The 132,578-nt window shown below is 52.6% G+C and overlaps 2 protein-coding genes across 10 annotated transcripts; one reads left to right on the top strand and one right to left on the bottom strand.

Moving 5' to 3' along the window:
* The first annotated feature begins 21,591 nt into the window (after window positions 1–21,591).
* Window positions 21,592–111,069, top strand: SCN5A (sodium voltage-gated channel alpha subunit 5). Of its 9 annotated transcripts, XM_073222453.1 has the most exons (28): window positions 21,592–21,736; window positions 36,167–36,489; window positions 38,994–39,112; window positions 46,249–46,338; window positions 47,640–47,768; window positions 54,265–54,356; window positions 57,479–57,709; window positions 59,205–59,268; window positions 60,146–60,287; window positions 60,760–60,957; window positions 61,789–61,968; window positions 62,600–62,953; window positions 67,619–67,751; window positions 68,535–68,773; window positions 79,745–79,918; window positions 81,110–81,466; window positions 84,740–85,165; window positions 86,323–86,484; window positions 89,114–89,234; window positions 90,106–90,260; window positions 96,450–96,623; window positions 99,546–99,668; window positions 101,302–101,583; window positions 103,695–103,748; window positions 104,465–104,606; window positions 105,149–105,249; window positions 106,122–106,392; window positions 109,503–111,069. In XM_073222453.1, the coding sequence occupies exons 2-28, from the start codon at window positions 36,217–36,219 to the stop codon at window positions 110,741–110,743; spliced, it is 6,027 nt and encodes a 2,008-aa protein (XP_073078554.1). In that variant the 5' UTR covers window positions 21,592–21,736; window positions 36,167–36,216; the 3' UTR covers window positions 110,744–111,069. The 9 variants fall into 9 exon arrangements, with proteins under 9 accessions (XP_073078554.1, XP_036870244.2, XP_073078553.1 ...); XM_037014349.2 differs by lacking the exons at window positions 21,592–21,736; window positions 36,167–36,489; window positions 38,994–39,112 and having other exon boundaries at window positions 46,254–46,338; window positions 86,326–86,484; window positions 104,465–104,602; window positions 105,145–105,249; XM_073222452.1 differs by lacking the exons at window positions 21,592–21,736; window positions 36,167–36,489; window positions 38,994–39,112 and having other exon boundaries at window positions 46,254–46,338; window positions 101,302–101,529; window positions 104,465–104,602; window positions 105,145–105,249.
* A 16,239-nt stretch (window positions 111,070–127,308) lies between these two features.
* EXOG (exo/endonuclease G) lies at window positions 127,309–130,374 on the bottom strand. The gene is given in 7 exon segments (XM_073222407.1): window positions 127,309–128,494; window positions 128,497–128,583; window positions 128,586–128,633; window positions 128,636–128,680; window positions 128,683–128,844; window positions 128,847–128,880; window positions 130,072–130,374. Coding segments are annotated over 7 exon segments (750 nt in total). The 3' UTR covers window positions 127,309–128,423.
* Window positions 130,375–132,578: the final 2,204 nt, after the last annotated feature.

Genomic DNA, 132,578 nt, shown 5'->3' with positions numbered 1-132,578 from the left:
AAACCACAGTGAAATACCACTACACATCTATGAGATCTGCAAAGCTTTAGATATTTAGAGTCTAATAAATATCAAGTGTTGGCAAAGATGTAGAGCAAAGGGAACTACACTGCCGAGGAGTCTAAATTGGCACAATTTTGGAGAAGAGTCTAACTTTAAAAGGAAAATTGAAAATGCATATACCCACGACTCAGGTTTTCTTTTCTTGGATATGAAACCTAGAGAAATCCATGTACCCATCCATGCTCAGGGACACAGACGAGAAGATTTCTTACACTGTCCATAATGGAGCCCGACAAGAAACAACTAATGTCCATCAGCAGGAGAATAAATCAATAAATTATGGTGTATTTTTTTAAACATAAATTGATGCACTAATGAGAACGGATGAGATACAGCCTTATACAAGTCTACAGATGATTCTTAGAGGGATAATATTGAATGAAAGAAGCCAGATGCAAGACTCCACATACTATAGGATTGTATGAGGTCCCAAAACACATAAAATTAAATGTTTTTAATTTTACACTGTTCAGGGACGCATGAGGATAAGCTAGGATTGGTCACCATAAAAGTTGGGGTAGAGGTTACCACCAGCAGGAGGCGGTGTTTGTGGCTGGATCTTTGGCAGTGTTCTAATTGCTCAGTAGTAGTGTTGCCTTTATAACTACACAAACATATGCAATGAGCTTTTCTGCTTGTGTTATATCCCACAATTAGAACTTTTTTCGTGGCTCAGATTAGATTCTCCATCTCCTTCACAGAAGTAGTTACTGTCTGTCTGAACTTCTGAATCCGGGCATTTCTATCTTGGACTTGGATTATCAGAGCTGAGTTATAAGAGGAGCAGGAGAGGTTCGCCAGTGGGTAGTAGAAAAGGAACAGCACCTGCAGAAGACAAAGGACACATGTAAGCCGGTGAAGAGTTTGAGGAAATGGACCCACACTTTTGTGAAGCGAGCTTGGCAGAGGAGTAGGGTGTAGGCAGAACATCTCAATGGGGACAAGTTTTGGGTCCCTCTCAATTCTCTTGGATGGTATCATGGGTGATGTTAAAATGTTAATAACCTGCCTGGCACAGGGCATCCGTCAGGACCGACTGTATGGCTACCGCAGTCTTCTGGAGTTTGGGAGGCACCCGCTGTACTAGTACTAACCCTTCAGGTGTTGGATCATGGGGAGGTCTAGCAGGAGGTCCCAAAAGTGGGACCAGGAGAGCTGGGGCAGGGAAGGGGGAGCACTTGAGGTAGCAGCTATTTACCCATCAGAACAGAAATATTTTGTTATACCTGTGAATACTGACTAAATCTCAGCCCGGGTTGCACATGATAGAAATCCAACACAAGTTAATCTATGGGGAAAAGGAAAGAAAATATTTTTATCTACTAAACAGGAAGCCTGGAGATGCAGCTGGATCAAACTAAATGATGGATTGGGAAGCCTAAATGATGCCATCAGGATATCACCTCTCTGCCTCCCGGTTCGGCTTCCTTCTGCACTGACTCCATTCTCAAGCAGCTCTCTCCATGTGGTGGCAAGATTACTCTGTAAATCCTTCATATCTGTGATCTGAAGGGAAACTTGGCTCTTTCTCAGTAATTCCATCAAAAGTGCCCAGAAAGGCATGCCATTGGCCCAGTCATATATCATATTCCCTTTCCCTAAGCAAACATTGTAGCCATTCCTGGGTCATGTGCTCCCTGGGAGCCACAAGCTGAACTGAGAGCATTTCCCAAGTATAGAAAAGTCCTGTTATCATAAGAAGACAGACTGGGTGGTGAACAGGCTAAAACAATGGGCACCCACACAGTCTACCCCTTACCTATCTACCCCGAATACCAACACACATTCCTGTGCAATCTCAGATACCTTCCTAACACAATGTAGCAATCCACATAAAACCACATTCCCCTCTTTCCAAAGAAAACATCCAGAGTCTTGTCCAATTGTTGCATCGGCTGCAAGTTAAGAATATGTGAATAGCAGACCCACAAATCCTGTCAACTCTACTCAGAATATATCCAGATATGACTGGGCCATATGATATATGACTGGGCCAATGGCATGCCTTTCTGACCACTTCTTACCACCTCAACTACTATCAGCTTTACCCAAATAACCATCGTCTTTCACAGTATTGCTTCAATAGCTTTCCAACTGGTCCTCCATTTCTATTCTTGCCCCTAACATCTATTCTCCTCAAAAAGCAGCCAGAGCTCAAAATCCATCCATAGCTCCTATGAACTCGGGGTAGCTGTCATTATAATGCTTTTACACAATCCAGCCCTCAGTCCTCTCTGACCTCATCACCACCTGCTTTCTGTGCTTCGGCCACATTGTCCCTCTGGCTGTTCCCTAAACACACCAGGCACGCTCTTGCCTCAGTTCAGAGGCCCTAAGGACTTGCTTTTCTCTCCACCAGCATATCCACATGGCTCATCCCTATACATTCTTCAGTTCTTCCCTGACCAACCTGTCCAATCACCAGCCACAACCACAGGACTCATCACCCTCTTAGATGTCATATCTGTACTTGCTTGCTGTCTGTTTTCCCACCTATGACATAAACTCTGTGAGGGCAAGAACTCTACCTACTTTACTCACAAACAAGTCCCCAGGACCTGGGACAATGTCAAAGTAAATTCACAATATTTGTCAGATGTATAAAACGCTTTCTGCTTGATCAGTCCGGAGCTGCCTCCTCATGGCACAGTACCTGAAGGTAGCCATCTGATACACAATAATATAGGAGAAGCGTATTAGCTTCAATAAGAACCCCTGTTATTGAAGAACCCTGTTATTGAAACACCTTGTTTCCTGAAGGTGTCCAGTTGGGATTCAAATCCCAAGAAGAAAGCACCTGATTGGCCCAGTTCCAGAGAGGGAACGGAAGGGCATTTTGACTGATAGCTCCAACAAGACTACAGTCAACTACCTCTTCCCACCTCACACCCTGAAAAAGTTGAGGCACTGTGACCCGAACCTTAGCTTCAATAAGAAACCAATCCAGAAGTAGCAATCTCCAGTACACCCCCAAGTATGTACTCCTTGCCCTGACAGCAGAGGGATTTGGTGGTCTGGCTTCCGGGAGAATTCCTCATCCACCGTCCCACTCCCTCACGAGCAGGAGCATGGGGGAGAGATTCTTTCTGAAGAATGGACAGCTTATTGCACTTTCTGTTGGCATCAGTGGGCCCTGGAAGTTGTCTTCATGTTTGAGCAGTCATGAGCCATCATTTGCCTAGATTGAAGTTTCTCTGGCAATACAACTCCCTTAAAACGCTTGTATGATTTCTACCTCTTTCATTTACCAGCTCCGTAGGTCCTGTTGGGTCGTACCCATAGACTGAGGGACAATACCTTCACTGTAGACTTGGGGCTGGCTATTACTGCCTTTTAGTACATATCCTGCCCTCACCACCCCAGCCCTGGCTGGACGGCCTTCATCCTGGCCTCAGCCAGCCAAGGCACACAGACATTGTTGGGAGTTGAGGGGCAGCTCAGGCCCCTGTCCCAGTCTGTATCCCCCTGGACAGCTCTCCTTTGCCCCACGGGGAGTGCAGGGACAGGATCCTTGGGGTAAGCAGGGAGAGCTTCTCCCAGCTCCCACTGTTACCTCCGTCTCTGTGTTTCCAACCAGTGGTATGCTGGTAAACCCTTAATAATGAGCTCTTCAGGAGGAAAAAAAACCCTGATTTGTAGTGTTTTCTTATTTATCTGGTATAAAGCTCCCACCATGGCCCATGTCAAGCTACCAGTGTGCTGTCTCTGAAGGCAGAACTTGGAAGAGGTGTGCACAGCCCACTTGAGTCAACTCCCACCCTCCCTCCCCCACCTTTCTCCACCAATATTATCTTGGGATAGAAGTTTCTTTTTTTCATTCTCCAAGGTATAAGACTGTAAGATCTTGGGTTTCTGGCCATAGACAGAAAAGACCTTCCTTTCTGCTTTCATATGGGCCACTTTAGGTAGCTTGTTTTTCTTTGTATGCCTTCACTAAGCTGCAAGAAGGAGCCCACACCTTTCCAAATCCCAGAGATTTTCTGCCAAGGTCCTTAAACTCCTTCTACAAGGGGCAGGTGGTCTAAAGGGACAGGTACAGCTAAAGGTATAACAGGAATTTCTGGGTTCAGATCTGGGGATGGCAGAGTCTCAGTGTCCCATCCCATCCCAGCTTGGCCAATGCCACACTTGAAGGGCTGTCAGTAGTAATGCGGATCTCCAGGTATCAATTCTATGTCAGAGTTATTTTGTTGCAAGCAACAGACACCAATTCCATGTAAAATGAATTTGCTGGAAGGTTATGGGGAAGCCCAGAATGAAAGTAAATGGCCAACAACCAGTGAGGACAGCAGCCAAGGCTGGTAGGTTTCTGGGCAGTGGGCACTGATAGAAAATCAGGGGCCAGGACCAACTAGTTCCAGCCTTGTTTCCTGAAGGTGTCCAGTTGGGATTCAAATCCCAAGAAGAAAGCACCTGATTGGCCCAGTTCCAGAGAGGGAACGGAAGGGCATTTTGACTGATAGCTCCAACAAGACTACAGTCAACTACCTCTTCCCACCTCACACCCTGAAAAAGTTGAGGCACTGTGACCCGAAGGAAGAAGTGGCTGGGCAGCATCAAGTTAGGGGTTGGGTTTTGTCTCACGAAGGTCCCTCTGGCCACAGTGATGAATTATGTTGAAGCTAAAGTTAGGTGCAGAGAGAGTAGGAGGCCAAATGGGGACCTGAACTATGGATTTTGAATCTTTCAAGTCAATTTATTACAGTCACTAAGTCTGCTCAGATGGGACCTTGACAACACGGGACTAGATTGATAGCTCTTGTCTTCATCTCTGGTAAAAGTTCAATGTCCTTCTTCTTGAAATAATGCTCAGCAAGACCCAAACATCAGCAATACACTCTGTCCCTGGAAAATCACTCCTATAGTCCCTGAGGTGGACAAGCATTTGAAATGTGTTCTCTTCAGGAGCCCCAGATGAATCATCCTCCAAGTGAGTTCAGGAAGAGAAAGGCAGGATCTGCCTATGGGCATCAGAGCTGGACTGAGAAAGTAAAACACCGGCTCTGACAAGAGAACTGACAACAACAGACTTGGTTGATATGACTTACTGTGCAGAGATAAATTCTAAAGGGTGTGCATGAAGAGGACTCATTTTTTTCCTGACCAGAACTAAGTTAATTATTATTAGAAATGTGGTTCCTCTTGCTTACAGATTTAATAGTATTATAAACAATATAAAGGCATGTGTGTGTGCCTGCTGAGTGTTGACGCTTTTCATAGCTCGAATGGGGAGCCTCTGAACTGCCGGGTCACTGAAGATGTCTGCAAATGATCCACACAGAAACACCCAGTCATCGGGTAAGCAGTGCAGGGCTCAGGGCCGAGCACTGGATGAGCAGGAAGAATGTTCCAGTTGGATTCCAGGCCTTCTGCCACTCACACGTCACAACTTCCCTGAACAGCTTCCCTTGTCTGTACAGTGAGAATAAAGACTCCTGCGCCTTCACACCCACCAAGGAGGAGATAAAGATGCTCTGTCTGAAGAAAGTGGAAAGTTGACAGGGGAGAAGCTTAGAGAACCCACCCTGTCACATGGCCTGGGGGGCCTCACACATGCGCAGCCCCTCCTGCACTGAGTACAGAGGTGGTGGGTGGTTAAACTGCTTTGCGTGCAAAGCAACACCTGACTGCACGCAGGGTCCTGCCCAGGGTATGCACAGCCTGTTGACTCACAGTCAGGGCAGCGGGTGGTGCCTCCAAACCCACTCTGAAAGGCCACGCTTGGGTCAAACTATTTTGACCCTGTCGCAGATACCGTTGGTACCACACACCACGTTCCTTGCCTCCTCTGACTTCAAACCCAGCTGTGCAGTTTTTCTGTCTTGAGGCTTCCTCCAAAGCCACTGGGATTTTCTCCACACAGGCCAGAAGTGCAGAAGGAAGGGGAGATGGTGACATCCTTGAGGACAACCTTCAACCAATGAGGACAAGAGTTGGGAGTTAAATAAATACCCTAGCCCTCCAAGCCTTGGAGGGACGATTCTGAGTCAAGGGTCTCAGAAAATCCCTAGGAAGTTTGAGCCCTCGTTGTAGGGTCAGTTTTTCACAAACCTGAGGGTGAATGCCCCCTTAGCATTTGTCTCCAAGGTGACTCTCAGCTCAGCTTACCCCCTGCCCTTACCCAGTTGCCCACAGCACTGACCAGCTTTCTTGCTTCTCCCTTCTCTACCTAACTCTACCTGCTTCTTGACTTCCGTCTCCTGGAATCACCTCTGAAATAAACTACCTGCCCCAAATCCTTGTCTCCACTCCCACTATTATCATCTCCCCCTCCTAGCTCTCCACCAGTCACCCACCTGCTTCTGATTGATGAGGCAGGTGAGGCATCTCCCAGCCACTCAAGGCACTGTTGGAGACTTGGTTTTGGTGGCCACCGCCTCGGGACCTAGTGGAGCCTTGCCTCCCCTTCAAAACTGTTCTAGGATGAGTGAAAGGTTACTTACAAGCTGGAGTTCCCCTTCTTCCTACATCTTGTAACTGACAAGATTCTTGACAGGTCCACAACCCCCTCAGCACCCTTTTCACCAGGTTATTGGGCTACTTTGATATTCCCCAGTTTGCGACAAGACTCTCCACATTGAGACTTCACCCAGAAGTTGCCGTAGCACCTTTATCCGGCACACAGCATTATGCTCAGTGGCCTCATTTAACAGGTAGCTTGGCTTGTGCCACACAGAGCAGTAGAGGACTGTGGGAGAAACTCCCTGGTTCCCCCTTTACTGTCCACCCCGTAAAAGAAGTCAATGAGCAACAAACGCTCTCTCCTACACACCAGGAAATAAGGGGTCAAACTGGTTTCCCAGATCCAATTATCATACTCTCCACCTTATGCTCACTTCCCCTTGGGTAGTTGTGTCCTGAACCTTGTCACTTACCTTATTACCTCCACTCAAATAATTCTCCAAATGCTGTAGGTCTGCTGTCCTTCGACTTCATCATCCCTATTCTCTTCTTACCCATTTTGATGTCCTGGTCTCTCTTTTGCCACCTTGTCCCTGTATCCTACACGCCTGGTAAAACCTCCCCCATTTCCCTGCACACCTTCACAGTAAAACTCTCTTCTGCATCTGTTGATGTATCATTTTTCTTTCTTAGCCTGTTGATGTGGTGACCACATTAATTGGTTTTAAGAGATTGAAATTATTTTCCAACCAGCCTTGAATATCTGGAATAATTCACACTTAGTTAGGGTGTATAAAAATGTTTACACATTGTTGTATTAAATCTATTGCTATTTTGTTGAGGAATTTTGTGTCTAAGCACATGAGAGATATTGGTCTCTTTTTCCTTTTTTGTACAGTCGATGGTTTGGGTATTAGTCATACTGGCTTCATAAAACAAGTTGGGAAGTGTTCCCTCCACTTGTATTTTCTGGAAGATAGGTAAATATGATCCCTTTTTAAAAAAATTCTCACCATTTGGAGTCTGGATTTCCCCTTCTATAACTTCCTGCTTGTATTTTTTTGTTCACTTGCCTATTGCATTGTCTTTCTCTTTAAATTTATGAGCTCCTTACATATTCCAGATAAAAATCCATTATCTGCTTTATACATTACAAATGTCTTCTCCCAGCCTACCTTGCCTCTTTCTAGTTTATTTAGAAATCAGTCAAGGGCAGCATAGTGTAGTATGTGGCCTCTGCTTCATGATGGCTCACTCCTACTATTTACTAGGGCTGTGACCTCAGGCAAATTACCTGACCTCTCGGTGCTCCCTCTTCTGTTTGGCAACATGCAGACAGTAATAGCACAGACCTCAGTGCCTTGTTTTGACCATCGATACACAATTGCTGAAGTCACTTGCAAAGCATCATGTCCCACCATATTGCTTACTATTTCTTTATTTTTGATGATTTTTGTGAAAAAACAATTTTAGTCTAAATATAGCCATATTTGTCAATCTTTTTCCTTTTTATGATTTTCCTAAGGAATCATTCCTTATACATTGGAGAATATAAAGATATTCTTCCGGGATTATTCTGGAGGTTTAAATTTTCATGGCCTTGTTTTTCAATTTTGGTCGTTAGTTCACCTGGAATTTTGTTCTTTGGTATACAAGGTTTAGGTCTATGTTGGTCAGGATACAGCCTTGGCCACTGTAGCAGAACCAAAATAATAGATGCTTAGTTAGAGGCTGGTCGCTCAGTCCCATGAAAGTCCAGATGAGAAGCCCAGGACTGGAAGGGCGGCTCTGGAATCATCGGGAACCAAGGCTCCTTCTATCATGTTGCTCTGACATCTTCACCATGAAGCTTTCACCTCATGGTCTGAGAGGGCTGCTCTGACTCCCACTGTCACATCCACAATCCAGCCAGCAGGAAGTGGGAAAGCAGAGGGCACATTCTCTCTTTCAATGACATGATTGGAAGTTGCCCACATTGTTCTCTCACTGCCCACCTCACAGCTAGTTGTTGCCACATGACTAAAGTCTAACAAGAATACATTCTCTCTGTTTCTCATTATAACTATTCATAATGGGAGACCAGCTCTGGCTGCACACTCAGACAGTGGCACACATGGAGAGTCGCTTCCACAGACCAGGCCTGGCCTACACACACTTCCACCAACAGTGCCCCAATTGTGAAGACTAGCTGTAGCTGCAGCCCACACTCTCTGGCAGATTTCCCCATGACCAGTAGGTTGTGTGTTCCTGTGGCAGCAACACCATCATCAAACAGCCCTGGGGGTGGGGTGCTCCTTGTAATGTTTATTTTGTCCACTGTCCCTCTGTCCTCTGGTGGCTGTTTGTCACATGTGCTACTTCTGGATCCATTAGAGTTCTCTTTACCCGTTTTAGTGGTTAACCACTTCCTACTAGATTACAACTTTACATTGTATATTCCTTGTGTGAGCAACTAGTATGGTTTCTGTCACCTACCAGGACCTTGACTGATACAGTGGCCCTGTGCCCAACTACAAATTCTATTACTCTGAAAACAGGAGAATGGATAGTGAAGGACAACAGTTATCTTTGAAGATGGCTAATTGATCACAGTGCCCTAGAATGAAATAGATGGGAAGCCTACTAAAATGTGTCTGATCTATTTAAAAGGAAAGACACATAACTTGAGACACTTCAATTAAGAGTCATGCCCTCTCATTCAGTTTTCAAACCCAGTTCATAGACTGAGATCCTCTTGTTTGAAAGGGGGACAAATCTTCTTGAAAAGTGATACTGCAGAACTTCCCTAGTACCTACTGTGAGTCTTCCATCATCTTCCCCCAAAGGGACTTGCAGCCATTTACCATAGTGACAGTGCATAGGAAAGGGAAACACCCAGACCTTTCCAAAATTACAAAACACTGACTCTGAATTGATACTAATTTCTGGGGACACAAATGCCACTGTGGTTCACCAAAGTGGGGGCATATGAGGATCAGGTGGTAGATGGAACTATGGCCCAAATTCAAATCAGAGTAGACCCAGTAGGCCCACTGACCCACCTTCTGGGTACTGGGTCTAGATCTGTGTAGGCCAATATGGTCTACTAACCATATGTGGCTGTTTAAATTTAAATTTCCATTATCACCAAAAGTTTTATTAGACAGCACTGGTCTAGGCCAGAGGTTGGTAAATTATGGCTTGTAGCCTTTTGCCTTTATTTCTTTTTTTGTATATCCTGCAAGAGAAGAATGGTTTCTACCTCTTTAAATGGTTGAAAAGAAGGAGGGAGAGGAGGAAACAACTGTCTAGCCTCCAAAGCCTACAAAACGTCTTTAGTATCTGACCTCCTCTGACATTTGGAATGGCATACTTGGCAACAGAAGCAGCCCCACATGGGCTCTTGGACACATGGTCTAAGGGCTAGAATTGAGGGAAGGGCCAAGTGGAGACCCTTGAACCTGTTTGCTTTATCAGGCAGGTAAACCAAAGCAATATCACACCCGTGGGGGAATTTCAAAGATTAGTGCCACCAACAAAAACTTTCAAGATGCAAGGTGATCACCTCTCTCACATCCCATTTAACTCACTAGTTTCAGCCTGTGTGGATTATTGCAAGCCTCATCAGGTAGTGAGTTTAATTACAGCTGCTGTGGCAGATATAGTATCTTTACTGGAACAAAGGGACATAGCCCCTGGCACCTGTATGCAGTTACTGACCTTGCAAATGCTTTTTCCTCCATATCAATTTGCAAAGATCACCAGAAGCAGCTTGCTTTTGCCTGACCTGGCTAACAACACTCCTGCATATTTTTGCCACAGAGCCATGTAAACTGACTTGTTCTCTGCAATTATATAGTCTGCAGATTTTGCTTCATACTGACATTCTACATAACAGCACACTGTTAGGTGCACTTTGTTCTTGTTATTATGCTGATTGGATCAGATGAGCTGGAAGCAGCAAGTTCTTTAGTTGCCTTAGTAGGACAGATGTGAATCAGAGGATGGGAGACAAACTCCACTACAATGCAAGGGCATGCAACCTCAGTGATGTTTCCAGCAGATCTGGAGCATGTTGAGATATTCTCTCCAAAGTGAAATACAAGCTGAAATTTTTGCAAAAAAATCAATAGCAACAACATTAAATACTTGGTACAAACATAACAAAATATGTACAGGACATATATGTTGAAAACTACAAAACACAATGTAAGAAATCAAAGAAGATCTGCATAAATGTTCATATTCATTAACTGAATTGGGAAGTTAATGGATTAGAAGACTCAATATTGGTATGGTACTAATTCTCCCCCAAATTTATCTGTAGATTCAATACATTCTCAATCAAAATCCCAGCATAACTTTGTATGGAAAATGACAAGCTGATTCTAAACTGTATATGAAGAGGCAAAAAAACTAGAATAGCCAAGACAATGCTTCAAAAAAAGAGAAAAGCTGGAGAACTCTCATTACCTGATTTATTTAGTGTCTTTCTTTACTAACCCAGAGAGCAGTGTTGATGATAGAGACACATGCAGATTAATGAAGCGGAATAGATAGTTGAAAAAGAGACCTACGTATGAATAGTGAATTTATTTTTGACAAAGGCAACTCAATGGAGAGAGAATGGTCTTCTCAACAAATGGTGGGAAGCAATTGGACATCCTGTGCAAAAAAAACACACCACCACCTCAATCCATACCTTGCATCATATGTAAAGATTAACTCAAAATGGACCAGATACCTAAATGTAAACCCTAGAAGAAAATATAAGAGAAAATATTTTTTACCTTAGACTAGGCCAAGATTTCTTAGATACAACACAAAAAGCAATGTCCATCAAAATAGGAAAGAAGATAAATATATATCATTAAAATTTAAAGCTTTTGTTCTGAAGAAGGCTCTATTAAGAAAATGAAAAGACGAGCCACAGACCAGAAGAAAACAACTGCAAACCACAAATCGGATAAAGGACTTGGGTCCAGAATATACAAAGAACCCTCAAAACTCAATAATAAGGAAGTAACGACCTAATAAAAAAAAATGGGCAAAAGGTTTGAACACTTCACCGAGGAAAATATAAGGAAAGAAAATAAGCATGCAAAAAGATACTCAACATCATTAGTTATGAAGGAAATGCAATTAAAACTACAATGATATACCATTACACATTGAGCTAAAATTTGTAAAGGTTAACCAGACCAAGTATTGCGGGGATGTAGAGGAAGTAGAACTATAATATATACTGCTGCTGGGAATGTAAAATGATGCAACTTTGGACAACAGTTTGACAATTTCTTAAAAAGTTAAGTATACATCAACCATACGATCCAGCCATTTCACTCCTAGACATTTACCCAAGAGAAAAGAAAGCATATGTTCATACAAAGTTTTGGACACCAAATGTTCATAGTAGCTTTATTCATGAAAGATAAAGACTAGAAACAAACCAAAGGTCCATCAACAGGTCGATGGATAAAGAAACTGTGGTGCAACCATGGAGTGGACCACTACTCAGCAATAAAAATGAATCAACTATTGATGCACACATCACAGATGAAACTCAAAATAATTATGCTGAAAGGAGCCAGACCAAAAAAGAGTATGGCGTGACCCCATTTTTATAAAACCCTAGAAAAAGGCAAACTAATGTGTAGTGGCAAAAAGCAACAGATCAATGGCTTCCTGGTGATGGTGGGTGGGGTGGTGTAGGGAGGGACAAGAAGGAAGGATTGCAGAGGAACACAAAGAAGCTTTTGAAGGGAGTGGATATGTTCAGCATCTTGATTGTGGACAATTTCATGGATGTATACATCCCTCAAGACTTATGAAATTGTACTCTGTAAGTTTTACTCTCTATAAATTGCATCTCAATTTTAAAAAGAGAAATCACAGTTTGTGATGCAAGGCTCAGTGTTTTGGTTGTCAATCAGTATGTAATAACCTACCCCAAAACTTAATGGACTTTAAACGATTTCCATTTAACAGGCTCTTAATTGTGCAGATCAAGAATCTGGGCAGGGCTCAGCTGGGTGGTTCTTTTGTTCATGTGCCACTGGCCTGGGTCATGCACCCAGCTCCATTCAGCGGGTGGTTGGGATGGGGTGCAAGGTCCAAGGCTCCACTCACATGTGGCATCTCCATGCTATTTTGTGTGGACTGTATCTCCAGCTGGCAGTCTTGGGCTCCCTCACAGCACGGTGCTCAGGCTTTTCGTGGTGTTGGGCCTGCAAGAGAATGTTCCTAAAAGGGAAGGCAGGAGAGGCATCCCTCTAAAGGTGCAGCCTCAGATGTTACACAGTGCCACTTCTGCTAAATCCTGTCGGCCAGAGCAAGTCACAGGGTAGCCCATATTTCAGAGGACATGAAATGTACCCTATCTCTTGATAGGGTTCCACAAATATTTAGAGTCATTTTAACCTGTGCCAATCAGGGAGCTGCTGCAACAGCTGCCTATTGCCCCTTTATGCCCATAATCTGTCAGGTCACTGGAAAACGGCATAGAAAAGCCTCATCCATGCTTGAAATGGTAAAAGGAAAAATGCTAGGAAGATGGTTTCTGCCATTCAGTTCTCTAGCCAACACCCCTAACTGGTGAAGTCTAAATTCGGACCCAGAGCTCTACCCACAAAGAATCTGGGGCATCCAGTCACTAAGTGTCTGGCTTGGGTACAGAAAGCGGCCCTAGAAGGGGGTTGCCATAGGGGCTGAGTGCCTTCCTGCTGTGCCCATCTCGGCAGATGGATGGCCCCCACATCACTGGCTGTATCAGAAGTAACCAAACCTCTGTTTGCTACTTAGTGGCCCAACAGCTGTGGACCAGACCTGGGAGCTGGGAGGCAGTGGCAGGCGGCTCCCTGCTGTCCCCTCCCAGGGGACTGACAGCCCAGGAAAAGGCACCTAACTGTGTTTACCTGCCTGGGAAGGGCCTGGGCTGACAGACAAGGGGATGACAGCTGAGTCTGGACCTGGGGAGGTGACAGCTATTCAGTAGGGACTTCTGAAAGAATGACAGTCAGGCCAGTGCCCACACTTATCTTCCCCCTGCAAGACCCACTAATAAGAGTGGCCCTGGTGTTGGCACAGGCTGCAACCAACACCCTGGGAGGTGAGGCCTGTCATGGCCCACAGGGTTCCTGGTCTCAGAAAGTAGGGGGCTGCCCCCTCTCAGTGGAAGAATACAGAGCTGCTCCACACTCCACGTGCCAGGTCCCCATACCCTGCCACAGGGCCCCAACAATAGCCACTACCACGTCCTGTCCCTCCCTGTCTGGGACCTGTGTCCACCATGAGCACAGGGAGGGGCCAATACTGGAGCAGAGGAATGGGAGGCCACTCCCTGCTCCAGCGTCCCCGCAGGAGCCTGCACTCTAGCCCCTGCCTCTGACCTCTTCAGAGGCTGATGCACTTGCAGAAAGAGGCAGCTTTGGTCAGTTGCTGCCAGTTCTGAGCGTTTTCCAATCTGAAGCATTGGCTTCCACAGAGAGTAAAGCAATTTCCCCACAAAGTCTTCTGAATTCTCCTGTGGGGCCTGGCACTCTTGCTCATCTGCTTCTCTTGGGAGAATGCAGGCAGTGCAGGGTCAGCGGCTTGCCAGCCGGGACCACCCAGGACTCATGTCAGTGTTTGGGGGCCCAGAAGAGGGACGTGGAGCTGGGCAGTCCCCCTCGGTGCCTGCGGAGTGTGGGCTTCCTGCCTGCTCTACCGCGAATTTCCTGCTGAGTGATAGAGCAGGACTTCGTGGTCCAAGGCTTTTCTCTTAGAAATGGGGAAACTGAGTCCCAGAGGAGTCTGCGCAGCACTAGGGCTCGAGGTGACTAGATCTGCTGACCCCACCTTCCTTTCTGCATCCCTGATGCTTTTATTTTGGGGGGCAGGAGCTAAGGAGACTCAGCGGTTCCCCTGATGTGGGCTGGGAGCCATTCCCTGGCTGCTTCCCCCTTCTCTAACCAAATGGGGAGGAAATGTCTGACAAAAAAAAAAAATACTGAACAAAACAAACAGAACAGAACCATAAAGAAACCCTTTCAAAAAACAGTCTTTCGTTTCAAAGTCCACGACCGCTGTTTCTGGGCAACCAGAGCCTCTCGGCCAAATTCATGTACAGAGCAGCGGAGACTGAATACCTGAAGTCCAGGGCCTGGTCCAGCCTTTGGGGCTCAGAACAGCAGCTCTGACCACCGTCTCTTCAAGAACCACATATACCTGCTTCTTCTCTGCCACTCACACGCCCACACACTCACACATTCCTGAAGGAAGTACCACTTCTGTTCAAAAAGAGTAAAAATGCCTTCTTTTTTATTTAAAAGTGTTGTATTTATATTTTAGTTTGCATTCAGGCAAATTCATCCTTTTGGGGTGCAGTTCTATGAGCTTTGATGACTGGGGAGCCATGTAACCACCGCCCCATCAAGACACAGAGCACCTCCACAAACAGTCCCCTCCATCATGCCGCCCCTTCATGGTCAAACCCACGCCTCCCTTCTGCCCAACCTGTTCCCTTCCTTTAATCTTGCCCTCCCTGCAATGTCACATAAATGGAGTTATATGGTATAGGTGACCTTATGGGGCTGGCTTCCATCACCCAGAGCACATCTGAGACTCACCCATGTTATGTCTATCAATAACAATGGTCCTGGGGATATAAAAATAAAACCGTGGTGGAAACCCAGTACTCAAGCACAAGGTCCACCTGGAGGCTCCCCCAGCTCCGAGTGCGGCTCACCAGCTCTGTATAACCACCAGCATCCTGCCCACCAACTGCTCCTACTTCTGCCTCTGACCTGCTTGCCCATCACAGCAGGCAGCCCGCCCAGAACATGGAATTCCCGGCCCTCCCGACAGCACCCACTTACTTCTGGTCCAAGGTCACATGACCACACTGGGTGCTCCAGAGTCCTGCCAAGGCTGCTTGACTCTCATCCAGGACAGAAAAAAACTCAAATGCATGCAGAGCCACGCAGGTAATGTTCATAAACCCAGTTACAGCAAGGAAGGGTGGGGACCAAAGAGAACTGGGAAGAGCATGTCACAGCTGAAGACAGTCACAGGGTTACAAACTATGTGACACACTGGCCATCCCCCATCCCCACCCCACCCCGCCCCCATCACCAAAAAAGTACATTAGGTGCCGGGACTCTGGTCTGCAGCCTCTGAATCTCTCGTACTGACCCCCTTCCTCCACTCCAGCACTGCACTGGTGTGAACTGTGATGGGACACAAGGCAACCGTGTCACTGTTCTGAAGGTGGCAGGACTGAGGATGAGCACGTGCCCCCATGGAATGTGATGGAGCGTGGGGAAGTAGGTTGCCCTCTGTGGACATGGGGTGATTGTAGGAAATACGCTTTGTGTGGACGAAGCTGTCAGAAAGGCCAGCTGAGCAGAAAGGATCAAACCAGGAGACCCCGGTCCTCTTCCCCAGCCATGGCAGTCTGAGCTTCTTCCTCTGCAATACCCAGGCAGCCTTCCGAACCCATCAGTGGGCTCTTTTCTTATGCCTACCATGTCACATGCACCAAGAACAATACACTCTCCACACACACAATGAAGGGGCGGGGACACTGTGACAAGCTGCCCAGAGCCCCTCTTAAGCTCAAGGTGCTGTTGTCCCTCCAGCTGCCAGGTGCTGAAGCTCACAGTGTGCCCTTTCTGAGCATTGCCCATGCCTCAGGGGAGCTGCTTTGCCCAGGGTTTGGAGATGTGGAGGTACAGGGAGAAAGTCTTGCTCATGCTGGCCTGCCCTCAGTCTGGCACAACTCCAAGGGTCGTCCAACTCCAGAGCTTCCTGTGGGCTTGGCGGAGGCCTTTGTTACAACTGCACTGGGACCCGCTTCTCCCTGCCCAGCCCTCTTCCCTCACGCCCTTACAGACACTGCTGCCAAGGGCACCCCCAAAGCCCCATGCAGGCCAGCCTCCATCTCTTGAGTCTGTTTCTAGGGAGCCTAACTGAAGGCATAGGGTGAGTAGGTCTTAGTACGAAAGTCAAGTTCAGTCTGTAAAATATTTACTCCGTTTCTCAAACGCATTCCAGATGTTATTTCATTTGACCCTCTCAACAACTCAGCAGAGGGTATAGTGCCCCCACATTTTACATATGACTACAGGAAAGTCCAGAGAGGGGTAGGCATTTGCTCCAAGGCCACACGGGCAACACTGATAAATCCCACCTAAGTGTCCAACCCTCCAAGCCTGCTCTGCAGTTCACAAGTATGCCAGAGTTGATGGGCAAGGGGCAGCATTCTATAGGGAGGACACGGGATTGGTGGAGGCAGGGGCCAGCAACCACGTACAGCGTGATTCACACCATCTTGGGGCACCACACGCATTCCTGATCATCAGATTTACGTCCATTTTCTCCCAACTCTCCAGCAGATGGCAGTCGAGTGTCTGAGGAATGGGCAGCTCCTTCACAGGCCCACATTATTTGAGCTGGTGGAAGCCAGCAGAGGGGAAGGAGCTGATAAGGACTGAGGGTTCCCCGTAGGAGGCAGCAGGCACCCCCCCCACACACACACACACCAGAGATGGCCCCACAAATAAGAGCATTAGCCTGCTCACCATCTAGGCATAAAGGCGGTTCCGGTTGCCATCCCTTTGGAAGCAGGTCATGCCCTTGCTCTTGACCAGGAATACATTTCCCTTTTTCTCTGCCCCTCTTGAGACAGAGGGTCTCAACTGATCAAGCATTCAAAATAAAGCAAAGTCTCTTCTGAGCAGAACACTGACAATCCACAAGAGAAAAGTCTGATTATTTGTTAAAACTACCTGAGGTAGAAACTGAAATGGAGGACTTTCTTCAGAACAGAGTGGATTGAAGAAATCTTTAGAAATTTCACTGAAATGACAGCAAAATAATTTTAAAAGGATAAACCCTATAAGGACAAAAAATCAGGAAGAAGGATCATAGCAGATGTGACCACAACTATTTGGAAGTGTGAGCGGTAACTGACAGCAGAGTGGGGAGGGCTGAACTCAGGGCTCTGCATTGGTTGGGTGGGGGTTGCAAACAAAAGCTAGGGACACCCTACCCAAACTCTGACCATCGGGGCTCAGGCCTGGGTACACAGTTTGTACTGTGAGCACGTGGGCTTCCAGACCCCTCCCTGCCCAACGCAATCTGGCTGCCAAGAACAGAGAATCCAGTCTCGGTTGTGAGAGGACAAAGGTATGGGCTCTGTGGTCCACTGTCATCCAGGCCACCATCTACACATCTCCTGGCCTCACCTTCACCACTGAGAGATGACTTGGCCAGCCCTGAGCACCGTGCCCTCGTTCAAGGCAGGACAAGGGGAAGAGGGGAGAGTGCTCACTCAGCTAGCTGCTCCTGTCCTCTTTTACCAGGAAAGCCAGTGCTTTCCCAGAAACCACCCCTTCCCGGGCAAAGCTTTGCTGATGACTCGCAACCATTATCAAGTCACGCGGCAGCTCTGGGTACAGGGAAAACTGGAGAGGCAAATCTTTAGCTTGTATAGCCTTCACCAGAAAGACAAAGAGGGTGGCAAGGAATGTGGAGCAACGGGAGCCCCCAGCAGGTGGGCTTCCTGGTGGGATGGCTGTATGTGTGCCCAGGATCTGAGTTCTTTCTCTTAGGCTGGTCATTTTCTCAATGGAGAGTTCCTGAGGCCTTTGCTAGAGTTCTGGCACCTACCAGAGGTAGGGAACTAGGGGTCTCACTAGATCCCCTTATTCTCAGCCCTTACTCCTGCCAGGCGCCCCTCCCAAAGTCCGACGGCAGAGTACCAGCCTCTGGCTGGGAAGGCAGGGACAGGTATCTCTGGGGCTACTGGCCTTTGTGTGAGCTTTTCTCCAGGGCCCTGCAACTCCACCTCCTGGGATGCCGAGTCCTGTGTGTTTACAGGGTCTGAGCCTGAGACAGCTTGTATCTTCCCTGCCCCCACCTCCAGCATTAGTAAAGTGAAGAAAACAGAAGAACAAACCAGTTACTACGCTTCCATCCACTTGCCATCTTCAATCCTACCTACCATCCACCTCTAGGGGAATGAATGGATGAAGTGTGCCTAACATAGAAATCTGCAACTATCAGGGGCAAAGAACTCACTGCCTACACCACACCCTGAGAGAGCTTTTTCAAAAGCAGAGTATTACAGGGGAAACATAAGAAAAAGAATGAACTTAGAATAATACCCATTTATATGAATGGAAAGCACATGCACACACATAGCCAATAAACCATGAAAAAGTGCTCAATTTCATTAATCATCAGGGAAATGCCAATTAAAACCACAATGTGAACCTCTGCACACCCACTCAAGTGGTTAAAATGTAAAGATAAAAATACCAAGTGTGGAGGGTGCAGAAAAAGCAAAATTCTCATACCTTCACTGCTGATGGAGTGCATATGGTAGAACCACTTTGGAAAACCATTTTGGCAGTGTGTGCTGAAAGTGAAAACACTCTCTCCCATGTCCCAGCAAGTCCACTCCTGGTATGTATGTACCTGGTAGAAATGTACACGTTCGCCAAAATTCATGTGCAAGAATGTCTGTGCAGTGCTATTCATGATAACCCAAACAAGGGACTATCAAACCCCCAGCAGCAGTAGAATGAAGAAACAAACCCAGTGGAATTACATACAGCAAAGAGAACAAACCAACGGTCACTGCAAACAGCAAGATGCACGAACCTTGCAAACCTAAAGCTGATCAAAGGGAGCCAGACACCAGAGTTTGTGCTACGTGATTCTGTTTAAATAAATATCAATGCTAGCCCAAACTGATGTGGGGAATTGATTGTGGGTATACAAGTATCATCATTTACACTGGGGCAGATGTGGTAGCAACAGGAAAAGGGCATGAAGGGAACTTTGGGGTACTAGGAATGTTTGGCTTCCTGATCTGCATGCTGGTTGTATGGACATTTCCAACCAGTGGCTACCCTTGAGCTGCACATGTAGAGTTTGTGGACTTCTCCATATGTTGGTTATAGTTCAATAGAAGTAAAATACAAAGAGAAGAGCCTTGGGCAGTAAAAACAGAAAACACACTTGTGCCCTCTAAGGCACAAACAATGCTACGAATTTTACAACCACATGTACTTATTTAAAGGCCTTCTTTTTCTGGTAGAGAGAGAGCCCATGTGGGGCAGCGACTTGGTGGTTGCAAAGGGAAAATAAAAGGGAAGGAGCAATGTGGGAGAGGAGTCCAGCCAACTCACAACAGCAGCATTATCAACCAGCTTTGAACCTGAGGTGGGCCGGGGTGCAATAAAGGAAACACTGGCTTTGAAACCCTTTGGTTATTCTCTGACTGCTGGCCACACCTTCCCACTTTAATTAGATGGGGTCTGGGTTAGAGAAGGGGGCGCCAAGATCTTGGCCAGGGCTTCTTGTGGGAGGTACCCCATCTCAGGCCCATTGTCCTTTCCTGCCCACTTAGACTATCAGACACCTTAGCTGAATCTCCACAGGACACAGTTCTTGTTTCTCCTCCCCAGGGGCTCAACTCCCCTCATCTAAATCTGGGGCACATACAGATTCATGGGACTTAGCTCACCTCTCCAGCTGGCAACATCCAAGGGCCCAGCACTAAGGAGGGTGTGAAAATCCCACCTCTGAGAAATGTGCTGAAGTATACAGCTGAAGCAGGGGGCTCTGTAGTGCCCGCCCCCAGCAGCTGCATTCTGGCTCAGTCTCCTGCGTGGCCCCATGTCCATCTGCAAGTTTCGATCTCCATTTGGGGGCCCAGAAGCTGGTGGTGGAAAGCTTTGGGGAGGACCCCATTCTGCTGCCTCTCCTAGGAGGCGTGAGCTCAGAGAAGGTGGTCACACCAGGGCTGGAGAGGTGATACTGCCTGCACTCCCTGCTCCGGCCACTAGTGGGAGGTGCTGGCCCACCCGAGGAGCGTAGGGGGCTGGAAACCGGCCATGGTCAACAGCCTGACCAGGGGCAAGGAAGGGTCCTGTGCCCTGAGCTTTCTTGTGGACCCGCTTTCTCACTGATTGCCCCACCCAGGCTGGCTCTCCAGGCCCCTTCTGCCGGTATATACATGGAAGACACCCAGTGACCCCTGGAGCCCACATCCGTCCCAGAGGGATGATGCCCCTGGTGACTTCAAGGTCCCAATGGCAGGGCAGGTCACGGCCTCTGAGCTCCCCAACCCAGCACTTTGGCACCTTCTGGCAACTCTAGCACCCGTTTTGCCCTCTAAGAACAATTCTTCCTTCTAGGAGACTTGAAAATGTGTCAGGAAAGTAAAAAACTGGTGGGAAAGAAGACCAAGTCTGTGTGTGCCTGTGTGTGTGTGCTCCCGAGCCTGCTCTGGGCAGTGGCCACCACACAGGGTAAAGCATACTGTCCCTTACGATTATACCCCTGTCCTGTGGGGAAAATCTGGTGGCTTGTTTTGCTTAAACAAGGAGGTATGTTCCTGGGCATGCTTCCTGGGTGTGTGAGAGATTGTGTGTGTCAGCCTTCGGGTCTGTCTGTCTCTGACAGATAGTGTCTCTCTGTCTTTGTGTCAGCTTGTGTCTCCATGTGTGAAGGCATAGGTTGTGTGGTTTAATGGGGTGACCTTGTGACTGTGTGAGCGTGTAAGTCCATTTCAGTGAGGCCATCTCTTGAGTTTGTTGGTTGTATCCTTGTTTCTGGTCTGTGTGTGTCCGTGCGGGTGTCTCTAGAAGAATGTGCTTCTACATGAGTGTGTGTGTCTCTGTGCCAGTGTGTCACTGGATGTATGTGTGTGTGTGTCATGTGCGTGTCCCTGCATTTGTCAACGTGTTAGCCTCAGCACCACTGTGTGTCAGTGCTGTGCCACGTGGTGTCCGTGTGCCCATGTACACCCCTCTAAGTGTGTCAGTCTCAGCATGGGTGTCTGTGTGTCAGCGTCAGTTATGCCCGTGTCCTGTCCGCGGGGATGGGTGTCTGGCGTGGGGTCCCCAGTCAGTGAGGATGGGCCCGTGTCTGCTCGGGGCGGGCGCCTGTCCTGTAGCGCGGGCGGCGGGCCGAGACTGCTCCCGGGGCGGGGCGACGTGCGCCCCGGCGGGGCCAGGTTTGCGCCCCCGGAGCGGGCGGGGCGCCACGTGCGGAGCCGGGCGCGTCGCTCCGGGGCGGAGCCAGCCGGGGGCCCCGAGCCCCAGGCCGAGCCCAGGCGGGGCCCGCCCCGACCCCGCCCCCAGCCCCGCCGCGCAGCCCGCCGAGCCCGCAGCCCGAGCCGAGAGCGGAGCCGAGACGGCGGCGGCGCCCGTGGGTTGCGGGCATCGCGCCCCCCGGGGCCGCTGAGCCTGCGCCCCGTGCCCCGAGCCCGCGCCGCGCCGAGTCCGCCGGGGACCAGCAGGTGAGCGAGCGCCCGCGCCCTGCAGCCCGGCCCGCGCAGCCCCTCCGCTTGCCGCCGCCCAACTTTGCTCCCGAGCGTCCACGGTCCCGCGCCCCCCGCCCGGCGACTTCTGCCCCAGCCCCGAGGGCGGCGGGGACAAGGGGCACGGGGCTGCGGGCTGGAGGGAGCCCAGAGGCTCCCCAAGCGCCGGGCGCCCCCTCCCCTGGCCTTTCTTCCGGGTCCCCAGCGCGCTGTCGACGGCCGGGGGAGGGGAGCTCGGCCCCGGCTCCCGGCCGACCTGGCGCAGGCTCGGGAGGGTCTGGGATTGGGACCCGGATTCCCGAGGCCGGAGACCCCAAGGTCAGAGCGGCGACTAGGCGCGCTGTGAGTGTGGTTCCAGGGAGCAGGGGAGCTGATCGAGCGGGGCTGGCAATGGGGGAGGGGGCCAGGTACCCCTTTCTCTGCCTCCGCCGAGCCGTCCGCTGGGGGTGGCCTCTCTGTGACGAGCTCTGCTGGTCCTGACCGGGGTCGGATCTCTGTGCGCCCTGAGGGGACAGAGATCTCTGTGTATGTCCTAACTCTGCGCGCTCCGACCAGGGAGAGATCTCTGCCCTCTGGCGCCCCAGCGGGGCGCATCGGGTCTCCGTGCGCCCTGAAGGCGGAGAGATCCCCGTGTGCTTTCCGCGGGGAGATCTCTGTGCGCTGGGATCGGGGAGAGTTTTCTGCCCGCTCGCTCTGAGCTCTGACCTGGGCAGATGCACGTGCCCTGACGAGGAGGCTCTCAACCTCTGTGTTGCTTGAACGTCTTTGGGCCCTGGGAGGAAACGAAGGAAACGAAGGTGCCTAGCCTGGTGGGGGCCGGAGGTGTGGAGGGAGGTAGTGGTGGGCAATGCTGGCGACAGGGCCCTGGCCTTGGGCCGCCTTGCAAAACACCTGTTGGAAACCAGCGCACGGCTGAATCAGGAAGCCACGGCTGAGGTTATGGCAGGGTCCATCTTCTCTCCTTAGTGCCTTGAGACTAGCCTGAGGTGGTGGGCTCTGCTCCTCGTGAGGCCCTCGGTGGGCATGCGATTCCCTCAGCTGTCTCCGTACCTCCTGCTGAGACCCCAAGCACCTCCCCAGTAAGCCTAGACAGCACCCACATATGACCCTACTATCCACAGCCCTTCCACCCTCTGCTTGCCACCAAACCACTCAGGATCCAGAGGCCCAGGTCCTCCAGGCCTAGGCCCTTGCCACCACCCTCCACTCAGTCATGCCCTCAGCTCCTCCCAGTTAGAACTGGGCAGTGCACGTGAGTGGGTGGAAATGGAGCTGGAAGGTGGAATGAGGTGGCACAGGCTGATAGCTCAACCATGCTGCAGTCACAGGAGCACAGGGAGGGGAGGCCAGGGGACAGCCGGTGTGGAACACAGATTTTATGCTAGGATGTCCAGCCCCATGCTGAAATGAGACTCACTGAACTTTCTTCTAATCCCGTCATCACCACATTGTACAAGGGGAAACTGAGACTGAGAGTAGGTCAAGGACTTATCCAAGGTCACCTAGAGAGGCTGGATTTGGGGCACTACTCAGGGTGAAGATTCCTTAAGATCTACTTTCTGGGGGCCAAACTGATTTAGGACTGATCAAAGAAGATCCAAGCAGGAGGGGAACTGACCCTGGGATGCCAAGAACCAGCATCCGCCCAGTGTGGCATGGGCAGCTGCTGTGCCTCTAGGAGGCTGGCTGTCTCTGTGTGGTGATCAAAACTCCTCTGGAAAAATTCCAGGATTGACTCACTCAGCATGAAGATCGAGCTCAGAGAAGTGGTGGGAAGCACCAGAGACAGCTGGGAGTTGGGGAGCAGGGGAGGCTGGTGCCCAGGCAATCTGAGGAGAAGAGAGACCTGGGGGCAGCCTGGGACAGTGGTCAGTGGCAGTGTCTGTTCTGTTCACAGGACACTAGTTACTGCTGACCCTTGGGATGGTTATTAGAAAGATACCCAATGATAGAAGTGTATCCCCTTAGCTTACTTGAAAGAAGAATGACTACCTTTGGCCAAGAGAGTCAAGGGTATCTAATAAAAATAACCTCTTACCTGGGTTTTGCAGGATGAGTAGGAGTTTTCCAGGTGGAAAAGGTGCAGTCCAGCCACCAGGAGCAGTGTGCATAAAAGCATAGAGATGTGAAACAGCAGTAATCTGTTGGGTCCCATGGTGTGAGGGAAAGAAGAGTGAGAGCTAAGCCAAGGTCAGAGTCACGGGGTCCCTTGTGAGCTCTACTCAGGAATTGGGAATTTATCCTCAGTAATGGTACTAAAAATAGCTAACATTCACTGAGTGCTTTCTGCCCGCCAGGCACAGCACTAGCACTTGTAAGGCTCATCTCACTGAATCCCTGCATCAACCCTGCAGGCAGGGACCATAATAATGACCATTCTGCAGGTGGTAAAAAAGAAGGCCCAGAAAGAATAAGTAACTTGCTCATGTCCCACATCTACAAAGTAGCAGAACTTGAAATTACAGCTATGTCTGCTTGGCACTGTACTGCCTCTGCAGTGCAGACCATAGATGCCATCAAGTCTTCCAGTTGAAGGGGAGGGACAGGCGGCTCACCACAAGTGATAGGGCCTGTGGTGTTCAGCTTTCCTGTCTGCTCAGGGATGTGCCGTGTCTCCCATCCCTACCATCCATTACGCATTAAGTGGGGTTTGCTGCCACAGTATTCCACTGGGGGTGGGTGGAATGGGCAGGTGAAGCTTGGGTTGGCAAGCTGGATGAAGAACACAGAAGAAGTGGTAGCTGTTTCAGGGTCCAGATTTGAAGATTTGCAGATTTGAATTCGTACTTCCAGGGGTGCTGCTGACATCCACCAGTCGGTTGGAGAGCAGGGTCCAGTGCTCAGGAGGAAGACCTGGACTGGAGGTGGAAACTAGCCCAGAGGCTGGTTGTGGTGTCGTGGCAGTGAATTAGATCATCCAGCAAGAATGCTGGCCAGCCTCGACAGTGTTAGCATCACTCAGAAAGCTTTAAAACTGAAAATAAGACAACCCCTCCCCACCCCCACCCCAGAGATTCTAGTTCATGTGACTCTGGGTTGAGGCCTGGGCATCACCCAGGTGGTCCTTGCGTGGTGAAGAGGGTGAGTTGGAGCTAAGGCATCCCAGCAGTGGAAAAGTCTGCATATGTGGCTGGGGGGAGCTGTCAGAAGGGACGGAAAGCTGAATGGGGTTTAGAGAGCAGGGAGGGAGGGCATGTAGGGGGGTCTCTGCTGAGAGTTAAGAGGGTGCGTTCTGTGAGCTGGGGATTAAGAAAAATGCATAATTTAGAAGGAGTGTCCATTAGATCGCACCACGGTGAGGTGCTGATGACCTTGACAACAGAAATTCCTTTCTTAACATCCACAAAATGTGGTGCCCGCATGGACAGAACATGGTTGAATGACTGAGTGAATGAACGAATGAATCAGTGTGAACGGAGACCAGTTTGGAGTGGGTCAAGGAGTGAGCAGGAGGTGAGGACGTGGAGACAGAATGTGTAGACAGCTCTTTCAAAGAGTTTGATGGTTTAAGAGGGAGGGAAGAGATAGAGGGGAGCTGGCAAGGGGCGGGGCAAAGGAGAGTGTGGGGGCACTGGGAGTGGCCCCCAGGGCATGTTTCTGCAGGACCTCCACGTGTGCAAGCTCAAAGGTACACGTCTTTCTGGTCAGCAAGGGGCTGAAGGCCGGGCAGGAACATGTGCCATGGGGTCTCAGTTGTTCTAGCTTGTGCAGTGGGCCTGTCCCAAAGGCCCTGTGCATCTCTGGAAGGCAGGAGCAAGATTCCTGCTGGGTGCGAGGGGAAGGGCTCAGAGGAGGGAGAACAAAGTATTCCAGAATGCAGCATCTGGGGACCACAGGAGGCTGTCTGTAGCAAGTACCCAGGAGGACAGAGCTGGGCTAAAAATCCTGGGGCACATCCCAGAGAAGGCAGAGAGAGGAGAGATGAAGCTGGGGCAGCTGGTGGCAGTGGCTGGAGGCTAGACCCTGGAGGAGCAGCGCCGGCACAGAGCTGTCTGGCCGCAAGTGAACTGGGTCGGGTGCCCACTGCCTTCACCAGCCCACACCAGGCCAGAGGTCTGAGGCAGAGTTCAGCCTGGAGTGGTGGGAGCGAGCTTTGACAGGGCATTCAGCCACAGAAGATCCCAGAAGGTGGACAATTCAGGCACAATAACTGAAGTTTAAGTGCCACTGGGAAAAGACAGCCTGCACGCCACTAAACAAAAAGATGCAGGAGATAAGTTTTATGTAGTGGGCAGTGCTGTGAAGGAAATAAACCGACGATGTGATGGAAATGGTCCTAGGGACTGGTCAAGGGAGACATCTGGAAGGAGGAGACTGAATAACAAGAAAGAACTGGTCCTGGGGAAATCTGGGAGAGAAGGTCTTATAAAGAGGGAACTACAGGTGCAAAGGCCCTGAGGCTGGCATGAGCTCCCGAAGCCTGCCTGGCTGTTGTGGCTGGAGCAGAGGGAGTAGGACGTCCTAGCCTCCATCTCCAGCCCCACCCTTTCAGTCACCTGCTCCTGCACTCTGCCCTTTGGGTTAGGCACAACTTACACCACTAGCCTTGGGCTGCAGTGGTTCCAGGGGATAAGGCTATTTTTAGATACAATTGTCCTCTCCACAGGCCTAGAATGTACTGTATCTTTTTAAGACGATCAATATGCAGTGGTTGCTATTCATAGAGACCCCACATCAATTCTTGGGGCCTGGGACCCTCAAATGGAAGGAGTCCAGAATTAGGCCTTCTGGGGGCAGGCACCGAAGCTGACACAGCACTGGAGCACTTGGACTCATGGGCTCTATGAAACGTGTGCCACCTCCTCTGCCAGTCCTGTCCCCAAACCATCTCTGCAGAGTCACAGATGTGGTCTAGGGAGCTGGGTGCCCGTGGCCCCTCTGAATGGGCAGAAGGGATCCAAGGACCCTCAGGTCTTTCCAGGTTTACCCCAAAGCCAGAGAGAGGTCTGCTCAGGTCAGGGAAAATGATGGTCGTTGATGGGAGCTCAGCCTCCCTGGAAGGAGGTCTGTGGGGCCCAGAGCAGCCAAGGAGACTGCCTGGAGGAGGGGTTGCAGCCAGTCATGGAAGATGCCGGGATTTGGAGAGGTAAAAGATTGCATTTGCAGCCAGTTGTGGATGCTCTGAAGGCAGCATTATTTCTTTCTTGCCTCTGCAGTTTCTTTTCCTGATTAAATCTCCCAGGAAGGTAGTGGAAAGTCACATCCCCACAGGGGTATTAACTGAGGGAGAGGATGGAGCTGCTCTCATGCATCTGTGTGGGCCCAGGAAGGTCCCTTGCCCTCTTGGAAATTCCGGTCTTGACATCCCCAATGGCTTGTGCTGCAGCTCCAGGGCCGGTGTGGTCACCCCACAGGCTCAAGGTCACACGGGGAAGCAGGTGGGGCTAAATCCAGGGCTTGTGTCTAGCTGGCCCCACCCAGGCCTTCCCAGGCAGCCCCTGCACTTTCTTGGAAGGATTTTGAACAGTAGAAATGCTCTTCCTGGCATCAGGAGGGTGGTAAATGCCTTTCTGGCAGGTATTGATTCCTCGAAGCCCTGTGTGAAAGAAGGGCCTGGCTCAAGAGGCAGTTTTCAAAGGGACACTGGGCAGGAAGAGGCCATCTAGCTTGAGGCACCAAATCAGTTCTCAGGCAACCTTAGCGTCCTTCCATCCGTCCTTCCATCTGAGCTGGGCTCTGGGACCTGGGACCATCTAAGTGGGGGACTGTGAGATCAGACCATGGGAGGGAGCAGCTCAGCCCATCAGCACTTTCTGCTTGGCCATCAAAGCCTCAGCCTCATCAACCCGAGCCCCCAAGCCCATAGCAGTAAAGTGGTCCAAGGAGCCCCTCAGAACCAAAATGCCTGCCCTTTGCTGCCCAGCACTGCTGCCGGCATATGGGCCTGTCCCCAGAAGGATCCAAGGCCCTGAGTCCATTCCTTGGACCCAGAGCCCCACCCAGGGATATCCAGCTGGTATGGGTGTGCAGGGAGGCCAAGGATGGAGGCCTGTCTACCCAGCCAGCTTGACAGAAGAGGACGCAGGGGCTCAGGCCATTTGCAGTGCCATCCCCACCACGTGCTGGCCATCCTTGGTTGGATGCCACACAGACTGCCAGTCAAATAATGTGACAGCTAGATGTTAACATATGCAGAATCCCAGGGAAAGCCCCCATGCTCTTGCTGGGCCTGGGTATCTATTAGATGCATGATCGCTGAGCTTCAGTTTATGGAAATGTCTGAGGGTGGGAGTGAAAAAGCTCCCTAAGGATCCCCTGAGGCTGACTGTTCCTAGAGATAGCTGGACTCCAGGTCCCGTCCAGCCCTTGCCTGTTATGATTGATATAAGGACTTGTCCCCAGATGAGTCACTTGTGCTCGCAGGTAACTTAGGTGCACTCACCAACAAACACAAAGCAAAAATCTCAAAAGCATTATGTTGAGCTAGAACAGTTGATGCACAAGAGCCCTACAGTATGATTCTATGTATGTGAAGTTCTAGAGCAGGCAGAACTAACTGCAGTGATACAAGTCAGAAGAGTTTTCCGGAAGGCACCATACAGAACTTTCTGAGGCTATGGAAACATTTACTGTCTTAATTGGGGTGGTAGTCACACAGGTATTTGTCTCCATTACAATTTACCCAGCTGTTCCCCTAAAATGTATGCATTTTCTTATAAAGGTGACTGGGGGAGAAGGGGGCACATTTGGCTATTCTGTGTCATGGGCACTTTTGCGGCATAGATTTTATGTGTAGGTGGATTGGCTTATCTCCCTCTGGGGTTAAGAGACCCTGTAGTATTAGGCCTCCCAGATTTCTCTGGGGACATTTCTGTCTCCCTTAGTGCACACAGTCAGTGCCCCATAAATACCTCCATTGCCATGGCATCAGTGCACAGTCCCCTGCACAATCTTTTTGCAGCCCAGATATTGGGGAAAATGAATTGGGTGGAACTGGGCTAGAGAGGGACTTGGGATGCTGCTAGCAGTCTGGCGGACTCCTGTGTGCCATGGGGGTGTTTCCTGGGCCACACATGGGCACCTTTCTGGCCCAATTGCGTGTACTCTGTGTGTAGATCCTCCGGGGTCTGGGGCAGAAGTGTCCTGGGTGCCTGAGCCAGCTCTCCCACTTCTGGGCTCTGTGGTCTCCGAGTAGTGGATCATCCAGTGCCCCCTCCCTCCCCGACCAGATCCTGCACCCAGGGGCAGCCCTGGGTCTCAATAGCCTCTCAGTGCAGGTCAGCACATTATGGACCCCCCATGCATGGAGCAGTAAAGGGATGACAAAGGGGAGAAGGGGGACCTGTGTGCCCTTCACAGTTTGCAGTCTCCCTGACCTGAACCCTCCATGAAATGAAAGAGTTGCTCCCAAGCCCTGAGCCCTGTCCTCACTGTGAGGAAGGAAGCTTGAAAGAGCAGGTTTGGGCCGAATCCGAGGCTCAAGCCAAAGGTTCCCCTCCCCCAGCCAGCTCTCCCTGCTGCTCCCACCCGGCTCCCACTCCCAAGGGGGCTTGGTCTCCAGACCCAGTTTCTCCCCCACGTGAAGATCCTTCACAGAGCAAGCAGGCGGGTTTTCCTGTGGCTGAGCTCTCCAGGCTGCAGCCCGAGTGTTGGAATAAATGAGATGCAAATGAATGTAAATGAGGGCATCCCAGCTTCTAGGGTGGGCGTGATCAGCTCCGGGAGGGGCGGAGGTGATTCTGCAGGGCTTCCCCAGATTGCAGGGGGCCTTGGATGGGGACTGCAGGAAGGCCCCTCAGGATCCTCCTCCCCCTGCCTCTGCTCAGACTGGACAGGGTTAACGCTCTGCAGCCTCAAAGGAGTGCAGCCTGCAGGGAGCCTGTTAGCTGGGGCCCCACACAAGGACATGCCTGTGTGCCTTTGATCTGGGAGCAAGGACCTGAAGGCACAGGCCACAAGCACCAGCTGGCACCCCTGCCGAGCCTTTGTCCACGCCCGACCCGGACAGCCAGGACCGTGTGGATAATCACCTGCGCAGGACAGATGCTGTCAGCCCCTCTCCCATCACGGCCTGTGGCTTGAGCCTGCACAACCACCCATGGCCACGCCACAAACCAGAGTGGCCACTTCTGGTCTAGTGAGGAAAACTCTCCAGGGCTCTTCCTCCACCCCTCCTCCCCTCCATTTCCAGCCCCCTCCCCTTCTCTGCCCCCTAGACCAGCCCTGAGGCCCAGCCCCAAAGCAGGTGGAGTTCCCTAAAGGTTTAGGACCTGGCGCCTGGAACTCGCTGGCAGTGCCATCCTATAGCGATACAATGTGAGCTACAAATGCAAGTCACGTGCACAATTTCAAATTTTTTAGTAGCCACATTTTAAAAAGTAAAAAGAAACAGGTGAGCTTAAGATTAACATATTTTATTTAACTCAGTATATCCAAAATATCACCAGTTTAAATTACAATCATGTTTACAAGTTAATGATGACATTCTTTATTGTACTAAGCCTTCAAAATTGGTGTGGATCCCACAGCAGCACATCGTGATTGGCACTAGCCACATTCCCAGTGCTCACTAGCCATGTGTGTTGAGTGGCCACCTGTTGGATGGGGCAGCTCTACTGTGCCTGAGCTGAAGGGAAAATGTGCTGGGGAATCGATTCCTTCAGGGAAACTGCTGACTCTGGGCACAGGCAGAAATTGGCCAGGTCTCCCTGGGAGCCTCTGCCCACGTGTGGGCGCAAGTGGGCGGGCCTGCCCTGCCAGGCTGCGTGGAGGGAGGACCAGCCTCAGAGGAGGCCTTGGAGTGGGGCTCACAGCCATGCTCAGTCCAGGTGGGCGAGCCTGTGCCCTCCGAGGTGGGAGGTAGTGTGGCACACGTGACAGTGGTTAGGCAGCAGGCCTGGCTGCAGACTCTGGGGCTTGCCTGCTTCACCTCCAAGCATCAGATCTCCCGGCTGTGAAATAGAGCTGGTAACCTCCCGCTCTCTAGGGATGCAATAAGGTGAGCCACAAGCAGCACTTAGCAGCCTCTGCATGCAGAGGACTCGTGCTAACACTGGGACCACCCGACCCAGCTCACGGCTGAGGAACCTGAAGGCCAGACAGGGAATGGCATACACAGTGTGGGGGTGCAGTGTGGGCTAGTGGCTGGGCAGTAGAAAGGCTTGTGTGGCTTCACCTCTCCCTCCTTTCATCCCTCCTTCACCAGGCTCTAGAGGCACCTCTGCCAGGCCAGGCTACACTCTGGGGGCATGGGACCCAGCCAAAGGGGGCAGCAGATGTGGAAGTAATTGTTCCACCCTGTGATGAAGCGGGTATGGAGAGCGAGTATGCCAGAGCACAGAGAAGCAGAGGACCGGCAGGCAGGAAAGGAAGGCTGGTGTGAGTAGCAAGAAGGGCTCTTCAGAGAAAGTCCTCGAGGCTGGAACTCTTGGGAGAACAGTAATGACAACAGCCACAATGGTAACAGCAACTGACATTCATGCACACTGTGAGTGGCCAGCATGTACAAGTGTTAAGATGTATGTGCCTCAGAACAGCCTTGTGGAATAGGTTCTGTCAGTAGCCCATTTTACAGATGGGGAAACTAAGTCAGAGAACCTTCAATTTACTTACCCCAGAATACACAGCCCGCAGACTCACATGTGCAGTCTTGCTTCCAAGTTACATCCCTGGCCCACGGAGGAGCAGGAAGTCTCTGGTGGGAGGCAGGGGCGTGAGCTGGACACAGGGCAGGGTTCTCAGTCCAGGGCACTTCCTCACTGCCAAGCTCAGCCAGACTGAGTGGAAATTTCCTTACAACCCACCACTGAGTCTCTCCTGATTTTCTTCATTTCCCCATCATCACCTGTAGATTTGGGATTCATCTCCTTGGGAAGAAAAGTATTCCATGAAGTCATTTGTAGGACCCTGTACCCAGTGGGTGCTGACTAAATGTTCACTGAATCATTCAATTAATAAAATGAGTGAATGAGGTGAGGTGTTAATTAGTTTTAATGTGTTCTCCTCGAGGAAGGAATGAATTCGCTCCTGGGTGCCCTTAGCTTCATCTGTGGGGAATAAGCCCCTGATTCAGGGGCGCCCACATCCCCTCCCTGAGCCTCTTGCTTTAGGACTGAGAGGGTGAAATGCAGTGCTGTGAGGCCAGGGCGTAGGTGGGCCCAGTGCCTGGCCATGGGTGGGGGTCTCCCCAGAGTACGGGCAGGTGGGGCTGGGGAGCGCAGAGCAGAGGAAGCCGGCAGAGATTTCCTAGGAAGCAGGGGGAACCACTTCCACAGGGCGCTTTGCATAAATTTACATGGCAAAGAATATTCTGTGTGTGCCATGTTCCAGAGGCTCGGATTCCAAGGCGACAGAATGCCAGGCCTGACTCAGGAAATGGAGCACGCCTGCCTTGGAGATTGGGAGGGGAAGTGGCAGGAAGCGACTGCAAGGAGGGTAAGGCTGGACGCAGAGTCCCCTTCAAACCTGGGAGGACCAGCCGTCCTGGTTTGTCTGGGGCCGAAGGGTGGAGGGCACACAGGAATCTCGTGCTAACTGGGAAAGTCCCAAGCTCAGTCCCAAACCCAGCAGCAGCCACCCTGCACCACCAGGCTGTTGGTCCAGGTCACCGTGCTGTAGCCACCCTGGACTGAGCACTAGCTGTCTGCCCCTCGTGTCCAGGAAAGTCTTCTTCCAGGAATACAATTGAAGGGATCGAAGGCGGAGACCATCCAGGGGGTCCAGGTTCTGGTGTGGACAGCCAGTACCCTCCACACAGCGTCCCTGACCTGATGTGGACACCTGCGTACAGACCAGAGGCTCAGAGGAGGGCCCTGCCCTGCCCTGAGAAGAGGCTTTAGGCTGTTTGGGGAGGCCAGCCTCACCCAGCCCTGCCAGGGAGCAGCCAAGCCCAGGAAGAGGGCTCAGCTCCAGCCCAGAGGAGGGGGTCACTGTGGGTGGGCAGTCCCAGGCTGTCCCGGAGGAGGGCAGTGAGGAGACCTGGAGGTGACAGGGCAGGGCAGGTGCATGGGAAAGTCTGAGCCAGGGAGGGTGGGGGCTGCACAAGGGCCAGCAGAACTTAGGGAGACACCCACACAGTGACCAGAAGCTGATGCATTTGGGACAGGATGGAGCTGGGGATTCCTAGAGCTGGATGGAAGCTGACAACACAGTGGCAGCTGGTCCAGAAAGAGCAGTCAGTTGGGAGAAACTGTCCCAGCCCAGGGAGCAGCTGTAGGGCTAGTGCCCATGGAGAAGCTGTCCTGGGGGAGGGGAGGGAGTCGAGGGGTGCCAGCCCCTAGAAGAGTGTGGCTGTGGCCTTTTGTCAAGTCAGGTCCAGGCTCCCCTGCAGTTTGGAGCCATGCAAGACAGAGGCCCCCTGCCCTTCCCAGCCAGAGGGGGTTCCTCTCCAGGAGGCAGGAAGCCTGATTCCTACCCCTGCAGGGTGGCTGGGCTGGGCTGGAGCCTGGAGCATCCTCAGACCTCCCAGACCCCTCCTCACCCTGGCATCACCCAAAACCTTGCAGCCAGTCTCCACCACAGCAGGGTGTAGGCCCTGAGCTGCTGAAGAAAGAGCATGGCCAGAACCAGGTGCAGGAAGCAGGAGAAAAGGGATCCTGCTGGTCCAGCGTGGGCGCCTGCTGGGCCAGAAACAAAGGACGCTCTTGGCTGGTTGACTTTGGAACCTGAGGCCTCCTGGCTGCTGGGGAGCAGTGAACTTCATCTGAAATCTGGTTTCAGAAACTGTAGAGCCTCAGGGGCCTGGGTGCTCTGCTGGGACAAGACCCTTCCTGGGACCTGGGCCCCATGGCCAGGGCATCCTTATTAACATATTGAGTGATGAGACCTAGCAGTGGGTCTGATGCTTACTCTGCTCTTGAAGTAGCAGTGAGAATTCATGATACACCTGGACAGGAAACAGGGCAGGTTCTGTTGGTCCCAGGTACTGTAGACACTTGCGTTTTGCTACCTGCAGGTGAAGGAAATGCTCAATTTCAGTTAGAGGTTAATGAGAATGAGATGCAACTTCCCCGTGAATTTTCTTTCAGTCCCTCCAAGAGGTCTGTTAGGAGCCCCTGAACTACATAGGATAAGCAAAGCTAATGTCTGCTGATAGCAGCCAGGAGAGTGGTCACCCCTGACCAGAGAGGGGAATTAGAGACAGGAAGGGAACCCAGGTCTGAAGGACTGGGGATAGTTTTTCTCTTGACCCTGATGCTGACCAAATGTGTTCAGTTTATGGAAATTCATCCACCTGTACACATGGGATACATGCATCAATCTGCACGAATAGTTGATTTCAGTTCAGATTTTAAAAACACCTTTACTAGAACAGAAGTTTATGCAGGTTTGAGCTCACACACACTCAAGTGCCTTATGTACCTGTGAGCCCCTGCAGGTCCCTTTGTGTGCATGTGTCTCTTGCAGGCTTGCGGACACAGGTGGATATGATGAGACAGAGAACACTATTCTTAGGAAATAACTCGGGTAAAAGAAGAGGCTTCCTAATTTACGCGACTAGCGATCGCTCATGGTGGAGAGGACTGCCCTTCAAGAGGCTGCTGTCATCTGGCCTGGCTTTTTTTTTTTACTAAAAAAAATGATGACTATCATTTTTGTAAAAATAATGCAAAATCATTACAAATAATGCTGGGACCTCAGAAAAGGTCAGAGAAGAAAGTTTAAAGTTACCCAAATTTCTACCAGCTAAGGAAAAAAAATCACCATTTCCTCTTGTTGACAGGCATTACAGTTGCCTTTCTTCGTTCACACAAAGCTGGAAGGTAGACAGGGACAAGCTGTATAAAATGGGGACCCCCTCCCTCACTTGCTATTTTTCACAAAGATGTTCCTTTCACTTGACTTGAATGAAACAAGACAAGGTGCTGAAGGGCGGGGCGGTTCCTGAAGCCCTGCGTCCTGGGGCCTCTCTGGCAGCCTCCCTTCACTCTTCTCCTGCTGCACTTCCCCGGGGACCAGAGGCGCCCTTTTGAGGCCTGGCGGTGTTGTGTTTGCTCAACTGTTTATCTGTCACCTGGCCAGGTGCCTGCTGCACAGCAGCACCGCGTGCTTGGGGCCTGGGTCCTTTGCAAGGCTGTGCACGGGGCTAGTATGGTGGCAGCTCTTGGAGGTCACTGGTGACAAGTTTCACAGGAGTAAGAGCCAGGCACAGCTGGCCCTTTGTTGATGGAAAGGGATTCTGTCCTGGTAGAGACCTCCAGCAGGTGTCCGCCCTGCCCTCTGGAGCTGGTGCCAGCCATTCCTGGGTTTGATGTGGTAATCAGGGACACTGCCTCCCCTCCTGACCTGTGGTGTCCCAGTCAGGGGCTGTTCAGACCACATCCTGTTTTGGTGGGACAGTGAGGAGCACATTCTTCAGCCTCCATGTCATAGGCAGAGCATGTTCACACCAGGCCCTGGATCATTTGAGGCCTCCGGGGGCCACATTCTCCCGGTTTGGCATCACACCCATGTGCTGGCTGAATGTCCTAGTTGATGGTGGTCACAGTTTTCCGGTTATGCTGTCACTTGGGGCAACCCTTGTTGGTTCAGATTTGGGAGGAGGGGAGCCAACAGAGGTGTGAGAAGCCTGCGATTCTCTCAGTATTCCCATCTTTGGGAAGATACCTCACCCTGGGGACTTCTTTGGGATCCTCTAAGCAGGGTTCTGCTGCAGCTGTTTATACCAGGGCACCAACATCTGGGTGACAGCTCCAAAAGTGCTATGTGGCTGTTTGCAGAAATGCACAGGATTTGCCTGGATCTTCAGCTGACACAGATAGCCTGTCAGTGTCCAGATATGGGCACCTCCATGCACCAAGTGAAGTCTGGGCACCCTTCTCCATGTGGGCATGTGGTGCTGTGGGGAGATCAGAGTATCCCCACTCTCTGGCCCTACTGCCCAGTCTGGGGATCTTCCTGGAAGAGAAGCCTGGACTGCAGACACTGGCCCAGGAGGCCCTGTTCGGCATCCACAGGAGCCCAAGGTTTCCTATAGCAGGGGCACACTTGGGAGGAGGGCACACCAGGCCCCTTCTAATGCCCTTGCCCTCACCTTCAGATTCCTCATCATTTAGTCCTTCCTTCATTTGTTCAGAACCAGCCCTGCCAGAAATCTAGGAGTGTCCCCCTCAGTGCAGAATGCGTCGGCACCAGTTGTGTGAAGTATCATGATGGTTCCAGTTGGGCTTGGTTAAGAACCTTCAGGGGCAAGTGTGTCCTGTGTTGAGTGGGGCAGGTCAAAGGCACTTCAATGACAGTCACCTCTGCCTCAGACATGCTTCTTGGGATGGGAAAGGGAGGAGCCATGTGGGCTCCCCTGCATGGCACCGTGCATTGCACTCCACAGCCTGAGGGGCTCTGGGTTCACCCAGGCCAGTGTCAGCAAGGTGTGCCTGTGGACAGGTCAGGACCTTCATCCCTTTGCTCCAGCAGCCTGGCTGCCCTGTCCCAGCCTTGGGCATGGCATCAGGCCCCGTCTGTGTCTTCCAGGTCCCCCCAAGCATTGTGAGGACAGCGTGCCCCAGAAGCAGGATGAGAAGATGGCACACTTCCTGCTACCTCGGGGCACCAGCGTCTTCCGCAGGTTCACCAGGGAGTCCCTGGCGGCCATCGAGAAGCGCGTGGCAGAGAAGCAGGCCCGAGGCTCAGCCGCCTCACAGGAGAGCTGCGAAGGGCTGCCCGAGGAGGAGGCTCCCCAGCCCCAGCTGGACCTGCAGGCCTCCAAAAAGCTGCCAGATCTCTATGGCAACCCTCCCCGGGAGCTTATTGGGGAGCCCCTAGAGGACCCAGACCCCTTCTACAGCACCCGAAAGGTGACTGTGCCCCACACCCACATGCCGTGCAGCTGCCCTGTCGATGCAGGACTTAGAAAGGCCTTGCCTCCATATGGGGCTCAGCTGGGGGTGGGCTACTTGGGGCTTTGGGGGGCTGAGTCATTGGTGATCTATATTCCAGTCACCTTAATTTTGGAGTTCCAGGATAAAAGGCCAGAAATGCGCTGCCTGAGAGAGTCGGGCATCATGAGGGGGCAGCCACAGCTGAGATCTTGCTTCCCGCTGCCGTCTCACTTTGGAATCCCCTGTGGCTAGATTGTCCCATCTGGAGGCCTCTTCCCTGTCCCGTGGTGTAGGAATTGGAGTTGGGCCCTGAGTCCTGTCCTGAGCTGAGTGTGGGCTCTAGCACACAGCATGTGACCCCCTCTCCTAACATGTGGCCCCTGCATTTGCCCTGGATCTGCTGGGCATTTGCTGTGCCACAGCTCAGACTGGAGGCCACAGCAAGGGCTCTGGGCTTCGCAGGCTGGCAAGGAACCATGAGAGCCGGTGGGAAACCTGAGAGGGGTGGGAGGGAGGCTGCTCTGCCTTTGTCCTTCCTGAGTGCAGGAAGAGGAAGTGGCCTTTGTGGACTCACTGGTCCACTAGGCTGGGTGACTCAGGTTTCCTCCCAGCATGGGTTTCTACCCAGAAGGCACACTTCCCCAACTGGGTCCCCTGCCCTGGCCTCTCCTCTCTGGACCGTGTGCCCAGCCCTGCTTGCAGCCAAGCCACAGGTGCACAGGGCTCCAGCAGAGGCCTGGTCCGCACTCCGGTTGCCCGCACTTCTGGGTTCACTGCTGGAGGAAGGCGGGTTTGAATTTGGTGGAGGCCTTTCCCCAGAAGACCAGGTACCAAGGAAGGTGGGGGCTGCCCCCATTACTGAGTCAGTACCGGGCTGGGGAGTACCGTGGGGCACATGGGGTCGGCATGCACAGGGGGAGCCAGAGCACATGGTAGATATGCTGTTGTGGGTCATGCACATCGAGTGTGGGCTTCGGGACTGCGTTTAGGAGACCAGCAGCCTGCGGGTGGGCAAGGTGCACATTTTTCTCCACGTGCAACATGTGGGTGTAGGTGTGAGTGGGTGAGGGGAGAGCCCACCCACCCCATATGCACAGATCCTCAAACCTAGTCCTGTTGACCTCTGGTCCAGGTGACTCAGGTGGGGGTTGGAGCCACAGTTAGGGGTGAAATTAGGCTGGAAGTTGGGAGTAGTCAGGGAGGGTGAGTGTCGGTCAAAGCTGGAATGGAAGTAAAAATTAGGGTCAGGGTAAAAGGGGTGCAGGTGTTAAGGTCACAGCTTCAGTCACACGTCTAGGTGGCTATTAGATTAGGTTGGAGTCAGCGGGGGCAGGCAGGGAGGTAGGTAGGGAACCCATAGCAGAGTCGGGGCTGGGTGAGGATTTGGGGGCCGGTGGCAGTTGGGCCTAGAAGGAGTCAGAGGCACCCTCCTCTGTCCCAGGGACTGGGAATACCTGAGCTGTGGCCCAGGTATGATCCTGGCCTCTACCCTTCTCTGCTTGCTGACTCCAGCCACACTGCCCTTAGTCCCACCATGACACAAGCACCCAACAGAGCTTTCAGTTATGATGTATCTGGTGAGCTGTCTCCCCAGGTTATCCCCTGGAGAAGTGCACCCCAGGGCTGTGCCATCTCCCGTGTGCTGGCTGTAGCGTGGGGATAGGGTGTGGACTGCTATCCCTGAGTGACCCAAATGCCCACTTGATGGAGCCAGTCTGGGGAGCAGCTGTGAAGATTCTGGTTCCCTCATATTCTCTGCAGTCTGTCTGCTGTGTGTACCCCCAGGCCCACAGGGGGGTGGACAGGGAGTCCAGGGCCAAAGTCAGCACATGGCTCAGCCTCCAGCTCTCACTGTCCACTCCCACAGCCCAGTGGCTGTGTAGACAGTGTTTTCTGGAAGCTTCAGGAGGGTACCCACCTTGGGCTGCTCAAGATCCCCTCACGGGAAATACTGGGTCGTCTCTGGGTGGGGTGGGGCTAATATCCAGCCTGGATACTAGAAGACAGGGACCCCAGGGAAGCTTCTGTCTGCTGGGATGGGGTCTGCAATTTCCCCATCCGCACTCCCCACGCTTTAGCCTTCACATTAACCCCACTCTCCCACCAACCCCTCACTCCAGCAGGGTGGGGAAGCCACACAGGGAAGGGGGCGGTCAGAGGCAGCAGGGGAAAGAGGGAGTCCCTTTCAGCTGGGTGTGGGCCTCTGTTGTGACATCCCGGCTGAGATCATGAGAGGCCCTTCTTGTTGTAATTTTGAAACTAAACTAAAATTTGACCTTATCCTATCCCAGTCATGGGCAGCACAATGAGGGTCCACCAACCTTCCCAGTGTGCTGGCTGCTCCCGTCCCCAGACCCCTTCCTCCCACCACACCCCTTAGCCAGGTTTCTAGGGCTCTGGACCAACAGCTGTCCCCCAAAAGCTTTCTTCCACGAGGCTGGCATCGGCCGCCCTGACCTGAAGCCACTCTCTGTCCACAGACCTTCATCGTGCTGAATAAAGGCAAGACCATCTTCCGATTCAGTGCCACCAATGCCCTGTATGTGCTCAGCCCCTTCCATCCAGTCCGGAGAGCAGCTGTGAAGATTCTGGTTCACTCATATCCTTTGCAGTCAGTGTCTGCTGTGTGTACCCCCAGCCCCACATGGGGATGGACAGGGAGTCCAGGGCCAAGAGCCGTGCCAATTCCTGGCCAGTCCTCAGACAAGCAACACGGTCTTTGCCTGGTTGCTGGTGACATGTAGGCCCTCAGACCCACCACAGGCCTGCTGAGGTCCCAGGGGATGCTTGGGCACATGGAAGTGTGGGAAACCCTGCTCCAATTCTTTAGCAGAGAACCACCCTAGAAGCTAAGCTACTGAGGATCCCAGGAGCAATGAGGCCTGTCAGTGTTCCCTGGCTCTGATACTGGCTCCAAAGCCTCCTCCCTCTGCACCCCCTCGGCCCTGCCTGCCCACCCTCTTTCAGGGACCTCAAACAGGTCACAGGGCTTGGCCAAGGAGAAACCATGTCCCAAAGGGAGGCCTCCAGTTTATTCACATGTGGGCATCTTTGAAGGGAGGCAACACTTGCTTTTTGATTAAGTGTTGACAAAATGTTTGCAGTTTCAGAGTATCTCAAAGAACTCTGGTTAGCGTTCAATTATATAAACCACAGCCTAAAAAAGCTGCAGTCTGTGGAGGAGAGCTGTCAGCATGCCGCAGCGTTGTAAGGGCCACACTGGTCTTTTGAGTCCTGGGGACCTCCTTCAGGGATGGAGTACAGGGCACGGGGTGCCAGCACCCAGCCATGGCTGTTCTCCCGACTTCAGAAAAGGGCCCCACAGATGGAGGCTGTTGGGAGGGCACGTGTCCAGCTGCGGAGCCCGAGGCCTCTGTGTTGGGCACAGAGCAGCTTCCTGTGGCTGCCAGCTGCTCTGCTGCTAATTGAATCAATGCCACTTGGCTCATTGCTGTGATTATTGTGGGTGTGGTGGGCCAGCCCGAGAGAGCTCCCCAAGGTCCCCCTTAGTTCCCCACTGTGGATGGGCCTTTCCTGAGGCCAAGGCAGAGACCTCACCCATTAACCTCTAGACAAAACAGGAGGCTCAAGGAAAACCACTACCCAGTGAGGGACTAAGTAGCCAAGACCACGTGGCCTTTCCTGCCTGGCCCAGGCTGAGGGATGCCCCTGGGGCTCTGCTCTCTGCCTGCCTGTGCCCCAATGCCTGATCTGAACCCCAAAGGCTGATTGGAGGGGCTGGGTGTGGTGTTTGCTCTCTGCATGCAGATGCTCTTCCCCTCCTCCACTGCCTCTGCCTTTCTCAGGGGGTTCCTGAGACACGTGCATGTCTGCAGAAAATCCCACATGCAGGCTATGGCTGTGGCAAATGCTGGGGAGTCGGTAGGGCAAGCAGACACCATGGAGGAGCTATGCTCAGAGGGCAGCCTGCCATTCACAGCTACATCTTACTCTGTGGGGTAAGAGTGGTTCTAGATTGAAATCTGAGCCATTCTGCAGCTCATCCTAAGCTCTCTATAGATGCCAGGGCTCTGCCGGGCACCATGGGGGTAGGGAGCTGAATAGGCCCTGTTCTTGCCCCCTGGGAATTTTGTAGTCGCCTGAGTGGTAAGACAGCTACAGGAGTTGTGGTCACCCTGGAGTGGGGCTCAGCCTGGTGAGAGCAGTGCGGAGGGGCAGGAGAAGCCTGGCCTCTTACTTGCTCTGAGCCTCACTGCGAGGGCGTGGCCTCCCTGAAAGCTGCTGCGCTCCCACCTGGGGCTTCTCCTTCAGGTATCTAACCAACCCAGTGCTGTTTGGCAGCCACAGCAGCCTCCAGGGATGCAGTGGCAGCCCCAAGGCTCCTGCAAGGCCCTCGCTCGAGCCAAGGAGTGGATAAAGCCAGGGAGGCAGATGGGCCAAGGAGGCGGCAGGGGCCCCGGAGTCCCCAGCCTGGCCAGAGAGCCCACTGAGCAGTGACTTGAGGCTGTGAGGTGCTGGCTTCCCCCAGCAGGACTGGCCCTGAGGGCTTGGAGCCACCTGTGTCCCCCAGGGCAGCTGCCTCTGGGAAGTGGCTTGGCAGGGGTGAGACCCTGTGCTGGGCCACTGTGCTGCCTGGGCTAAGAGCACACTGCTGGCTCCCAACAGCACCCAACATGGGCTCAGGGCTGGGAAAGAGGAGGGCCTGCAGTGTGGGGTTTGGGAGCAGGCCCTCTGCCCTGGAGCCTTGCCACTGAAAGTGCTCTGCATGGACTATGGCATCAGCATCACAAGGTTCTTGTAGGACTTGCCGAATCTCAGGCCCCTCCCCAGAACCTGGGCTTCAGCAAGGTCCCCACCATCCATGAGCATGCTGCCCTGGGCCGTTGTTTCCAAATGTGAGGGCCTCAGTTTCACCTGGGCAGTATATTTACAGGGCAGGCTCTTAGCTCTTTCCAGACCAGACACTCCAGGGTGAGGCCTAGGAATCTACAAGCCGTCCATGCATTTCTTGGTGTTGTTTAATTGAGATATGGTCATATAATAAATGCACATACCACACGATCTACCATTCTAGTGTGCAATTCAGGGGGTTTTAGTACATCCATAAGGTTATGCAACTGTCATCACGGTCTAATTACAGAACATTCTCATGCCTCAGAAAAAACCCCATGCTGTTAGCACTCATGGTGCATTTCTAATGCACGCATATTTCATGTTTTGAATAGTGAACTTTCACCCTGCTTACATTTATTTTTATTGTGGTAAAAAATACGTAACAGAAAATGTACCATTTTAAGCATTTTGAAGTGTAGAGTACAGTACTTGTAACCATTTGCACATTGTGCAGCAGACCTCTAGGACCTCTTCATCTTGCAAAACCCAAACTCTGCACCCATTGCTGGCTTGTATTTTCGTATCCACTCCAATGCTCTTCCAGTCCTGGTGTGCACACAGTTCTATGCAAGGCCCTTTGGAAAGGGCATGAGGGCAAGGAGAGACTTAAAAGGGCAGTGGTGCAGGCTAGCTCTCGAGTAAGAAAACACACTCACTGTAACTGCAGTGCTCACAGTGACACTGGTGAGCACACAGTAATTCCGTGCAGCTTTGCTCCATGGTCCACACTTGCAATGCATCCCTGGGAGGCTGCCTAAAGAGTAAATATGGATATGTAGAAATATTTTTTCCTTTGTATTTTTGTTACAATCCTGCAGAATGTGTTCCTGCCAGGATTAAATAAAAGAAGCCAACAGAGCTCCCAAGCCCACTGCACTCACATTCAGAGAGGCCTCCCGTTCACACCAAGAAGCATTTTGCCTGGGTGCACAGGATCTGTTCACAAAATCCTCCCACGTTTCTCTAGCAGATTCAAATGGGCAATCAAACCACATGTTTGTGTGTGTGTGTGCACGTGTGTCTGCATGTTCATTTAACAGCATAAATAGATGATGGTACCCCCACATGTCCCTTCTCTTTGGGAGTTTGTTTTTGGCTTCTTGGGATCTGAAGGCAGGCAGCCCAAGTTTCAGGCATTCCCCACAACCCTTGCTGGAGTCCTTGCTGACATTTTAATCATGAGGCTGGGAGTGGGTGTTTGGGGACAATGACATGACAGGATTGAAGATATTCATTTGCGCTCGGGCCTGGAGAGCTGGCCTTTGCCTCTGCCCACACATGGGGCCTGCTCAGTCATGGGTCTGAAGCTACCACCATGCAAACAGGTGTGGCAGGCCAGGAGTGTGCCTGACTCCTCTGTGGCACTGGCTGCATGCTGGGCTCCACGGGGTACCCAGGGATGCTTTGGGCAGAGTCACATGGACTAGAGGCTCAGTCCAGGTAAACGCAATGACGCACACAGAGTAGTGGCTGGGAATAGTGGAAGGACCCTCCCCAAGGCCCCAGAACCAGGCAGGGTTTTCAGCAGTGCCATGGCAGAGACACCGGAGTCTGACACTCCTCACCATAAGCCATTGCTGTGTCCTCAGTAGGCAGCTCCTGTCATTTCCCACCACAGAACTTGGGTGTGGCTGGCAGGGCTTGGAAGGGCTGTCCACCCTGGCCCTCCCCAGTCTTGATGTTCAAGTTCAGCTCCTGCCTGTGTCCAGCCAAGTCCTCTGGTCCAAGGCAGCTGTTCACACCACTGCTCTCTGCCGAGGGCCCTTTTCTCTTACTCTAGGGAGAGCTGTGACTGGTCTGCCTACAACCAGGAGAGGTGGCTACACCATGAGGGGCCTCCCCAGACCTTGGTCCACCTGACTTCACCATGACCAGCTGCACAAACTGACTGCTGGAGGAGCCCTGGCCAGCCTTCAGTGCCTGTCTAAATGCCTCCTCCAGGAAGTCTTCCTGCTTGCCCAACCAGAAACTGGTCTGGTTCCTCATAACATCCCATCTTAGAGCAGTTCAGTGGCTCAGATGCTTCCCTACCTCCCCCCAGGGCCAGGCACACTGCTCAGGTGAGCGCTGTGCTTAGAAATGACAATTGTGTTCCCTTTGCCTCTGCCCACATGGGGCCTGCTCAGTCATGGGTCTACATCTGGGCACTGTCAATTCCTGGGCAGCGGTTGACTAACATTTTACAGAGCCACCCGCTTCTTTGGCTCTCACACTGCCCTGGAGGTGGCAGAGGTCAAGTGTGGGCAGCGTAGGCCCTTGGTGGGTGAGGCCCAGGCAGTGTGACTCACCAGGCCCCTCAGTCAGGAGGCAGAGTGGATCAGCGACCCTTAGTGTCATCATGCAGAGATGGGGCATCAGGGCTGGGAGCTGGGCTGTACCACAGACCAGCTTTGTCCCCACCATCATTTCCCATGGCTGCCACCACATTGCCACATACCACCACCAACACCAGTGCATCATCTTGCAGTTTCGGAGGAAGGAAGCCAAAATGGGCTGAAATCACAGCACTGGCAGCTCACGTTCCTTTCTGGGCAGAATTGCCTTTCCAGTTTTCCCAGTTTCTAGAGGTTGCATTAATTCCTTGGTTTGTGGCCCCCTCCATATTCCAAGCTGGTGATAGCTGTGGGGTGTCTCCCCATATGCATTGCTCTGATACCTCCCTCATTCACTTACAAGGTCCCTGGGATGACATTGGGCCCACCCAGGTAATCTGGGATTGTCTCCCCATCTCTCCATTAACTTAATCCTACCCACAAAGTCCCATTTGCCATATACATTAACACTGGCAGTTTCCAGGGAATAGGCTATAGTCATCTTTGGGGCCTACTATTCTACCCTCTATAGTACGCTTAGCTTCACTCCCTTGTGCCCTGGTCTCCTCATCTGTACATGGCGACAATGTCCACACCACAGAGGGCTGCAGGCGAATCAAATTAGTTAGCAGATAAAAGAGCAGAGCCAGGCACCTGGGAAGGGCTCAGTAAATATTTGCTTTTAACATTTCATATTTCAGGAACCATCTGGGATTCTCAGTAGATGGTGTATCATTGGGTCTGTGGAATAAATACAGGCTGACTGAGGGGCCAGTGAACCCTCTGCCCGGTCAGGAAAGCCTTGGCATAGAGCCGAGCACAGGGAACGCGTGTGGTGTCTGTGCACATGCAAGGGAGAAGGGGTATGAGGACGAGGGATGGGGGTCCAATCCTGCCCTTGGAAGCTGGAGAGGCCCTGAGGCCTGACCACAGAGACCCTACACGGGCAGAGTGGTGGGCAGACACCAAGCAGTGCTGGAGAAGTGTCCTCTGAGCGGGAAGGATCAAGGCCTCCTGGAGCTGTGGCCTTGGAGCTGGGCACCTGTGGTTTGACTAAGGGGGTTCCAAAGCCTGATCCCCTCTCACCTCAGGGGAAAAATTGGAGAATCCATAATGAACTGGGGCTCACTTTGGCACATTGCCTGATTGCCTAGGTTCCCCAGAAGACCTGGAGACATCTGGCTTCCACCTAGATTCTTTGAGAGGCCTCACCTCTCTCCCCAGCTGGAAAACCCCCCCAAGAAGTCAGCACCCCAGCTCAGCCTGACCTCCAGTCTGACTGCCTCCAGTCTTCATACCTGAGGCTGGGCCATGGGAAAGGGTGGCGCTGTGGTAGGGAGGAAAGAGGCAGGACCTGGGAGCTCAGTTGCACAGCTCCTGGGCAGCCCATGGGAACCACCTGCAGCAGCTGCTGCTCGGGTCTGAGACTGGGGCCATGTGGGGAGCCTGGGGCAGACACAAGAAGGGGGACCCAGCCACTTGTGAGGGCAGCAGAGCGTCCCTGCTCTGGGTCATGCCCCAGCCACAGAAGGCTCAGGGTCTGTTCCTTGCCCCTCTGCAGGTCCTGCCAGGGTGAGGGAGGCCCTGGGGGTCAGTCAGGGCTTTGTCTAGCCTGAGGCAGTAGCTGAGACCTGTAGCCAAAGAGCCAGGGATCAGACAAGGCCTGGGCGGCTCAGTTCAAGGCCATAAGCCTAGAAGGACAACCAAGGCACAACCCCAGCATTTGAAGAGCTCCCTTCTGGTGGGGGACAGATAGGCATTGCTATTTAGGGAGCAACCATGTGCTAACAGGGGATGCCCCTTGCCCTGGAGGTGCAGAGGCTGCAGCAACCAAAGAGTCAGGACAGCTTACTCGGGGGGTCTTCCTGCTGGGGGGTGCCCTTGCTCAGAGGGATGCCCCCACTGGGGGATCTTCCTGCTCAGAAGGGTGGCCCTGATGGGGTTCCTGGAAGGAGGAAACGGAGCATACTGGGTGAAGCAGAGGACAAGCATGAAGAGCATGTGCAAAGGCCGGCAGCAGACAGAGATTCCGTCCCCTGCCTCCCCCAGGGTCAGTGTGTCCTGACCAAGTATGTAAATTTGGCAGCAGAGCACTTCAGAGAAGTCCCAGGCCAAATGTCAGCCTTTGGGGAAGCTAGGGAAAGAACTCACAGCCCTGCCACCATGGCCTTCCTGTGCCCCACCAGTGGCCCCTGAGGAGCATTTTATAAGTGCCCCCTCCCTCTGCTATGGCTAAGGGCAGTGCCCCCCTGCAGCCCTGGGTGACCTGGGCCTGAGGCAGGCCTCTCCTTCCCTCCAGGACAGGCCCTACAGGGAACCGTGCTGAAGGTGCATTTCAGGCAGCTGGTCCCAATCAGGGGCTATGGAGCAGGGCAGGTGTCGAGCTGCAAGTGCCAGTGAGGGCACAGAGAGGCTGGGGAGAGCTGGGCCCAGCCAGTGTGTCTCCCTGGAGCCTCTGTCGTATTGATGTGGCAATGCTGGCCTGGCAGGTACAACCCCGAGGGTGGGGCCCTCTGGCAGTGATGGCCCGGCCGGCCACCTGCACGCAGCTTTCCTTGACCCTCGCCACGCTGTTCAGCATGCTCATCATGTGCACCATCCTGACCAACTGTGTGTTCATGGCCCAGCATGACCCTCCGCCCTGGACCAAGTATGTCGAGTAAGTGTCTTCAGGGCCACCAGCCACCCCACCAACTTCCCCTCCCTGCTACATGATGGCTCCAAAAAGCACCTCTGGAGGCCCAGGGACTAGCTTCCCTGGAGGGTCTTTGGCCCAGTCCCTTCCCCCTTTGCTCCTTTCAGTGCTGCCAACCTCTTGGAGTGGTGAGTGGAGGGTTTGTCCCTGCCTCCCCCTGGGAGGCCTGCCGGCAGTGGAGGAGGTTCTAACACAGGACCCCAAGGGGCTCTTGGAGCACTTGGCGCCATCGTGGAGCAGCCAGCCTCGTTTCCTGCAGCCCTCACGCAGCCCAGTGGGGAGGGACAGCCACTGCCCCCTGCCAGACAGGGAGACTGGGGCCTGGAGAAGGAACTTGTCCAGTGCGGGCCCAGGGCCGTCACCACTTCAGTGCCATCTCTGCTGCCTGTTGCTGAGGCCCGCGTCCTGTAACCATTTGCGCAGTTGTAAAAAACTGCTTCTGGTCCTTTCTTCGCAAATGAAAGCACCTTATACACAGGTTCTAAGCAGACTTGGTAGGCTCTTGTGCATTTGGTGCCTGTTTTCTGGGGACCAGAAGAACATTGGGGATGGCCTATTTTACAAGAGCCACTTGGCAGGTGGTCTCTGTGTGTTCTTATAGGACCCAGCGGTGCCATGGGCACCAGGGCCTGTATCCAGCTGCTCAGACCTGGGAGCCATGGCTGTGGCCCGTTACCATTCCAGCAGAGTGGGCACAGTTCCTGCACACAGGCTTTGGGATTCTGAAGCCCACTTCAGGCAGCAAGAAGAGCCCCCCAGCCAGCCTCCAGTGTTAGAGTATCAACCCCATTCCAAGCCCAAGGTAGACAGCTGTACCCCCTGCCTGTAGTCAGTAGAGAATGGGCATGCTGCCACCACTAGCTGCTGAGAACCCACAAACAAGGGTGAGAGGCCATGACCCTGAGTGTCCTTACTGTCCCATGGGGCAGGCCCAGGGGCCACCATATGCCTGTGAACATGGGCCCAGAAGGCTGGGGTGAGGAGATGGATACAGGGTCTTTACAACTGAGAGAGAAGCTGGAGATTCAGATGGCACGTGGCAGGTGCTCAACAATGCTGAGTGAACAAATAGGAAGATGCGTTAGTTCGCCAGGTGTTTGTAACAAAGCTCCAGCCAGCAACTCCTGCTGTGCCCCAGGGATGCTGCAGCGTCCAGTCTGAGGGCCCCTCGGAGAAGCAGCGCAGGGCTCTGGCATGTGGGAGCCTGGCCAGCCTGCCTGTGGCAGCAGCTGCCTTCACCAGCCCTTCTGTCTCTCCTCTGCCAGGTACACCTTCACTGCCATTTACACCTTTGAGTCTCTGGTCAAGATTCTGGCTCGAGGCTTCTGCCTACATGCTTTCACCTTCCTTCGGGACCCGTGGAACTGGCTAGACTTCAGCGTGATTGTCATGGCGTAAGTACCTCACTTCTTATGCCATACTGTGCCACACCAGGCCACAGTGAGTGGCATGTGTGTCACCTCAGCCCAGGCCACCAGGCCCCTCAGCCTCCCTGCTTCAGTCACATAGCTGTGCATGCGCTGTGGAGCAGCCTACCATCCTGCTATGGCAGAGGTAGATGGGATGGAGGCCCTCCACTCATCCTGGTGGGGAGAGACAGGCCCACGGGGGTCAGGCCCACCAGCTCATCTGTGGCTCCACGGCAGCCCTGCGCCCAAGGGACATCATCACAATTCTGGTTTAGCATCCTCTACCTGTCCACTAAAGGACACCAGTATTTTGTCCTGAACTCTCTGGACCACTGTCAACAGTACCTGGATTCTAAGGGGATTAAGAACGAAACTCTGAGAAGAGAAGGGGCCTGGAGAGGTGACTGGGCACCCTGGGAAGGCAGGCCAGGTGTCCCTGCACGTCTGCGCTCCCACCCACAGACCCCACGCTGGGTACATTCCAAGGCACCTGGTCACTGAGGTGACCCAGTGGGTCCCCACACCAGCCAGAGAGGCAGGCTGCTTAGGAGCTTCTTGTCCCCATCAACAGAAGTCACATAGGAGCTTGCCAGAAGGACAAAGCCACGCGGGCCAAGGCCCCACTTCCTTGCCTAGGAGGAGACTCCACCAGGGCTGGGTTGAAGCCTTCCATTCTCATGTCCCTGCAACAGCTGCTGTGTGCCAGTGGGGACAACTGGTCAGGGTGGGCCTCCTGTGCAGGGGTCCTGATCAGGGGCTCAGCCATCCAGCCCTTTCTGAAAGCTTGAGGTGCAGAGCATCCCTGTGCAGGGTCAGGCACACACCGGGCAAGGAGCGGAGCTGGAGACAGGATCCTCGCCTTCAGTCTGCACTGAACGGGGGGGTGACAAAGCAAAACAGAGCCTCAGAGGCCTGCAGATCCTCGGTTTCCCCACTTGGGAAAAGGTGGTGTGGAGTTAGGTGGCTCAGGGGGTCAGTTCAATGCCCACTACCTAGGATTCTCAGAGTCATCTGTTTGTGGCAGTCTTTACTTAAGTCAGGACATGAGCAGGCCTGCTCTGAGCTCACATTGCCCAGCAGAGAAGAGAGGAATCTGAGCCCTGCTGGGCACATCCAAACTGGGTGAGAGCCTGGTAGTTAGATAGCCTCGGGATCGTTTCCAGGTGCGCTGCTTCTGAGCTAACTCCACCCACTTATACAGAAGGGGAAACTGAGGCTCAGAGAGACGCTACCACTCTTCCCAGATGGAGTGTCGATTTAGGCCTGGGCGGAGCTGAGTGAGCAAGGGAAAGAATAGTGAGCTCTGAGTGGGGCGGGGGTCTGGGCATGCAGCCCGTAGGCCATGTAAGAGCCAGGGCACAGGAGCAGTGGGGGACAAGAGCAGGGAGCACCGTGACCTAGTCCCCGTCTGCACAGATTGCCTGGCTGCCACGTGGACAGGAGACAGCTGTGGGGACAGGACAGCGGCCACAGAGCAGTGAGGGGACAGTTCTAGGGGCTGGGAGAGAGGGTGGTGCTGGGACCAGGCCTGAGTGAGAAGGTGAGAGGCCTGGCCAGATTCTGGGTGTACTTGGAAGGGGGCTGACCAGATGCCCTCCGTCGCTTTTGGCTGGAGCAGCTGGGGATGGTGCTGCGGACTGCTGAACCCAAGAATGGAGCTGGGAGGAGAATCACAGTCCCGTTTGGAACATATCAAGTTTGAAAGCATCCGGGCTGAGGTCCCGAGCAGGCAACTGGATATTCCAGAGTGGAGTTCAGGAAGGAGGTCTGGGTGGACATACAAATTTAGAAGCCATCAGGATGCAGGTGATACCGAAATCCAGGAGACGCATGAGGCCCTCCAGGAGACGCATGAGGCCCTCCAGGAGCAAGAGAACCAGAGAGAGGAAGCCTCCCAGGAACAGTACCTGGATGCTCCAGCCTCTGGGGGCAGGAAGGCGGGGCAGAGAAGAGTGAGGAGCTGAGTGGAGTCCTGGAAGCCAGCTGGGGAGTGTGGCTCTGCCAGAAAGCAGCTGAGGAGGCTGAGGAATGGGACCCCAATGGAGCTGGCAATGCAAAGTCCTCCAAACACCTTGAAAAGACAGCGTCCAGTGGACCTGGGGGCCCAAGAGAGAAGGGCATGATGGGAGCGAGGACACAGCCTGCTGTCTTCCTGAAGCAGAGATGGGAGGTATCCTGGCACTGATGGGAGCAGCTGGACCAGCCTGGTGAGGACTGAGATAAAGGGCCTGGGGGCGCTGGCTTCAGGAGCAGGGAAGGCAGAATGGCAGAAAGCAATGGCGGCGGGTGGAGAGAGACACAACGCGAGGGGAGGAATTTCTCTGCTGATTGCTTCCATTCTCCAAGGATATGAAGCAGCACCATCAGCTGAGAGCCTGGAGTGAGCAGGCGTGCCTGAGGTCAGGACAGACAGGGAGCACTGTCCGTGTTGGAGCCCGGAGGCTGCACGGGCCTGGGGGAAGTAGGGTCACCAGGCTGGGCTCAGGCTGCAAAGTGCCCTGTGGGAGGGAAGCGTGGTGCATGGCCTGGGCCCAGGGTCACGGAAGGGGGCCTCAGCAGGAGAGGACGCAGCAGCTGCCTGAGCCTTCCCTGCCTTCCCATCCTGGAGCTGAGCAGCTCCGTGTCACTGCAGACAACCCCAGGCCCCAAAAGGCATCTCCCAGGGCCCCTAGTCTGACAGTAGGAACCAGGCTCTGGGAGATGCTCTGTGTGACCTCAGGCCCTCAGCACAGCCTCCTGTCCTGTCCAGTGACAGAATCCCCATCTACATAGCCATGGGATCCCGCAGGGAGCTGCCTGGACTCAGAATAGGGGAGTCTACCTCACCAAAGCCTGCCTTCAGTCTGCACCAGCTGACAAAGCAAAACAGAGTCTCAGAGGCCATCAGATTATTCCCCCATTTCCCAGTGACTCACAGAAATGGGCCAGTCAGCTCCCCTAGGACCACATGCGCCTCTTGGAATGCCAGGCTTGTGCTCTGGGCTTGAGTGGCCCACAGCTTTGAATGACAGTGATTCTGCCTTAGGAACAGTCAGCTACAGCCAAGGCACTGCAATAAAATGCTTCCTGCTGTAGTCAGAAGGGTCACTGACATGGGCTCCTAGGACTATCCAAGGAGTCTCAAGTGGCAGGAAAGGTCCGTTCAATGAAACTCCCACCCTCCATTTTAGAGATCGAGAAACTGAGGCCCAAAGAGAGCCTACCACTTGCCCCAAATTATAGAATGAGCCGGCAAGAACACTGGAACCAGAACCCAACTTCCTGACTCATAACCATGAGAGGCACCCCGAGTCTAGAGTTTCTGGCCAGGTTTCTGGCCTGATCCCCCACGCACCCCATTTAGAGGTTGGGGAGGGTCCAGAGGGTGCCTGGAAGCCTGCCAGGCAACCCTCCAGCCAGAGCTCATCCTGCAGCCCCCCTCCCAGCTGGGCATTACCTGAAGTGATGCAGCCTCCCACCTTCTCAGGTTGTTATGGAAACCAAACCTGAAGGGGAAGGAAGGGAAAGCAGAGAGGAGAGGGTGGTGATCACGCCACCGCTCAGGGCTGGCTCACACTCCACCAGGCAGCCCAGGAGGAGCACGGGCATGGAAGGGGTGAGCTCACAGAGGTCGGGGTGCAGCAGGACAAAGGCTGGGGTCTGCCTTTCCTCATGGCTCCTCAACCTCCATAAAGGCTCCCCTGTGCCAAGGCTGGTGTGGGGATGGTATTCTCACCCATCACCCCTGCTTTTTCTTGCTAGGGCCAGGACACACCCCAGCTCTCTGCACCTGCCTAGTAGCTCAGCCACAGTGGAAAGGGTAGAACGGCTCCAAGAGTGTTTGCCAGCCTGGCAGAGCAGTTGCCCCATCCCAGCCAGTGCTGAAGCTGGCCCTCTGCCAAATCCAGGGTCTCTCCTCCAAGGCCCCAAGGGAGTGAGTGCCCTGGTGGGGGCCAAGGGCCCCAACATGGGGAGCAGCCCCTGTGTCATAGGCATGCTGGGTCTTTACCCTCTGGCCCACCTTCAAAACCTCCACTTCCCCCTTGGGACTGCTCTCCCACATGAGTCCTGACTTCACACACACACGACCACCAGCCCACTCCTGTTCTCAGCTGCTTGGCTGGCCTCGCATGCCTGCTGGCAGCGCGCATCTTAGAACCGCGGCTTGTCCCTGCTCAGCTGCTAAGGAGGCAGGTGATGAAGGGAGGGCGGGCCCTGTCCACGCTGGGGTGGGTGAGGGGGGCAGGCCCTGTGTGTGCTGGGGTGGCTGGGGAGGGCGAGCCCTGTGTAGAACCTACACTGGGGCAGGTGTAGACAGGAAAAATCCAAGCTAGAGACGGGCAGGTTTTCACTGAAGACACAGGGGACAGACAGGGTCCGTAAGGGACAAGAGGGCAGAAGCCAGAGCACTTGGTTCCCCTTCAGATAGGCACAGTGCTCTGCTCACTCCCTGTAACCAGGACAGCATCCTTGAAACCAGTGTCCCCAGCAAGAAAAGCTGTGGTCTTGGGCCACACCCATTTGGCCAGCAGCAGGAAACGGGGCCCAGAGCCACCAGCAGGCTGGAACCACGGCCTCCAGGTGACTGGCAACATCAGAATGTCTGGTGCTCAACCTGACAGCCCCATGGTGTCACTATGTCTGGACGGAGCATCCAAGCCTGAGGGTGAGAGCATCACAGAGAATGGAAGAGCTGTCAAAAGTTGGGAGGGATCACAGACCAAATTACTGGGTGTATATGCAACAGAACAAGGGCGGTAACTTGTACTGCCCACCAAGGAATGAGGCTGCATCTGACTCCTGCACGGGAGAGAGGTTTCCAAGCTGAAGTGAGCCTGGGGCAGTGGTGGAAACCACACCTCGGGAAGCTCTGAGAATGTGTCTGCTGGCTTCCCATCTCTGAACAGATGTGGTGAGTAAGAAGGGAGCAGGCATGGTCCCAAAGGCCCCACGAAGCTGGTGTTGGACAAGTGTCAGAGCTGGACCAGGCCAGACCCAGCTGCCCAGAACGCTGAGTCCCTTGACACAGCCTGCCAAGTTCTTCCCCGCAGATACCCACACTCTGAAGGCAGGGTCAGAAGCTCTGAGCAGAATGGGCCCAGCCGCACTGTCAGCCTACCACTGGCACTCGCTCAGCATCTCTAGGCTACCGTCCTGGGTCTGATGTCACTCAAAACACTGGGTCAGACACACTGCCCTTGTTAAACATCAGACACCTTTGGTTAAATGTCAGACACCCTGGATGTGAGACCTTTGGTTAAATATCACAAGTCACTTGCCACTGTCCCCATGGCCCTGGTCACATACTGTCCATCCATCTCTCAGCCATCCTGCTCATGTGGCCATGCCTGTGTGTCCTTGTACTCTGACTTGGGTGGGTCCCACACCCTGCCCTCCTGTGCCTGTGGAGCCTGCAGGTGGATGCGTTGGGAGCCCCAAGGCCACTCGGCCCCGCTGAGTCCCTCAAGCAGAGCCCGCGAGCCGCTCACCCCTGAAGACCACCTCCTGTGGAGACCCAGGGCCATCCTGGGGGACAGTGGGAGTGTTGGGGTGAGACTGGGTGGACTGTGGGAGAGAGGCTGGAATCTCTCTGGGACCCATCATCCTGCTTTCCCCCCTCTGTTGACCTCCTCCTGTATGTATTCAAAGAGCTGAATATTTGGGCAACCGCTCTTCTCATCTTCCAAAGTAGCATCTTGGGGACTCAGGTGGCCCCTGTGCAACCTCAGAACTTCCGAGCTACTCCTTCACAGAGATTGGTGGCCGGCAGGAGGCAATGGGCAGGCCTCGGACACCCAGGCATGCCTCCGTGATGGCCTCAGCCAGGACTTCAAGGGCGGAGATGGGAGCAGCCAGGCCCGCTGATCACAGACTGTAGAGATGCAGACCAATCTCAGGAGCAGAAACCACCTGCTTCCTCCATTGCCTGGGCTGAGCCTCCTGGAGAACTGTCCCTCTTTACCCTGCCATGTCCCCAGCCTCAGACCCACCACACAGTTTTGTGCCACCATCACAGTGGCATGAAGAATGAATCCGAGCAGTTGCCCCCCAGCACCAGTTATTCACAGGACTAGCCCCAGGAGCCATCTGGCTTGCCCTGTGAACATAAGTTATCCTCCCTGAGGTCCTGAGTCAGGAGGGTTGAGATCAGGAAGAAAACCTGGGGAGGCTCGGGTCCCCACAGTCCTGCTATGGGAGGGGGCGAGGGGAGGGCTGGTCAGGGCGGGCACCCCAGGTGCTGCTTGTAATTCCCAATAACTGTGGTTTGATTCTGCAGGTATGTATCAGAAAATATAAAACTAGGCAATTTGTCGGCTCTTCGAACTTTCAGAGTCCTGAGAGCTCTAAAAACTATTTCGGTTATCCCAGGTAAGATGCCCAGGTTTGCCTCTCGGATCTCAGCTACAAGTGATTTTCTCTCTGTCTCCCCTCCCCTCCTCTGACCGTGTGTCTCCTCCTGGCGTGTTGTCATTGTCTCGTGTGTGAATTTCCCTTGTTACAGATACACAACTGAATTTGTGGACCTGGGCAATGTCTCAGCCTTACGTACCTTCCGAGTCCTCCGGGCCCTGAAAACTATATCAGTCATTTCAGGTGAAAATCAGGTTAAACGCCAAGGCTAGAGGGACACGCTGGGGCCTTCCCAGCCACCTAGGAGCTAAGGCAACCGTTGGGAAGGCCCCTTTGAATGTGCCTGTCACCAGAATACCTTTCCCAGAGCTCAGGTGTGAGGGCTCAACAGTGGACACGGCTGTGCCTTGAAAGCCTCAGAATGGGCTCTGGGCTGCCCATCCCAGCAGCTCCCACCCTCACAGACACCGGGAGCACAGGGCCCCGTGGAAAGTTCTGGACCGAACCCAAATTCTTCCCAAGATAGTGATTTCTTTCCCAAATGGAACTGAGCTTGATCAATAGCTAAAAGCTTGTATTGAATTGCTTTAGCAGAAGCATCGTCCTCTAATAAGTGAACCAAAAGACCTGGCTCTGAGGGAAACCACACACACACACACACACACACACAGAGCAATAAGGGGAAACTCATGGCAGTGCCCAGTCCCTGCATCATGCCCCTCTGGTCACATGCACAGCTGGAGCCACAGCCCCGTTCTGTGGACAGAGGGCACTCTGGGGACAGGAGCCATCGGGCCTTGGCGTCTAACGGCCTCGCTGCATGGTGCGGTAGAGGTTTAGCAAAGCATGCGTGGTAGCCTCAGGAGGAAGTGCTCCTTGGCGGATGTTGGCAATCATGCTGGAAATCAAAACCTGGATGGCCTCTCTGGAGAGCCAGTCTACCCTCTCTGCAGGAAAGCTCCCAAAAGATTTGTGATGATTTCAGAGCCCAGAGGCCAGCGCCCAGAGGCTCCTTCCAGAGCCTTTTCTGAATGCAGCCACAGTCAGAACAGGAGAAGGCACTTCTTCTAAGAAGGCAGCTGGGGAGAGGTGGCACAGCCCCTGTCTAGGGGGGTGTCAGAGCTGAGGGGAGAATCAGGTGAACTCCGTGGCTCATCCCCTCTGGCTTTGGAAAGCTGTAGGTCCTGCGCCATTGGCTGCTACTGTCCCCAAGGAGGCAGGGGTCCTGCTCTGCACTCTCTCAGAGGAGTTCAGACCCCTCGGTGGAATTAATTATCTTCTAAGAGAAGCACCACTAAGCCTGTGTTCAGACTGAGCTTCAGAATGTTCCTCCTGGCCTGTGACCCCACCATGGGATGTGAACAGGGGTCACTTGCCCCTGTTCACCACAAGTGGGCCAGACCTCTCCTAAAAGCCAGTAGCAAGTGGGGCATCATGCCCCGGCCACCCCATGGAGACAGGGTTCATCTGCTTTGGGGCACACATACATGCTCAGAAGCCTCAGGGTTTGTCACCTGGGGAGAACCTCTCGGCACATACCCCACAAGAGTAACAGGCAGTTAAGAAAAGGCATGGTCCAGTCTGCTTTATAAGAAAGACCAAAAGGGGAAAATATTTCTGAGTCCTGGGAAAAAAACAAAAGCCTGTTCACTTCAATGCAGCTCTGTCACATCTGTTCAAAGTCACCACTATCCTATGGGACAGCAAATGGCAGATGCTACAAAAGTGGGCATTAGAAGAATGCTGTGACCAGCATGATGGAAGGCTCCCTGGAGGAGGTGTCCTCTTGAGCAGAAGCTTAGATGGCCTTGGTCCTCTCTGGATCTTGTTCTCCTTTCCCATAAAAGGAATGAAATTGGAATGGTTGATTTCTGAGGGCTCTTCACCGGGCCTGTGAGAACTGTTGGGCAGGAGAGGTCCCCAGGTATTCCCAAGACCCAACCCTTCCCAGGTCTTCTCAGAAAGAATCCCGTTGCCTTGTTGGGATCAATCATGCTGTAAGTGACCCGACACTAGTATGAGAAATATTTTAACAAGTAGCTCTGTGCTCACCAAGGGCATTGTCTCCACAGACCTGAAGGTGCTTTGCTGGGCCTCAAACTGGATGCTTTAGGCTTCATGGTTCAGGCAGAGTCCAATATGGGCATTCGAGCTGCTGCCTACTACCCCTCACTTTGTGCCCCATATGGTATGGGCAGGGTCTGCAGGCCCAGCGGGCAGAACCATGGTGTGCACACCCAGGAGTCCTGAGCCTCTGCTAGAGAGCCTCTGGACTAGGAAGAGCTGGTGACTCCCACCACCCCCACGCCAGCCCAGTGCCCCACAAGGCCCACCCACTGCCCAGGCGGTTGCCAACATCTGCCAGGACGATTTCCACAGGGAATGCCGAGTGCTCTGGGCGCTGGGCAGGTGGTGTCAGCGGCACGCAGGGAGGACCTTCTGTCTCCATGTTCACCCATCGCTGCTGCCTGTCTGTGGTCCCGGGCCCAGCAGCTGCACACACAGCCGCTACGGGCACGCCTAACACATTAACCGGCTGGAGATGGATGGAGCTTAATCTGAGACCTGGCCGCTTCCATGTGGTGGGGGGGTGCGGGGCCGGAAGGCAGGGAAGCCCCTCGCTCTGGATACTCTGCAGGAACTTGTAATACAGCCTCTAAGTGTCAGATCGAGCGTGTCCACATGTGCTTTTCTGTCCCTTTGCTGTGTGGTGCTGGCTGCTTTAGGGAGCTGGGCTATGCAACTAACAGACCGTGGCCTCTCGGCTTTGGGGAATGGGTAGATTGGGACGGATCCCAGAGAGACAGGGCCAAGGAGAACAATGCAAATAGGTCAGCCCCTGCCCCTGAACCTTTCCCACAGGCGGGCCCCCAGCAGCATGAGCCCCTTAGGACAGCACCCACCGGGGGCCTTCCCGGGCTCCCCAGACGCCTAGTGCGCACACAACATTCCCCTCCCAGTGGCTGTCTCTCCCCATCAGGATCAAGGCTGAGCCTCTCAGTTGCCCCGGAGTCTCCCTCTCATGGGCAGCATTGCAAAGGGCAGGCCTGGCACACCTTGGGGCCAGGCAAAGGGAGACAGCTTCGAATATTTTCTTCCTCAAGAAAACAGCATTTTCCACATCCATTTCATATGTTTGGCTAGTGGGGAGCAAAGGCACACAACCAGACTGAACTCCTGCCCTGGGGGTGTCAGGGCAGAATCCCAGCAGCAGAGGAAAGAGGGACTTTGGTCCAAAAAGCCCACGAGAGGCCTCCTTCACTGCCCTGTGCTGCCCACCCAGCCCAGCACCATGGCCCAGCCAGGCCCAGGGGAACAGGAAGCTCTATGCCCATGGCAGCCCATGCTGGTTCTCGCCCTCCCAGGCCTGAAAACCATCGTGGGGGCCCTGATCCAGTCTGTGAAGAAGCTGGCCGATGTGATGGTCCTCACAGTCTTCTGCCTCAGCGTCTTCGCCCTCATCGGCCTGCAGCTCTTCATGGGCAACCTGAGGCATAAGTGTGTTCGCAACTTCACAGAGCTCAATGGCACCAACGGCTCCGTAGAGGCCGATGGCCTCATCTGGGCCTCGCTGGACCTCTACCTCAACGACCCAGGTGCAGATGCGCTCCACAGGCTGGGCCGGGCTTCATGAGGCCACCAGGGCTGGGCCGCCCCACACACAGGCCCCACCAGGGGCAGGCTGCCCTCCAGGGCTACCCAAGCCTTTGGTGATCCCACAGGCCAACCATGTGCTCAGGGATCCCAGCTGCTGCCCTTCGGCTCTGGGAGAGGACAGAAGGGGAACAGGCGAGTGGCTGCCCTCTGAGTTCTCAAGCTAGATGGGGATACGGCTCTTGAACAGGAGGGGGGCAGTCAGTCATGACCAATGGGAGGTGGAACTGACCCCAGGGTGTCAGCGATGGAAGCTGACCTGCCTGCAGCGGGGGTGTCAGCGTGGGGAAGCATAGTTTGTAAGGCCCCAGTGGAGAGGCCATACCTGCTTGCCATGAGATTTTCACAGTGTCCCTTCCCAAGGTGTTAATTCATACATGTGTAACCCCAGAGCCTCAAGAGAGGGTCAGAACAGACTCACTGATGGCACAAAGTCATGTGAGCCCCTCTGGTGTGGCTAGCCCTTGGGGCTCACTGTGCTATCCAGGCTTATGGCCAGCATTCCTTTTACCTGATGCCATCAGTTTGGCTCAAAGGGAGACACTGGTGCCAGGCCAGAGCCCAGCCTGTGGACCTGAGGATACTCTGAAGTTAGGGCCTCCTACACATACCAACAATGCCCTTTGGAAAAAGAAACAGACCAAAACTCAGTGACCAAACTTGCTTATGGTTCAGCTATGGCCAAATAGCAGTGGTTCTTAATTTCAGCGTGCACCAGTCACCTGGAGGGCTCCAGAAAACAGACTGCTGGGCCGGCCCCAGAGCATCTGAGTCTGTAGGTCTGGGGTGGCGCTCAGGACGCTAGGTTTCCAACCAGTTCCCCATCAATGCTTGGTGCCACAGTCTGGAGCCCCCACATTGAGAGCTGCTGCCTTGGACCAAGGCCAGCAGTAGTGGATGACAGGGACAGGAGGGTGGCCACAGAGAGGAGAGGACAAAGCTGGTGCTTTGTGTCTCACTGGTCCCCCAGCCCTGTCCAGACAGGCAGTGGTTTGGCCACCGTGGCTGACGGGCATCCATCCATCCCCCTGCCTTATGCCCGAGGAAGTGGATCCAGATGGAGCTGGGCAGGAAGCAGCCCACCAGCCCAGGTGGGACTCGGTAGCCAAGGGGGACTCAGCCCGGATGCCTGCCTCCTAGTTCAGGACCTCCCTCGGCCCTGCGTGGCTCCAGGGTGGCTTGGGGCAGGGTGGGGGTTCCAACAGGGACTCCCTGAGTCCTCCGAGAGCAGAGGAGGCACTGGCAACTGAGCGCTGAGGAGCAGCCAGAGGAGGCGCGGAGCTGCCTCAGGCTCACCAGGGTGAGGGAGGGGCTGGGCCAGGCAGAGAAGAGCAAAGCCCCACCGTGCGCCTCTGTCTCCCAAGGCCCTGGGTATGAGGCAGGAATCCCAGGCTTCCGGCTCTGCCAGCCCCTCATCACCGAACGCTTCTCTTCCAGAAAACTACCTGTTCAAGAACGGCACCTCCGACGTGTTACTGTGTGGGAATAGCTCCGATGCTGGGTATGTGCCGCTCACCCCGGACGCCTCACCCAGCTGGGAAGCCTCCCACTGCTTTCCCAGCTGACTGATTGCAGTTTATACCCTTGACCCCAGCGAGGCCTTCCCCTGCCTCCTTTCTCTGCCAGGCTCCTGGCAGCGCCCTTACTCCCACCACTGGGAAACGATGCAAGGGGCAAAGAAAGGGAGGGGGACCCAGGCCCACACGAGGAGAACGGAGGAACAGAGACCCAAAGCTGGAGGGGGACAGGGCCCCAGCAGCCCAGTCCCGGCTTCATCCCCTTCATGCTCCCTCCTATCCCGTCTGAACCGCAGCCTGCCCCTGAGCCTGGGGGTGCATCTCAGAGATGCCCAGGGGCCTGTGCGCACAGGGCCAGTGTGACTGCCGCAGGTTGCCGGGGGAGGAGACACACAGGTGGTGCGGTGGGGATGCTGCTCTGGGGTGCTGCAGCCCCCATGGCTGGAGATGAGGTTCCAGAGTCCTTCCTGTCACCAGAGATTGTCTGGAAGGTCCTAGGACTTTAGCAAGGCAAAGAGGCCGCTTGCCAAGGCCGCCGCCCCCTACCGTGTCTCTCACACACTACCGTACAGGCAGCTCCCACAGCAGCTGGGATGACCTGTGGTGTGGGCAGGAAGGAGCCAGATTTAGGCCTCTTGGTATATAGATGGGTGGAGGAAGGGGGAGGGAGGTGTTGCAGGTGGGACACAGTATGACCTGCAAGGGGGGCAGGCTCTGCAGCATGGCACTATGTTGGTGACGCTAGCTTCATGACGCAGCGGGGCAGAGCCATGCTTCCAGGGAGTGAGTCAGGCCCAGTGAGGGTCTCAGGGGCAGATGACCCCTGAAAGCACGAGACAGAATCTGCGGGTCTGGCCACAGGACATGTCCCGAGGGCTACCGGTGCCTAAAGGCAGGCGAGAACCCTGACCACGGCTACACCAGCTTCGATTCCTTCGCCTGGGCCTTCCTGGCCCTCTTCCGCCTCATGACGCAGGACTGCTGGGAACGCCTCTACCAGCAGGTGTGTGGGTGCGGGCCAACAGGGGGACACCAGGAGTGGGAGTAACTAGCCAGAAGGGGCCCCAGCAGCTTGTCCCCTGGCAAGAGCTGAGGGGCTGGGGACAGGGGACTGGGACCCTTGTATCTGAAGGATGGGGGTCCAGCAACAAAGATACTTTCTTTTTGCTGGTGACCAAGTACCCATCCCTTTATGTAGGACACTGCCCTGTGAGCAGGACACTTCCCCACCCTATGTGATGGAATAGTCCCCTCTGTGGACACATTTCCTCTGTCGCCTGGAACATTCTGCCTTTGTGGGTGGCACCCTACCCTGTGTGTAGGTCATTGTCCTCTGTAGTTATGACACTTCCCCCTGTAGGTGGGATATGCTCTGCCCCCTTCCCAGGCACATTCAGGCTGGGCAACTTGGAACTCCATGACCATGACCCAGAAGGGGCCCCGGTAAAGATGACCTCTACCCTTTGCTCCCCCAGACCCTGAGGTCTGCAGGAAAGATCTACATGATCTTCTTCATGCTTGTCATCTTCCTGGGCTCCTTCTACCTGGTGAACCTGATCCTGGCTGTGGTCGCCATGGCCTATGAGGAGCAGAACCAAGCCACTATCGCCGAGACAGAGGAGAAGCAAAAGCGCCTCCAGGAGGCCGTTGAGATGCTCACGAAAGAGCACGAGGTGGGCGCCCCATGCAGCTGCGTGGCCCCAAGCCCAAGCCCTGCCCAATTGGGTGCCAGAGGCATGGCACCTGCCAGGCAGAACCAGTACCATCAGGCAGAGCAAGTGCGTGCTGGGTGAACATGTGGCCCCATCTGGCAGAGCCGGCGTCTGCTGGGGAAGAGTGTCCACTGGGAATGTGGTGCCCACTGGGTAAGGCCATGCCTGTATGTGAGTGTGGGACCACCCTCTGGGGAAAGTGACTCCCTATGACCCAGACCTCTTCTGCATGAAGGTGGTGGCTCCTGGGGGGAGGCAGTCATGCACACAGGGCCCAAGGGCACCATGTGTCCATGGACATGGTCTGTCCTGGCCAAGGGATGCAGTGGGTGGAGGAAGGTCTGTGTCTGGAGGCCTGTGCCAGCTCAGAAGCAGGTGCTGGGGATGGCGCTCCACACCGGGCATGCTGGAGGCTAGCTACAGGAGCTGTACACATCCCCGTTCTTCTCACTGCCCCACGCCACCTCCCCCAACCTGCTTTGGCCAGCTGAACCTTCTGAAGATCCCCTGCCCTCTAGTTCTGTCACTTCCTCTGTTCATCGACATCCTGGCCTGTCCCCCATCCTCCTCTCCACAGGCTGCCGGTGTCAGTCCTGCTCTCTTCCTCCCTGGACTTTGATCTTCCTCAGAACATCCTGGTCTGAGCTCCTCTGTCCATGAACCGCATCTGGGGCATGCGTGGCAGTCTGCTGGCTAATGAGGAGAGCCGAGACACTGAGGGCTGCCTGGCCTGCCTTCACAGTGGCCGCACAGCCTCAGTGACCAAAGCATGCCTTCCTCCTCCTTTCCCAGGCCCTCCTGCGCAGGGGCATGGACACCGTGTCCCGCAGCTCCTTGGAGATGTCCCCTTTGGCTCCAGTAACCACCCATGAGAGAAGGAGCAAAAGGAGAAAACGAATGTCCTCGGGGACAGAGGATGGTGGGGATGACGGGTTGCCCAAGTCTGGCTCGGAGGACGGCCCCAGAGCAACGGTAATCCCCAGCTGAGGCTCTGGCCCCCTTTGGGGGTGGGTCTGGCCTCAGAAGCCCACCGTGCTAGGCCCCCATGCAGCCAAGTCCCCACAGTTGCTCCCTGAGGAACCCTCTCAGCCTTCCTATTCCCATGGCCATTCTTAGAGTGCAGGAGCCCTGACTCGGGGCAGGGTAGATTTGTGTGTTCTGACATCCCCAACCTCAGCGAAGTCCCCAGCACTGGGCTGGGGGATGCTGCATGGTATGGTCTGATAGGAGCCAAAGGACATGCCCATGTGAGCCAGGGCACTGTGATTGCCCCAGTCCTGCTCAGGCCGGCGTGCCTATGCCACCAGGAGCATTCCTGCCTCCCTCTCCCCCTACCCAGTCTCAGCCCCACCTCCAGGCTCAGAAAGCTTGACTCTTAAAACTCCAGAGGCACACAGGTGGACAGAGATCCCCAATCATGCAGGATTGCCCTAACCCTGTACCCCTCTTCCAAACACCCCTTGGCTCAGCCCACCCCATCCCCAAGTGACCAGCTAAAGCCCTCGGTGCTCCGAGAAGTTGAGCTGGGGCTGCTGATGCAAGAGGGAGGCTGCGAGCACATGAAGACTGGCCTCGGCCCTGCCCCCTCTCCCTGTGCCCCCAGAATCACCTGCGCAGGACTTCCACGAAGCCCCGCTCCAGCCGTGGGAGCATTTTCACCTTCCGCCGCCGGGACCTGGGTTCAGAGACAGACTTTGCAGATGACGAAAACAGCACAGCAGGGGACAGCGAGAGCCACCGCACGTCATTGCTGGTGCCCTGGCCCCTTCGCCGGCCCAGTTCCCAGGGACAGCCCAGTCCTGGGACCTCAGCTCCCAGCCATGCCCTCAATGGCAAAAGGAACAGTGCTGTGGATTGCAATGGGGTGGTCTCCTTGCTGGGGGCAGGTGACCCTGAGGCCACCTCCCCAGGGAGCCGCTTCCTCCACCCTATGATGTTGGAGCGCCCCCCTGACACGGTGAGTCAGCCCGTGAGCCGGCACCAGGTCGGAGCTGCCCTCCCAAACTGGGCACCAGGGCCAGATCCAAAAATTCCCACCACGTATTTACTGAGCACCTATTGTGTGCCAGGCTCTGGAGGTGAATAAACATACCAAAAATGTCTCTGTTCATAGAACTTCCATATTAACAGGGGCAGCCAGGCAAAGACCAAAGAAGAAAAATCAGTACCTGTGTATGTATGGCATGTAATGGTGATAAACAGGGATGGTCTTTAACTGTTTAGCAGCTGGTATGGCCCGGTCACCAAGATGCCCTGGTGGCACAGGACCAACGTCCTGGAAGCCCTACATGTGCCAGGTGTTTGCCCTGTAAAGTTGCTGGGTCCCGAGCAATCCGTGGGGTCCAGGAGAAAGGCTAGAGTGGGAAGAGGACACTCACAGAGTTCTCGGCGACAATTCCCAATCTTGAGTATTTCAGTACTTTATAAATTGGTAATTCAATTATAAAGTACTGCGGGAGGGCAGAAGCAGGGGAGGGGGCCTGACTCATTAGGGGGATTTAAACAAAGACCTGATGGAGGCAAGGGTGGGAGTCAGGCTGTGTTCTGAAACCATGAGGGTGGTCCGGAAGAGCGGGTAGGACCAGATTCTGGATGCAGCTGGGTTTGAATCCCATTTCACAGCTTACCAACTAGACAGCCATGGGCAAGGGACTTTAGTTCTCTGAGTGTCTCTTGGTAAAATGGATGAAAACTACCCATCTCAGAATTGTCTCAAGAACAAATGGGCAATATGGGTCCAGCAGTCAGGACGTGGGTGAGCATGTTGCTGTTGGGATGATGTCGTAAGAACATCCCGTCATGATGTCATCAGGGAGGTGTGTTCCAGGCCCAGAGAACAGGTGCGCAGGCCGAGGGCAGAAGCACGCCTGCCTATTGGAGGGAAGGCCGCAAGGTCCGTGTGGCTGGAACCAGGAGTAGAGGAGAGGGGGAGGGGTTAGGGTCAGAGGGTGAAGGGAGAGGCCGGCCAAAAGGTGCAAGGCCAGTCAGAGCTTTGATCACTCTGTCAGCCAATCCCATGACAGACTGGTAACTGCTCAGTCAGCCAGTGTCCTTGCTGACCCCTGACCCCCAACATAATGCCCAGAAGGCAAAGGGCACATGGGTGGCTCAGCCCCCAAGTCTGCTGGCAGACAGAGGAAGGCAGACTTTCTGCAGAAGGCAGGACAGGGAGGCTGGACGACAAAGGGGAGTTTTGCTCCAACTCAGACACTGGCTGTAGCTGTGGGACTTTGCACAGGTCAACTAATCCCTTTGGGCCTCAGTTTCTTCATCTGTTAAATGAAACAAAATTCATGCTCACATCAGCAGATTGTGGTGAGGACTGAGTTAAAGCCTGTCCAGGGCTTGGAGCAGGTACTTGTTCAAGTAATTATTATTGTTCCATAGTATCATTTATATTGAGCAGAAAGGAGTTAGAGCAGGGGGTGCCCTGCAGATGGCCTGGGTCCTCACATTTCTCTGGAGCAGGACCAGAGAGGGCCCTGGGAGACCACTGGAGGCAGAACACAGCTTTCCAGGTGGGCCTGGGGAGGCCCCTGGCCATCACCTGCAGGTACCCCAAGTCCCAGTGGCTCAGGCCCCACTGCAGGTCCAGCCCTGGAGCCTCAGGCTGTGGAATCAGGGCAGCAGCCCCGGCGCTAATAGAATTTCCTAATCTCATTAGGGAGAAAATCATCTCATTGTACTGCACATGTCAGGAGGCATCCAAGTTCAAACACTTCATTACCAGGAACCCTCACTTCTATGGGTCCCATTTGTAAACTTAAAGAGATTAGCAGGCCAAGGCGGTTATTTGCAAAGTTAAAAGAATTAGCAGACCAAGATGAAGACACTGAAAAGTTAAAAAGATAAGCAGGCTGGAGGCCCAGGGATGCCTGCTCTACTTCTGCTGGGTCCCCAGGGAGACTTGTCTGCCCAGCTCTAGTCTGGAAACAGTGTCAGGCACATAGTGTGTGCTTAGTCAGCGTGGGAATGGGGAGAAGGGGCCAGCGTAACAGACAGCTCACATTTCATCTATCCAGGTTGGGGTTGGGGATGGAGGAAAAGATTTGCTTTGTATGCTGTCTACATGACAGTGCTTGTCCCGGAAGCCCGGATGGTACTGAGGGAGACACAGCAACAGCCACCACACTTAGACTTTGATCCTCCTTTCCCCTGCTTAGCTAGCAAGTTAGGAGCAGAGCTAGAACTTCACCCAAGCCTCCTGATGCCAAGTAATTATCCAACCAGCCAGCATTTATCCAGAGCCAGCCTGTTGTGTTGAGTACCAGGCAGTGTTCAGGGCTCTAAGGATAAAGCAGTAAGCAAATCAGGTGAGAGCTCTGACCTCGTGGAGTTCACATTGTAGTCAGGAAAACAGATGGCAAACCAATCAGTAAGTCCAGGTAGCAGCAGGGGTCACGTGATAGAAAGTTGCTAGGAGGGTGACAGATGAGAGCTCTTAGTTAGAACAGCCCAGAATGCCCTTCCGAAGGAGCAGATAAGGCCGTGAGGGGGAGCAGGCATGACATGCTCAAGAGCAGGGGACCAGGTGTGGGGCAGCGGGAGGGACACAAAGTGAGCGAGGTGAGTTTGCATTTGGACTGTGCAGGGACTTGGAGGTGATAAAAAAGTAGGCAGGGCTGCTGATCAGAGGGTCATTGTGAGCAGTTTACTTTCTAAGGGCCTCCCTTTCTGCCATGTAGGGAATAGAGGGAAGAGAAGAAGAGGCTGGTCAGGAGGCTGTTGCAGTAGTTTCAGGAAGAGATGATGACAGCTCGCCCAGGATAGGGTATCAGCCAGCTCTTACTGCAATAATGCTGTGTAACAAACCACCCTACAGTCAGTGGTAACAAGCCTCTGTTCTCACACTCACTCAGCTGCAGGTTGGCCGTGACTGGGCTGATCCAGGTTGGGCTTGGCTGGGCAGCTCTACTGCAGACTGTGTGTTAGCTCAGTCCATGTGCTGGGTCAGGCTAGGGGTGCCCCCCTTGTCTTTGTTTTGAGGCCCAGGCTGAGGGTGGCAGCTCCCAAGGAAAAGCCTTCATGGAGGTCTGCTGGAGCACAAGAGGAAGGCAGACAGCTGGCACGAACATGCTTACACCTGTGTTCTGGATGGCCACCAACATTCCATGGGCCCGAGCGAGTGGGCCATCAACAGTGCAGGACATTACTCCAGTAATGTCCTCCAGAGCAGTGCTCCAGAGCAGAGGAGAAGGAGTCAGTGTCTGCTAAGTGGTAGTAAAGGAGGAGGAGGAGAAAAGTTGGGCGAATTTAAGATGGGCTTGTGAGTTAAGCTGGCCAGACTGGTGGTTGCATTGGACCTAGGGTACATTGTTAGCTCAGCCCCATCAGGCATTCAGGCACCTCTGCTTGAATACTTCCATGACTGGGAGCTCATTATCTCCCTAGGCAACATTTCAGGGCCATCCCACCAATTGCAAAGGTTGGCCTTAACTTGAGCTCAGATGGGCTTGGTACCCACCCCAGGCCCAGGCTCTGCCACCCTCGGTGGCCTTGACCCATCTCCCACTGACCTTGCTCCTGCATGCTGGACAGCCCAGTGCCATCAGCAGCCCCAGCTCTGGCTCCTGGACTGTGACATGTAGGGCCCTGCTGGTGTGAAGCCTTCATGGGCCCCCGGGTTCTATGGGGGGCTCTGAGAATGCCTGCTGTCCACTCCCTTCATGAGGACATGCCACACTTCTTTCACAGGCCTGGTGCTGTCCCTTAGAAAAATAGCACAGCATGTGCAAAGCAAATCCAACAGTACCTAAAGTGAAAGGACGTGTCACCCTCTCCTCTCCTCCCCCGCAGTCCAGTCCCCAGTCGTGTCCATTGGAACAGTTGTGTGTGCATCTTCTGGATCTTTCTCTTGGTTTCTTCATCAAACTATTTGTCTTAGAAGTGCTCCTGTGGGAACATACATGGGCCTGCCTCCTTCTCTTTGTTGTCTGTATAGAGTCCAGGGTCAGACTGTATCCATAATTGATTTTAATATTCTTCCTTTTGACTAGTTGTTTTGTGTTTAATGGTACTAGGAACAATGCTGCAATGGACATCACTGCACGTATATTTCGGGAGCATGTGTATAAATTATTCATGAAGTTAGATTGCTAGACAAGGAATTGCAGAACCAATTTAAAATTTTCTTGTTAGATACAGCCAAACTGCCTCCACAGAAGTTCCTACCAGCTATGTCTAAGCATTGGGCTTTTTGCTTATTAATGTCACCTTAGAGCACAGATTTTTTTTCAGCTTCTTCATGCTCTTGACCCTAGGGAGCTTGTGGTCAATGGAGACCACAGATCATTTTTGCATGTCCTAGTGCATGTGACAGCATCTGGTTAGTAGAACTTGGTATATGTAGTTTCCTGTCCCCACTCCAGAATTGCCACTGATGAGAGATGGTGAAGAATAAAGGAGAATGCAGGTGTCCCTGATGGGCAGGAGGGGTGGAGGAGCTGTTCACAGGGAGGGAGTTGGGAGCAGGGAAGCCCAGTGTCCCCTCAAGATCCCCTCCTGTCTCCCTGTGACCACCCCCCAACCCCGAGCCCAGACTAGCTGCCCCTGGTCCAGCAGCTGCCCTCGGTGCAGCAGGACCCCTTCCCCAGGCTGATGTGTATCCCCTGGCTGCATCCAGACTACGCCATCGGAGGAACCAGGCAGGCCCCCAACGCTGACGCCCCAGGTGCCATGCATGGATGGCTTCGAGACGCCAGCAGAGCGGCAGCGGGCCCTCAGTGCAGTCAGTGTCCTCACCAGCGCACTGGAAGGTCAGCAGCCCGCGTGCCCCATCCCGTCTCAGGTCGAGGTAGCCTTCCAGTGACCCCAACTTGAGCCACATGTACCCAGCCACCGGGCCTGCCCTGGGCATCCCCACAGCTATCCACACTTCCCAGCCCCTCTGCTCATCCTCGGCATCTTTTCATCTGTTGCTGCCTGTTCTTTCCTGGGCGGCCACAGGAATCATGTCTGGGTTTCTTCCAAACATTCCCACGGCCATCCTGTTCTAGCCCATGTCTACCCCTCGGTCCCAGCCAGTCCACCCTGGCCACCCCGTCCCAACCTGAGCTTGGCACCAGCTTGTTCCCTCTCGCCCCATGTATAGTCACACCTCCTTTCCGGGCTTCCCAGCCCGCTCTTCCTATCTGTGCTAACACATCCCAGATGTCCACATCTATTCCTTCCTGGTCTGTCTAGGTATCCTGTCTGAACTTGCCTGCCACAGATGTGTTATCCTTTTCAGCCTATCCTCCCCTGAGTGTCCTTGTCTGTGTGGGTCTGTCGTCCTAAGAGAGCCCACATCTGTCCTCATCTGTTCTATCCCAGGTTTCCCCACACCCATTCTGGCCTGTCTCTGTGGCCTCTTCTCACACATTCCCAGAGTAAGGAGACAGGACACAGGACACTCCTTCCCTTAGCCTTCCTTGCCCTCACTGTCCCCTGTCATGTAGAAGCCCTGTCACTCCCTGGGTGAGCCACATGTCTTTTCTAGCATACCAAGAAATATATATGCAGTTGACAAAAGCAAACCCACTCACTGGCTGTCCCCCCAGAGCTGGAATCATCTCACCGCAAGTGCCCGCCATGCTGGAACCACTTCGCCCGGCGCTACCTGATCTGGGAGTGCTGCCCACTGTGGATGTCCATCAAGCAGAAAGTGAAGTTCATGGTCATGGACCCATTCGCCGACCTCACCATCACCATGTGTATTGTGCTTAACACGCTCTTCATGGCCTTGGAGCACTACAACATGACAACTGAATTCGAGGAGATGCTGCAGGTTGGGAACCTGGTAAGGGCCGCCAGCCACTGACTCTCAGATGGGCATCCTGGTGTGAAGGGCTCTTGGATAGTTGGCACAGTCTGTATGGGGGAGGGGAGGGATTCAGAGCACAAAAGGATCTTCTGAAGGTGGGAGTCACTATGGAAGAACTTGCAGAGGGAGTTTCTTGATCAGCTCTTCAGGAGTTAAAGAATGGAGCTGGGAGAGAGAGGCTGAGGATAAAGGTATCCAGACTAGTAAACACAAGTGGGTCAGGGGTGAACCTAAAATGTGTAGGAACCTGAGGCATGGCAATTAGTAATGGAGGAGAATGTGTGCAAAATGAGGCAGCTTCCTTAGGGAAAGGATGGATAGGTGGGTAGATGGATGGGTGGGTGGATGGATGGATGGATGGATGGATGGATGGATGGATGGATGGATGGATGGATGGGTAGATGATGGGTGGACGAATAGATAGGTGGGTAGATGGGTGGATGGGTGGGTGGGTGGGTGTACTGAGTAAACCGGGCAAAGCCAGATCTGTATTCTGACTCAGCTCTTACCATGTCACCCCAAGCAAATTACTTAGTCTCAATCATTGGCACAATAAGTGTTTGTTGAATTTAATAGATGTAAAATTAGTATGACAATATCAACCTCATAGGAAGCTAATGAGGACTGAATAAGATACTGTGTATAAGGTGCTTGGCTCAGAGTTTGAAAACAATAAGCACTTAAAATAAATGATAGCTGTGGTTATTGCTGTTGTTACTAAAGAGATTGTCCCTGAATGTCAGAATGGATCTAATTCTGATTTTTTTTTCAAGTACAAATCAAATTCTTCCTCTTCACTCTAAAGACAGGAAACTGAGGCCCAGGGAGTGACACAGTGGTGGCAAAGCAGGGCATGTAGCTGCTATCTCCTGACTCTGAAGGACAGGGCCCTCCCAGCTCTGTCCATGTAAACACAGAGTCAGCCATTCTCTGGGGATCCTAGGGCAAGGCTGGTACAGGACTCCTGGCCTCAGAAAGGAGCTCCTGGGATCCTCTCTGAGCTTGGGTGGGGGCCCAAGCTTTCCCCTGCTGCAGACCCAGCCCTATCTTGGTCCCAACTGCTTACCCCCACAGGCAGGCAGGCAGTTCTCCTATACTGGGGCCATTATTATTTTCCATATCCAGAACTCTAGATAGTTCTCTGAAGGGTCTATTTGAATTTTTTCACAAATTCAAGTCCATTTTGCTGCATTTCTACTTCTTTTCCCTTCTTCTGCAAACAGATGGGAAAGATGTCTCTGCAGGAGTCCCATGGCACAATTGTGCCTGTCTTGTGCTGAGCGGTCTCCAGATGGGGGTCTTGTAGGATTTCTTCTTGTGGTATTATTGGGATGTGACCATTGGGTTGGACTGAGCAGCACGTCAAGGTGATGAGAGCACTGGTGGCTTCCCTGGGTCACTGAGCTGTGACCAGGTTGCAGCTGTGTTAAATGTGTGGCTCAGTTATTACTGCTTGGTCATGTGTTTGGATTGCAGTTATATTTTGTCCTGCTTGGATAGCGTTTTTGCTGGTATGTAAAGTTTTCATTATTTTGCAGTCAATATTTGTAGGTGGTTTCAATGTTAAATGTAAAGAAACAAAACCACAAATGTGATCATGGAGAAATAATCTTGGTATGGGAAAAGCCTTTCTATGCATGCCATAGAAGACAAATTCTGTAAGAGAAGATTGACAGATAAACAAAAATGAAAAAACAAGTGAAATTTCTGTTCCTAGCAATATTACAGACAGAACCTCTGAAAAGTCTCCTACTATGAAACAACTAAAAATAGAGCAAACATTCTTTGCAATGCATAGTGAAGCTTATGAGAAAGTAACAAACATCCCCAAGTGCCAGATACAAAGAGGGGCTTAAAAACCATAACAGTAAACATGTGAAATGATTCTGTAGTTGTGGTGGTGAGGGGGTGACATTGCTCATTTGGATAATCTGTGGATTTGGATTTCATGTTAAGACAAGATACGTCTTTGAGACAATGTGAGTACAGGATGGAACTGAATAGCCTCAATAAGAATATGACCCTACGACATTCAGTAGAATGGGGAACCAGGAAGAACCCGCCAGTGACACTGGGAAATGATAAAGAAAGGAGAGTCTCACCTCAAAGCCAGGGCTATAGAGGGAAAAGTAACCTCTGGAAGCTTGTGACTCTGAATTTGGCCTTATACACATTTAGAGTTCAGATTTATAACACAGTGTTCCTGGAACCTATGCCTAAAAAGTTAGCACATAAAGCGGTCCTAGGATGATATCTTGGGGCCCCAAAAAGAGGAAAATTCAGAACTTCTCTGGCAGGACACACTTTTATAAATAACACCCAGGCCAAGCTGGATTCCCTAAATTACAAAACATACAAGGAAATACTCCACCATGAACAAGAGTCAGCATACACACACACACACACACACACACACACACACACACACACACACAGGCTTATCCTCTTAAGAATATCAGATAATAGAACTGCTGTGTAGAGATGATAAAATAACAATGTTTATAATAACTAAAGGAAAAAAAAGGAATTAAAAACATGAGGAAGAATAAGACAGCTTTGGAAAAGAGCAAAATTAAATCTCCAGAAATGGATAATATAGTCATAAGATTAAAATCTCAATGTATAAATCAAGTAGCTCATTAATACAGCTAGGGAGAGAATTAAACTAATATAAATATAGATCTAAGTAGGTTTCCCAGAATGTACAGAGAGATGAAGAGACAAAATATGAAATAAAAGGTTAGAGACATGAAGTCAGGACCAGAAGGTCCAGTGCAGAGTTGATAGGAGCTCCAGAAGGAAAGAGAGAATGCAGGCAAAAGAATATTAAAAAAAGATGACTGAGAGTTGATAAAAAATGAATTCATAAATTGTAACACATCTTGTGCAGAACAAATAAAAATAAACATATCTAGACATGTCATGATGAAACCGCTGAACATCAAAAGCAAAGACATCATACAGCAACTTAGCTTAGTAAGGAACAACAACTAGATGTATAGCAGACTCCACATTAGCTCCAACAGAATACAGACAACAATAAAATAATAATTTCAAAGTGCTAGAAAAAATACTGGACAACCCAGAATTCTGTATCCAGTTTATACTACCATTTAAGAAGGCTACTAAACAAAGACCGAGAGAGTTTTCCACACACAGATTGTCTCTGAAATAACAAAAATTTGTACTTGAGAAAGAAGTGGTTGCATTAGATTGGAGAAGATCTGAGAAAAAAATAGTGAGCCAGTGAAGTGAGGGAGAATGTGGACAAAGCTAAGCAAATAAGCAGGCGCTGGCTGTTTAAAACAATGACAGTGATATGACTGATTGGAGGGTATAAAGGTAGGAACTAAAACTTTGGACAACAATAGCATATGAGATGGGTGAGGAGCAAGGACTGGAGACGAGGAAGTCTGAAGTTCATGTGCACCCTGAAATAGTAACTTAGACTCTATGTCTGATTGTTAAAACTTTTAAGGGAACAACTAAGAGGATAGAGATGGAATGTCTCAATTGTCACACTAGTAGAGAGGAAAATGGAGAAATTTTAGTTCAGTCTAATAGAAGGAAGGAAAGGAGAAAAAAAAATAGAAGACACAAAACAAAGTGTAGACATAAATCCAAATATATCAGACGTCACAATAAATAGAGGTGGATTACAGTCACCAATAAAAAGGAAAACTGTCAGTTTGGTAAAGAAATAAAACTCAAGTATATGATTTTTACAAAAGATACTCAAAATATAGGGACCAAAATTCCCAAAAAGGATTTTTAAAAAGAGAGATGACAAGAGATACAGCAGGCAAATACTATAAAGAAAATTGATGGAGTTATAGCAAATCAAACAAAATAAACTTTAAAGCAAAAAGTATTACTGAGGGATAAAGAATTCGAAAACATCAAGATAAAAGGAACAGTTCACCAGGAATATAAAATGACTATAAATTTGTATGCACCAAACTACATAGCTTCCAAATATCTAAAGCAGACAATAAGATAAATTTAACAAGACCACAATCTTAGTGAGAGATCATGCTCAATAACTGATGGGTAAAGCTGACAAAAGATTAGCAAGGATAAAAGGGGATTTGAATAAAAGAAATAAAAATCTCGAGTTACTGAATGTGCAGAGCCTAACACCCAACAACTAAAGAAAATACACATGGAGCACTTAGAAAGTAACCACATTTTATGTCTCAGAGCAAGTTCAGCAAAGACAGGGTATCATGCATCCTTTGTTCTCTGACCATTTGTTCAATCAACTTAGAAATTTTTAATAAACAGGTACATTTTTTTAAGTATATTTCCAGATAACTCATAGCCAAGAAAGATATCATCATGGAAACCACAAAAGCTTTATAATGGAAAGAGAATGAAAATACTTTTGAGTTGCAACAAATGCAGTACTTAGAGGAAAATTTATAGCCTGAAGTATATGTATTTTTAAAAGAAAAATTGAAATTAATGAGCAAGGCATTTTATTCAATTAGTTATAAAAAGAACAAGTATAAGCTCAAAGAAAAGATAAGATCAGAAAATAAAATAATAAAGCAATATTCATCAAAGAGAAGTGTTTTTTAAAAATACATATTTTTGAAAAGAATGACAGCAAACTCTTAATAAGATTAAAATAGGAGGGAAATGCAAAGACACAAATATTAAGAATGGAAAAGGGGCTTAATGCCACAAACAGCAGTAAAACGCAGTAAACTCTCAAACTATTAAAACATAACAAAAGAACATTATAAACAACTTCATACCAATATAGTTTGAACAGACTAAGTGAAAACTTCTTAGAAAAATATGGGTCACCAAGAAGAAATTTTAGTCATTAAAAAAAAGATTAAGAATTAAACAACCAAATCCAGCAGTGTATGATTAAGAGAAACTGAAGAAAAAACTCCTTATTATTAAGTTGAGTTTATTCCAAGTATATCAGATCTTCACTTTGATGTCAAAAAATTACTTAATAAAATTAAATTATTTGTGATAAGAGCTCCTAGCAAACTAGAAATAACCTGGCAAAAACATCTACAAAAATCTACAGTAAATATCATAATTGACCATAAAACATTAACAGCCTTACTCCTAAAGTCAGGAGCAAACACAGACAGAGATGGCAAAGCTGGTGACAATCACAGCTAATACTTGTTGAGCACCTAATTTCTGATAACACCTGGTAAGGGAGATGTGATTTTTTTATCCCTATTTTGCTGATAAGGAAACAGAGGCACAGAGTGGTCAAATAAACTCTCAGGGTCACACAGCCCAGACTGGGAGAGCTTGGACTCAAATCCAAGCATTTTGTATGTAGAGTCCAGCTATAAGGCACCTGGTCTACCCCACTGCTGAACTGCAACCCTAGCCTCATTCCATTTCTGCTTCTCATTCCACATACATTGGAGAAGAAAAAAGCTGAAAGAAGGAAGGAAAACAGATCTAACAGTATTTTTCAGACTATTACATCAACATAAATAATACAAGAAAATCTACAGGAAGACTGTTAGAACTAATAAAAGAGCAGAATTGGTAGGTCCAGACTCAGTATACCAAAATTAACTGTATTCCCAGCCACCATCAGCGATCAGCTGGAGAGAGTAATTTTTTAAAGTTAACACTTCAAATAGTAATAAAAATTGTGAGAATCTAGGAGTGAATGTAGCAAAAGATAGTAAATTTTATATGAAGAAAATCATAAAACTATTGGAAAACACAAGAGAAGACTTAGTTAAGTGGAGACATAGCCATTTTCATGTGAATGAAAGTCTCAGTATTGTAGGTATTTCAGTTCTTCCTGAATTAACCTGGAAATTAATGTAATTCCAACCAAAATCTCAATACATTTCCCCTGCCCCCCACAGGACTTGACTAGGTAATCCTAAAATTCATATGGAAAAATAAAGTCTATCAAGGAAAACTTAAGAAATAAGGTGGGGAATTTACCCTCCCATGGGTTAAAATATATTATAAAGCTATCATAATTAAAATATTATAGTGTTGGTGCAGAGATGGGAAATTGGACCAGTGCTACAGAATTGAGAACTCAGAAACAGGAAATGTGTATTTTGAGGCTTGATAAATAACACACAGCGTTACACATCAATAGGGAAAGGATAGACTATTCAACGAATACTGCTGGGAAAAATCGTGGTCTATAAAGAAGAAAATTAATTTAGATCCCTCCCCATGCCATACTCATTGATTAGTTGCAGGAAACTGAATTCAACACTTAAATGTGCTAAAGTAAAACTTTTAAGCTTTTGGAATAACAATGGGAAAAAACAGTTAAGATCCTAAGGTTGGGAAGGATTTCTTCAACAATATAAGAAGCTTGTTCCATGAAAGAAAAGGTTGCTAAACTTACCTGTGTTAAAACTTATACTATCCATACAACAAAGGGTACAGTAAACAAAGTGAAACCACTGCTGCAAATTGGAAATTGATACATGCAACCTAGAATAGATATTGAATACTCACACATTAATGAGGAAAAGAGGGGCAACTACAAAGGCAGAAACACGACCACAACAGTGGACAAAGGAAGTGGCAGCCAGATCCCAGGAGAGGACATTCACATGGTTATAAACAAATGAAAAGGAACAGAAGAATGCAGATAAAAGCAGCACTGAAATACTGTTTCTCCCTCAAAAGAGAATCAAAACTAAACCTCTGTGTGTTGGTGAGTATGTGAAACAGTGGGAACTCAAGAGTATGGGTTTGGTAGAACCATTTCAGGGAGCAGTTGCAAGATATCTGGTAAATCACAGATGTGCACACCCTATGACTTAACAATTTCAGATATTTGTGTTCTTAAGAAAGTCACAAGTCTGGAAAAGGTGCTGTGAACAAGAAAGTTCTTTTCAGCATTGTTAATCATAGGGGAAAATTGGAAGCAACATAAATGTCCATCCATCCATTTTTAAAAATGGATAAATAAATGTTGTGAAATACTGTACACAATTAGAATGAACACATCCACATCAAAATGTGTCAATCTCACAAACATGTTGTTGAGAATGAAAGGAACTTACAAAAGAGCTCATGTTTCATTGGTATGGAAGGATGTTCACAAGGTATTGTGTTTTAAAAGCAAGTTTACAGTGTATACGGTGTAATCCCATTAAAAACACATGCCAAGGTCAAGGAGGGTTTAGGGTTCCCCAAAAGTCCCCCCAACTTTCTGGGAAGCCATTAGCACTGATGGCTCAGTGGCCCTCCTACCTGGAGTCAAGGTGAGTAGGTGCCACACTCAAAGCCACTGTCTGCCAGGTCCCAGTGAGTCGTAAAACATGCGGGATTGTCTCTGTCTGAAGACAGCAGGGCCTGGGCCTGGAGCTCCCAGCAATCCCTGCAGTCATAGTAATTGCTGATGATGATAGCAGAGATCTCCTTTGCATCTGGGGTATCCACTTTGCAGCCATTCGCTCCAACTCACAGAAACCTATGGAGGTGTCATTATCCGCATTTTACATATGGGGCACACAAGGCTCAGACAGATGAGGAAACGCCTGAGACCACACAGTGGCAGACCCTGCTTTGAAACCCGGGTCTGGCTGCCGTTCTCTACATGTCTTAACCCAACAAGCTTTGATTGCAAGGCCTTAGAAACCCTGGGCTGATCCTTTGGAAGGAGGATTCTGGCACCAAAATCAATGCACTTCTAAAGCAATGGCTCCCAAGCTTAGCTGCATATTAGCATCTCCAGGAAGGCTTTTAAAAAAAATCTCAGTATCTGGGCTGCATGCCATCCAGTTTAACTAGACACTCGAGGAGTAGGCTCCAGGAATCAGTATTTTTAAAGATCCTAGGCCATTCCAAAATGCACCACATTTGAGAGCGAGGCTTGGAAATAGCACCTCTCAAACGTCAGACCACCCAGGAGCCTAGCCAAAACACAGATCTGCTTCAGCGTGTCTGGGGTCCTCAAGATTCTGCATTTCTCCGGCACTTCCAAGTGAGGCTGTGGAGTCTTTGCTTATCATTTCCTCAAAGGCATGTGCCTGAGAGCCTCTGCCATCTTTTTCTTCCTGACTTCCAGTGCCACCTAATATCTGCTGCCTTTCTGCCAAATAGCTGTGAACCTGGGCAAAGTGAGGCGGTGGATCTTTCCTGAACCCTTTCGCCAGAAGTGAGCGTTAGTCAGCTGTCCTTAAGAACACCTCACCAGGCATGCTCAGGCAGGGGCTGGGGAGATCAGGGGAAGGGGCAAGCCGGGCACCCTCAGCGGCTCTCAGGGTGGGGCGTGTGGCCAAAGTCCCCGAAGGGTAGGAAAGCCTCCCAGAAGATGGAAAACGGAGCTGGGTGCTGCAGGACTCCAGGGGCTGAAGGCCAAAGGCCCAACCTTGTGTGTTTGTTCAACAAATATTGGTGGGCTGCCTACTGGCTGGGCACCATTCTAGGTACAGACAGAAAAGGTCCCTCTGTTGTGGGGCTTACATTCTCGGAAACTCTGGGAACAGATCTGCAGCTCCATGTGTGGTATGTGTCAGGCGGTGCACCAAAGAAAAGTGAAGGAAGAAGGCTGGGGAGTTCAGTGGGAGGGGCTGTGGTTTTAGGTGTCTGGGAGGCATCCAGTAGGTGGCTTCTAAGCTGAGACCTTACAGGCAGGGCATGTAGGGAAAGGGAGCAGCAAGAACAAAGGTCCTGAGGAGGGCACAACCAGGAGGCAAGGAGGGAAGCGTGGTTGGAAGAGCAATAGGAGGCAGTGGCAAAGCTCTGGACACAACCAGGGAGCAGGCGGGGTACTGGGAAAGGAGCAGAGCCCCCGGATACCTCCCTGCCTGCAAGAGCAGCTCCCGTTTGGGCTGAGGTGGCAGGATTTCAGGGGACGGCCCAGCTGGTGGGGGAACAGTCCTGGGCACCAAAGTCATGAGGGCCGGGCTGGGGTGGTGCCCTCCCACACCAGCCCGACCTGCTTCCTCCTGGTGCCCACAGCCATGGAGAGGAGGATGGGCCTGTGCTGGGCTGACCAAGGTGCCTCTCCTGTCCTTTCAGTCCCAAACCCCTCAGGTGGGTGCAAAAGGGAAGATGACGCCCCCTCCTGACTGCTGACCCCAGCAAGTTCCCTGCCCCCCAACAGCTGCTGCAGGCCTGGTACTGTCCCCAGGAGGCCTGCCCTGTGACCTCGGCCCTCCCATACAGCTGCCCTCAGAATCAGCCCCAGCTCCAAGAAAGCCTTGCATATGGGGCCCAACTTCCCGCCAGTTACACAACTGCTACGACAGGTGTGTGGTCCCAGGAGGACTGGTAACTGAGTGCATAGGTGAGGGAGAGGTGGACAGATGGACAGATGCATTGGTGGGTGGGTGATTGATGAACAGGTGGATGGCTGGATGGGCAGATGATTGGATGAGTAGAGCCCGGCAGACCTGGTGGTAAGTCAGCCAGCAGTCACTACACACTCACCTACCCATCGTTCACCCAGCTACCCACCCACCAGTCATCCATCTGTCCATTCACTTAACCTTCCTTCCATCCATCCATTCATCCCTCCTCCTGGAACCACACACCTGTCGTAGCAGTTGCCCCACTGGAGCAGTTGGCTGTGCTCATCACTGCCTGGCCACCACACACTGGGTTCTTTGGCCGTGGGACTCTGCTGGCCAGGCTGGGCGGCTCCAGACCCAGGAGTCAATGACTCAGGTGAAGGCTAGCCTCTGTCTACCTCAGGAACAACCCCAGAAGGGAGAGGGGGTTGCTCTAAATCTTGAAGGACAATGCCAGGTTCGTTTCCTGGTCTCAGCCTCACTGGCTACGTGACACCAGGCAGGTTACTAACTGCTCAGTGCCTCAGTTTCCTTACCTGTAGAGTGGGGATAATGATACTTTCCTTGATGGGTCATTGAATGGATTAAAAGACACATGCAAAACATTCAAGCCAGGATGGGGCACATAGTCAGCCCTCAAGAAACAGTGGCTGGACAGGCACAGTTGCAGGGGGGGCCATCAGGAGAGAAATTGGGGACCAACAGAGGTGAGGCTCAGAACCTCACCCCCCCTGTTTTGAGAGAAATCTTCTGCATCCGTGGATGTTTTGCTGCCCTTGTCTAGCTTGGATTAATACTTAGTCCATAGGCACACACCTGATCATCTACATTTGCCCTCTTACAGCACTAAACTATGTTTTCTACCTTTATCTTGCATCTACCTACCACTTCAGCATTTTATTAAAAAATAATAATAATAATAAGGGAGAAATGTGGGATTCACATATAAATCAAGTATAAAAATCAAATGAATAATCATATCTGACTTGATTGTTTATAGTTCATGATGCATGATCAAAACCTAAAGTTTCTGTAATATGACTGCCCTTGTACTGTTCACCATGTAAGAACTTATTCACTATGTAAGACCTTGTTCACCATGTAAGAACTTGTTCGTTATGCTTCAGAAGATTGGAGACTGTTGAGATATAGGCTTGGAGTTGATTAATGACTGTGCATTGAGTCCCCTATACAGAATTTTATTGTTGTTAACAACCATTTGATCAATAAATATGAGAGATGCCCTCTCAAAAAAAAAAAAAAGAAAAAAGAAACAGTGGCTGGCCACCACTTCAGTGAGGAGAGCTCAGTATGTGCACGGGAGGGAAGGGGCAGTGCGAGGTGTTTGCAGGGGGTGGTGTGCCCAGCGTGTGTGGAGCCAGGGCCCTTCCCATGGCTACACAGGCTGGAGGGTGTCTGGGCCGAGTTGTCATTGCCCACCTGCGCCTCCAGCCCCCAGGGGCTCCCAGGGACTCCCAGAGCTGTAAGTCTCTGTGGAGCCTGTGACGAGCCAGCTGTTTGGGAGGGCCAGGCTGGCAGGTCACACAGGGTGGGCTGCAGAGAGGGCTGGGGCCTCCGGCCCAGCTGTCCCCAAGGAGCACCTGCTGGGCACCTGGATGTCATCAGAGCCCAGGACGGACCCCCAAGCACTGGGAACCCACAACTCTTGTCCCCTCTCCAGGTCTTCACGGGCATCTTCACAGCAGAGATGACCTTCAAGATCATTGCTCTCGACCCCTACTACTACTTCCAGCAGGGCTGGAACATCTTCGACAGCATCATTGTCATCCTCAGCCTCATGGAGCTGGGCCTGTCCCGCATGGGCAACCTGTCAGTGCTACGTTCCTTCCGCCTGGTACCTGGCTGGGCCCGCGGCGGGGTGGGGGGCTCTCCACCAAGGTCGCCATGCAGCCAGTTCTGCTCTGCACGCCCAGCAGCCATTTGCTAGATACCCCGGTGCTGCTGCGAGGTCACAGAGGGGGCAAGGCAGGAGACATCCCTCCAGGTCGGCCATCTGGATGACCTGCAGGGCCCTGTGTGACTCAGCCCTGTAGTCCTCACAGGGTCCCAGGAAAGGAGCTAATATTACTTCATCCCCATTCCGCAGATGAGGAGACTCAGACTCGGAGAGAAGGCCACATGGCAAGCACCAGGTGGGGCCAGGTGTGCTGGCGGCTCATCTGGGGCTCTGCCTGCTGGCTTCAGAATTGGAATTTGGGGAACATTAATGACCCACAGATTGTGTGGGGATCTTGTTAAAGTGCAGGTGCTGGTTCCGTAATCTCAGGCAATCCCAGCTGCCGGCCAGTGGGCCACTCTCTGAGAGGCCCAGATGTGGGACTGAAAGCAGTCAGGAAGCTTCCTCCCAGGAGGGCCTGAGCCCTGCTGGTGGCTTCCCTGGGGGCCAGGAAAGCAGGAGGGTAAGGGCAGGGAGGAAAGCCCAGGCTATGGGTTCTGTGCTGATCCCAACTCCACTGCCATGGGCCAAGGGGCAGAGACAAGTCACTCCAGCCTTAGGGGTCGGCTCCTTCATCTGTCAAAGGGGGTAATAGTAGTGCCGGCCCATGTGGCTGTTGGGAGTTCTGATTGAGTTTATCCATCCTAAGCACAAGGCCTGGCTCCCTTCCTTTCCCTGTGATAACAGAGGACAGAAGGATGCAGGGACAGGCAGTGTCAGGCGGTTGGAGCTCCACACCTGATGAGGATGAGGATGAATCTGGAAGAGGAGGGCCATTCCATGTTGGGGGATCTACTGGGAGGTTCCTCGCAGTGAGACCAAGGGAGGCAGGAAGCTGGTATGGGGACAAAGAGAAGGGCCAAGCAGGGGAGATAAGTTGGGGTAGACTGGGGCATTAACGTGACTCCCAGGGCAGAGTCCATCAAAGCCACCCACAGGCTGTGGACAGAAACAGTGGTGTGTGCTCTTGGAGGGACAGTGAGAGACAGGCGTCCAAGGTCTCCCTGGACTCTCAGGCAGGTGCTGGGGGTACAGGTGTCCGTGGGCAGTGGGAGCCCGAGCCCCTCACCAGGACACCTCCCTCTCCAGCTGCGAGTCTTCAAGCTGGCCAAATCGTGGCCCACACTGAACACACTCATCAAGATCATCGGGAACTCAGTGGGGGCGCTGGGGAACCTGACGCTGGTGCTGGCCATCATCGTGTTCATCTTCGCTGTGGTGGGCATGCAGCTCTTTGGCAAGAATTACTCAGAGCTGAGGCACCGCATCAGCGACTCTGGCCTGCTGCCCCGCTGGCACATGATGGACTTCTTCCACGCTTTTCTCATCATCTTTCGCATCCTCTGTGGCGAGTGGATTGAGACCATGTGGGACTGCATGGAGGTGTCTGGGCAGTCGCTGTGCCTGCTGGTCTTCTTGCTTGTTATGGTCATCGGCAACCTGGTGGTAAGTCAACCAACAGTCACTACACACTCACCTACCCATCCATTGTTCACCCAGCTACCCACCCACCAGTCATCCATCTGTCCATTCACTTAACCTTCCTTCCATCCATCCATTCACTCAGCCATCTGTTCACCAAACTACACCCATCAGTCTCCCATCCATGCACTTATGTGTCATCCATCTATCCATCTATTCATTCACCCATCCTCCACCTGTCAACTCACCCATTCATTCATCCACACACCCGGGTACCACTTATCCATCCATCTACACACTTACCATCAGTCCATCTATTACTCAAATACCTATTCATTCTTTATCTCTCTACTCATCCAATCATCTGCCCATCCACTTGCTCATCAGTCACCCACCCACCAATTCATCTATCCATCTGTCCACCTCTCCGTCACCTACTCACTCAGTTACCAGTCCTCCTATCCATTCACTTACTTACCCAGCCATCCACCTATAATCCCCATCTACTCATTCACTTACATACCCAGCCACCCATTCATCACCCTTCATTCACCTATTCATCAACCCCATTCCTTCATAAACACACACAAACCATTCATCCATCCACTCTCCCATCCGTCTGTCCACCCATCCACCCCTTACCCCTCTTTCCACTCATCCATCCCTCCACTCATAATCGACCCCCGCACCTGTCTCATCCACTCACTCACAGTCCCATCCATCTCCTCACGTATCTGTCCAGCTGTCTGCTCACTCAGTGACCCATCCATCCATTCACATCACTCATTTGCTCATTCATTCATTCACCTATCTATTTACCTATTTAGTCAAAATGTACTCATTTTTATTCAATTTATTTTACTCATATACCCACTATTTTATCAGTCATTTAGTATCAGTGATTTGTCACAAGGTTTTTCAATTCAACAATGTTAACAAACATTTGCTGAGTCCCTGTTGCATGCAGAACATTGGTTGGGCATACAGAAGTGGATGTGGCCTTGACATTGCTCACCAACTGGAGAGACTGAGGAGGTGGAGAGTTCGAAAAGGCCTGAAATAACTTCCAAGCTTGTCAGAATGATTAGAACCATTAAGGAAGAACCCATGGGTATTGATCCCCACCAGCTGGGGAAATCCTGGAAGGCTTCCTGGAGGAGGGTTTGGAGCTAGATGGGCAGGTTGATGCTAGAGTGGGAAGGAGCAGGGTAGGCAGAGTCCAAGTGCAGCAGGTGGTGGTTCAGGTGGAGCAGGGCCTATGGGAGCCTTTGTCATCCTGGGTAGCTATGGAGGGAGTCGCTACCAGGAGGGGCCCAAACCTTGGCTCCCAGGGCCACCTGTGTCTTTACAATGGGGGGAATCCTGACTTTGAGAGGGGTCAAGGTCTAAATGCCAGAGAAGAGGCTTTGGAAGAGGCCAGGCTGAAGGAGTCAATGGTCCAGGAAGAAATCATTGTCCACTGTGGACAGGAAGCTGCCTTCTTGGGTGCACAGGAGGCCCACACGTGCTCAGATCTCACATCCACATGATCCAACTCCTGCTGGCATGGGCGATGCAGGCCCACATCAGCATGCAGAAGCTTTTAGGTGGGTCAGTACTGTGGGCTACAGATCCCAGAGCCCTTCCACAAATCCACCTGCTTTCCCCACCATGCCTTGACCAGACCAGCAGGCCCAGGCCAAGTTGGCATCAGTCTTGAGGCCCCTACATGGAGCCCAGAGAGGAAGCAGCGCATCCGTGCACAGTGCCAAGAGAGCCCAGCCTTTGGCAGGCCCCACGCCCCCTTCCATCCCTCAAACTGGCCGCCCCCTCAGGATGAAGCCTCTGTTACTGCCTCTGCCCCCACCAAGCCCCAGCAGACTCTGTATTCCAAGGAGGCTGAGCTGGCCTCACACACAGCCCTGCAATTGCCTAGCGGACCTGCCAGGGGATGAGAAGATTAGAGGCTGCAGGGGGAGGGAAGCTAGCACATCCCACGCAACCCCCTCCCTGGCCGCCTCAGGAATTGGGCTGCCACCAGGCGTGGGTGGAAGCAAGATTGCCACTGAAGTGGGAAGTGCTGATCAGGCCAGTGCAGCAGCAGCATGATTGACAGGAAAGCACTGGCAGGAGCCCAGCCTGGGGAGCCCTGCTCCCAGCCTGCCGGTCAGGGGACGTGGGGTCAGGCGCAGGTGGGGCTGTGTGGGCAGGTTCAGGGTGGGCACCAGGCAGAGGCAGGCCAGGCCGGCAGGGTGGATGGAGGCCAGGGGCCAGGCCAGAGTCGGCGTGGACAGCAGCTCTCTATCACATCACATGCCACACCCCACTGCAAGGACATAAAAAAGGCTGCCACGTGTCAAAGTGATCATCTCTCTGTAGAGATGGCAGGGGAGATGCCTCTTCCTAGCCTTGCCATACTGCCCACATGAACGTGTGTTAGGTTTTAAACCAGAGGCATGCTCCTGACTCCAGGTAATCCAGCCTTACCCACTGTCTTCATCAGCATTCTGTTCCCAGCTCTCTGACAGGGGAGGCGTGTCCCAGGGGCTTGTGAGAAGCTGAGCATGGGCATACAGTGGGTTCCCGAAGAGAAGAGTGTGCCCACCTTTATACGCCACCTGGCCCTGGGCCCCCATTCAGCTGATCTCCCTTCTGGGGTGGCTGGGAGGACAAGACAGCAAGCCAAGGCGGGGAGCTGGGTCTCAGGCCTGTTGGCCCAGCGGTGCTCATGAGCCCATCTGACCTGTATGTGGGGACAAGCCCACCACTGTCTTCTTCCCCTTCACCTTGTCACTCAGCCCAAGTTCTCTTTTTTAACAAAAGCTAGAACTTCACCCTTGCAGGAGGGTTTAACAACAAGCAGCAGTCCAGAACCATGGGAAGACTGAGGGATCACACGAACCCACCCAGACTGGATCCCACTTCCCACGGAGCTACGCTCAGCCTGACCCCATAGTCCCCTACCATTCCTGAGGTGGCAAGGCCCCCTCTGCAGGCTGTGACACTGAATGAACCCAGGGTTCTCCGCAGAACCTAGGTCAAGACTCAAGAGACCTGGGTCCGAATGTCATCAACTCAGACTGTATCTGAGTCCTTGGGAGGAGGGGTGAGAATCTGCCTTTCCTCATACAGCCAAACTCTGTATTAGAGAGAATGGGGGTTAGAATGAGGGCCCAGGGCCCAGCATTCCACCATAGAGCTTTGCCATCAGCAGTCCTTAAAGTCCCCAGGGTCTCATTTTTCCCGTGGTGGCCCGGAGTAAGTGCTCTTAGCATGGCACCCACCGTGGTGAGCCTGACCGACCCACTGCCTCCACAGGTCCTGAACCTCTTCCTGGCCCTGCTGCTCAGCTCCTTCAGCGCAGACAACCTCACAGCCCCCGATGAGGATGGAGAGATGAACAACCTCCAGCTGGCGCTGGCTCGCATCCAGCGGGGCCTGCGCTTTATCAAGAGGACCACCTGGGACTTCTGCTGTGGGCTCCTGCAGCGGCCTCAGAAGCCCGCTGCCCTTGCCACCCATGGCCAGATGCCTGGCTGCATTGCCACCTCCAGCTTCCCACCACCTGAGGCCGAGAAGGCACCCCCCCGCAAGGAGACACGGTTTGAAGAAGGCAAGAGGCCAGGCGAGGGCACCCCCGGGGATCTGGAGCCTGTGTGTGTGCCCATTGCCGTGGCAGAGTCAGACACAGATGACCGAGAGGAGGAGAGCAGCCTGGGCACCGAGGAAGAGTCTAGCAAGCAGGTGAGGGCCCCCCGCCACCCCATGGACACAGACAGGGCTGGGCTCTCCTGTCCGGGGCACCCAGCCTTGCTCAGGGACACTAGACCAGCCACCCCCTAAGAGCCGCCTCACAGAGGGGTGCTGTCTCCCCTGCCCAGCCCAGGAGCAGGTCTGGGAGGGGCCATCATTCAACCCCTGGCTGGTCATGGGCACCTAATTGCACAGAAAGGGGAACTGAGGTGCGACAACAGAGTCACGCATCCAAGACAGAGCCGGAAGCCCTGGCCTCAGCCCCCTCCCCAACCCTTGTCCCCCTCCAGGACTAGCGAGGTGGAATGTCTTGGTAAGACATGAGTACAGTCCCCTGACCCCCCTGACTGCCTTCCCCCTCCCAGCCAGGGCTAACCCTGAGATTTAAAAATAACGTCCCCCGGATGGCGGGTGTCAGAGGCAGCACTATCTTATCTCTCGACCTGTTATTTTTAACACTTAGGACCAGCCTGGACAAAAGAGACAGCATGCCCTGCCTGCCCCCCAGTTCTCCCTGCCTGAGCCAGGCTCGATGGCTGCCCCTGGGGTCTGTGGGTCAGTGAGAGGTTCTGTTTAGTTGGGCCCATCCCGGGAGGGCCTGCCCTGGGTGGGTCTGACTGTGAGGAACAGCTGCTCCTGTTAGGGACCAGCTCCCAGGCTCCAGGCTTCATCTGTCCTCCTGTCCATTCAGGCTGAGGAAGGGGCAGGCAGGGGGCAGGGGCGCTGAGCATCTCCTGGTGCTCCCTGCAAATCCCTGTGGCCCCTCCTCCCCTTTCCTCTCCTCTCCTGAGCCTGTTGGCTCTCGCTCCCTAGGGCCAGTATGTGCATGTGTGCACACGTGTGAATGTGCACGCAAGCTGGGGGTGCCCTGGGAGATAATAGGGAAGTCAGCATGCCCATCTGAGGTTGGGTTCCAGCAATTGAGATCCAGCGTCACAGCCCAACTGCACCTTCCAGGAGGTAGGGGTATTCGTGCCCAGCTGACCAGGGCCTTTGTCTGATGAGGGCCCTTGCCCTGTACCTACCAGGAGGCTCCCAGCTGCCCACTCCAAGCCCTGAGGGGGTCTTCAGGAAGCTGCACCCCATTTGCATGGGCAGGGCCCTGGAAGCACTCTGGCTGGGTAGCTCTTGAGCCGGGGTCTCTTCAGCAGGAGTCCCAGCCTGTGTCAGGCAGCCCAGAGGCCCTCCCAGAGCCCAGGGCCTGGAGCCAGGTGTCAGAAACCACCTCCTCTGAGGCCAGGGGCCCTGCAGCTCAGGCAGACTGGCGGCAACAGCGGAAAGTGGAGCCCCCGGCCCCAGCGGGCAGCGAGGTAATGCACACCTCTGTGCCTGAAGCCCCACCGCAGCAAGGCCACAAACATCTGGCTCACATCTGCATGTTGGTGGCAGCCACAGCTGCTGGACAGGGGCAGCATGGGAGACCCGCCCACAGGGGAGCATGAGGCCCAGTGCAGGACCAACCCCATGCCTCCATGGGCCCCACCCCATCTCCCCATTTGGTTCCTGTGCTTTGGCCGTGTTTGGCAAACATTTGTCCTGTGAAGCACCCCATCCCAGAGGACTTCAGGAAGTTCTGTGAACAAGTTCTTGGCACACTGGCCACCAGCCTCTTCTCACCTGGACTAAAGCAGAGGCCGCAGACAGGAGGCCTAGGCCTACTGTATGGTTCTTCTGGCCAGAAAGGGTTTTCATTTGAATTAGCTGCCAACATTTAAGACCGAGAAGCTTTTGATTATTTAAGAAGTCTGCATTTCTGGCTTCTCTTGAAAAACAATTAGAGGCACCTCCCCACTGGAGACAGGTAATAAAGAGCTCCTGGGTGCTGGCCAAGGCTCTCTGCAGCCACAGACTCCACCCACCTGACTGCAGTCCACTCCCTGCCTGGTCCCATAAGCACCCCCGAGCTAAAGGATGGCAGCCCAGCCGACCGCACCCCACCCCAATTGCACCCAGCGCATGGAACGTGGAGGCTAGCATCCAGAGATGGCGCAGCGGCCATCGCCCTGCAGCCTGGCCTTGGCTGTCAGTCCAGCAGCTGTGACCTGCTCTACAGAACATTCCCCTTTGCCTGGTCACTCTCCTGGATGGCCTGCAGGAGACTTTTCGGTCACGGTGCTTTGGAGCACAAGGGCCTGCTGGAATCAACATCCTGACTGCAGGTCGCACTCCTCCCGGGAGGGTCTGGCACAAGGGCCTGTGGAAGCAGGAGACACAGGCTGGGTGGGAAGTCATGGAGAAGGCGCCATCCACTGGAATGATGGCACTCCTTCCTTGTTGGCTCAGCTCACGGTGGGCCTATAAAAAGGAGAGGTGGGCTGGGGCTTTCCTGGGAGGAGGACCCCTCGCCTCACCTGCTCTGGGTCCTGAGAACGTGCCCCCCGGCACGACAGCCGTGATACTCTAGGAGCTCCAGTGTCTGAAAAGGAAAGTGTGAAGACCTCCTGGGCTTCCTTTCTCAGCTCAGTGCCTCCAGATGAAGCTGGGGAAGGGGGGTCCTGCAGAGCCATGGGCCACAAAGGCAAGCCCCCACCCCTTGGCTCCACTGTACCAAGGTGCAGTCCCCCGCCGGAATCCGGCTTCCCCCAGTCGGCCAGAACCATAGGGCCTGGAGCCCAGAGGTCCAGCCTTTGCTCAGCCCCGATGGGCCCTCAGTGGGCCCCGATTCCCATTCCTGCAGAACTAGAGGCAAACCTCAGAACTAGAGGGACTCGGAGACACCGGTGGAGCAAGTGACAGAGGCAGAGAGAAGGAGCGGCTTCAGGAGCAGGGCCACTCCCAGACCTCAGACCACCTCTAGGCGGCTCCCCTGGGGGCTTAGACAGGATCTGAAGCCAAGGAAGGGCCCCTGCCTTCACAGAAGCCCTGCACCTGCCACACCTGTATTTAGGGTGTGTTCTTGGAAGTAGAGCCTGAGGTCGCATCCTGTGCACATTATTGACTGAGGGGGAACCTTCAGGAGAAACTGAGGTAAAGGAGAAGCTTTGAAGGGTGTGGAAGCTGGACTCAGCCTCCTGGTCTAATGGGGTGCTCTGCAGCATGAACAGCAGCACAGCACCGTCCACCTGGGACAAGGGGCTAGCCTTTTTGTGCTCCCGTATCAGTGTGTCACTAGGGCCAGCCAGCTCTGGCTTAAACTGTCACCCCCAAGCCTTTTCCAGGGATGGCAGCTCCGAGGCTAAAGGCAGTTTTCTGGATGCTAAGCACCCAGTGTTAAGCAGCTGGGGATGATTGTGCTGACTTAACTGGGGAACTGGCAAAGCCCCAGCGGTGCTCACCACAGCCCCCTGTGTGCTGGCACCCACACATGACAAACACAGATGCTCCCAAGGGCACGCTGCCTGCACCTGCCTCTATACTCAGACCACGTGAGGTCAGGGCAAGGAACCTGCATGGCCAGGCAGGGAAGTTTCTAGAATCCTGTGGTTCTTACTCTGGGCTCTGTGCATCATGCCAGCCCCATGTGAATTGGGCAAGAAGCATGGGCTGAGGTGCCAGCCTGCCCTCTGCATGTCTGACCTCCCTGTGTGGGCCCCCAATTCTGGTTCTGGCTCTGCTCTGGGCACGGCCTACCTGTGTTCTGTGTGTGTGCCATGCTACCACCACGCATCTGTGTCCTAGTGTGCGTCATGTTGCTGCTCACGTCTGTTTTGCTCCCAGCCAATGCATCCCCCATCTTGTGATTTCACAGAACCCCTTCCCACCCCTGTACCCTTTACCTTAGGCTCCAGTCGGCCAGAACCATAGGGCCTGGAGCCCAGAGGTCCAGCCTTTTCTCAGCCCCGATGGGCCCTCAGTGGGCCCCGATTCCCATTCCTGCAGTAGGAGCTAGTCCAGGACCTTGCCCAGGAAGCTCAGGCTCCCCTAGACTGGGCTCGAGGCCAGAGGCTGCACATGGCCCACACTCACGTCCTCAGCTCCTGGCCTTGCCCCCGCCCACAGGCCCAGGAGGACAGTTACTCCGAGGGGAGCACAGCAGACATGACCAACACCGCTGACCTCCTGGAGCAGATCCCTGACCTCGGCGTGGATGTCAAGGATCCAGAGGACTGCTTCACCGAAGGTGTGCCCTGGCGGCCTTTGCCCCAGCCCAGCCCACCCAGAGGGGCAGGGGACCAGCCGCTCCTTGGGGCCCAAGGCCGTGTTGTGCCCTACCTTGACCCTGTGCCTGTCTCCCTCCCCCATTCCTCATGCCCCGGGGGGCCTCTCTGTCTGCCTGTAACATGAGTCATGGCAAGTTGCCCAGGATGTGCTGGGCTGGGCAGTTGTGGGTCAGCTGCACCCAGGACTGATGACACTGCATTCGTGGGGTGCCAGCACAACTATGTCCTCCACAGCAGCAGGGACTGCATCCTATTCCCTCTGGCCCTGGCATGGTGCCTGCATATGGTAGGCCATCTATAAATACTCATGGATGTGACATGTGGCTGTGTTGGTTACTGGCATTTGTAGCTTTTATGATTTGGAGATATATTCAGCAGGTAGTTGAGGGTAAAATAAGGGTTTGCCCTCCATGTGACACATCATTTGGGGCTGTCAGTGGGGGCTCCACCCTTCCCAAGGCTCCAAAACTCCCAAACATGGAGAAAGCCCAGGGACAGAGCACCCCAGCAGTTCTGGAATATTCCCCCAGGGGGAGCATCTCCCAGATGGGCAGAGGACAGACTGGAGCACATGCCAGCCCCAGCCTTTCCCCTGCTCAGACCTGCCAGGCCCTTCACCCCCTCACTGGGCATCTGGTCCATCTGGCCCCTCCACAGAGAACCTGATGAATGTGGGGACCTGCAGGCAGCCCCAGTACCCCCCACCCACTGTGTGGTCCTGTTCTCTACCGCATCATTGTACCTTCTTTCCCTTGGTCATTCCTTCAACTACCCGACCTTCCACCATCAGACATAGGCATTCACAGGTCCTGGGTTGGACCCTCCCCACAGGCTGCATCCGGCGCTGTCCCTGCTGCACCGTGGACACCACGCAGGCCCCAGGGAAGGTGTGGTGGCGGCTGCGCAAGACCTGCTACCGCATCGTGGAGCACAGCTGGTTCGAGAGCTTCATCATCTTCATGATCCTGCTCAGCAGCGGAGCCCTGGTACCCTCCTGGGGATGTGGGGCTGGGCAGGGAGGGATGGAGGAGGAGGGAAGGGCAGGAAGAGGAGGTCTCCAGCTGGACAGCCAGGCCAGAAACTAGTGCAGGGCCTCTGCTGGAAATGTGCTCTCCAGGCCCCCAGAGCAGAGATCACCTCACAGACTCAACACTCACAGCTCTCACAGAGGTCATCTGTCCAGCCCACTTAGTTCTACAAAAGGGAAATGATTTTCCCATAAACCACAGTGCACAAGTAGTGTAAGTCACAGGTCACCAGCCTTCCACACCCAAGCTTGGAGAGACACCCACCTGCACATAGCACCCAGCACTTCATTAGGCCATCTCAGCAGTTAACCATGACCTGACAGTGGTAGCTGTTTATCCTGCATCTTCTAGGACTGGAAGCCATGCTGTGTAGTTTACACGTTATCACATTTAACCCCAAAGACAACCCTTTGTAGGAACATTTAGTCACTTTCCTATGGTCCCACCACTCACAAGCAGCAGATGTGACATTTGAACCCCGGCATTTGGATTCCAGAGTCCAAGTTGTTTTGACCTTCCATTTGTACAAAAAGTTTTTTCTCCCCCTGTATCTGTCCTGTGAGCCATGGATGAGCATTAATAGCAAGTAGAGATCCTGGTCCTGGCCTCAGGGGCTCCCAGTCTACTGGAGGAAACCAGATTCAGCAGGTTTGAGATAATCAGAAATCAGCTCAAGAGAGAGCTGATCAAGAATGGAATAAATGACTCACGGAGGTCAGGGGGAAATGGAGCAATCAGGAAGACTTCCTAGAGGAAGCAGATAGAGCTGATCAGTGGAGGACAGGGAGGTTTGTTGAGGCCAGGGGGAGTAGTGAGGCCCTCCAGGGATGCCTCATCTGGCTCCCAAGTACCTACTGTGATCTCTCTGAGCTCTTCTAAGAGGAGATGGGACAGGCCTGAAGAGGTTTCTGGAAGGTGCTGGCAAGCAGGGAGAGGAATGGCTAAGAAAGCATAAGAAATAGAAACTTCTAGCCCTAGGAAAACAAGCACCTATGCTGTTGCCCATGGATGAGCAACAAATGGAATGCTTCAGACTACAAAGCAGGAGAGGGCACTTTGAGCTGAGGCTATGTGCCTCTACTCCCGTGCTGCCTCCTGCAGGGCAGGCCAAGGGGAGGCCTATGGCTATTACTTCTAAATCTCCGAGCTCCCTGCCTTACCCTATTCCAGAGTGGGCCTGGAGCCATGACTCGCAGGCCCCATGCTGTTTTACCATTGGCAGCTGGAGCCAAATCTCTGTAGGCTTCAAGGAAGGATGATTTGACAATATGTTAACAAGTTTTGTTTTTAAACAGCCACAAACAAGGGCATTCAGAGCCATTTAGTCTGGGCTGTGGAGGAAAAACTCAGCCTGACATAAGTGAGGAGGAGTTTTGGCAAGCAAATGGTGAATCTAATCAGGGTAGACAGCCAAACACTGTTTTAAAAAACACCATGTCAATGATATATTGAGAAAAAGAAGTCTGAGTGTGTTATTTAAAGTTATAAATTTGTTTAACAGAAAGAAGACTATATATCCCTTCCAAATTGCTGAAGGGAAATCTTTTTTAAAGAAAACAGAGATCTTACAGCAAGAGATAGGAGAAAAGAAAAGCAACAAGGAAGCATTGAATCAGGAAACAAAAATAAGATAGCAGAGGCATGATCAAACATGTTTTAATAATAAATGTAACTGGATAAAGTTCATCTTTTAAAAGAAAAGGACTCTTGAATGGATTTTTAAAAACTTCAGCCATGCTTTCTTAAATGACAAACCTAAAACTGTGTGACTCAGAAATATTGAAAGTAAAATAATAAGATATATCAGGCAAATGCAAATAATGACAGCAAAAGTCAGAGTGTTTTATTGTTAATATTAAATGAGGTTGAAATCAAGGTACAAAGCTTGGGATAAAGAATAAAGATAATATAATTATTACATTTAATATATGTTACATTTACTATATAAACTATAATAAAAATATAACATGAATATATTTTCTTGGGATTGCATAGCATTCCTATAAAGCAAAAACCTTTGGGGAAAAAAAACAGAAAAAAGTGGCAACAGTGCAATAGTATAGGGAGATTTTTACCACATTTTTATTAGTTCTTGACAAATCAAGTAGAAAGAGCAAGACAATGAGAGATTTAATATATTTATAAAATAAATTTCCTCTAACATAATAAAAATAATAGCTAACATTTAAATAGCATTTACAATGTGCCAGACCCTGTTGTTAACATTTTATAAACTTTAATTCATTTAATTCTCACAATAACCCTATGAGATAGGTACTGTTATTGAGCCTATTTACAAATAAGAAAACTGCTAGATATAGCAAAAAAAGAAACAATGAAAACAAACCCTTAGAAATGAAAGTCATTCTTAAACAAACTTTGGATCAGACAAAAAATAGTTTTGTGGTAGGCTCATGGTGCTCATTACATTAACAAGTAAGCAAATAAATAAATAGACTATTCATGGACTAAAGATGACTGTGATATAAACCAAATTTTATGATTCAACCAATTCTGTCTACCTAAGATCTAGAAAAATAAAGGCAGTGGAAAAAACAGGGACTAGGTGATAAAACAAAAAACTAGAAGATAATAATATTGAGAATACTGAATGTGGGATGCAGCCAAAGCTGTAATAGGAGGAAAATTCATAGATTCAAACACTTTTATTATTAAATAGAAAGACTAAATTGAGTAATTCAAGAAATTGGAAATAGAACAACAAAATAATCTCAAGGAAAGCAAAAGAAGTAATAAAATAAAAATATAAATTAATGAATTAGAAAATAAAAATAAAACTGATAAAATTCCTAAGCTAGACCTTGAAAAACTAAATCAATCAAATAGATAAAGCACTAAGTAATCTCACATCTCTAACGGTAGATTCTTTCACATTCTCAGGGAAGAAAATCCAATCCTATTTAAAATATTCTAGTGTATGAAAAAAGATGGAATTCTACAAATTCTTTTTATGAAAGCTAAATGAATGCTAATTTTTAAAACTTCAAGTATACTAAAAAGAAAACCATAGACCAGTTTTCATACTCCATAATTACAGTGATGCAAAAATCTTAAAATACATATAGGATTCAGCAATACCTTTAAAAGATTAAATAAATAACATCTAGGTGTATTCTAAATATCAGAATGGTCCCATACTAAAAAATATATTTTTATGACCAGGACAGAAATGAAAACCATATAGTAATTTTTAAAACTCTGGTAAGGATAGAAATAAACTGTATTTCCTTAGTTTAGTAAAAGCCTTACTCCGGTTAACTTTTTTCATCAAAATTAGTAGTAAAGCACTTGAAACATTTTTATTAAAGTCAGGAAAAAGAAAAGGATGATTTAACTATTTTTTAGCTCTTGTTCATTAATTAATAATAATCTAAAAGTATTAGCCAGTGCAATTAATCAGGAAAATTAAGCACACTGTATAAAAATAGGAAAAAAGAATTGAAGTTATTATAATCAAGCATAAAATGATTAACAGAAATAAATAGGAATGTATCATTCCTTGTAGAAAACAATTGCCTAGAAAAAAAATTTAAGTCCTATTAAAAACATTAGATGACAGTCATAAAATAAATACATAAAAAATTGTTGCTGTTGTTTTATACTAACAGAAACCATTTAGTCACAAGTAACATTTCTGGAATAGTCCTTACATGGCAGGGACTGTAAGCATAAAATAACTGGGAATAAGTATAACAAGATGTATAAGAGGTACATGAAGAAAACTATAAAACTTTGCTAAGAAATGTAAAAGAAGATAAAGAGATAAATACACCATAAGTATTCTCTGGTCTTGGGTAGGAACCATCTGTATTAGATCCTAAAGCAGTTAAATAAATCCAATGCAATTACAATAAATTTCCAATATTTTCAAGGGAATCTGACAAAACATCTCTAAAGTTTATCTTAAAATTAAGAGAGCCAGGAAGATTCACATCATGCTAATTCTAGAAAGGAGGATAGAGAGAGCAGAGTAACCATTCAGAGAGGTCTGAAATAGATTCAAGCAAATATTGAAATGTAGTATATGACAAAGTTGTCAATGGATTTGAAATAGATTCTTTAATGAAGTGTTGGGACAGTGACAAGCCATGTGAGAAAAATGTTAAAATGGATATTTGCTCTTTACCAAAATATATTAGATTTTTAAAATTGTAATATAAAACAATGGAACTAGAAAGTTAAAACAAAAAGGAAAAAAAAAGGGTCATTTTTCCTACCCTTAGGCAAGGACTTCCTTAACATGACACTAAAGGTTTTATTAAATGAAAATCATAATATATGAAATGATTATATTCAATGATATAATAAATGAAAATGAACTACAGAACTGCAGAAAATGAAGAGGCACACAACTAAGATAAAAAATATAAAACAGAGTCCATGTCCCCAAATAAACCAGACTCTCAAGTAGAAATAAAGGCAAAGAGGATGGACAGGCAATGCACAAAAGGGAATATTGCAAATACCCAAGGAAAGGAGGTCAATATCTGGTAATAAGTTAAAATGTTGCAAAATACAACTTTCACTCATTAGGCTAAGAAAAGTGACAGAAGAGAAGCACCACCAGTGTTGGTGGTGTGGTGGAAAATAAGCCCCTTTGTACACTATGGAGGGAGTGTGGATTGGTGTTCCCTTCTGGACATCCTGTTCCCAATCTACCAAGAACACCTTTGGCCCAGGACCCTAATTTTAGAAATGTATCCTCAATAATAATTAGACACATTGTTTATAGTACTGTTGTTTCTACTAGGGATAAAGTGGAAACAACTGAAATGTTCACTAATAGAATTATTGGCTAAATAAACAGTAGTAGGTACAAATGACAAAATACTGGGCAGCCCTTAAGAAGAATGATAGATACTATATGTACTCACATTGCTGAATAGGTAAATGTTCACAGGACAGTGCTGAGTGGGAAAGGATATTGAACAGCAAAATAGTTAATATATCATAAAATTGGGTGCTCGTATACACACACACAAATAGGATCGAAAAGAATGTACACCTAAACATTAGCAATGGTTAACTTGGTGTCAGGAACCTGGAGGTAGCTTTAATCATTTTTTTTATAAGAAGCACACATTTTTATAGTCAGAAAAATACACCTTTTTATCTTGAACAACTCCCTTTTTGGAACCTGAATTACCCTTGTTCTGTGTACCCTAAGCAGATGAACTATAGGTGTGCCCTGCAGCCCATCCTCAGGCACTGCTAACAACACTGGCCGCTGGTTTACTGCAGCTCACAGAGGCCCTGCCATCAGAGGGAGGCCCAGAGCTCCAGGAGGAGGCAGCTCCCTGGGGCCCTGGGTGACGTGGGCCATTGCCTAGGCTGGGAGAAGTTGCTCAAGAGGAACAGGCACAGACTGAAGACTGGAGGTAGAGGAGGTCCAGGGGGGCCCTGGGAGTTTTCCCGTTGGCTCAGGAATTTGGGCTGAGGCAGCAATGAACTGCTGGGGAGACTTAACAACTTCCAGCACCTTAGAAACACTGACTTCGGGATTCTGAAGGCTGCAGGAGATTTGGTCTTATCTAGTCCTGTTTCCTAAATTTGTTTCCTAAACTTCCCACATACAAACTGCCTTTACTGTCATTTGTTTAAAATTCTGCTTTAGATCAACTCTCATTTTTTTGTTTGTTGAAATAAGTTTATTGTAAAGGAAAACATTTAATGATTGTTATCACTGGAAACCAGTATTATTTCCTATGAAAAGTAGAGCTAACTGCAGAAAGTAAATAGGGTGAAGACAGTGGAATAAAAACAGAAAAAAACGGTCTGCGCTATTTTCAGCAAAAGGCTCTTAGCTGAGCCACACCCCTTCTCCTGGCTAACACGGGAGGTCAGCATGTTTTAGAAAGATCTTCAAGATGCACTGGCCCAGAACTGGGACTCCTTCTTTAATGGAGGGAAGAAGCATCTCCCTATGCACCTGCCTTATTGTCCACCAAGAGATCATTTCATGGCCCACAGTGGCACACATTCCTTGAGAGCTTGCTGGTGGGCCCAGTGGTCTCACCCCTGCGCCTGCCCTTCTGGGCAGCAGTCACATGGTTGGCAATGAAGCCTGAGCAGGGTGGGATCGATGGAGGTCAGGATGCGGTTCTGCCTTGTCTGCCTGGGCTGCAGGCCTTTGAAGACATCTACCTGGAGGAGCGCAAGACCATCAAGGTTCTGCTGGAATATGCCGACAAGATGTTCACCTATGTCTTCGTGCTGGAGATGCTGCTCAAGTGGGTGGCCTACGGCTTCAAGAAGTACTTCACCAACGCCTGGTGCTGGCTGGACTTCCTCATCGTGGACGTGAGTGGCACCTGAAGGGGGTTGGGGAGACCAGCCAGTGCGGAAGGAGCTGAGGCAGAGGAGTGGGGACAGAACAGGGCCAGCAGGAGGCAGCAGCCCAAGGAAGGCCCTCAGCAGGCCATGCGCAGGCAGAGAAGGGGGCCAGGGTCTGGGGCCATGGATGAGAGTCAGTCCCTACCCTCAGAGTCCCCAGGCTTCTGGGGGAGACAAGACTCACCATGGGGAACAGCGAAGAGCAGGACAGGTAGGCTGTGAGCCAGGGCAGACTGGGACTCATCCTCAGGACGGCCAGAAGTGGGGAACAGGCAAACCCGTGCCATGACACCCACCCTGGCATGTCGGGAAGTGTCTGTCAGCCCACTAGACAGATGGCCAGCTGAGAGCCTCCAAATCCACACACAGGAGGGCTGTTCATACAGGGGACAGAGTGAACCAGAGGCCGGAGAGGCACCATTGCTGAAGGGATGCTGGGCAGGCAGGGAGATCCTCCAGCCCAGGTGGAAGGTACCACCTGGAGAGGATGAGAGGGGTGAAGTCAACTGTGAGAAGGAGGAAGCCACAAGCCCTGGCTGAGGTCGTTGCCCTGGACAGTGGGGAAGCTGGAGGGCCGGCCTGCCCTGAGTGTGTCCAGGCAGGGCCTGGGGCAGGATGCTGGCATGTCCTCTGAGCACTCAGTTGGCAGATGGAGTGGGAAGCCCCTGCCCCACAGCTGCTCAGGCCCCAGGACACCTCTGGGTGCCATGCCCAAGTGGGAGAGCAGCCGGAGGGGGTCCACCGAGCTGTGGGGTGGAGAAGCCTTGCATCTGCGTTCTGTGAGGGCAGAGAGCGTGCGGTCAAGTCCGAGGCTCTGGGATGGCTCACCGTCAGGTCACAGGGGTCCTGCTGAGCAGAATGTGGGTCAGGACCTACAGACCCAAGTGAGGGGCAGCAGAAGACCCCTGAGGCCTCCTCATCCAGCAGCTTCTTGGGAAGTGGGCCTGCTGAGGGGTGCCCCCAGGCAGGTGGGGGAGTTTGCAAAGACTTCCAGGGAAGCCCTCAACCCTCCACAACTCCCACCTTGGGTAACTCAGAGCTGAGGCCAGCAAAGGGGCCTGTCAGTGCTTTCCACCTGGTCCCAAGACTGGGGAATTGGCCTGTGGAGAAGGGATCCGAGGCTCGGAGCAGGTCCGGACCCAAGGCCAAGCAGAAGGAGGGACATCATGGAACCAGCTTTCCTGATGCTGGCGGTGCTGCCATTCCTCCACCCCCATCCCCAGCCCTTCGCAGGTCTCAGGGTCTGGAGAAGGGTGTTTCCAGAACCAATTCATGCCTTTTATCAGTAACAGTATTGGACATCTTCTGTGTGCAGGCGCTGTTGCAGGAGTGGGGTCCCGGGGGACAAAACACAGAAATCCCTGCCCCTGTGAGGAGGGGGGCTGCAAACCATGCACGAAGGAAACCATCTGTTCAGTAGAGGGCAAGGTGTGCCCTGGAGGGAAGGAGGCAGAGGAGGGAAGGGGTCAGGAGGGTAGGCCTGGGAGAGGGGAAGGTACAGATTGCAGCCACGAATAGGCTGGCCTGGTGTGCCCATCAGGGGACACCAGATGACAGCAGAGCTGAGGGAAGATGAGACTGGCCAGGTGGATGTCTGCAGAACATGCCAAGCAGAGGCTGGAGCAGCAGCACAAAGGTCCTATGGTGGGACCCTGCAAACACCAGCAAGGAGCAGGCCAGGGTGGCTGGAGCAAGCAGGAGAGGGGGCTGCCTGGGCAGAAGGGAGCAGCCTTTGAGGAACACGGCTTCTGGAGTAAAATGGGAGCATTCATTACAGGGCTTTGAAGAGAGGAGGATGGGATCTGACTCATGTTATTGAGCAATGGGACGTGGGCACAAGTGGAAGCAGGGAGAAGAGCTGGCAGGCCATGGCTGCGGTCCAGAGGAGAGAGGCCGGCGGCCTGGCCAGGATGGCGGCAGTGCAAGTGTGAGAAATACTTGGGCTTCTGATGTATTTTGAAGGCAGAGCCAACAGGAAATCCTGGTGGGTCGGATGCAGGGTGTGAGAGACAGAGAGGAGACAAGGATGACGCCAAGGCTTGTGGCCTGAGCAGCTGGAAGGATGGAGCTGCCATTGGCTGGGGGACTGTGGGTGGAACGCATAGGGCATGCTTGGAGAGAGCAGATGCCTCCGTGGCCTGTGGGAATGAGGTGGGCCAGCTGCCAGCCTGGTCCCAGACCCTGTCCTCAGGAGGAGGCCCCTGAGAGATGCTGTCAGCTCTGCGGGGTGGGGTCAGGGACTCGTACCCCGGTGTCTTGGAGGGGTGTGTAGGGGCAGCACAGAAGCCCGTCCTGGGAGCCTCCCCAACCCTCCAGGCCAGCTGCCCTGAGCAGGGCAGGGTGAGGTAGGAGGCTGTCCCCAGGCGCAAGCACACGTCAGCAGGGCAGCACAGTGGGATAGAATCTGCAGTCGGGCGTGGGAGACCCCACAGCGCTGCAGGCACAGTCTCCTCATGCCTCCTGCTCTTCATGGGGTGCTGTCCACCTTTGGGACATGCTAGGACTGCCTGCTCAGCTCCACTCAGGGTGGGCGTTCCATCCCAGAAGAGGGCTTCTCTGGGGGTGGGGAAGGGCAGGTTCAAGAATTCGACTTTAAGGCAAGTGCATGGGGACCAAAGCGGTGTGCCCCACCCCCATGCCAGTGGTGGCTTCAGAGCTTGGTGTGCTGTCCAGGGCATTGGTACATCCAGGGCCCGGCCGGGTCAGCCGGGCCTTCACCAAGGGGTGTGAGGCGCACCTGGCAGGCCCCCAGCTGGTCTCACGCCACACACACTCAGACTCCCCAGCCTCTGGAGACAGAAAGGTCAGGACCTCCAGCTGTCTGCCACCCAGCCCTGGGCAGGTGGGCCGGGACCCACCAACTCCAGGGCTGCCCCCCACTGCCCACAGGTCTCGCTTATCAGCCTGGTGGCCAACACCCTGGGCTTCGCCGAGATGGGCCCCATCAAGTCGCTGCGGACTCTGCGTGCCCTCCGACCCCTGCGAGCCCTTTCCCGATTTGAGGGCATGAGGGTAAGAGGGGTGGCTGCCTTTCTGGAGGGCCATGGGCAGTGACTCTCCTGGGCTCTAGGCTCAACTGCTGACCGAGTGGCCCAGCCTGGAGTGGGGAAGGTGGCCCCTGACTTGGCAGGACAGTGGCCAGGACCTCCCAGGGGCCTAGGAGGCCAGGAGAGCACCGGACGAGGAGGGACGCCCAGCCCATGGTGTCTCACCCCTGGGTGCGCCCTGGCTCCAAGTGCCCATGCACACCCCTGCCTCCTGGCCGACACAGGCGTCTCCCTCTGCGTGGGGCAGTAGGGCTGCAACAGCGAGGATGAGGGCCCAAGGAGGGAGCAGCTGGAGTCTCCGCCAGACACTAGTCTGCGTGCATTTACAAAGCCTGCACTCTTTTCTAAGGCGGAGCCCTATGTGTTTATCAAGTCATGAAATTTTACCAAAGAAGGTGCACATGTAAGGCAGATTTAAAAGTCCACCAAGAACCATAGTACCCATATATATAGCAAGAACACAAACGTGTGTGTGTTTGTGCATGTGTTGTGTGCATGCATTTTAGGTTTGTCCTTGTTTTGTTGCAGAACTTGACGGTTCTGTTGTGGCTTTAGCCACACCTGTGTGTCTCTGGCTGACCCTGTAGCACCTTCACATGCCCCATTTGGTGGGTGGTTTTAAGCTTTGTCTACACCCCCAATTCATGGAGAAATAAGTCACTTATTCCCAATGGGAACCCATTCACAAGTGAGAACCTGGCCTTGGTTAAATGTCTCTTTGCGATCAAGGACATTTGATCCCAGAGGGACATGGGGAAGACGCTGCTGCCAGGAAGGCCCCTGCTGCGGCTGCCACGGGGCCAGCCAAGGGCAACTGGAGAGTTGGGCTCTCCACCCTGTTCCGGGTTCATCATGCCTGCTGGGAGCCAGGGTCCTCCCTCATTTGGGAGTGTCAGCATTGCCCATCCCAGCACCATACTCCCCAACGGCCCCACACAGGCTCCACTTCCAGTATGTGACTCAGAGAAACTAGGGCCTGGTCCCCCAGAGGAGTGGCACCCCATATGCTTTGCCAGGGGAGCCTCTTCTGGGTGCTGTGTTTAGAAGACCACAAGGCCATGGCTCCCCACGGAGGGCAGAGGCTCAGGGAGCACCTCCACCTGCCTCCCCGCTCAGCTCTCATAGCAGCTTTGAGAGCCATCCGAGCCCCATCCAGACATATGGCACAGGGCCCCCCTGAGCACACATCGGGAGAACAACCGTCCGTCCCAGTAGCAGCAGCCCCAAGATAAACCAGAAATGTAGCTGAGGGGATGTCTGTAGAGGCCCTCTCTGTCAGATTTCTGGCACATTCAACAAGCAGAGACTCTTGCAAATTAAATCTGAAGGTCATGGGTTCAGGGGAGGACCAAGAAGGGAAAGGCTGATGTCCAGAGTTCCATCAGGTGTTAGTCTGCAAAGAAAAAGGTGTCGTGCTCTCTCTCCGCTCAGTCCCAGCAGGGCTCCCAGCCAGGGGTCGCCCTTCCTGCGTCGCGGGAAGTGTCCTGCACCCCTACCCCACAGGGACCTGTAGCCGAGGAGTTCAGTAGGTGGGGGTCCTGAGAAGGGCACGTGGTCTGGGCTCCTGTAAGGACGAGCCTCTCCCCTGTCCGCCTGAGGTGGTGGTCAACGCCCTGGTGGGCGCCATCCCGTCCATCATGAACGTCCTCCTCGTCTGCCTCATCTTCTGGCTCATCTTCAGCATCATGGGTGTGAACCTCTTCGCGGGGAAGTTTGGGAGGTGCATCAACCACACCGAGGGAGGCCTGCCCTTGCACTACACCATCGTGAACAACAAGAGTGACTGCGTGTCTTTCAATGTGACTGGCGAGCTGTACTGGACCAAGGTGAAGGTGAACTTCGACAACGTGGGGGCTGGGTACCTGGCCCTCCTGCAGGTGGTAAGTCCTGGGGAGGAGGCCTTCTTCCCTCCCCCGGCTCTCCAGCAAGAGCCACGGTGTGAGCAGGGGTTACGGGGCCACGCTGGATCCCCACAGGAGGGTCTCACTGCCTGAAGGAGGCCAGGGGCTCTCCAGAGACTCCTGGCTCCGTGGGAACTCCCCAGGTTTTCCCTTCTAGAGCAGATGCCACATTTCCCAAGAGGCATGGCATGGGGTTCAGCACTGCGGCAGAACCAGCCCCCAGCCCGTAGGCCAGCTGGACTTCACACTGCCAGCTTGGCGGTGTGATGGCACAGGTTAAACGTGGAAGACCATAGACACCCAGAGCCAGCACTATTAGCATAATCGTGACTCTGGCCCCCTCTGAAAAAAGGCAGTAACACCTCCTGCATTGTGTAAAAGAATGTTCTACATGCGTCTCTGATGGCAGATGTGTGGTGTTTACACGCACACGCGTCCTACCCAGTCTTTCCAAAGTTCCCATTGGTTAGTGAGGAGTGAGGACAGTGGCTTAAGAGATTGTAACACAGGCCATGAAATTGACCCACAAACCGTCTTGACCGCAGTGCAAGCAGCACAGCTTGCTTCTCTCCCACTCCCCCTCCTAGTCTCAAGTCCCCAAAGCAGAGGAAACCCAGCAACTCACCTGAAGCCTAATGCCCGTCCATTCACTCCTCCACCAAACCTGAATCCCAGTACTAGCTTTCTGCAGAGACTCCCTGAAACACCGTGTGGAGAACAGGCTAGAGCTGAACCCAGAGGCCCTGTGGTTGTCCCTCTCCATGTCAGAGCTTGGGAGGCAAGTCCCTGTCCGTGGACTGAGAATTGCCTGGTGTCCAGACAGAACCACACAGTGGCTGGACAAGATTCAGTCCCAGTGACTCAGAACCCTAGGTGGTCCCCAGCAGTTTCCAAGGTGTTTCCTGGTCCCTCTTCACAGGTGAGGGCCTCATAGCATACCTTGCTTTCTGTGGGGTGGCCTCAGTTTCCCCACATCTGCCCTGCCTGCCCCATAAGGCCTTTCAGGCATGCAAAGCTTGTGTGGACAAGTTTGCACCCATAGAGGTCATTTGGGGCAGGATTGGATTTTGCCAGAAACACATGTGAGACCCCAGGGCAGTCAGTCTTACCCCCAAGCATGTCCCTCAGGCTCTTTCTGCATCCTCATCGCAGCCCAGTTGGGGCAGACAGTGCAGACAGCACCAGGGCCCCGTCCCATTCAGCTCCCCTCTTTAGTGCCTTGGTGCAGTGTGCTAGAGCCAGCTTGCATGCGCTCACAAGAGCTCACTGTTACATTTTCAGATATTTGCAAGCCATTATTAAAAATAGATTTTATAAACTTGCAATTAACTAAATGATATTAAGGGAAAATCAAAAACCATTTATTATCGTCTGTGCTTTGAGGTTGTTTACATCTGTTGTATCCGTACCATGGAAATACTATAATGCTGGGCTCCTACGCATCTATTCCAAACTCTATTCAGTAATGGCTTGTTGGCAACTTGAAGCTGGCCACAGTGGAGGTATTTACAGTGAGAAAGTGGCAAACACAACAGTCAGGGTATTTTCCCCTGAAAGGCCATCTGTTGGCCATTTACAAACACACCACAGGAAAAGGGCCCCCTTGGGTCCTAGGGAGGGTTGGGATTCTTCCGGGACCTCCTCTGAAAGGCCATGGGGCAGAAGCCACAGGTTCTCTACAGGACTAGGTTGGCACTGGGGTCTCCCTCAGGCCAGAACAGAGAGCACAGGCCCCACCTCTGTCCCTGACACCTGCTGCAGGACTGTGTGTCATTCTAGAAACAGAAATGAGTGTGGATCTGAAGGACAGACCTGCTACAGGCCTCACCAAGCTGCTGGTCAGCATCAAGAAGCTTATCCTCCACTGTGTGGCCCTCTTGGGCTGCCTGCTTGGCTAGCTTCCCCTTCGCCCTCAGCCCAAAACAAGGAGGCCTTTCCCTGACCACCCAGCACTGGGGCACTGCCTAAGGTGTGGGTGGGCTGCTTGCTTCTTAGGAGGCTATTTCCAGGCCTCCTGTCCAGAGAGGAGCCCTAAATAGCTCAACAGATGAGAATGACATTATTTTCTTAGTCTCATCTTTTCCTTCCAGGCAACGTTTAAAGGCTGGATGGACATCATGTATGCAGCTGTGGACTCCAGAGGGGTAGGTTACCTCTGGTCTTCCCCACTGAGTCAGGAGCCTAAAGTTTCCAACTGCTTGGCCACCAGGGAATCAGTGCCTACATCTGAAAGCCCATCCCATAGGGGCCAGCCCTCTGGTGTCAGCCTGGAGCTGAGCCTCTCTGGATGCCCAGGCCTGGCCCTGGGGTGAGGTTGCATAGTCTCCCAAGGAGTCCCAGAATTCTCCAATAGCTTTCAAATGAAATTCACTATAATATACTTATATCTTAAAGTCTTACACTAGGAAGATGGGGTGGAAGCAGCAAAGATGCAAAGCAAGTTTCTTCTTTGATCTTGTCCCCCACCCGTGACACTGACAGCTCACTGAAGACAGGCAGATGCCCCACATTCTCAGACCTCCCAAGGCCCAGGAGCAGAAACTGGGCAGTGCCACTGGGCCAGCCCTGAGCCCAGCACACCTGCTCTCCTCACCTGCCACCACATTCCGAACACCATCTGCCCACCCTGGCCCTGCTCTGTACTCCCGTGCACCCATAGACAGACACCCCAGCTTTCCTCCAGACACACCCTCTCCCCAACAGAGTGGACACCCCAGCCCCCCATTCCTGCCTGTATGGTTGTCTCCTGCCTGATTGCTCCCCAGCACCCCATTCCCACCCATCTGATCATCCCCTGGCTGACTTCTCCCTAGTCCCGACTCCCACCTGTCTGATCTCCCATCTGATTTCTTCCCCATAGTATGAAGAGCAGCCCCAGTGGGAATACAACCTCTACATGTATATCTACTTCGTCATTTTCATCATCTTCGGATCTTTCTTCACCCTGAACCTTTTCATCGGTGTCATCATTGACAATTTCAACCAACAAAAGAAAAAGATACGTGGAGCCCGTGCTCCCCATGGGCCGGCAGGGCGGGGCTGGGCACAGGGTGCTCCTGGTCCCATTTTGCCTTCCTCCTGGGGATGGGTGGGAAGGGCTGCGTCTGTGCGACACATCTAGGCCTGTAGGAGTGTAAGGCCGGCCCCCGCACCTGCCCCAGCCCACCCAGGAGATAAGGCTCCTGAGAGAACCTAGGCGGGGGCTCAGATGCCTGGGTCCAGTCGGGGCACCGAAGGAGGGGGGCTGTCCTTGGAGCTCTTGCAGACAGCCGTGATCAGGCTGCCAGCACACGGAGTAGGCAGAGAACCTCCAGGCTGGCCGTGCTGGGCAGGGGAGTGGGAGGGTCACCGAGAGCTTGAGGGGGACAGGGACAGAGCCCTGGAAACACAGCCTGATGCGGGATAGGGACGTGCTTTCCTCCATCCAGAGAGGAGGCTAGGAGGCTGACTGGCACCCTCACCCAGGAGGCAGGAGCCCTGTGCCCTTGTGCTGGAGCCCCCGAGAACCCCAGAGTGAGTCTGGTGCCTGTTTGTCTGCACTTAGGGGGCCAGGACATCTTCATGACAGAGGAGCAGAAAAAGTACTACAACGCCATGAAGAAGCTGGGCTCCAAGAAGCCGCAGAAGCCCATCCCGCGGCCCCTGGTGAGCCAGGCTCCCAATTCGGCGTGGGGGAGGATCTGCTGGGGGCCCAGGAAGCCCCCACCCCACAGGGCCAGCTGCAGGGCCCCTTCACCCCAGCCTGGGGCCTCCTCACAGCCCAGGGAAGGAGGGGCATCCTCCATGTCTAACCACACACAGAGGGCTCAGGCTCGGGGAGTGGGGAAGGCGTGGGAAGGCTGGGATCGGCAGGGACACCCCCCCAGCAGCCCCCCGCCCCCATTCGGAACTTCCTCCTGTAACCCCCTGAGCAGTACGGGCTGTGCTCCAGGGTCCCTGGGCAGTGGGCCAGGACAGGTGTTGCGTCTTCTGCCAGGCACACTCCCTTGCCTGATCAAGATATTCTCCAAGAAAGTGTGTGTTGAGCAGGGTGGGGGGTGGCACCCAAAAGTAATCAGGTGACATAACCTAAATCTCTAGCTAGCAGGTGACAGTTCCAGATTTTTAGGTCCAGCTCACCACCTCCATCTGCCTCTTTCCTGTTCCCCATGCTCTGTTCTAGGTTGGGGATTGAGAGACATGTTTTTATTTGTTTAGTATCTTCTCTTTTCTCCCAGAATAATCTGGGATGACTTACAATTAAAGACATATAAATATAGTTAGTAGATAAATAAACTCAATTCTGCAAAAAGAGTGGAGAGAATGTGTTAACCTGAGGGCTAATATGATTACTAGGATTGAACTTAAACTTGACTCTTTTGGCGAGGGAGCATTTTGGCAGCCTCCCTACTCCTTCCGCACGGGTCGGTCTGGTGCAGTGACGCCTCTGCAGGGCACGGCGGGCCTGGGCCCGGAGCAGCAACGGAAGCCCAGCCACCCACCCTGGTCCCCACTGAGCCGTCTCCTCCCCTTTACAGAACAAGTGCCAGGGCTTCATGTTCGACATTGTGACCAAGCAGGCCTTTGATGTCACCATCATGCTCCTCATCTGCCTGAACATGGTCACCATGATGGTGGAGACAGACGAGCAGGGCCCTGAGAAGGTCAGCATCTTGGCCAAGATCAACCTGCTCTTCGTAGCCATCTTCACAGGCGAGTGCATCATCAAGATGACCGCCCTGCGCCACTATTACTTCACCAACAGCTGGAACATCTTCGACTTCGTGGTGGTCATCCTCTCCATCGTGGGTGGGTATGCGAGTCAGCTAGGCAGCCAGCCGGCCTCCAGCCCCAGGCTGCACTTAAAGGCCAAGCACACTGGGCTTCTCCAATGTTCTCTCTGCAGGGCTCACCTCTCCCATCAAAAGGACACATTTGCACACACACATGCATGCACAGGACACGCACAAATGCATACATAAACACGCATATTTACACACACACATACACTCACACCCCTCCAGGGAAAACTTGTCTAGGAGGGCCCACTCAGGCGCAGGGCCAACCTGGCAGAGGGCCCTGCACCTCCTCTGGCCCCGCCCTCCTGAGACCCTAGAACAGTGCTATCTGCTTGGAAGGCTCCAGGACAAGCCTAGGGAAGGGAGTGGGGTGGGGGGCGGTCCTCCTGCCCTCCCAAGGGAAAACCTGTGCCCTCCGCTGAGGAAGAAGGCGTGCATTGGTGACATGTGTCTCTGGAGATGGGAGGCAGGTGGCCTCTGGGGTAGAAGTTCCACCTGGAAATAGAATATCCTGGAGTTTAGCCTGGAAACCAAAGCCACCAAGATGCCAGCTCCTTTGGACGTCACCCACTTGTTAATCACCTTACAGAGTGTGCGGCATGTCAGGGAGATCAGAGGATAGAGCAGCAGAGAGGAGGTTCACACAGCCCATCAGGGCTGCTGTAACAAATAACCAAACTGGGTCACTTAGGAACAACAGAAATTTATTTCTCATCGTTTTTGGAGGCATAAGTCCAAGATCAAAGCACCAGCATGTCCACATTTGGGGGAGGGTCCTCCACCTGGCTCATGGCTGGCATCTTCTCCCTGTCCTAGCCTGGGGGAGCTCTCTGGGGTCTCTGTTATAAGGGTACTGACCCCATTAACAAAGGCTCTGCCCTCATGACCTAAGCACCTCTCAAAGGTCTCACCTCCAAACACCATCACCTTTGGGGGTTAGGATTTCAACATATGACTTTGGGGGACACAGATGTTCAGACCATAGCACATACCCAAATCTGTTTGACCTCAGAGCCCAAAGCAGTTTTATTCATATGTAATTCACATAACATAAAACTCACTCTGGAAAGTATACAATTCAATGGTTTTTAGTATATTCACAGAGCTGGGCAGCCACCACCACTACCTAACTTTAGAATATTTTCCTCAACCCCGTAAGACATTCTGTACCCATTTACAGTCTCTCCCTTTTCCCCCTCCCCAGCCCCGGGCAACCACTGATTAAAATTTTGAGGGACTGCCAAACTGTTTTCCAAAGTGGCCACACCATCTTATATTCCCCTCATCAAAGCACAAGGGTTCCAGTTACTCCATGTCCTCACCACCACCTGCTATTGTCTGTAATTTTTTTATTATAGCCACCCCAGTAGTTATGAGCTGATAGCTCGTTGAGGTTTTGGGTTACGTTTCCCTGATGACGAATGGTGTCGAACATCTTTTCATGTTCATATCGGTCATTTTCCTTGGTATATCTTAATATATAACAAGAGAAATGCCTTGGATAAATGTCTATTCAATCTTCTGCTCATTTTTAAATTGGCTTATTATGTTTTGTTATTGAGTTGTAAGAGTTCTTTATATGTTCTGAATCTCAGTCCCATATCAGATACAAGATTTGCAAATATTTTCTCCCATTCTCTGGGTTCTTTTCACTTTCTTAGTTGTTGCCTCTCGAAGTGCAAAGTTTTTTATTTCGTTTGAGCCTAATTTATCAATATTTTTTTCTTTTGTCACTGCTGCTCAGGGCCCAAACTTTGACCCTGCCTCATGGAACTGTGCCTTGGGGTGACTGACTTTCCACTTTCCACATGTATAGCCCCTGCCTTCAGTGAATTCAGCAGGAGGCACAGGGGTGAAAGCAAGAGCTGCTGTGGCTGCCACGATGGGCAATGGTTAGAAGCAGGAAACAGGGTCAGGAGAGGTCCCAGGCAGGCAGGGGTGAGGGCAAGTGAGCCCAGCAGGACCGGAGACGATGTCAGCTGCAGTAGTGCAGCCAGGGAGGGGCGGTCTCAGAGCTTCCGGAGTTTTAGCATGCTCTCAGGACACCCGAGATTGGCTGTACCCTAAGGTGTGGTTAGCGGGTCAGCTCGGAGCCAGAGTGTCTGAGACAAATCCCAGCTTCTCACAAACTAGGTGGCAACTTGGGTAAGTTACCTCACTTGTCAGTTTCCTCTTCTGGAAAACGAGGGTGTGGTGTCAGCTTACCTCCCAGGGTGACTGGAAGGGCCAGCGGGATGGATGTAAAGTGCTCGGCCCAGTGCTTCAATGACAGTAAGCTCTGGACACATGTCTGCCAGTGACATTATTACTTTTTGAGAGTCTGGAAATGTCACTTGAGTCAATAGGAGGCGAGTTTATTTCACTCTTTCTCCCATAACTTATAGCCCTGCCTCGTAAAACTCCAAACCCAGATTAGTCCATAGAGACCAAAGGGTGAGCAAGCCCTGGAAGCCCAGCCACTGTGGGAGGGTGATAGGGGCCATCTCAGAGAGGCCGAGAGGTGGCAGGCATGATGTGGCACACCCTGGTATGGAGGAGCGTGTGGTGTGGGATGGTGTGACATGGTGTGGAGAAAGGGCTGGCTTTTGGGGCCCGTGCCTCTTGCATTCAGTATGCACAAGTCTTCAGGGCTTATTAAGAGCAGGGGGTCTGGAAGTGGAGCTGAGACTCTGCATTTCTGATAAGCTCCCAGGATATCCCCAGGCTACTGGTCCTCAGACCACATTTGAGTAGCAAGGAGCTAAAAGGCCTGAGTTCTGGCCTAAGTGAGGCCCCAGAGATGCTGAGCAAGTCCCCCCATGCCTCAGAACCTGTGGTCTAGAAGGGGACCTAGTTCAGCTCTATTGTGCGATATTCTCAGAAGGCTGAGGAGCAAAGGGGCAGAGGAGACACTTTGCAAAGGATGTGGGTACTGGAGAGGTCCCCATTTTCTGGATCATAGATTCACAGATGCAGAAATGGAGACACAGGCAGGAGGAGGCGGGGTCCTGCCTGCCCCCATCGACCCCGTCCTCCTGGAAGGGCCCCCTCCCCTGGCTCCCTACTGGCAGCCCTCACAGTGGCGCAGGGCTGGAAGGGGACAGGCGCTGCTGGGGGCACAGCCTCTGTTGCTTCCCACAGGCACTGTGCTCTCAGACATCATCCAGAAGTACTTCTTCTCCCCAACGCTCTTCCGAGTCATCCGCCTGGCCCGCATCGGCCGCATCCTCCGGCTGATCCGAGGGGCGAAGGGGATCCGCACGCTGCTCTTTGCCCTCATGATGTCCCTGCCAGCCCTCTTCAACATCGGCTTGCTGCTCTTCCTGGTCATGTTCATCTACTCCATCTTTGGCATGGCCAACTTCGCTTACGTCAAATGGGAAGCTGGCATCGACGACATGTTCAACTTCCAGACCTTCGCCAACAGCATGCTGTGCCTCTTCCAGATCACCACGTCGGCGGGCTGGGACGGTCTCCTCAGCCCCATCCTCAACACCGGGCCCCCCTACTGTGACCCCAACCTGCCCAACAGCAACGGCTCCCGGGGGAACTGTGGGAGCCCAGCCGTGGGCATCCTCTTCTTCACCACCTACATCATCATCTCCTTCCTCATTGTGGTCAACATGTACATCGCCATCATCCTGGAGAACTTCAGCGTGGCCACGGAGGAGAGCACCGAGCCCCTGAGCGAGGATGACTTTGACATGTTCTACGAGATCTGGGAGAAGTTCGACCCAGAGGCCACCCAGTTCATTGAGTATTCAGCCCTGTCTGACTTCGCTGATGCCCTGTCTGAGCCGCTGCGCATTGCCAAACCCAACCAGATAAGCCTCATCAATATGGACCTGCCCATGGTGAGCGGGGACCGCATCCACTGCATGGACATCCTCTTTGCCTTTACCAAGAGAGTCCTTGGGGAGTCTGGGGAGATGGACGCCCTGAAAATCCAGATGGAGGAGAAGTTTATGGCGGCTAACCCATCCAAGATCTCCTATGAGCCCATCACCACCACACTGCGGCGCAAGCACGAGGAGGTGTCAGCCACGGTCATCCAGCGGGCCTTCCGGAGGCACCTGCTACAGCGCTCCGTGAAGCACGCCTCCTTCCTCTTCCGCCAGCGGACAGGCAGCAGCGGCCTCTCCGAAGAGGACGCCCCTGAGCACGAGGGCCTCATTGCTTACATGATGAACGAGAACTTCCCCCGGCGCCTCGGCCCACCCTCCAGCTCCTCCATCTCCTCCACGTCCTTCCCGCCCTCCTATGACAGCATCACCAGGGCCACCAGCGACAACCTCCAGGCACGGGTGTCTGACTACAGCCACAGCGAAGAACTCATGGACATCCCCCAGTCCCCAGACAGAGATCGCGAGTCCATCGTGTGAGCCTCGCCTCTGCTGGCCAGGACACACCGAAAGGCAGCTGTGGCATCATGGCAAACCAGAATGCAGCCACAGACCAGCATCCGCTGGGCCTTCCTGGCTTTGGGTTCAGGAGTAGGGTTGGCCTCGGCCCCAGGCGTGGGGACGGCTGGAAGCAGCCGGCCGAGCCAGCCAGCCGAGTGGCCTGCCCTGGAGGCCCACAGGTACCAGGGCCTGGTCTGGCTAGGCAACACCCGGGGGATCTGAAAAGCGACCCTCCCAGCTGCTGAGGCAAAATAGAAACAGACCATGTATGTTGTGAATGGCTTTCATAAATTTATTATATTTGATATTTTTTTACTTGGGCAAAGAACTAACGATTTTTCTGTGGATGTCGGCAGCAGATCACACTGCCCCTTCCTAACTCTGAACAAGGGAGCCTCCCAAGCTGCTGGAACTCTTCTCAAAGCAGGAGAGAGATCCAGTGTGGTTCTCCCAGGCCCTCACTGTGCAGGGGCAGCAGCGGTGCCCTGCCACTGGGGCCGAGGTGCCAGGAGGACTGAACCCTTCTTTCACACACGTGCCCACACCACACACCACACCAGACACAGGTCACGTGTGGCCCGGGCTGCCCCAGGCAACGTCAGGCAAGCACCTCTGCCCCAGCCTAAGGGGACAGGCCTTGTCCCCCACTCCCCAGGGATGGGGTTTTTGCCAGCAGAGCCCACTCTGGCCATCCAGGGTCCCCATTTCCACCTGCTTTTATGCAGGCTATCCTGGGGTCAGTTCTACCAAAATAAGAGGAGAGTGGCCTGGGTCCCAGGGCTGGTCCCAGGTGCTGAGCTTGGCCTTCTGCGAGTATTAATGTCAACCCACGGCCCTTCCCTAGGCCCGGAGGAGCTGGAGACATGTGGGGTCTTAGCTGAGAAGCTCAGCAGCCATCAACTGCAACGGCTGCAGCCCATCCCACCAAGGGGTCCGGTCCGTCTCACCACCAGGTTCTCTCTCTGGACCCCTCTGCCGCCTTCTCTAGGGTGGAGTCCATGGCATGGCACCCAGCGCCCGTCCAGAGGCAGTGGCTGGAAGTGAGGCGGGCTGCCGAGGCCCCTGACAGGAGGGGCCTGGGGATTGTCAGGCCTTGCTCCCAGCTCCCAGAGGGGAAAGGCCAACCGTGGGTCCCCTCGGTAATGGGAGCGGTGTGGCCCCCAGCACAGCCCCTCTGGCTCAGCTGGGGGCCCGTCGGCACCACCCAGGACATCCTGAGGAGGGTTCAGGCTGCTCACAGGTCTTGTGAAAGACCTTTTCAGGGAAAAATACTCTTTCTAGTTCAATTACCCCCAGGGCCTCTTCAGCTGCTGACAATCCTGTTTAGCATATGCAAAGCCTGTAGTGTGGAGAGCTGTCACCCCAGGAGTGACAGTGTTGGCCGGTGGAGCTGAGCAGGCGGGGCTCATCCGCCTGGGTCCAGCTCTCCAGCAGAGCCATCCTCTGCCTGGCGTCCACCTCTGGGGCGGCCCTGGCGCCGGACTGGCTGCTGCTGACCTGCCTCGCCGAGCCATGGGAGGGCTGAGGGGCCCTGCTGGCTAGTGAAGTATTACGTTTCTTGTCACCCCAAGTTCCCTCGGTGGCAGCCCAGCCCGCCCCACCCAACCCCACTCCAGTGATTTCTCCTGTGTCCCTTTGACTCCGGTGTGGGGTGTGGTTCTTACTGTCCCCGAGACACATCTCGAGTGGGAGTCTTATTTTTATAGATCTCTGAGCTTTGCTCCCAAAGAGGGAGAAGGCCCACCCCGGGCAGTACGGGTGAGGAGGCAGTGGGCTACCAGCCCCACAGGCTGGAGGAGGCTATGGTTGTGTGGGGTCAGCCCAGATCCCTGAGACAGGTGCCAGGCTGGCCGCTGACACACCGGTGGCTGCTGACAGTGTGGCTGAGGGCAGGCGCAAGCCCGGCCTAGCTCCCTAGCTTCTAGCGTGGCTCTTGTATCTTGTGTTTTCCCAGAACTGCACAATGAGCAGCAGAGAGAAGAGGGTAGGAAGGGAGCATCAAGCGCCAGCTGTTGTCTGAACTAATCAAGCACTTCTCACCAAACTTTGTGTATAAATAAGATACATATTTTTAAAACAAATCAATAAATGACTTCCATGATCTGGCCTGGGCTCTCTTCTTGTGCTGACACTGGACAAAGGCGGTGACTGAGGCCCAAGGCACCCATGAGGAGGCCTCGCCCTGAGCAAACCTGGGTAATGGTGGTGTCCCAGGGGCAGTGGGGCCAGAGCCCCAGGACCATGTGTTCCAGGAAAGCAGAGGTGGAGGCTGATCCAGGGCAAGCGGTGCCCCCATGAGGGGACACGCAGGCCTTGCCTCCCATTCCGGGGCAACACAAGGAGGAACATGGTTTGGGGCTCACAGGATCTCACACGATCAGTGAAAGGGTTGGAAAGGTGGAGGCAGGAAAGGGCAGCTGCCATGGAGAACAGCCAGGTGGTGGCACCTGTGTGCCCGGCCAGGCTTCGGCCTCTGACCCCTGGCACACTTCCTCCCCCTCCCTCCCGACTCCTCAGTGCAGTGTGGCTTGCCACTCCCCCCACCGCCCCCGCCCCACCAAAAGTGCTCTGGAGGCTGTCGCAAGCTGGTCCTCAACGGTGTCCACTAGAGTCCCCTCCGTGTGGTGAGCTCAGCGGGCCTCAGCCTCTCTGGGAGTCCTCTGTTCCCAGGGGCTCTGTTGCGCCACCCTCTGCAGAAGTCTCCTCCAGGCTTGAGGACTGCCTCCTTTGGGGGCACATCCATGGCTGCCTCAGTGACCGTGGCAAGAGTGGGAAAGAGCTGTCGCCCTTTTGTTCTCTAAGCTGAATCCCAGCTTCATCTGCCGCTCAGGCCTCTCCACTGAGCCCAGGCCAGCACATCGGCTGCTTGCTCGGCATCGCCGAAGCACTCATCTCCACTCACTCTGAGCCCACCTGTCTGCCTGGGCCCGTGATGGCCCGTAGGTGCCTCCTGAACCTCAGGGCTTCACTCGCCCATGGGCTGGCTCCATCCTGCTGCTGCTTCCAGGGCATGGAGACGGGGCAGCCCCTCACGGCCCCAGGGTACTGTAATCTGAGATCACCACCTTCCAAATGAAACCTCTGTGCTGCCAGCCACCTCAGCATCAAGGCAAATCCCCCTGGGAGCCTGTAGTGCACCTCACCTAACCCTCAAAGGAGCCCTCCTCTCAGCCTCACCAGCTGCTGCTCCTCCACCAGAACACCGTTCTCTGCTTGGCCTTCAGCCTCATCTCACCGCCACCTCCTCCAGGAGCCCTCCCTGACTACCACCCAACCCCATTCCCCACCACCTGTCCCCACACTTGGTATTTCCCTGTCATTGCTCCTATGCCTCACTGCAAACACCTGCACAGCTGGTAGTGTCTCCCACTATCAGCAAAGCCAAACCTCATTTTGTCTCTGCCTGGCCCTGGGTGAAAGCTCTCCAGCTCAGGCTTCGGCCAACAGCAGCTGTGGCCACTTTACATTGTATATACAATCTCGGCCTGTCCTGAGAGTGTCCAGCCCGGAGCAGCTGGAGACAGGGTGGCTGGGTGGCTCCTCCTCCCCACCCAGCCAGGCGGCCAGGGGCGACCCCCATGTGGTATCCCCCACGTGGGCTTTCTGAAGGCTCCCTGCTGGCCTTCTCTGCAGTTTGCTCACCCACGAGATGCAGTCTTCTCCAGATGCCCCTGCGACCCCTACCTTTGCCTGTGGGCACTGCGGGTCCACCCCCAGCCTCCTCCTGCCAAGCCCCTCTCCCATCCAAGTGGCCTGTCACATGGCACACACAGGCCCTCTCCCACCCGTCACCTCTGGGTGCTTGTCCCACTCACCCTGGGGCAGCAGCCAGCGTACACGCCCCTCCAGGTCCTGGAGCTGGAGCCAGGCCCCATCCACATGCCCCATGTGAGCTTTCTCTGCTCCGTGAGGCCCAGTCCTCTGGACTCTCACAGGTCAAGCTCTGCAGGAAGGCTTGGGAGACCCCTTGGCAGGCCCAGTGAGAAGGTGGCAGGCCCCCCAGCACCCTCCCCAAGGAAAGGCCTCCGGGTCCCAGAGCAACACGCAACCTGCCGCACCCTTAGACCTCTGCACCTCGGACCCCTTATGATACCCTTGATGTGACTGTGGGTCCCGGGCCCATTTTCCTTGTAAGCCATCTGCCTGTGAGAGCCTGTGGTTTGGCATCCTGAAACCCCTGGTGCTGGTTCATGGTCAAAACTCAGCAGAGAGAGTCACCTCTGACCCCATGACACCTGTTTGATTCTTTCCCCATTCAGACCAGGGCTTTCCAAAGGGCAGGCCACATCCCAGTGCAGAGGCCACAACCAGTTTTTTTGAAGATAACAGGATTTAAAACAGCAGTGTCCCCCATATGCAACGAGTGTTGTTTTGTGAAACTATTATTTCAAATACATGTAAACAGGGTGCCTGTGTGTCTGCTGGGAAGTGATGGAAATACTTACTAGACAGCCCAGTGAAGCACATGGAGGGGGACCCAGCAGGCATGTGGCAGTCACTGGGTGGGTTTATGGGGAACAGGGGAGCTGCATCTCCAGAAGCGGCAAAGGCTCAGGCTTCTCAGGCTCCAGGATGCGCTGCATCTGGGCGAGGGCTTCCCCACCTCCCTCAATGCTGGGGCTGAGGGCCAAGGGTTCCCAGACCCCTTGTGTGGGGTCTTGCCACTGCCTGTGGGGCATGAGTGGGCCCTGAGCTGGCAGCAGCTGCAGCTGTCTCCATGCAGTGCTGGATGAGGCTGGGGTCCCAGCAGCAGGCGGCTGTGTCAGAGGGAAGGCATGTTCCCAGAGGCTCACCCTTTGGCCAGGAAGGAGGGGCCCCTGGACAGACAACAGCACCCACCCTGGGGCATGGCTTTGGCCCATTAGCCCCAAGCTGAGGGACTGGGACTCAAGCTGGAGGGTGAGGAGGTGCTGCATGGCACTGCCAGAGGCAATACAGCCTGGCAGAGACACGGCAGGCAGGCGCCAGGGTGGCCGAGGTCGGCTCAGGAAGGGGGCTGGGGTCCCTGCACCCCACTGCTTCTCCACAACTTCTAAGGCTCCAGGTCAGGCCTGGCACACCATGTCCCCCAGCCCTGGCAGATCAGAAGCTGGGGGTCACCTGCCAGAGATGTCCCCATCAGCCAAGTGGTTCCCTGTGAATTCACCAGGACCCTCTCCTCCATTCGAATCTTTCCTGTCCTCAAAGCCCCCTGACCCTTATCTTTTCTCTCTGCCCACTCTTCATTGTTCTGGAAGGAGGGCAGACACAAGGCCACATGAGATCCTGGCCTACACGGAGAGACGTGTGCAGACTCACACCTGTGCATGCTCAAGGCGCAGTAATCAGAGTGCTTGTGGGGAGGGGGAGAGAAGTGACCACAGAGATGTCTGAAATCCCAGAAATGGGCCTCACCCTTCCTGTCCCAACCCCCTTTGGACCAGAGGCTCAGGATGTTCCCAGGGACAGAGGCAGGCAGGCAGGCCAGAATGGGTGGCTGAGGGACTTCATTCAAAAATGACACTCGAAGGCTGGCAGCTGCCAAGCTCCATCCGGGGGGATCCGCTCTGCTGCGGGTGTCCAACGTCAGCCTGAACAGCAGGGGTCGGGGCTGGGCCAGCCCGAGCCCAGCATGTATAATGACCATGCGGACAGGCACTTCCTCCCACGCCAGCTCACAGGGCTGGCATCCCTGGCAGCTGCCAGGCATCTGCTGCCAGAGAGAAAAGCCCCGTCACCCAGCCTTTGAGGAGAGGCAGACTGGCTCAGATTCCAGAGAGGCATGCAGGTCACAGCAGTGCCCCCTTCCCGGACATGGGCTGATGGCCTGTCCTCTGCCGCTCCATGCTCAGCTTCCGTAGGCAGAGCCTCAGGGTGCAGGTGCTGGGATTTTAGGAGCCGCCGGCCAGTGGCCTGAGCTTGCCTCCAGTATTTGTTCCTGGAGCCAAGTCTCCGGGGGCCATTGGCCCGCGACTCACCCTGCTTCTGCTACAAGGCTGTGTAGGAGGGGCTGCAAGGCCTGTGGAGGGTTGGAGGGCTTGACCAAGAGGACAGGCTGGCTCTCCCAAGATAACTGGGCCTCCTGCATCCTGGATCAAACCCATCACATTTATGGCCTTCTCTGTAGACAGGAGACAACCAGGAAATGACAAAAGCCAATAAGGCCAATACATAAAGGGTAAGGAATAACCCGTATGTGCACCCATCCCTGGGCCCCAGAGCTGGGCAGGGCTGAGCCCCTCCCTTCTGTCTGGGTCTTGACTTCAGCCACTGACCCCAGGGGACAGTTAAAACTGCCATCAGCCTCCACCAGGTGTTCTGATGGATTTCCAGCTGCTCAGGCCAAGAACCTTGGAGTCACCCCTGCCTCCCCTGTCTCTCCCAGTCCACCAACAGCAGGAAATCCTGTTGGCTCTGCCTTTGAAACACAGCCAAAGTCCAACCACTTCTCAGCGCCTCCGCTCCCACCACTCTGGTCTGGGCCACCACAGTCTCTTGCCTAGATTCTTGCAGAGTCCTCCTAGCTGGTCTTGCCCCAGACCATTCTCATCCTAGAAGCCAGGCAGCTGGTAAAAGACAAGTCAGGTCATGTGGTTGGTCAGCACAGAACCCCCAAGCTGCCAGGGGCTCAGCGGACAGTCCTAGCCCTGTGCAGCCCTCCACACTGCCCACCTCTCCCCAGTGCCCATGGAAGACGCCCTGCCAACCCTCTCACTCCGCATCAACACCCACCCCTTGCTGGTCCTGCCCCCACTGAGCGCTCCTCACCTGAGGTCTTCAACTCTTCCCCCAGGGAGCAGTGTGGCTCCTGTCCACCTCTCCCAAGTCTTTCCTCAAATATCACCTTTGCAAGGAGGCAACCATGACCATCCAATTTCCTTCCCTTCCAGCCCACTGTTTCTATATTTCAGTCAGGTTCAGTGAGGTAATTTATGTACAGTAAAATTCACCCTTTTAAATGCACAGCCTGATGAGTTGTGATAACTCTATAAGCAGTACTGCCACCACCAAAATCAATACAACAGATGCTTCCACCCCGGCCAGAACTCCACCCCTCTGGGAAGTTCCCTCTGCTCGGCTGCAGCTTCCCTTCTCCCCACAAACTCCTGGCAACCACTGTGTGTCTGTTCCTACAGATCTAATGCTTACGGAGAGTTCCATGGAAGTGGAATCACACGGTAGGGAGCCTTCTGTGGCTGCCTGCTGTCAGCATAATGCATACATCTGTGTCACTGCGCATGTTGGCTTGGATGCACCAGTTTGCTCTGCATTCAATTGCTGGACATTTGGGTCGTTTAGTTTTTTGCTCTCAAAGATAAAGTGGCTACGAACATTTGGTGCAGGTGTTTGTGCAGTCATGTATTTTTATCTCTTGAGTAAACACCAAGAAATTGGATTTCAGGGTCCCATGATTAGTGGGTGGTTAACTTCCTAAGACATTGTCCATTTTCTTCCAAGTGGTGTTTGCTGTCATTTCCACCCACAGTGAGAGTTCCAGTTGCTTCATATCAATGCCGACACCTGGTATCATCAGTCCTTATATTTTTCCTTCCATTTTAGCCCTGTGAGTGGGTGTATCCGTAATTTTAATTTGTTTCCTGATGACAGTAATGTCAGGTGTCGTTCATGTCAGGTGGCCATTGTTGTATCTTCTTTGGTGGAATGTCTGCGTTGTTTCTGAGGCGCCCTAAACGCAGCCTTCCTACACATCATTATCTGAGGAGCTGTGCAACGTGGCAGCTGTCCCGGCCCGGGCTGGACACGGCTTGCTGGACAGTGTGGAGGAACTGCCCCAGCTGGTCCAGTGTCTGTGCCCTCATCTGTAAAATGGGCATAACGAGACTTGCCTCCTAGTGTAGAGTGAGGATTGTGTAAATTAAGACATGTACAGAATTTGTCCTAATCCCTGAGACAGAGTAAGCCCTTAACAAATGTCCTGTATGATGGAGATGAGTATTGCTATGGGAGTTGCTCGTGTCAACCCCATTGCCTCTTTAGAGCCCTGTGTTCACCTGTAAATGGTTGGGGACAATCTCTAAGTCCCTTCCTCAGCTACAGTCACCAGTTCCCTGAACTGCTCTCTCTTCACAGACAACACGCATCTCAGGTCCCTTCCTCCACCCAGGGGCTCCCCACATGGGGAATACTAGCTACACGCACGGTGCAGCAAAATGGCCCAGGGCCACTCCATCACCAAGGAGAGGGCAGTAACACAGGGAGATGAGGCAGAACAGGGAAGGGCAGCACAGAAGGACCGCAGACCTGGAGGTGGGGAGTGGCACAGCCCTGCGGGCACTCCAGGCCCATGCAGCCCCCCTCTGCCCACTGAACCCACAGGAAGGCTGGGTCCCTAAGGGGGACCCCCCAGGGGAGTGGGTGGGGAGGGGGTCGGGTGGGGCCATTGTCCACCCAGGTCCCGGACTGAAGCCAGGGTGCCAGGGAGGAGGAGGAGACAACGAACGAGAGCAGCCAGTGGGCACCCCCAATATGCCAGAAAGACCAGGGAGCCAAGGGGTCATACGGGCTGGGTAGGGGTTGGGAGCCTGGCGCAGGAAAACAGCAGGCCCATGGGCTGGGGCACAGGCGGGGGCTCCCCCTCCTCCCAGACTGTGGGCAGCCCTGCCGGCCTTGCCAAGGGGTCATATGGGCTGGGTGGGGGCTGGGGGCCTGGAGCAGGAGAACAGCAGGCCCATGGGCTGGGGCACAGGTGGGGGGCTCCCCTCCCCTCCCAAACTGCGGGCAGCCCCGCCGGCCTTGCCAGCACCATGGCCATCCGGGTCCTCCTTTCCCGGGGGGCCACCCCCTGCCACCAGGCCACAGCCACAGAGCCCCAAGCCCACTTCACTGCTCCTGGGCCCCAGCAGCAGACCACCAGCCCCACGGTGGAAGCCCCACAAAGCCATGCGTGTGCCCCACCAGCCCCACCTGCTCCCGACCCAGCCCCACTCCCCTCCTGCAGACCTGTGGATGCTCTGGTGCCTGCAGGAGATGAAAGCTGAGCCAGGCCACAGCCCACCTCAGGAGTGAGGGCAGTAGCCCCAGAGCCGAGGAGTCCCCTTCCTCATGCGCTCCCTCCTTCCAAGAGATGCCAGCCCATACCTGGGACCAGCTGGGGACACTGAGGCAATTGGCCTCCTTTAGCAAACACACATTGAGCATCTTGTCATTCTGGAATTAAAATGAGTAAGATCAGACAAGGCCCCTGCCCTCAAGTAACTCACTGTCAGGGCAGGTAGACAGAGTAACGAAAAGAGGGCCACTTATTACAAAACTGTGGGGGGAGAGTCTGGAGAGCAGTAAGGACACCCAGGGGTGGGGGGTGAAGCTGCAATCACACAAGCAACCTGGGCAACCCAGCGGGGCACCTCCAGGCCGAAGGAGGAGCAGAGGAGATGCCAAGGTGCTGGGGAGTCCAGCCCAGGGGAGGAGCCGGTGCTCTGCACACCTGCAGCTCCTGAGACATCAACGCCTGCACAGCAGCCAGCTGGGTTTGTAGTTCAGCAAGGCCCCGTCCTGCTCTCAGGAGGGTCAGTGAGGGCACAGAATGAAGGAGGGGGAGCAGGTCAGGTGGCCTCTGCAGGAAGAGATGGTGGTGGCTCAGATCAGGACAGCAACAGTGCAAAGGGAGAAACGTGGGAACTATTTAGATGCAAAATTGGGAGAGAGAGGACAGAGAATGAGTGAGGAGGCCTCCCTGGTCTCTGGCCAGGATGGGGGAAGGTGGCACGAGGTCTGGCCCTCAGGCTGCCACATCTGCCCCAACAAGCCCTTGGCAAGCAGGATGGATGGCCTGCTGGGGGGCTTAGCCCTCTTTGAGAATTAAGTCTAGGGTCCATCTCCCTGACCCCACCCCCCACATCCACCAAGGGCTGCTGAGCCCCAGGAGGCAGCAAGTCCCACAGCTGCTGGAGGCAGCGCTAGCACACGGTGGACACAGAGAGGCAGCTTCTCTGCTCCCCCAGACGCAGCCGCATGACCCACTCCCGAGCAAGGAGCCCCACAGAGGCCTCAGTCCGTTTTTAACATTTTCTGCTTACCCATTGGGAATTTCATGACATTCCCAGTCCCTTCCCTTACGAAACTTCACCTTCTGCTTGACCCATTTGAATACTAAAATAGGGGGTCAGGATCTGACTGCACTGCCATCTCACTGTTGAGGACACTTGGGCAACCTCAGAGGGTCCAGCCCAAGATTCCAGGAGACAGCATCATTTCTCAAAGTCAAGGGGAGCCTGGGCAGGGGTTGCTGCTTTGACTTATCTCCAGGTGACAGTCCTGGGGTAAAGCACCACAGTCCCTGGCCACGAGCACACACAGACATCAGTGCGCCAAGGTCCCCAGAACTCCCAATGGCAGTCTCACGCATGTGGCAGGCCCTTGCTGTGACCTCTGCCACCGCCCGCATGCCTACTGAACTCAGGGTCACTCCATGTGAGAAGCCCGGCCCAGGCCTCCACAGTGGCTGCCCCACCCCTCCCCTACAGCTGTCCCCTTCACAGCTCAGGAAGGGGTACAGGTGTTATTTTCTTCTCTCCTGGAGGCTCTGGGCTTTCTCTGTAAATTGATGCACTTCCCCCAGGGGCCAGCATTGTGTAGCAGGGGTTTCAGGGAAAGAAAGCCTTGGATCTAGACTCAAACAGTCAACCAACTCCAAGATCTTGGCTATCTACTCCCTCCTACAGCTGCATAATTTAAAAAGCCAGTTAAGTGGCCTTCACTGGACTCCTGGCATTTTATTTTTAAACCCTACTTTCACTTACTACCTATGTATGCGGCAAGTGGGCTGTGCTGGGCATTTAACCTTCCTGTTGGTCCCTGGAGCCTTGAGAGGCTTGTTTGGGGCATGGACCCCCAATGGCACCCTGTCCCCAGCCTCGGCTCAGGCTTTGGTCTGAGGGCTTCCCATGCGGGAAAGAGGAACATTTCCAGGTGGAAATCTTCCAAATGTGTCTTCCCCAATCACCTTGTCACCAGATTGTTCTAAGCAAAACTTGCTCGTAAATTATCTTTGCCTTTGGCTGTTCACACACAAAGGTCACATAGCTGCCTGCCTCTGATATCACACACGTAGCTGGGGAAATGGCTTCAGAGATTCCCACAGCTGGGATCTCCAGAGGAATTATGACCAAGAAAGGGCAGACGAGGTCATGATGAAGAGGGAACAGAAAAAGAGAAGAGGCAGGAAAGACCCAGGGAGCTAGGAGGTCTCCTCCATGGTTATCCTGCTCCTATTTCCCCTTCCAACTCTGAACTGCAGCCTCTTCTGCTCCCCCCACCATCACATCCAATAACAAATAATAAAAATGGTTAACTAGTTGTGATAAGCATGCACAGCACCCAAATCTTGGTTTCTAAATACCATTCTCCATTAAAAGGAAATGAGACTCCTGGTGACATGGCTGATTCATGGCTAGAGCAGAGCAAATACGAAGTGAGCCTGGAACAACTAGGGCCAGAAGGAAAGAGAGGGCTCAGAGCCCAACAGGACAACTCAAGGACTCAGGAGCCAGTGGGAACAAGTCCGACCCTTAAGTTCAGAAGGTACGAGGGGTAGAACATCATCAGTGAATGAAAACTGGAGGGTGAAAGTTCAACAGGAATGGAGTATATCCCTGCAAAGGCTTTTTAACAGCAAAAAAAAATTGCAGTTGCCTGGTGAGGGAGCTTGGCCACACCACCCAAACCAAGACACCAAAGACAACAGCTCTGAGGGATGCACGAAGGGTGGTGCATGCCCCCAACGTGATCCTCTGTGAGGGACACACAGCACCTCTGTGGTAATCTTGCCAGCAGTGCATAACCTGAGAGTAACAATGAGGAAACAGAAAACAGAACTTGAGCAGCAACGTTCTACAAAATAACTGGCCTGTCCTCCGAAAATGCCAAATTCATGTAACACGAAGGAAGGCTGAGGAATTCTTCCAGACTGAAGAGGGCTAAAGGGACATGGCAACTAAATGTAGTGGGTGACCTGGAACAAGAGGGAAAATGGACATAATGTAGACTTGATGGAGACAGTGGATGAAACTTGAATATGGCCTGTGGCATAGGCACAGTGTTACATCAATGTCACATTTTCTGATTTTGATAGCTGTATTGTGATTTTGTGAAAGAACACCCTTGTCTTTATGATACATATGGAAATACTTAGGGGTAAAATGGGGCATGATGTCTTCAACTTATTCTCAACTTATTCTTCAACTTATTCTCAAGTGACTCAGAAAAAAAACAATATAAAGTACACACACATATGGAGAGAGAGAATTATGAAACAAATGGGCAAAATATGAATAGCTGGTGAGTCTGCATAAAGGATACACATGGAAATTGCTTTCAACTTTCCTGTAAGTTTGAAATTACATTAAAATAAAATTCACATGAATAACAATGGCCAACAATTACACGGCACTCACTCTGTGTGGGCTGTTCAAATACTAAGTGATACTTACACGGTCCTACAAAGTATATGGCATTGTCATGCTCACTTCACAGATGGGGAGATGGAGGCACAGAGCAGTTAAGCAACTTGCCTAAGCCCTTCAACCTGGTAAGATGGCAGAGCTTGGATCTGACCCCAGTCAGTGTGCATGACTCTGGAGTCTGCATCCTTAGCCAGTGTGCACAGCCCCCTCCCCAGCTATGCAGAGGCTGAAAACAGAGCCCAAGGACAGGGACACCAGAAATGAGGTGCACTCGTTCACACGCAAAGCCATGGACCAGCTGCCAGCAGAGTGGCTGTGAGGACGGAAGGGGCGCCTGCTGATAAGCAGTGGGGGTACCCAGCCTGGCAGGGTGGCCACCCTCCAGCCCTGTGCCCAAAGGAGGGGGGCCCGCCCTGCCACCCCAGGAGGTCTCATGGGCAGAGACAGAGCCTCAAAGCTATTGAGTGTCAGGGGACCTCGGGCATCCAGCAGGGTGTGGGGTGGAGGGGCAAGATGCTGCTGCCTAAATGCAGAGGTGGAGGGACCCCGCTGTCCCTTCCCTGCTGGAGGGCCTGTCACAAGGCGGCGTGGCTCACACCTGCTTATCAGGCCGGGTGTGGAGAGGGTGTTGCAGATGGAAGATAGGGCTGGGACAGGGCTGTCCACACGGCGCCCTGCAGAGGCCGCAGCCAGCCCCAGCGAGCCCCCACGGGCCACCAGGCAGTGCCCTGGCCAGGAGCCCTGCCACCAAACAGGGGAGCCCCCTGCTGCCCAGCCCAACCCTCCCTTCACCCACAGGCAGCCCAAGGCAGGGAGGTGCCCCTCCCCAAAAACACCCTGTAAGCACACAGGAGGGCCTGAGTACACAGGGTCCTAGCCTCCACCCACAGACCACAGGCAAGGGCCAAGGGCCACGGTGAGGGGAGCAAGGAGCACAGTCTGTTCAAGCTTCATCGGCCTGGAGGGTGAGGTGGGGCACAAACTCACCTTACTGTCCTGGGCCCCACTGACCTCGTATGAGATCAAGGTCGCCACTTGCGTCTGGGTGGCCGTGGATGGCGAGGGGCTAAGTTCCCTTTTGGGGGAGGGACAGAGCTGTGAGAGGTGGGAGGCAGCATAAAGCACATAATCAGGGGGGTGGGGGCCAACAGGAGCATTAGGGCCATGGTGGGTGGTGGAAAGAAATGGAAACATATGTCCTGCCTGGTGGCCCAAGAAGGAGGAGCTAAGGAAGCCACTGCCTGTCACTGTCCATCCCCAGGCCCACAGCCTTGGGGGTTGTTTGGTGGAAAGGACCCTGACATTACCAGAGGGTAGTTGTCTTGTGACCCTGGAGGAACTGGGGCCGGGGTGGGGCGGAGGGAGAGGGAGAGAACAGAAATGATTCCAATATCCCAGTGGGTGGGGGAAGGTGGGATTCCACACCTGCACACAGCAGGAAAACCTGATTTTAGCTCTGCTTCCCCCAGGAACAAGCACTCAAAAGCCCCTGCTCAGCATGGTCTGACTGCTGCCTCAGACCAAGGACAGCCCCTGCAGAGCTGACGGAGGGTGCCTGGGGCCCAACCCTGCAGGAAACAATGCTCAGCATCCCAGGTGCCATCCAAGACAAGGCCCCTGTCCAGGCTGCTCAGGCACGCCCGCCAGCAGGCACAGAGCCAGAACCCTGGCGGAGACATACAGAGCATGCGCCTGCAGGTCCCTCTGAAATACCTCCCCACAGCCATTGTCACTCTGTCTTCAACTGGTCTGACAGGTCCCTGCAAGGGGGATGGCCCACCAGCCAGGCCCTGGGCCCCACCTTTCCTGGCCCCTCACAGTGAAAATGAGCACATGGAACTCGGGCAGGAGGAGCCCAACCTTCTGGACTTAACTCCAAAACACTATTTGAGCTGTGCTATTTACAGAACCCTCTAGAGGGTCCAGAAAGGAGGCATCTCCTCCGTTAGCCTGCCTCCAGGAGGTGAGCAAGGTCTTGCAGGACTGAGGAGTAAATGCATGAATGGCTGAATTACAAGACAAATTAAAATAGATGTAACAACCTTGGAAAGTGATGGGCAAACAGGAGATTGGGGGCCAGAACACCCTCATAAATCATAAAGTCCTGAAGTTTGTTTCTGTGTTGGTGAAATGAGATAAAGCACAGCTACTGAAAGGTGGGTGAATGTGTTCTGATATGAACACACTTTGCTGACCCCACAGCCCTGATGTGGCCAAAAGGCTGATGGCATCACACAACTGTCTCAGGCCTGGGGACACACAGAAGCTTCCTGGTCGAAAGTGGACCACCATGCAGAGGTGGGGCTCCTCCTGTCATCTCAAGATGGGACGGCTTTCATCAGCCAATCTCAGTTCCGGCTGCTACAACAGACTGGGGGCTTACAAACAGCAGACATTTCTCCCAATTCTGGAGGCTGAGAAGTCCAAGATCAAGGTCCTGGCAGATCTGGTGTCTGGAGAGGGCCTGCTCTGGCTCAGCCGCCTTTCCGCAGTGTCCTCAGTGACAGAAGGGGCCAGGAGCTCCCTGGGGGGCCTTTTTACAAGGCAATAATCCCATTTGTGAAGGTGGAGCTAAGGCCTCCCAAAAGCCCACCTCTGAATACCATCTCATTGAGAATCTCAGCATGAGCTGGGGGGACACAAACACTGTGTACAGTAGTCACTGAAGACCATTCCCCAGAACTCACCGTACCTGGCCACCATTTATTAAGGGTTTGCCAAGCTGCATTTGTCCTTCAGTCCTCAAAACAATCCTGCTGGTCTTCAACCCATCCCCAGATGAGGAGCCGGACTCGGGAGCATGAAGTCAGTTGCCAAAGGCTGCCCAGCTGGGAGGTAGGAAGATGGTATGGGGCCCCAAGTGTGCCTCCCTACTGACCACAGTTGTCTGGGGCACAGCCCAGCTGTGCTGTACCCAGAGACCCAGCACTGCTCTTGCTACCCACAGCAGGGTGTGGTGACCTATTCCACATTGTGCCATTAATTTAACGCTGTTTTCTTTTAAAGGAAATAGAAGAGAATTGAACTTAGAAAATTTCAAAGCACATTAGTATCACAGGAAACTCACTGGGGGACTGTGTGAAGCAGATTGCTGTGTAAAATGAATTTTTTACCCCAGGGATCTCCCTTGCTGTCTCGTCCAGCGATTTTAACAGACACGTTGAAGGCTTGTTAATCCAGTCTGCACTCTCAAAGCTGGGAGGCATAGCTAACATGTCAGATGGTCAAACTAGGATCATCGAGAATGCAAACTAGCTGAGAATGGGTAGAAACTGTAATAAAATGAAATCTGAGCCGTTGCACATAATCCCACATTCATGCTCCAAAGACACATCATGGGAAATTATGTAAGCACATTATGGGAAAGCGATTTGACAGCACATCATGTGAGACAGACCTGGAGTTCACTGGAACAAGCTCCTTGTGAGCCAATGGTGAGGAAAGCAGACTGCCCCTAACAAGGAGGTCAGTGCCCCCTCCCACCCCCAGCTCAGCACTATTACTGCATCCTGTGGCGGCCACACCACGAGGAAACGTAAAATCATGGGGGCAAAGGGTCTGCAATCCGTGAATGCCCGGGTGTGACCTGAGAAGCCTGATGTCCTATGTCTACAGGACTCTCAGGTGAAGAGTGCCAGCTAGTTCTGTATAGCATGGAATGGCCATCAGCACCTGTCACTGATGGCTCACAGTTACAGGAAAGGTTTCAGATCATGAAACTACCATCAATAAAATTGGGTACTTGGGGGCCCAAAGGGAAGGGAGAAGTTCTCCCAAGACATTCCCAAGTTCAAAGATCATCATCAACTTGCCAGCACACTCCTGTCTAGGAATGTGCACTGGGGGAGGCTGAGGACAAGGTAGGGTTTGGTCTGGTTCTAAATCCTTGTGGCTCATCAGAATCCCCAGGGTTGCTTCTTAAAAAATACAGATTCCAGCCTCTCATCAGATCACTTGAATCAGAATCATCAAAGGTGAGGTTGGAGAATCCATATTTTTTAAGCTTCCCAGGCAGATTGCTCTAGTTTGAGAATAGACATAACAAAGTACAATGTATGAAGCTTGACTGAAACTGGATTTGGAAGTATAAAAGACATTTTGGGAATACCTAGGCAAATTTTAGTAGATTTGTTTACTAGATGGTTATTATTAGATGATCAGATGTTTATTAGATATTGAACCTTGATAATTTTCTTAGATGTGATAACAGTATTTTGGAAATATAGAACATCTTCATTCTTAGTGCCACAGGCTAAAGTATTAAAAAGTGAAGTGCCATATCTACAACTTACTTCTGGAGGTAGTGTGCACTCAGGGAAAGACCAGCCCCTTGGCCATTCCAGCAAGTTCAGGAGAGCAGCTCACCCCCACCACAAACCCACTGCCCCCAGTTATAGAAGGCCTGCATCAAAGTCCAGTTCATCCTGTGAGGCCTTCCAACAGCCCTTCTGGTCCGCAGCTGGGGCAGGACTAGAAAAGGCAGCACTGGATCCCTGATAAATAATTTCCATCAAGAATGCCATCCAGGAAAGCAGGCTGGACGGAGAGGCTGGGAGTGGAGGCAGACAGGAGCCAGACCCAGGGAGGGTCTGACTGGGTGAAGACTTGCTCAGGGTGGGTCATCAGGTGCCTCTTTGATTGGAGGGACCCCCTGATGCTGGGGAGAGGTCCACAGATCTGGTTCATCAGAGTCATTTCAAATAGTCCACATTCCCACCAGAGAGGTAGAAGTGATTTGACTCAGAGGAAAATTTTAAGCTCTACCCAATATTTACGTTTTAAGGTTTGTTTTGGAAGGATTTTTATGGAATTGTTGAGACAACAATTTAGCGTCACTGTTGTACACCACCAAAACTTCTACGTGTAAAAACGAAGAGTGGCCCCAGGGAAATGTACAATATCAGGTTCCACGAAGGCTGGGCAGATACACTAAAGACATTGTACATTTGGAGACACAGTAATAAAAGGCCTTCTCATACCACGCATCCTGAGGGACACAAAAACAGTGCCACCTTGTGGACACAGCCCTCCTGCCTACCTGACACAAGTCTACCGGTGTTATAGTTTCCTTACTAATTTGTTTCCACATTAAATCAAATACTGATCAAAATATGTTAGCTCTTCCACCTTTTGGAGTGAAATTTAGTCTTAAATTTAGGATTCCATCATTTCTTTAAAGCAAAGCCACTAAAATATATTAGCCTGAAGAGGGCACGCCTGCTCTGTCACAATGACATTGCACGACTCCCAGGGTAACTTCACGCTGGCTTTCTCTCTAGGATTCCTCACTGCTCCCTAGCCTCGAATTCTTCTAGTTTCTTCTAGAGCAACTCATGAAGTAGTCATCTGGTTCAATCCCTGCATTTTTCAAATTTTCCATGACCTTTTCCAGTCTGAACACTGATCAGTCCCCCTCGGTCTTGTGCTGACGTACAGCGTGAACTCCTAGAAGCCCAGGAGCTTACAGGGTCCACAGAGCAGATATTCCTGATGCCACTGACTCCATGCAAATGAAGAAAAATGCCAGTTCCAGCAACTTCTCCAAGCCCTGAAGTCTCACCTGCGATTCATATGACTGATGCTGGAAGCTGATGGCTTCACTGGGCACCACGAAGACCCCTAGTGTCAGCAGTTCAGTGGACACTGGGCTTCTGCAAGCTAGGAGGATCACCTTATAAAGTGGGAGGGGACTGCCACGCTGTCCTTGCCAATCACCTGGAAGCAAAGCAGGCATGTTAGCAATGCCAATTTGGGCTAGTAGTGCCTAGACTTTCCCTGAAAACACTCTAGATGCACTTCTGAAAATGCACTTACAAACTAACCCCATCCCATCCCAAACAAACTTAAATTCAACTGCAAAGGCAATAAACCAAAAGACAAAGACAAGCATCAGAACAGGTAGATTCTGATTACACACTTTAAGATGACACCTCCCCAAGGAACAGGGGTCATATGTTGTGCTCGGTTTGCAGGACAAAGGACAAAAGAATGCCATGAGTGAGTCCTGGGTTTTTAATGGAAAAGAAAAGCTGTCATTTCCTTTTCATCTCATAATCAGAACTTCTGGTGCTCTAAACATTCAAAGGTCAGAACTATCAGCCGGGGAACTCCCAGCTCTAGAAGTAAAAACATGGCCTTAGTTTATCAAATTCACTAGGGAGCTAAACAGCCTTCAGAGAAGCAGCCAGACATCCCACATCGGCATTACTATCTCTGGTATCACCTAGAGTGTGGCTCATTTTCTAAATTAAATTAAATTAATCTAAGTACTGTTTGCTCAGAGTTTGGCACACTCCAGGGCCTCCTATCAGACACAGAACTCATGAAGGTATCATCAAATCGAATACACTGGGAAAGAATACACACAACAAACACCAGAGCCTGGTGGGGCCTGGAAACACCAGGGCTGTCCTGTGTGGGTGAGCTGTGATAACAGAGTAACACACATTTCAAATTTTCAAATTCCCTTCCCATTGGCTTAAAAGCCCTATCTGTTTTCTGAAAAAGAAAAACTGAACACCTGCCTCCTCCATGGTCCCCAGTAAAGTGACACAATGCAAGGACAACACACTAGTGGCACCTGCCCCCAACCCCTGCCCCTCACCACCCCCAGGTCCTTCTTTGGCCAGCAGACCTTCCGTCCTGATCAAACTGTCTGCCAGGCCCCACGAGGCAGACGGAGGAGACCACACTAAATTCTCTTCAGCTTTGCCCAAGCTCTACCTGCGGGCACCAGCCCAAGGTGCACAGACCTGCTGCCAAGACCAAGTGCAGGGCTGTAGGGGGACCCCCAAATAATGGGTCGCACAGTTGGCTGAAGTGGGTGCCCAAGGCTCAGGTAGAATAGATCCACGAAATGACACAATGTACAGACACAAAACCCCCACCACAGAGTCACTCACGCACTGGGAAGTCACACACATCTGGAGGCCAAAGCACAGGGACGCAGAACTCCATGGGCCACGCGGGCGCTGCAGACACGGAGGGCACTCTCCGCGGGGATGGGGTCAGCCCGCGCCTCCCACAAAAGTTAGACGCCCACGGAGCACGGGCTCCCACGGAGCCCGTATGCCCGGAGCGCAGACGCAGCCGTGAAGGGCCCCGCGGGCCGAGCACAATGGCGTTAGGGGCAGGTGCCCCAGGGGACTGGGGACCAGCAGTTCCGCGGTCCGTGGCGCCACCTGGTGGACACGTGCACCGCTGCGGCATAGCGCACAACCGCTAAGGGCTTTCCTGGCTGTCCGACCGCTCTCTCCTGGATTGTCTGCAACTTAACTGGTCACGTTTTCAAAAATAATTGACATGGCCATTTGCTGCCAGCCAGGTTCATTCAATTCCAGCCAAAAATAAAGGAAGTTTGACATTTTCAGATTTACGGAAGATGCCGATTCTATTGGGTTTTCAAAAACTCTCACAATAGCTAGAGGACCTCCACTACTGCTTCTGAGGAACCTCATGAACACAGAAATTCCTATTAACCACAAAGATGTGATTTGTCCACCCCTGACCTTCTCAGAATATTTCAACAAGGAGGGGGTAAAATGCTATCTCTAGAAATCACAAGAACAGTCTGTCATTCAGTTGGCTTTGTGCTCAGGAAGTAAACTCTTTAACCTTCTAAAATGGGAACCAGTCCTATGTGGAAACTCAGAAAACCAAGTTTTTTCTTCCTTGAATTTAACATCTAAAAAACAAAAAAATCCTAAAATATTTGAGATCTATCTCCTTTATAGACAACTTTCATAATAATTTTTTCCTGAGTCTAGGAAAACAAAGACTTCCTGAAAATATTTCTAGAAACTACTAGGATACAGAAGCCAAATGGTTCAGTAGATGGGAACCCCAGAGACTGAGTCAAGTCCTGACTTTGCCACCACGCTACAAGTCACATCTACCAGGACCTTCCCTTTTTATTCACAAAAGAGATAATGACAACCACATGCTGCCTATGAAGGTGTAAAGACATGTTAGCTAAAAAAAAAGTTTTAAAAAGCCATTTTTTATAGTGCATGTCATTCAGAAGATAGGGATAAAATTACATTTGGTACAAAAGATGGTTCTGCGGAGGAACAGTAGGAAATGGGATCAAATAAGATTAGACCAGTTAAAGGTAGGCATAGGGCTTCAAGAGGAGAAGGCAGGTTGGACACAAATGATGCTCTCAACAAAAGACTTGCCCTCAACCAAGTCTCGGTATCAATAAATCAGGAATAACTTTTTTCATGTAAGATTTAGGTATAAAAATACAAAGGAAATCCTTGCTGTAGTGCTGAACTCCTGTCAAGATTCTAACAAAAACTGGAAATCAACTGGGAGTGGCTAGAAATCACAACATATATAACAGCCATAAAGCTGGCACTCACTCCCAACGTGAAGTTAGTTTTCAGACACGCTGGCCTGAGTTTGTTCCTTTCCACCCAAGAGACAAAGCTAACTCTTGGCCCCCACTTCCCCCAGCTGCACCCAGAGAACCAGGCCTTGGCACCAGAGAAGACAGGCAGCAAACAATATGCAAGCTCAGTCTGCCGTCTGTCATGTCACATATACAGCAACTGTGCCTTACATTAAATCTTAAGCAGCATCCTCAGAAAATAATATGTACCTGGTAACACAGATAGGTATAAGATATTTGGTTACATTTCCTTGGTAAGACAAGAAAAGAAATTCCTAAAATAAAACTGTTGGGCACATCAAGAGATCAAGCCCTTAAAAAGTGATGCTCAAGTGAAGAGAGAAACTGTAAGCATCATGGTTTTCTTACACAGAGGCAGTCACACCTGAGAAGGCAGAGGAACAATGAGTATGAGGGAGGCACAGGTGTGGGGAAGTCGGGGGGCACGTGGCCCACCCCACCTGTTCCCTGCAGAGCCTCTGCAGGTGAGCAGCCTAAGCCTGGGGGCTTGCTAGGGCGCCTGCTCTGGGCGAGGGGGCAGGGGACCCACAGCCAGGCCACACTGAGGCAAGCACTATCTTCCCAACTGTCTATTCTACTTGGAGATTTAGGGCAGGGTAAGGAGATACTTAGCCAGTAAAATCATTTATTTTTCGAATTAAAACAGATACAGAAGCTAACAAAAGAGCTGCCTAAAGATAAAAGATATTTTTTTTAACTCACACCCTGATCTCTTCACATGATGCCTGGAGACTGGGCATGTCTCGGCCTCCTCCCGTCCAGACATAGCAGGGGTTGGACAGCTATGGGGTAGAATGGACACACAACCTGCTCAGGGAGGCGAGGCCACGCCACTACCTAGCTGGAAATATGAGGCTCGCTTTCTTGTCAGGTCAGTTACGATGCTCAGGTCACAATCTTCAGGTAGGCCTCACTTGTCTGGAACCAATCTCTTCCTGAAACAGGCAATCAGAGGAAGCACATGGATGGCCTCGCCTCAGCTACCATGAAAAGGGGGTTC

The sequence above is a fragment of the Manis javanica genome, chromosome 15 (assembly GCF_040802235.1).
Source record: "Manis javanica isolate MJ-LG chromosome 15, MJ_LKY, whole genome shotgun sequence".
Taxonomy (NCBI): Eukaryota; Metazoa; Chordata; class Mammalia; order Pholidota; family Manidae; genus Manis; species Manis javanica.
The sequence above is the reverse complement of the archived record's forward strand: the minus strand, read 5'-3'. Positions and strand labels throughout refer to the sequence as shown.

Bases quoted from the DNA above. Each gene is read 5' to 3' on its own strand.
- SCN5A (XM_073222453.1), top strand. From the start codon at position 36,217: ATGGCACACTTCCTGCTACCTCGGGGCACCAGCGTCTTCCGCAGGTTC. The intron at 90,261-96,449 runs GTACCCTCCTGG...CCTGGGCTGCAG, and splicing joins TGCTCAGCAGCGGAGCCCTG to GCCTTTGAAGACATCTACCT. The intron at 105,250-106,121 runs GTGAGCCAGGCT...TCCCCTTTACAG, and splicing joins AGCCCATCCCGCGGCCCCTG to AACAAGTGCCAGGGCTTCAT.